General features: G+C 39.7%; 2 protein-coding genes across 2 annotated transcripts; one reads left to right on the top strand and one right to left on the bottom strand.

Moving 5' to 3' along the window:
• Nucleotides 1-21624: 21624 nt before the first annotated feature.
• On the top strand, nt 21625-109943 carry COL4A6 (collagen, type IV, alpha 6; the record flags this gene model as incomplete). The annotated part of the gene is given in 44 exon segments (XM_009577317.1): nt 21625-21708; nt 59025-59159; nt 61572-61616; nt 67445-67561; nt 70014-70082; nt 71567-71602; nt 72025-72087; nt 72726-72761; nt 72899-72940; nt 73815-73907; nt 74966-75019; nt 76438-76497; nt 77421-77465; nt 78701-78754; nt 80065-80134; nt 80870-80980; nt 81815-81964; nt 83545-83649; nt 84553-84713; nt 85716-85895; nt 86490-86673; nt 91827-91898; nt 92316-92423; nt 93584-93805; nt 94048-94209; nt 95204-95212; nt 96217-96387; nt 97096-97239; nt 97501-97626; nt 97942-98094; nt 98097-98113; nt 98411-98474; nt 99666-99773; nt 100557-100664; nt 101091-101162; nt 102433-102558; nt 102921-103037; nt 103901-104062; nt 105027-105125; nt 105405-105551; nt 107237-107353; nt 108123-108314; nt 108547-108833; nt 109492-109943. Coding segments are annotated over 44 exon segments (4938 nt in total), but the record flags the coding sequence as incomplete, so codon positions are not given.
• A 2834-nt stretch (nt 109944-112777) lies between these two features.
• Nucleotides 112778-123514, bottom strand: ATG4A (autophagy related 4A, cysteine peptidase; the record flags this gene model as incomplete). The annotated part of the gene is made up of 12 exons (XM_009577315.1): nt 112778-113685; nt 114024-114135; nt 115328-115384; nt 115982-116127; nt 117055-117133; nt 117243-117430; nt 118259-118338; nt 119703-119775; nt 120308-120409; nt 121663-121761; nt 122122-122193; nt 123358-123514. Coding segments are annotated over 12 exons (1230 nt in total), but the record flags the coding sequence as incomplete, so codon positions are not given.
• Nucleotides 123515-124668: the final 1154 nt, after the last annotated feature.

The following is a 124668-nucleotide window of genomic DNA, read 5'->3' as shown; positions in this document are numbered from 1 at the left end:
TGATCTGTACTATCAGTTTTTGCATGCATTAATAATGCTATACAAAGTGCAGTAATGATGCATGCAGTAGGAAGCATTCTCACTCTTATGTACTGACTTTCTCCACTAGAATGGCTTTTATTTTTTTTTGTAGGCCTGTAATTCTAATGCTATTTTAATTATTTATTTATTTTAATTTTCCTCACTAGATTAAAGATTTTCAGCTTTTCCTGCTGTTTTTCCTCTATGCAGAGAACAATCATAGTAAGAGTAAAAACCAGGGCTTTCAAGACATAGCTTGTTTTCTGAAATTGATTTGAAATGGCTTTGACATCTTCAAGAACCTGAACCAGAATTTGTGGCTGGTTATTTTGGGGATTTTAATTATTACCATTATAGTAGAGAATATTTCCTAGAGCTTTTGTAGGTTTCTTGGATATTTGTATACTGCAAGCCCAGGAAGGTGATGTCTCTGCCTTGTGTGCATTTACTGCCTCCCCATCCATCTGTAGCTGAAATAAAAAAGGAGCTAGGGAAGAAAGGAGGCTGGGGAGTCTAATAAAATGTGTTCATTGGCAGAACACACCTGGTCTGTTCAAAATGTGGCTGAGGCAGCTATGGTCTGTAATTATAACCTGCAAGGTAATGGCCAGATCCAATTGTAGGTACATGACTGCTGTAATCTTGCAGCTCTGGGAGTCACACCTGTTGAGAGCTAATGAGTAAAATCATCTTCTAAAAAGCAAATGTATTTAATCTGAAGTTACCTAAATAACTGGCAAGGAGAATCATTATTACTGGACAGTACAAAGTATAAATTCTTTCAACGCCTGCATTTTCAGAACTTCCAGGGAATAAGAAACTTAGCTTAAATTTCAGTGCATCTCTTGTCCAGGTCTAAACTCTCTCAGTGTTGCTCCTTAATTTAACCCTTTCAAAAGGCTGTGCAATGGGAGAGAGACAGCCCTTCACCTGGATGGGAGGAGGAATCTAATGCAGAGCCTGTGGGCTCGCAGTGGCTGGTGCTGGACAAACGTAACACTAACAGAACAAAACAAAAAAAGCCTTATCTATGCTAAGGACTATTCCACACAAATAAAATTAGTCATCTTTTTGCAACACGGTGCTCTGGCTGTTACCCAGCAGCTCAGCTCCACTGTCACCAGGGCACCTGAGAAGCCTAAGGAGGTGCTGGAGCAGGCCTACAAGGAGGCAAACCAGGAGGTGAAGGAGCAATGCTACTACATTGTGGAAGATCTGGCCCCACGGACTTTAGTGTTGTGGATGCTTTCTGGGGCCCACAGTCAGTGAACTGCCTAAACAAGGCTACAATGGGGACTGGCAAGGCAGTCATGGGGTCTTCTTCCAGAAATGTTTCTTCCTCTGCCTGTACTACGTGCCAGCACCAAGACTTCCCGTTCCAAGCAGTGGGACTGAGATCCCTTCCTCTCAGACTGGCTGAGTGCAGCGTCCCCCTCCACTAAGTCTCCCCTGTATAAGTAGGAGAAACAGGAGTTAAAAAGCAACCATGAATGATTCAGTGTGGAGCACAGTGTTGTACTTCTCTATGGTTTTGAACCCGTTATTACGTCACTGCTTTTGAGCTGGTTAAACAGCATGTTGATACAAATGCTTGGGTCATTCCCAGACCAGGTCTCCCAAGGAAAATAAAGAGAATATAGAAAATCTCTCTGAAAAGCAGTGATACAAACCTAAAATCAAAAACAAAAGGCAGGCTGCCATGACCAGCCACAGTCTTGAAATATTCTTCTAAATTGCAGTGCATGTAAATATTACCAAGCCTGTTGTGACGGCTAGGACAGAGATGGCTTTGGGAAATTCAGTGCAGATCTGTAAGTTTTCCATCAGTTCAGATGGATAGGGTTTCTTTTTTCAAGCTAAATTTCCTGATTTTTCCACAAAATTTCTCCAGATATTCTTCTTTAGGGTAGCATATTATCCTGGAGGTCATCCCTTTTTCCTGGTGGTTGTAGGATCAGAATTCTTAAGTGTGTCATGTTGCAAGTGTGAATACCCTGAATCAAGTGACAGGTGGCTTTCATTGTGCTGTATGCTGCTGCTTTTTGGGGCAGGGTTGGTGGGGGACGGAATTCAACAGTGTCTTGCTAACAGGCTCCAAAATCAAATGAACTTGTGCAAGGCAAATTTACAGTGTGCCTTTTCTCCTTAAAAAAAAAAAGCTCACTGGCAAATAATCTGAAAGAACCCAACATCTCAATAAGATGTGGTCCCTCCCCTCTGCTCCTGTTCTGAAAGGGACCATTGTTTCCAGGTTTCAAGGTGGGCTCATTGACTTTCATGTTGCCATGGAACCAGCATGTTTTTCTTCCTGAATGATACTTGCTTGTAATCTCAGAAGCTTTTTTGGCAAATTAACACAGGTGATTTGTGAGTGGCCTTGGTTGGACTAAGGACCTGTTTGATTAACCAGATGAAGAAATATAAGGAGTGAAAATAAAGTCCTGGGATAAGCCTTGGTTGAAAGAGGGAGGGCAGATAACCAGAAATGGTGTTAACTCCCAGTTTTTATTCTATGTAACACAGAAAGGCTGATGTTGGATTTACATGCTGGTAGGCTTAAATACAAGTAAAGCAAGTAAAGCTCTTTTAAAACTTAGAATTTAAAATCCACAGCAGGACTATGGACTTAACTAGATGAAAAAGGAATGGTAATTCATGGCCTACACAGTTAAAAGCAAGATGATGCTAACTTGTTTAATAAAACGTATGCATACATTTACATATTTTTCTCAATACAGATCAACATACTAATACAATTGTGTTTAAAAATTTAGATGGAATCGTTTTTCTGCCAAAAATGCTGATTCAGTGAACTCAGGGAATTTGAGGCAATGGACCATTTTTTGTTGACCTTTTGTACAGGAAATTATAAACATTTTGATAAAATCAAAACATTTTGCATCTAGTCCTGTCGTAGAACTTTTATGTTTAGATATTAAAATCCAGATTGGATGATTTCCTAAAAGATACATTGTAGTTCAAACAGGAATTAAATTGTGAGATGGTACAAGATGATTGCAGAAGTCCTTCTGATTTTGTAGCACTTGAAAATGTGTATCTGACTCTTGAGCTGTGAGATTCATTCTAGCTGAGGCCAGGTTGGTCTGGTACGGCCAGCTTTGAGCCAGGGCTCAGATGGACTTTGCTTGGGCCCAGACTGACTCCTGTGGTTCCACTCACAAGTCTTTGTGCCACATTGCCTGGCAGTCCAGAAGAAGTAGAGTTTCGAGATGGGGTGGCATGATATGAAGACAGAGTGCCAGCAGCAAACCATCCTGCTGGGGATGCAGCATCACTGTGAATGAATCTGCTTAAGTCTGGCAGTGCTGCCCAGTTCCAGTTCAGTGCTGGGAATGACAGTCTTGGGCTGTCAGGGTGGGTGATACAGGTGTGTATCGATTTGGCACTTAGTAAAATATGGTAATTTTTCAACAGTATTGTGTTAGACACATTTTCTATTGGTTCTGAGATAGTCCTTGAATTGCTGAGCGTGCTCTCGTCTCATTGAATCTCTACAGGTTGCTCAGCCCTTTGTAGGACTAGTCCCTGGTGGGCCCAGTGTCAATAGAAGCAGTTCCTTTCTCTGCCTGGCATTTCTCTGTGAGTGATATCAGCTGGAAATATCTGACTCTGTTATTTTAAGAACATCTGTTGTTTCATGTCACAAACCATGGTATTTTTCGGCTGGAGCCAGTGTAAAAATTAGAATCCAGTTTATTAATTAAGAAAAAAAAATTGGAGTAGTCTTTTCTTAAAACAGTACAACTTGAAATAGTGTGCAAATGAAAGTTTGGTCCTTTTATGTCTGTGGTCACCTTTTTTTTTTTTTTTTTTTTTTTATTATCTTACTTTCCAGTTTAAATTCTGTAGTCTGTTCCGTTTTTATGTCCAAAAGTTTCACACTAAAAGAACATGGGACAATGAGGCAGGCTGTACACACAGGAGAAATTAGTAACCAACATAGAGAAAAATTGTTTGTTCTTCCATTAGACTTTCTACTTATTTGTCATGTTATTATGATGCTTGTAGCCCCGAAAAATAAAAAATGCTTCTTAAGTTGGCAAAGTCCTTGAAAAAAGTTGTTTGGAATAGTGTGGGTGTTAATTTCTCAGAAGAGACATCGGTGCTCAGCTAGCATGTTGCACAACTAGACAGTAAATTTTTTTGCTCATAGCACTAATCGTCATTCCTTCTACACTTTTTCATGAATTGTTGCATTTGCTGTTCTGAGTGATAATGTTCAAGGTTGGATATTAAATTAACAAGAATTTTTTAGGAGTTTGCTTTGTACATTGCATATACAGCACCTCTCATTCTCATTGGTAGGTGCTGTATGTGTAGTGTAGATCATCCATTATCACACTATGCCTGACAGCTAAGAACAAATAAATGCTCTCAAATTAAGAACAATTTAGGACATTTTGAAAGCTTAAGATGAGTTTTTTGGTGGTACTGATTCCATAGGATAGTACAGTCTATTCTGAGCATTAACTATCTCTTTTTTTTTTTTTTTTAGCAGAACTTATTTTGAATGTGGTGGCAACTGCTTCTTGAATGAAAAGCCTTACCCTCCAAGTCCTCCATGTTTGAGCAATTCTAACTCTCAGCAATAATGCAGTCAATCCTGAGGGACTGCTTCAGGGAGACTATTTGTAGAAGCAGGTCATAAGATGTTGATTTCAATGAAATTTTGTGATTTTTACCACCACCGTATTGGTTTTCCCTGTTTAGGTGACATCTGTCCATTATTAGCCCTAGCGGGTTTTAGGGAAGACGGGGCAAGGTAATGCCTTAAACACAATGAACGTGTTCTTACAGGATAACTTTGTTATTTTACAAACTAACTTCTGTAAACATACTTCCTTGCTTGGACTTCCAGAAGCAAATAATTGTTTAGCCTTGACCATTTCTTTACATTAATTGGTTGAGACTTCATTTTAGCTGCTTTTACTTCCTGAGCTGCTTTTTGTCATCCACCCATATGAGAAGTCCAGGCAGTATGTCTTTAGTTAGACAATACTGTGTCCAGTAGGTATATGGGGATTAGAGGGTTAAGCATTTTATCAAGTCACCATTTCAAACAATTGCTTGCAAGGGCACACACCTATTGATAAAGATCTATGCCTTTGGCAAAAAAGAGTTCTGGAGATTATACTAAGTAGGCATTTCAGTTCTAAATTGCATCAGACTCCACAATCTAATTTTGTAGATAGTTTTAGTCTTTCTGATGACAGATTTTCCTTTGCATGGTTTAGTAAAGACTGAAAAAAATATTTCTTCAAATTTCATACCAGGTTCTGTGACACACTAGACGTTAGAAATTGATGTTGCATATGCTTACTGTATGCCTTTTCTTGTCTGTAGGACACTCTGAAGACAAAAGCCGTGTTTTCCGTCCCCCCACACATATAAAATAATACAGGAAACAAAAATTCTAAAAAATATGTGTTACATATATAGAGAAAAAAGAAAGCTACAAGATTAAATTAATCCTTTGCATTGTTTTCAATTTGTGGAGTTTTGATAATGATGTCTCAAAAGAGTATCCTTTCATGTTTTTCTTAGCTGTTGCTAAAAATAGTTTCCTTTTGTCTGTTTTTCCTTCCCTTATCCAGTACTAACCATGACATTTGTTTTTGTGTTTTGTAATATATCATTCTAAAGCTAATAGTCTGCTTAGTAACCTAGATACACGCTAAAAAATAGGATATTTGTAAATAAAACGATACATTTATTCTGCCAGTTCTACGTTTTGTCCTTTTTTGGTTTCCTTAGTAGAAATGTTTGTGGCACACATTGTCTCAGATTTAATCAGTACCTATTCCTCAGCAAACATACTCTCATCCTGTCAAAATACTGCATCAAGCTATACCTCCTCTGATCTGTTTAATCTAGATAAATGTTATAAAGGCATTTTGTCTTTTCCTGTTCCAGACAGGTAAGATTATGCGTAACGAGATTGTACATTTTGTCTTGGCAGAAGTTTGCAACATCCGCAGTTGATGAATAGACATCCCTCTGCTTAGAAGTGTTACTTGAAATTAAATAGGCCAAACAGCAAATTAAATATATGGGTACACAATGGAACTACTTAAATTTCCTTTGACATTTTATAGTTGTTTACCTCAGTTTATATTTTCTCCCTTCCTCACTTCTCTTTTATCAGTGTCACTCAGAAGAGGAGTTAGCATGATAGCCATGGTCTTCTCCAACATGTGGAACACGTCCTTTTTTGGTTTCTCAAGTTGCTGTCTAATTTACATCAGGCTTAACTGTGTAGTAATGTACTTGCTGGGTATACAGGAGAGGAATCCTAAAGCAAATCAGTTCTGCCTTGCAGGGAAAGGCTTGACTGGCTGAATTACCACGAAGGGTTGTTTTACCATGAAAGGACACTTTGCTTGCCTTCTCTTGCAAAGCCAAAGCCTTGGCGAAATGAGAAAATCAGTCTGAACTAACAGCTGTAACACAACATCCTGTTGTGCACATAATGTGCTGTATGTGAGTATGACGAAAATGGAGTTATTACGTAGTAATAAAATTGCTGGTTGGTTTAATGTCTTGGATTCATTAGATACATCACAATTCTCAACATCTTCAATGATCGTCTTAAATTGTGGACTGTGGTGCTATGGTTGTTCCGCACACACGTCCAACCAGGCTCAAAGATAAGGTCTAGGAACCTTTTCCAGGGGCTATGCCATTGCTGCTCTACAGAGCAGAAAGAAGTGCAGAAAAACACGCTTACAAGTAGAGGTTCCTCTGCAAATTTGGCTTGCCCCAGTCTTTGAGTTTCTGGGGCCCAGGATCAGGCCCCACAGAGCTGTTGTATGAAAGCAAAGCTAGAATAGGGGAACTGAGAAGAAGGCAGGAGCTGACTCTCTCAAAGCAACCCAGAAGTGTTCTGCTGGGTGATAGGGAGGAAGTAGACTTGGCCATATCTGTTTCCACTGGGTGGGTAGAATTTGAAAAAGGTTTTTTTTCCTGTTATTTAAAAGTCTTGAATTCCCAGCCTTGTGTCCTCCAACCCCTTGTTGTTCTTCACTGCCTGTTCTGGAGCTGTTCTGTCTCTTTCTTGCATCCCTTCAGCCTTGCCATTTGTATCTGCATTTTGGGATGTTACTTGCTTTTGCTTGCTTCCAACTGATGGACAGTTGTTTTATTTGCCCCCATGGGTTTGAAAAAGCTCCTTTTCACGGGAAATGCTGCTCAGGTAAAACTTGAAAGGCCACAAGGAATCTGTTGATGTAGATGGAAGCTGGGAAGGAAGTTTCCTCTGTAGAAAACCTGCCTGGTCTCTGGCTGCTTTTCTGTCTTCCCAGCCACTCAGTGGCCTAGGCCTCCAGGCTCTTGGTTTCATACGCTGCTGAAGCCCAAGATCCTGGGGCTTGCTGCAGAGTATGAAAGGTGTGCCCAGAATTCTTTTTCCAATGTTAAAAACATCCATTTTATTTTATCCTGAAAATAGTAAATTTTCAGGATTTTTTTTCCCTAACCTTTGTTCCATATGGAATGAAAAAAATGTCTGAAATGCAGTATTTCCAGTAGATAAAATTTTTGCCCTCCCTGTCTCCTCCCAGAGATGGCTTGTTTGAAAAATGCTTTGCAGGACCACCACTGTGTTTGTAGAGGACTTTGAGATAAATGTGCTTATAGATAAGCTGTGTTTAGAAACATATGGTTATTACCATCAGTATGTTAGAAGGACTCAGCAAAGTCACTTTACTGGCTACAACTGTGGCTAGAAAAGGGAATTACTTTAATAAATCCATGTTTAGTTATGTAAGCCTGCTTGCATGGTGATATCTCAGATGCATGCTCTTGGTTTTTTTAACATAATTTACTTTTCCTGATTTTCCACCTGTTGCTTACTCTTTGTATTTCTGATATTTTTATAGTATTGGAAAATTCTTAATTGCCAACTGATTTATCCTCTGTTAGGGACTAAATGGGAAGCCTTTGGACTTCAAAGGGCATTTAGACTGCATTTGCTGCTTGGATGGGCCTTTTATGAAACTTTTCTTTTGCGGAGTTGTAGGGCAACAGAAGAACAACATGCTGATTTTACTCTTTTATTATTTATAATTTGTTTGCTCGGTTTAAAGTGCATGCAGGAGTATATACAAACTTAAGGATGTACTATATGCATCATTCATTATTTTTCATTTTAACATAAAGGAGCTGATTTTTCACTGACATTTATGCTAGTGGAGTATGTTTTTAGATGGTACAGCTGACCTGGTGGCATCTTATGTTTCTGATAAAGGGTAAATGACCAATCAAGATTGCAAAATAGTTAGCAGCCAAGTGTTGACAATTGTATGTTCTTGGGAGAAAAACATGTTCTGACTTGATAAGTCCACTCCCTGAAAATAGAACTAGTATACTAGAAATAGCATAGAGGGTAGAGGAACAGCTCCAAAGATGTTTACTTAAAAAAACCCCCATTTTTCTTAATTATGCTTACTACTATGGTGCCCAAAGGTTAGTTTACAACAAAGACCCATTGTGCAATGTCCAAAGTGGCAGACATCTTTTTTCCCCCAAAGGAGAGCAATTTTTCAATGATGCTACTCTTTGAAGTATTTTGTGGGTGGAGCACAAAGTGCTTCCCTAGTTTCTTTTGCAATTTTATTAACCAAGAACACGCAGTGTGCTTGGTACTTTCCAGAGTTGATGTAGTAAGTCTTTACTAGAAGACTTGATGAACATGACACGGTGGGATGCCTCACTGTGCTATTTGCAATGGGTTTAGTCTATTCTTGCTTCAGTCAATGACGGAACCTCCAGGGATATTAGTGAGGAGGTATGCGGGGACAAGCCAGCTCATATTTGCAGGATCACAGAGTACAAGGTGAATAGAGATTAAATGACTAAATGGGGAAAGAAAGCAAACCGGTGAAGCTATAGAGATAGAGGTTAAAGAGTTAATCATGTTGGTACTATAACAGGTAGTCTTCTGACAGTTCCAGGAGATGGTTGCATATGTCCTTATTTAGATAGACTATAATTATATAGACTTTCATCTGTTTGGGCATTTTTTGGTCCTTTTGTAACTTGTGATGTAGATCTTCTATTTAAAAAATAGGATGAAATGTTCAGTGAGAGAAAATGAGTTGGCTGAGCTGTTTATCTGTCCCATCCCAAAAAGAATGAGTGACCTTGATTTAGATATTGTAAGTGAACTGGAAAAGCTGGGTAAACTTTCTGCCTGTGGGCCATAATACTTTGCTAACTAAACCATTTCTGCACATGGGAGTGGTTCTTGGTTCCACCCTGTCTGCAGCTGACGTGGGCCATCCTATTTTAGAAATTTAATCTGGGGTGGTTATATTAGTAACCTGGACAGACAAATGCCACAGCCGTAATCATTAATTTGGGATACAGGCGGAGCTAATTATTTATGTATAAAATGGAAATGCCCAACCCATCTGTGTCTAATTTCCATTTTTTTATGACAGACTCCCAGCAGCAATGATTTCTTGCTACAGGAACTTTTTTTTAAAATAAACCCAGTACTTAATCACTCATTTTAATTTTCAAAACTGTAGTCCTCTGGTAATTAAGGATGGGACATCAGAGTTTCTTAATCAGTATCTATTGATAATGTGACAAGGAATTTGAGTGCAAGGCACTATTGAAAATAATAGTGAGACTATTTAGTGCAGATTTTGAATCCCTACTGCAGTTATTGACAAGAGTGCTTGCATTCCCTCCCCAAAATAGGGTTTTTTGTATAATAAGAGTTATTTGTCAAAATAATGTTGTTGTCGAAGTAGTCCTAGGCATTTCTATCATGTACCTTGTCATGGGGAGGGATACAGGAGGTTTTCTGTGTATGTATTCTGGAAATACTAGTGGCATAAAAATGACTATGGCTAAATCAGGATTATTTTTGAAACTTTGCTGTGGAGAAAAGTGGCTGTCTAGGTATTTTCAATGTCTATGGAAATGCGCATACTTGGGTATTCAGTGCTGAGGGCAACCTTTTCCTAATCCCGACAAGGAAGGAATCTGGAATATTCCAAACAGTTTATTTTGTCCTTTGGGCTAATCCCAAAAAAACGTGTGCCACATTCCAGCTAAAAGCTACATTGTATATTTATTTAAAATAAAAGTGTCAGATAAAAGAGTGAGTTTCACACACTTCCCCCCCTGTGTTTTGGAGTAGCGCTGCTTCTGTTATGCTAGTAAAGGTATTTTCATCTTTCTCACGTTGATTATTCCTGAAAAGGGAATAGTGCAGTTTGTTTTTTCTTTCCACGTTCAGAGTCATCCCTAACAGGGAAGGGCAGGCGGTTGTACTGCTTTGGTGAGAGGGCAACCTTTGTGGGAGCTAAGGCAAATCGAGGAGTCTCTCATCTTTTGTGCACAAGAGAGGTAACGCATACTCTTATTTTCTGGCAGGATTGCTCTATGCTCAGGTAGATATCCTGAGGGCCATTTCTGAGGCCTTCACTGAGCAAAGCCAGCATGTGCCTAAGTTGATTTCTGTTTAGCAAGGCATTCAGCTATGTTCTTTGGTCTCATTGAAGTCATCAGAATTAAGCATGGATCTTACTGCATTGTGAAATTGAGTCTTTCAATGTTTTTTCACTAAAGAGATGTTTAACAGTGTATAGCAATGTGGAGCCTTGCTTTTGGGAAGGTCATGTTTTCATTAGGGAAATAAAGTAATATTTAATAAAGATATTCAGAATACTGCTGATATGTGTACTGTATGTGCACAAAGTTGCAACAAAGCAGAACTAGGGGAATTTTGGCTATTTCTTTTGCCACTAGTTGATTTACTTTTTTTAGGAGAGAATTTAATGGAAGAAAACTGGCATGAAAATAATTGAAACCAACAGTATTCCTTTGCACAGGATTGGTAATGTCTTCAGGAAGGGATGGTTACACAAGTTGTAGTTCTTTGGCGATACCCTGAAGGATGCAAACAGAATAGCAAAGGAAAAGGAACCTGACTAGAATTGGTGCAAGTGTTGTTTATTCAAGTGCAGCGATGGTTAACTGGCTGTAGCTCCCATTTTACAACTTCTCTGTTTTAGACAGTGTTTTGATGCTGGCTGAGTCAGCTGAGCCTGCAGACCAAATTGTCTGAGTGCAGAAATGGCTCAAAAGCCACTTCTGTTAAGAGGCTCTGCTCATGTTCATAGCTATGCATTTCCTTGTGCTCACCCCACTCTTCACTGTCTCCCCAGGAGGTAGATCAGGCATCCGTATACCAGCTGTCTCTCACACATAAGGCTATATTGACCCCTAGTGTAACTCCATCGGAGTAAGCAGTTACATCAGAGATTTTTCTTTTTCCTCTGACTCAAATCCAAAAGATACAGAGAGAGATTAGTAGTTAGCTTTGGAGTGGAAGGTCAGATGCAGCTCCCTCCCTTGCTTCTTAATCCATCAGCAATTTGACAAGAGCATCACTAAATGCGCAGCCAGTTTCTACCAATGTTTGCCTTGGGTTTTACCATTTGATTGTCGGCTCTGGAACTTTCATGTCAAAAAAAGTTTTTTAACAGATGGCTTTGGGGAATGATGCACTTAAAAATAGGATGCAAATAATAAATTGCTGCCATATTTTGAAAGTCGGTGGTCTGTGTTGTCTATAAAGTCGGAGGATGAATCACAATGGACACATTCCAGTTTACCTTCTGGGACATGTTTTGCTGATAAGTATTACGAGCATTCCCTTGACTTTTGGAGAAGATTTTCCTTCTCTAGTACTTTTAATTGTTAGAACTGTTTACAAGATGAAGGAGCTGAGTCACTTTCAAGGCCGATGTTTGTCCACTGGCCCAGCTGTATCTGGAATGAATGCAAAACTGTAGAAAGGTAATAAAATTATATATAAGGAGTAGTTGTATTCACCTCAGTTATATAAGCCTCTGGACAAGCATTTTAGCTGAAATGAATGAAGTTACTCAAGTTATTATTTTCCTGATTTCTGTTGCAGTTGAATGAAAAGCTTTTGTATTCAAAACCAAAACCTTACTTTATACCATTTAGAAAAAATGTCTTTAATGAGTGACTTCTCATGCAACAGAACTCTCTAGATGTCGAGTATAGAAAGGCAGGCTTGAAAATCTCAGTTGTTGTTGTTGGAAAGCAATGCCCTTACGAAATATACTGAATGCAAGATTTTTCCTCCTTTTAAAGAAAGAAAATGTCCAGATTATGTTTGACAGGGAAATGGTTAGTTTCATAGTGAATTTGCAGAAGAGTCTTCTACAGGATTATAATTGTCTGGGATTTCTTTTTGATAGTGAAACATTATATTGCTTGCAAATGCTTTACAGTTGTTGAAGTTTGTGCTCCCATTTTGGCAACCATTAGAAAAGATGAAACAGTTTTAAAGATGGCTCTAAAAGATCCGTGTTAATATGAGAGGGTGATATCTATAATTTGACTTGAAAACTCGCTATAGCACTGGAAACTTAAGCTGTTTGGAGAAAAAAAAACTAGTGAGGAGTTTTGAAAAAAAAAGTCGTGTTTCATCTATTACACAGTTTTTTGCAAGGTAGTGTCAGAAGTAGAAGGGTAGCTGGAATCATGTCATCCTTTCAGTCGATGAATGAATGCAGCCATTAATTAAAATTTGTTTCCAAGCGATATGCGTAGCCTTAAGGTTTGTGAAATCTTGTATGTATCACAGGGACATTTAAGGATGAAGTGAGAAGCTGTCTTAAAAGCAGGTTGGTTGATGAAAGAGTGCACATTGTCTGTTATGAGTTATTTTGGTTTTTTAAGACTGACTTCTAGTTGATTTGCTTGTGGTGTTTATAAAAGCTTGGGTTGGTTCATGGTATTATATATCATATACATATACTGCACAACATGTATCGATCATAAGGCCCACCTCTTACAACTACATCATCGACACTTTTTATAATATCCAACTATCTGGTAGCATGGGTTTTAGTATCCTAAATATTAATCTGTTCAACAACTTGAGTACAATAAATATCTGCACTAGTTGGCAATGTGTGTTGGATTTAGCCAGAGGGCTGTGGTAGAGAGTTGTGTGGGGCTTATGAAGCTGCTGGGCAGGTACAAACTTGGTAAATAGTTGTGCTAAATGGTGTAAATAACACAGTTATCTCTGATTTTAGAATCACTCCTTTAGATTCTATAGCTTATAGCTCTGTGTGGCTGCAGAACTAGGGCAATGTTTTTTCTTCTTCCTTTGACATATACCCAGCTTTGATAGAAAGTAATGTAAAGAAAGCAGGTTCTTTGCCAATATCCTTAGTGTTTTTCAGTGTTATGTGCTGCAACAGTATGTGAATATGATCTTAAAATTCACTTTTATGTAAGTTTTATGTTGTCTCTTTCCATACAAATGGACCTATTTTGGGATGCATAACACCACCAGTGGCAGTTTCTTTTTAAATTAAAACAACAAACTGACCGTGCATTTCTTTTTTCCTGAGGTGACACTGGGGGTTCTCTGCAAGCACTTTTCACTCCAACAGGGTGCAATAATTCTACTGTTCCCTGTTGTTAGCACTGCCGCATTTGCATGATAATGGATCTTATGGATATCCCTCTGCTGCCTGTGCACTGGCATGTTGTGAAGTTGTTGCAGAGAACTTCCTCCCACTTGACAGGTGCAGGGAATGAAAACGTCTTTCCCCGGGCACTTCAGCACTCCCATGCAGAGCACGGCCTCTAACACAGGAGCACGTGCCTACGAGTAGTTCAGTTTCATGGCTGCCTGTGGCTAGTGCCTACAGCCACATACACATTCTTTATGCCTGGCTAAATTTAATCTGTTAAGAAATACATTGTGAATTTCAACAAGCAGAAGAAACAAAAATAAGAAAAGCTCTTACACAAATTTGTATTGTTATATATTAAAGGTTATAAATGGTCTAATAGGATCTGGCTGTGGAGTTGTTGCTTTAGAAGAACAAGGATCTCTGACAGGATCCTAAAGATCAGGAAACTTTTTCAGAGTGGATAAAGTCTTTAAAGAAATTAGGGTAACGTACAGTGTTTTATAATACTTGTCTTAATACCGAGTATTTTAAAATCAATTGATGCTTGTCACTCAAATATAAAGTGGCTGGTACAGTGCACTGGCCACTCAGGTGGTTGCTGGAATAACTGTAGGATACTTAAAGTCTGAGCGCTGCCAGGCCTTGCAGGCTGGGGAGGCCAGGTTGAAGCATAGATGAGGCTGATGCTGATGACTTTTCAGCCAGTAACAGAGACCTTGGCAGACATGACGGAAGAAACGTTCCTTCTGTGTAGCTGCAAAGATAAAGCTTTTAATTTTCTAGACTACATGGAGCTATTTGGAATTTTATTACTCGTGTTTTCAGACCAGGTAATCACTCGTTCTCTGCTTATGAATTTTCTAACCTGCTAACATGTGTAATGAGGTCTGTGGCCATTTGTATGGCCCAAATATAATACATAATATACTTGATAGCTGTCATCAGCAAATCTGTGCTCTGGAAATCCTTTACTGGGAGAATGTTTCTCTTCACAGAAATTGATGACATTACTAGTATGAATGAAAATTACTTCAGTGAATAAAAAGTCTGCAAACTCCAGATTCCATCCAATAGATAAGAAATGCATGTTTCCTCAAAAAATGAGTGTCAGGCAACCCTTCTATAGTTTGAAAGACATCAGTTCATTTTTGCTGTGTGTATAAAGTGGAAGAATTGACCTTTAATATTTTTTGTTTTTAAATCTATTTTTCAGTGCAACAGCACTCCTGTCTCACTGGTAGGAATGAAAGCAGGGAGTGGGTATGGAACGGAATTTGCTTCAGTTGGAGTTTTCCACTAGTTTCTCTAGGCCAGGATTTCCTCCAAGTTTTGTAACCTCATGTGTCATTTGAATTGGAGGAGGGTTGGTTTCTATTAGTAACTATCATTTAGTCTCAGCTGCCAGTTAAGATCTTTGCCAGCTCTATGAAATGAATGAAAATATTTGAGGACATTGGTTAACCGAAGAAGTCAGTGAACCCTAAAATGAATTAGTATCTTAGCTACAAATTCAAGTTTAATAGCTCCATTTGAAAGACCTTTTGTGCAGTAAAAGATAAGCTTGTGGCTTTGTGTTGTGTCCTTGCTCATGTAAGCTGTAAATAAACTGTCTGGTTTTAACTACATGTTCATCGACTGATAGACTATTCAGAAAAAAGTATCTACAGCTTTGTGTAATCTTATCAACAAAACTGAAAAATATCAGAAGACGGAGCTGTTCAGAGCCAGATTCAAATCTGTTAACATCAAATAACCAGTATGTGATTCCTACTGCTCTAGTGTTTGGAGGCCAATCATTTCCTTGGGACTGTAAGAAGAATAAGGTCGTAGGACAAGAGAAGGGTTTAAAGTATGGCTTTACATGTGGTTTATGAGTTCGTATTTAAACTCTACAGATTCTTACTTCTGAATGTGTGTTTTTTACACTCTAATCCTGTTAGAGTCAATGAAAAATGCTTTTCCAGGCTTGTCACAATTCTACACCAGATTTTAATGTAGCAAATCATAGGAGAAATTTGTAGGTGTAGAAAGTGGCGACCTTGAGGACAGTTTCCACCAATTTTTATTTCATGAGGTCATTTTTTTTTTCACTGCTTTGCCTTCTAGACACTTTTGGTGCTAATGGCTGGAACTGGACTGGATGGGAAGGTGATGCTTTGGCATGAAATGCTTTAGCAACAAACGAAAAGTGGCAGTCATTGAGTCCTGTCTCATACTGTGACTGGCCACTGTGTCGTATCAATCTCCATTGAAAGGGATTACCAGTTCATCAAAATTGTTAAATCTCTTGCCTTTATAACTGGAAGGACATTGCCCTCTGCTTGAAAACTTAATTTCTCCTGCATGTATTTATGGAAGCTTATACATACTTGCTCTTGTGCCAGCATTGTCCTTTCCTCTAACTAGTTAGTATAAGACAACACAGTGTTCCGTCCCTGACAGTCATCCGTAGTGCTGGTTTATATACTCTTACCCCAAAGAGATCTTCCTGTTGACATACCTTCTCAGTCACTGACAGTCAGAGGTGTGAAACGCTCCTAAGCAGCAGGGTGGTATCCAGAAAATTGTTTAAATAAAGTTTGTTCACTTCTCTGGCATTTACCTTTCTGATGAATGTATAGATGGCCATTGTATCACCTCCAAGTCTTCATTTTGCTGGCCCAAATAAATCATGCTCTGTAGCAGGAAGGCTCTTAAATCACACATTTATAATCAGAGAGATCTTCAAGCTCTGTGCCTGTGCAGAGTTCATCTTTCTTGACAGTAAGTGACAAAAACTGTGCACTGTATTCCAGCTAAAATTCTACTCATGCTTGTACCATGTCATTAATATCTCTGTAGTCACTTTTTCTCTTGGATGGGTGTAAGCTATGAGGCAGTATGATGATGTGGCCTGAAAAAGATGAGTTCTTGGGACATGTCAGGTGAGGCAGTTTGCTCAGAGGCTTGTATCATCCTTCTGTTTGGTAGTTACTCAGGACTTTCTCTTCACCTGCTGCTTCCCATTGATTAGCCACCCCCTGGTTTGAAAAAAAATTCCTATTATTAGTTCCTAGGCTTGATCTAGCTCTTAATTCTGTTAAAAAAACCTGAGCAGATGGGGCAAGTCAAGGTTTGGGGAACCTCACTAAGAAAAAAGTTGAAATGAGTTCAGGCACTTGATGTTCTTCATGGGAAAAATGTGTTTGTATTTTAATTTTATCTGATGTTTTGCTGACATGATTAATTTTATTCTTAACCTGTTCAATATTTCACTGCCAAACAAATCCCAGCAACTGTTTTCATACAATCTAACTGGCAAGATTTGTCAGTTTATTTCTGCTCCGTGACACCTCGTGTTAGAAAGTATTACTGAATCCATTTGCTGCATCATTGCTATCTTTGATGGGTCACACTGCCATTTCTGAGTGCAGAGATTGCTGTGGTTCCTGGTTTATCTTTTTTTTCCAAGGATTTTTAACCTTGAAGAAGTTCTTTCATGTCCGTAAGGCATAGCAAAGTGGAATCTGCTAATTTCAGAGGGAGGAGTTGAACATGTGGATAAGTGTTTTCAGAACTGGGCTCTGAATTCTGTAATACGACAGCTAAAAGAATAATAGACAAAGAAAATGTTATAATGAATTTAATTCCTAAAAGCCATGAAGGCTAAAAAGAGTAAGATTAACACAGCAGCGTTACGTAGCTCATGAAGTAAACAGAGATACTATGTTTCACTGGGTTTTTTTGCTGTGAAATTCGGGGTGTCTGAATGTCTGGTACTGTAAATATAATTTCCTTATTAGTCATCAGCAGATAACAGGATCCTGAACTACATGAAAGATGTTTATTTGAAGATTCCAGAAGTTTTCATTATGCTCCATTTCCAGCTTTTGATTATGAACTCTCCTGTTGGGATTTTGTTCTGGAGCAACTCCAGTCCTTAACTGGAGTTGGGAAGTTACTGGAAGTAAGTCTTGGGGGAAAAAATTTTCATCCCTGCCATATCTCTTTATGCAAGTCTGAGATTCTTTCATTTTCTGTTTTATCATCATCAACTTTTTTTCGTCATCATCTTTTTTCCTCTTTTATCACGGACATGCTCTTTTTTCGGTGTACTGTACATCCTCCAATTTTGCATGCTGGCATTCCTTAGAATCCATTCTTTTCTAAAAGTTTCCAATTTATTTTCCCATTACAGCCACTGCTACTCTAACTTCCTCATGTTAAAGATGATGTTTTTAACCTTTTTGCTGTCCTTTCCCAAAACGTGCCCTCATCGCGTTCCTCTGCTGGCTTGTGGGTTCACCCTCCTAGCAGATTGAAATCATTGTCTTCAGTCAATAGATTTCAAGTCTTCTGCAGTTGACCCTTTGATACAGAGCAGAAGTTTTGAGAGAAAATTGGGCCCCAGCTCATGCATCTGAGCTGTGCTTCCTGGAAATCTCCTACCGAAGTCCTATGTTAGTTGGTTTACTCCTGCCTGTGCTGCAGGTACAATTTTCTTCGGATTTGCAGGCAAAGCCTTCAAGACCATTTGTAGCTATTCTGTGGTCCTGTGTGTTGCTCTAGAGAAGCTGGAATGAACGCGAGTCTGGGACACCTCTTATGGCATCACAGCTGTTAGGTTTCTTTACTCTCTTTGGCTCCATTCCAGAACAAGCTGAAGTCGATGGAAAAATTTGAATGGCACTCCATCTGAATGAATCAACTGTGCATAAATGCTTGATGGAGGTACACCAGAAGCAGGAGAGGAAAATTGTTCTTACACTGACTCTTGTTTTTGAATGTCTTTTAAAAATAGTTTCTCACTCATATCAATACTTCTTAAATAAAGTGGATTTTCCTACACTGAAATGCTAGTGATTCTTACGTTAGCCTGAAATAACTCAATTAAAATCAGTATGTATGTTACTCAGTTTATATTACGGCTATTTAAATCTCAGAGAATGTATTTTTTTAACAGTACTACTATTTTATGTTTATGTTTTCAGTTTTGAATACCTTGGTCTACTTCTAGCCAATGAAATTAAAATAGTTTAATTCATTTCTGTTATAATGCTGGCACTTGTCACTATAACTAGTACCCTTATTTCTTTAATTCTTATTGTTTCTGACCCGTATTCATCAGTCTGAAATATATCTCAGAGCAGTTGGAGAAATCTCTTCCCTGAATACATACACTGAACAAGTATGAAGGGCCCATGCTTACACGTTCAGATTACAATCTATAAATGTTCGAATGACCTACACATTCATACATTTGAATGGAAAAATGTATTAAACATTTTCAGAAGAGAACGCTGTGGTCTAGAATCTTATATGCAGCCTTTAGACTTGTATTCATAAATATTATGCACATGGGCTGTTTGCTATTTAAGTAGCCTTGGAGTGTCTGATGTCAGCTACTTCCCCTAAATAAAATACTTAGGACATGTAACACCTGGTTTGGAGCCAACTGGCTTTGGTTTGCTTCCTTTCCAAATGCTTTCATTCACAAGTGAGCAAAATGCCTCCTCATGCTGTGAAAAGGAACCTAGAAATACATTGTGAACACAATTTTACACAAAATAGGGACGTATTTTCAGTTTTTAATAAACTTCAGTGAGAGTTTGATCCAGCTCCCAATAAATTCAATGGAAAGCTTTCTTTTGACTTCAGTGGGATTTTGACTAGAACCATATTTGCCTAACCACAGCACTGTGGGGAGCAGCACAAGCAGCGGGGATGGAAAGGATCATTGCCTTTTGTCCAGCCCTCTGCCACTGGGGAGGACCTGATTGCCATCAGAGATGGGGGATTTCTGATAAGGTGAGCTTCAGTGCTCTGAGACAGCAACTGTTGCAAGGCAGTGACCTTAGAGGAATCCAGACCTGTGAAGAAATAAAGTGTCTTTGGCATTACTCACTCTTAGGAGGCAAGCAGAATTAACAGAACCATAGGACCAAAAGGCTCATGTAAATGACTGTTGGAACAAAGAATAATCGGGAGAAAAAAATTAATTGGAAGTTGAAATCTTTGAAGAATTTAAGGTTGAATAAATGTCTGGGAAGGCATAATCTGATTCTCTGGAAGCATAAAGCTATATGGTAACAGTGTAAATGTGAGGTTAAGTGTCAACTTGTGTATAGAGGTATACATTGGTTAGCAATGAGTCCAAATTTCCACTGCAAAATACGCATATAATAATGGCAAAAGGTGTGTCTTGGTGCACTGCACTCTTAAGTCTTCTTAGAACCAGGTTCTAAAGTCTTAATAATACTTGTGGTCAGAAATGACCTCTCAGCAGTGTGTCTGTTAAGACAAGCACCAGTTTTTATGTACTGAGCCCTTGCCAGTGTACATTGCAGACTCAAGTTCGTGCTGATCATTCTTGTCTGAGCAGACAGTTTGGAGATCCTCTTACAGTCTGTTATATAACTCTAGATACCATTTTTCTGCTTTTCTTTGGTTTTTTGGTTTTACTTTTACTGCATTAAGCTTACTTTTGTTTCCTGCCGCCTAGGGTCAGAGTTGTCTGCATTGTGTTTCCTATTATGGTGTCTCTCTTGCGATGTATCACTCTCTCTGTTCTGCTCAAGTATTGTGTTAGATCCTACCATAGGATGTTAATGAGTAGTCCAAAAGCGCCATATCTAATGGGATCTCATCTGAACAAAATTGCCAAGTCTGCAAAAGTACTGTTTGCTTGGTTTTTTTATACTTGATGCCTCTTAGAATTGCTTGAAGGTTGTTATGACTATTTTGCAGCAAGAGATAATGCTCCCTTCAGGCTAGGGAAGTATGGGAGGTTGGATTTAAGGCTTTTTGTTAATATCTGTTAATTCTATGCCGCCTTAAAAAGAGGTGTTTAATTTAGCAAAACAGTGCGAATGTCAGGGTGTGTAGAGGTTTTTTTATTTACCTTCAGCAGACAACTTATCAAGTGATGTCAGACTAGTTAGTTTCTTTGAGAAATCTGATGCAAAGAAGTTCAAAAGTACATGAGAAACTTGCATGAATTGCCTTTCATTTTTCACGTTCCTCACCGACAGATGTCAGGAAATTTTAAAGGCTTTAAAAATATTTTCTGTGAATGCTTTCAGTAAGGAAATGTTCAATTCCAGTCTGAACTTGTTTCAGCACTTAGTTTGGTCACCTTGATATGAGGAGCTTAAATGTTTATTCCATTCAGAGTTCCAAAACCTAGGGACTGTACCTGAGCATGCTTGACAGTGAAGGAGAGTTTCCTTAGAGAGGGGTGTTCTTAGTGAGTTGCCAAATTACAACGCTAAATTGAACTTTTTTCCAGGGCTGTTATGGTGTTGTCAGTAGTGTTGCAGGGCTTTTGACAGCCCAGTATTGTGAGCCTGTTGAGTGTGGGAGGAAGTGGGTCAAACTCTCTAAACTAAACTCATGTAGTTGACTTTCATGTACTATCACAACCTGTGTTAGTTGGGTCGTGATATAGGGACTTCAGATTTACATAAATATTGTAATTATCCTTGAAATAACTAATGCTAGTGCAGCAAATTCAGAGTATATTTTCAGATTAAATCCAAATCCACTGTGGTCTCCTACCATCTTCCTCGCACATCTATTCTTAGTTAAAAATGCCACCTTCTCTCATCCAGGAGTTTCTCTGTTGTGGTGTCTCGGGGGGAACAGCTTCTTGCTCTTAGAAATGTGCAAGGATCACAAAGTTAAATTCGTCTTGGTAGTTCTCATTGATGTAGAGATACTTGGGTATGCAGGATGGCTGAGGCACAAGTTCTAATTATTGATTGTGATCCTAGTCTAATAGTGTATTGAGTATCTCAAAACATCATCTAGTCTTACGGGTTTTTGTAGCCCTAGAAAGCACTCATCACCTTGCAGAATAGCACCAACTTGTGTAAATTCACTTGTCCTCAAAGGATTTCTAAACCAATTTTTTCTGTCTATTTGGTGATTCTAAAAATGACCCAATTATGGAGAAGTTAAAATGTAACTATATTTTGCCACTTATTTCCCAGCAAATTCACACAACAAATGTAACATAGGTGCAAAATGCTGAAACAAAGCATTTTAACTAAAGAAGATCTTCAGCTGACAAATAGTTATGACATTCAATTTTCTTCTTTCTTTTTTTTTTTTTTTTTAATAGGGTGGAAAGAAGTCTTACAGTGGGCCATGCGGGGGCCGCGATTGCAGTGCTGGATGCAAATGTTTTCCAGAGAAGGGTGCACGGGTAAGTTTGTTTTCACTAATACAACCAGTCCTTGTGTCTCTTATCAATCTTTTCATAAATAAATAAATAAATAGAAGCCAAGTTAATGTGTGTAATTCTCAATCTAATGACCTCATGAAACAAGAAATGATGAAGACCAGCTGCATTGCAAATGTCCCTGGCCAAGATTTCAAAAGCTGTTCTAAAGGTTTACAAATTGCTAGTTTTGCAATGAGTCTTCAATGGAATCTCATTTCTTTATGTGATCTGAGCCCTAGTTAAAAGAAGTCAGATGTTTTTTAAGTAGATTACCACAATTAAAAAGGAAAATCAAAGTAATGTGGGCTTCCAGTACAGATTTTGCCCAGTCCTTACTGTAATAGCTTCTATTTATTTGTGGAAGTGTTTTTGACTTTCGTGTTTGTTTGTGAAGGAACAAAACTCTGAATGAATCTAAGCATTTCCCTTTGAGAAAGTCTTTTGTTTAGCTAAAGTCCCTCTCTCTGAAGTCTGCATTTGAAGCAACCAAATGTTTAAATAAGTTTTCTGTAAAAATCTTTAATTTCTTTTGATTGTATGAAAGGGTTATAACTTTTATCTTAATGCAGCTGGTTATTTCCTATCTTAGGGTAATGCAGAGCTGCTGATTTCACTCTGCCTTCAATTACAATGTTAATTTTTGTCCAGACACCATCTACTTAATATTTTCTCTTAAGGTCTCTAAAGTATCAAAATGAATCTTACAGATTTTGCTTACGGAGGTGAAAGGAGGAAAAAGCTGCATTGTAGGTACTTGAAGAATTAACTTGGAAGGGCTTAAGGAGAAGGGAAATAATGCTAGTTGTCTTGTTTAAGAAAGCAGTTATTCTTGCTGAAGTCATATTGAAAAGTCATCCTCTGAGGGAAAACAAAAAAAATTAAGTCTTCTTTAAACACCAGCAATCCTGATTTTTTTTCCCTGTGTATTTCAGTGACACAGTATGGGTAAATTCAAGGCATCACTTTCTAGGACTGAACTTAGGAAAATGTTGCTATTTAGAAATGATCATCAAATGTTTCCCTAATTGCAGACAGACTTGAGCATGAATTCTTAATTGATAACTGATGATGTGTTTGCTCTGGAAGTATAAAAATTCTTTCAAATCATCATGTGGCAGGGTGAAAACATGTCTAAACAGATAAGCAGAAGGACTTTGCAAGGAAGTTCCCAGCATAACCTAGAATATGAGCTAAAGCCAATTGCTCAACACCTTTTGTGATTAGATACAGTAAGGGACAGACCTAGTTTGGTTCTGGAACACAATATCCTGTAAATGCTTTGACCTTTAGATAGCAATGAGCATCATTCTTCTGTCTCTTTACATTCCCAGGGTTCAAGCTGATTGTTTGAACTGGCCACAACACTGTTGACCTTGCAGTTTGAGCTCTTGGCATCTCTTTTGTTAAGATGTCACAAAGATTTTAGGCTGTTTTCATTGCTGACCTGAGAACTCATTTGGCTTTCAGCTTGTTTCTTATGTGACCTGTATCAGTAGGCATTTTCAGTCTTTTAAACACGTGTTCCATCCTACTGAGACCTGTCCGTGGAGTAAACTGTCTGCTAGAAGTGGTAATCTTTCCCTTTTACAACACTACTTCCATCAAGCTATCCTGAGCCCTGCTGACACCTTCTTGGACATCTGCAGGCAGCTACTGGAGTCCTGCCATGCCAGAGGATAAGGAGGTGACTAGCTGAACTGGGAAAGGGGGTGGTGTGATTACGTATCCTACAGCACAGCTTGTTTCTTGGAGGAGACTGTACAGCCTCAGGCTAATTCCTTGGCTTCCTGCCTAGCTTCTCCTCCATTGCCGCCAAACCTTTAAGTTCAGAATAGGCAAATGGGAGATGGGACTTCGCCAATGCCCTGAATCCATATTTTGTTTAAAAAAATGTTTCAGCTGTCAATTTTGCACAATTAACCAGATCAGAATAAAGCTAAGCTTTCTTCTTAAAAGAAAGAAATAGCTAAAAAGCACAAGAAAAATGACAATAAGCTGACAGCTCAATGAAAATAATATAGGCAGTGTCCTTAAATGTCCACCTCCCTGGGTGCACTTCTGATCAGACCAAGCTGTGATGAACTTGTTTCTGACCAGATACTTTAAAAAATTTATTTAGGCGATAAAAATGTCAAAAGTGCCTAAGACCCACTGCCTGATTAGTGAAAGATATTTCTAGAAATGGGAGGTAGGCATGTAGAATCCCCATGTCCCCGTGTTCTTGTTTTTGCTATAGGCTGTTAGTGCATGTGCAAGATATTAAAACAAACAAAGCAAAACAAAGAAGTATAACCTCCTTATCTTTAAGACAGAGCTTGGTAGAAGACAAATCTCTATAAAGTGAGTCAGCTTTTTGTGGAATAGATAGCCATAATGCTAGCTGGTACTCATTTTAGGCTGTTCAGTGAAGTTTAATGTAATCCAATTTACTGTGAAGCCTGCACAAGAAGAAATCCGTTATGGAAACATCCTTCATCTTAGCCAGTGATTCAGAATTGGTCCTTGTATCTAATGATAAGTTAATGAAAAGCCTGGCTCTATGTAATTCTATGGCAAAACTCCTGGGCCACGTTGCAGCCATTCTCCCCTCTTTATCAGTTCTTATCTTGTAAAGATTAATGGGTAACAACAGTCCAGTGACTTGTGCAGAAGTCCAATTTTTAGTGGAGAGGTGTTACCTTCACTGAAAGGTCCCAGCTAGGACCTTTCTGGAGGTTTTCTCAGAGGTCAAATGAAAAGATTAAACTGAGTTTGTGGCTCTTACTACTTAAGTACACAAAAGATATCTAGTTAAGCTTACATGTCATATGACAGTTTAAGAGTAAATGTAATAGCAGGAGAAACCCACCAAACTGATTTTGGCCAGTTATAAATCTAAGAATTTTGGATATGGTTGTTCATTTCCCCTAAACTGTATTGTTAGAACTTATACTGACTTTAATACGAAATCTAACATAATGCTGTGCAAAGAATGCCAGGTAGCATCACAGAGAATATAAGAGCCCCTACCTACAGCTGGAGTCTCTAGGTGAATGTGTGGGACTTCTAAATCTCTGTGTCCCTACTCCCATTCTTCTGGCCAGCTGAGATATCATCTATCAAACTAGTACAACGAGGCAATTTTAAAAGGAAGTCTGCTATGATAGTGGAGGTACCCAAATGTACCCTGGTGTGTGCAATCTTTTTGGAGAGGGAGACAGTCTGAACACTTATTGAACCCGCTTCTGCATGCAAGTCTTACATACAGTCCTCTTTCAGAACAGCAACTGATGGGCAGAAAAAGCACTTTATATTAAACTATGAAGCCCAAGAGGGAAGGTGGAAAAAGCAACCATATTAAATTACAATGTAAGTGAAGAAGTGAATGTAAATTCTGATACGAGTCTCTATCTAGTGAAAGGCTGGATTTCTAATATGTATCGTTCCAGTGCAGGTGAGTGATCTACAGCTAGAACAATTTTGGGATTGTCAGAAGAAATTATTGTGTTTAAAAAATTGTTTTTCACTCCCTTTTCTCACTGTTTGATCCACAGTTGATGGGCAGGGATAATGCCCTTTGAAAATTTTATGCTGTATTGATGGCTGTCTTGCTAAGAAATGCACTGCAGATAAGTCAGCAGTAAGCAGGAGGGCGTTTTCCTTGTTTGCAGAGTTTCAAGAAGCACTAAATAGTAGACAGGCTGCACCATTTCATCTCTGCAGCTCATTTTGCATTTGTTTATGATAGTGTTGGTTTTTTTGTTTTTATATACTGTCATCTACTTTCAAACACTCACAAAGATAAACTAGCAGACACAGTCCTTGTATACCTTCTCCTGATGCCTGTTCACTTATCTTGGAATTTATAACAATATTAGGGTTTGTTTTAAATTTTGCTCAACATGTGCTGGAGCTCTTTAGCTGATACTAATCTTTCATTTTTTCATTCTGTCCAAGTCCTGTCCTCACCTCCCCCACCAAAAAAAGAATTTGAAGGAAAAAAAAATTTAGAAATTGTTTCCAAGGCTCCACAAATTACTCAGCAGAGACTGTGCCCCAAGTTGCTTTTACATCTTAGAATTGCTGTAAATTGGGAGAACTTGATGTTACCAATTATATTTCATTTTTTCCTGTGATATGTGATCATGTCAAATAATGTATATATTTCTTATGCATTATGTGTTCTTTAAAGCCTATTAAAATATGATGATATGATCAATTAGAAAACTATTAATGGCATTAAAGAACCTCTTTCCTGTCTCAGAAAAAATCTGCACAGAGGCTATTTCTAGCAACTAGTGTGGTTGGAAAGGAGTGTATCTCTAGAATGAGGCGGTTGGTTCTGAGGACATGGTGGACAATTTCCAACTAAATTGAGTCTGGTCCCATGAATTGAAGGACCACTGGAGTGCATCAGGTATGCTGTGGAGCCCATCTCCTGACCTAACCTCACTCAAAAGAAATCCTATTTAATGTAGTCCAAGACTACGCTGCAATGTGAAGCAAAGCACAGTAGGTAGGAGAGATTGAGTAAGATTGAGAGATTTTGCTCAAAAATGCAGTTGCTATCTGAATTAAAGGCTAGCATACCCAGAGATACATGAGATTCCACAGGTTTTCTCTGAAGTTAAAGTGGCGATAGTGTAGTGTAAAATGTAGTGTAAATTATCTGTGGGCAATCAAAGAGTTTTTGATAGAATTACTGCAGATCAAACAAGCTAGAAAAGATAGACAGATCCCTAACATCCATGCACTGAACAGTGTAACCTGAGGTCAGAACTTTGAATGATTTAATCTAACTGTTATCTAGCATAAACTAATGTCGCATTGGCAAGAGATCTTAGATTAACTTTTGTCTGGAACTAATCCCCTCAACTTAATACTGAGTGTACAAAGTGCCTCTCTTGTGATAATTAGTTGAAGATTGGTTGACATTTCTTTGCTATGAAATTGTAATAATTACAACTTGTATTTTTTAATAATGTTTGCTGAATTCTGCTTTGGCTGGTTAAACATTCTAATTGGAACAGTTTAGGGATTTCCTGATGAAACACAATTTCTTTGGAAGTGTCAACTCAACAAAATGAATTTTTTTTGCATAAGTTTTTTACAGAAACATATTTGCTGGAGACAAAATTCTGTTAAGCTGTTGGTTCAAACTTCCCTATGTGTCTATGTGGCTTCCTACTACCTGGCTTAAGAAGCACTGTAGGACATAGTGATGCCATTTCGATACCCGTGGCCTGCAGGTTGGCCTGCCATACCAATTAAAATCGAACCAGACTATGAGATGTTGACATTTCCTTCAAACTGACAGTGCCAAGATATGACCAGTTCTAAATGTCGTCTTAGTGTACTAACCATGGATAATCAGCCTGGTAGAGGTAATCTGGGATCATTATATAGTTATTTTTGTAAAGATCTTTTCACATCCAAGAGAAGGAGGGATTATTGCATTATAGTAGTTCTTGAGAAATGTTGGCCATTTAACAGTGGTTGTAATTACTGGTTCTTGTGATATGTTTAAGCTCGGTCAAGCAAGACGGTACACAGTATCAAATACCACTAAATTCATATACAGGAACACAGAATCAGTTCTGTAATTAGTGTGAGCTCAGAAAAGGAGGTTAGATAATTCAGGTGGGAACGAAATATTGCTTAATTCTAGAATGAGTTCTTCATCATCCGGTTTAAAACAATCTGTGAAGCCATGCTTCCTGGCTTTCTCTCCTTGTTACCTACACCCAAAGATTTCTCTCCAGGATCCTTCTTCTTAGAATAAGTATAGCTGATTATCTTTTCCTGTTGCAAAAGAACCCAAAAGTTTGGACCAGACTACATGTATATTTTGCCATAATTTCTGATTTCACGTCCAGGCTTCTCCAACTATTATTGTAGGTTCTTCCTTTCCACTCACGTTGTAGGCAACCTCCAGTTCAACTACTGCACTGTGGTCCCTCAAAATACTCTGTTAAAATCTTGTATCCAGACCTCAGGGGCTCAGATCCAGTAGACATGCTAGGCCTCAGTACTTTTTCCTCCTTTGGCTTTCACAATTCCTCTCTTCTATTTTTCTATTTATTCATTCACTGTCTCAATATAGTGAGTTGTTTTCCTTTTCTCTCCTGTGCCATCAGCTGTACGTCCCATCAGACCTGTACAAATGTCCTTTACAAATGTCTCACTGTCACTTTAGACACAACAGTACCAGAAGCCAATGTCCTGTTTTTAACTAAGTCCTCCTTTTCCTCCTGTTCTCTTTGCTATTGTCAACACCAGCATCTTTTCAGTCAATCAGCTGTCTTAGATGCCATTCTTGACTTGTCTCTTCCTGCCAGGTTATAACGAATTTCTGACATTTTCTACAATATTTCTAACTCCGTTTCCTTCCTGTCTACACATCAACAGTTCATGTCACTTTCTTCTGTCTACAGCAGAAGAAGCTATAGTCTCCTTTCTGACTGGTGTCTGGAAATACTGCTTATAAGCTATTGTCCTGACCTGCTTTTCTGTGTTTCATCTCTTTGTGTCTTTTTATTGTCTTTTAGTTGCATCTGAAGATGAAAGGTCTTGGACTTTTGTGTATGTCTACCTCGTGTAAGAGACTTCATCAGCCTGTCCAATTTCTCTCCTTTCCTCATCCTTCTTTCTATACCAGCTGATTGTGTGATATCTTAAGTTGAACTCTTAAGGCGGACTGACTGCAGCGTAACTGAACGTGCACAGCAGCTTGGGAAGGCAGTCAGGCTGCTGTCTACCAGGGCTTCTAAGCACTAGCAATCAGCCAGCAACCAGACCTTTCTCCTCCAAATGTGAATGTAAGAGCTATACTTTGTTTTAAATTATTTGATGTGTTGCAGTTTTGACAATATTGCAGTATTTTCACCCTTAGTAAATACTGGTCATGGAATATATGTAAATGATGTCTAATTCTTGTTCAAATCCCCTTCTGGTTAAACAAATAAAATGCCATCATTTGATTTGGGAAGAGGATTATCTATAACGTTGAAAAATGTTGACCATCTGTTTGCTGTCATTAAGAAGTCTTGGCAATATTTTGAGAAATAATGAGGTAATAGTTAAGTCAAACAACTTAAGTGCCAGCTGCTTTTTTAACAAGTGCCAAGATTTTTTTTTTTGAAGTAATAAAACTAACTTTGCCAAATGCGGCATTAAGCAATTATTGTACATGTCCTCCTGACCCAACCTAAATACATTGAGCCTAGCCCTCTAATGAGAACCACACCATATACTAAAACAACATAAATAAAACAGATCTCACTGCATTTGAAAGTATCCCTTATGCAATGGGTATCAAGACCAAACCTGTTCATATGTACAGTCCTACATCATCTCTCATAATCTCAAGTACATTTGTGAAGACTTCTTGAGGGGACAGGCACCCGTCTTATCTTACTTACAGACGTCATAGAATTCAGTGATGGTGAACAACTGTATTTAAGTAGGCTAACCAAGGAGTCTCTGGTAGCAAATCATGTTTCCATGATTTGTTTTGCAGTTTGGCCGAAAGGATGTGTGCACTAAATGAGGCTAAATATATTCTAGGAAACATATCCCATTAAGAAGATTTCCACAGTTTTGGAAACTAACCAGAAACTGTAGTATTGCTGTATCACCAGGGTGGCTGAGGTGACTCTGTGACCTGAAACTGTTTCTAAATCTGCCTGCAAGGGCAGCATATTTTGTAATTGCAGTGGGGGCCTGTGTTTACTTTTGAAATCAACCAGAACATGGGTCCTCAAACTGCGCTCCATAGAGCACTTCCAGATGGCTTGGAAAAGCCCTGCATAGAAGTATCTGTCACTGTTCAAGTAATTGTGCTTCATGTGAGTTGTAACCCAGGATTTTAAAGTCTTTCCAGTGTTTTTGGAGCAAATGGAGCATTTTAAAAGCTCCTTGCTGCATCCTACAATGCTGTGAGTTGTCTTAGCTTGAGAAGTTGTTATGTAGTCTCACTATACCAAGTGAATGTCTTTTCTATTTCTCCTTTCTAGCCTGAAAAAGTCTCTGGTTTTCTCAAATTGAGCTTCTCAAAAGTGTGGTGTTACTGGTATGGATTTAAGCTGAGATGACTACTGAAAGTTGTGTGGTCAGCTGGTGGCAGAGTCAGATTGCTCTGCCATGTACTGTGATACGTCCTCCTCATCTGAAGACATAGTAAAACATGATTCTCTCTGTTCTCATGCTGACACTGTGAGCTGAGGATGCAGGCATGTTGCCCTGGGAATAGATATTTATAATTTCTTGCTTATACAAGCTGCCATGGCTACCATTGGTAATCTGGGTGAGTAAAGTACTGTTCCCCTTGAAGCCAATGCCATCACTCCCACTGATTTAATTTTATGTATGTAGACAGATGGGAAGACAGAACCAGACTAGCCTTCTCCCTCCCTCTTTGGAGCCTTGCCACGACTGGCCTTCTGTTCTAGCTTTGTATCTGTGACACTTTTTCCAAGACCAAAAATGACAAGTTGTGCTACAGATTTGATCCATATGGACAAACCAGAGAGTTCAACAACAGTTTCCTAGTAACCCCCCTGCTTCCTCAATACTGGAGAGTAAAAACATCTCCATATCCAAATTTTTTCTTTATAAAAATTGTTAAGTCTTTCTTGGCTATAGAATGGAGTGTTTGACGAATCTGTGATGTTTTACTTGCCATAGAGCTCCTTAGAACAGGACTAACATTGACCCTTCAGTTTCTCTTGTTTGTTCGTTTATTCACAGTAGGTGAAAGCGTTGTAAATGTTCTTAACATTGTTTTCTATCAGCCACTTCACCTTGCAGTCAGAAAGACAACTAAGAATTTCTGTAGGAAGAGAAACTCTCTGGTATCCTGCCCAGGACAAGAAAAGCAAATGTTAACGTGAGTCTTTGGAACATATGAATGTCTAGTTGGGTTTCTGCTTAACAAAAGCTGTAGAATTTTGTCTGATGATTCCTGCAATGATGCCTCAGTTGAAAAGAGATGATTAATGCCCTCTTGCATCTGAGAAATGGCACAAGACTCTGCCTTTCCTCTCCAAGCAGTTAACAGACAAGAAAGGGTAACTTATATCCTGCCTTGAAATTACCCAATTGGCATTTTCTTCCATCACATTCTATATCACTTGTGTATGGGATTTGCCACCTAGACTGTGTCTTAGTAGCCTTTTTCTCCAGGTCAAGTTCTCTTTAATACCTCGTTTTCTTCATACCTCTCTGCTCTCACTCCCTCCCAAAACTTGCCCATCTTTTAATTAAGTGTGATTGTTTCAGAATATTCCTGGTACTAATTATTTTTTTAAGCTTCTTAAAATGAGAAGAGGTGCCCTTTGCAGAAACAAGAGTCTTTTAAAGAATTTCCGTTGGCAGTAAGTGAAAGGTGTGACAGAGATTTTCAGTGTGATCTCTTGAGTAAGTCAGCCTCTCGGAAACAGAGGGATCACAGAACCAATCTATGAGCAAGGCCCAGTTCTAAGAGATTTGGCTGACAGTCAGGTTAGGAGCCAATTCATGAGCCAGGAAAACAGCCGACAGCAGGGATTACTACAAAGCAAACTTAATTAGGCAACAGATAGGCAGGAAGTACGCCAGTCATGGAGCCTGCAGCCAGATGGAGCACACAATGAAGATGGTTAACCAGGCAAAACTGTGTTTGTAGTGGTAAAAGAGGCTGTAGTGCCAATTAGTTGGAAGTAAAGCCAAACGCATGGGTCCCCCAGGCTAGCTGTCAATCCCTGTTTTCTGGGAAAAACGTACAGTATTTTTGGTGTGAATCGCAGCTTTTCCTGATAGGAAATCATAGATTTCAGAAGATAGGAAAACATCCTGACATTTTCAGCTTTCCATGGTGAGTGAGGTTGAAAAGTTGTTTAGAGATAGTTTCTCTGCTTCAGAAGAGAAAAGGACACATATATCTACAGCAAAAAAGAGTAGGACCTGTGAAGTAAAGGTAGGTTAATGCTTCTTTTTGACTCTGGTATATGACAGCTCTTGTGCCTTTAATGGAAATAACCAGGCATTCTCTGAGTTTCGAAAAGGTAATACAAGAAGAAAAAAACAAGAAAGGGAGTCTGAATCACAATGCCATGTATGCATTATTGATGCAAAAAGTTTATTTCAAAATTAGCTTTTATTGCTAATCATCTGAGGATTCTGGAGTGTGTTACCTGATCCCTCTGTATGACAGAGTCTGGTAAGTTTAAAACGAAAGATTACTTCCTCAGTGGGCTATTTTGTCTGTGAGTAGGTGGCAATTACTCTAGGATCATGGAAAAATGAGAGGGAACTCTTTGCTGATTATCCGAGAAGTGAAAAAAAGCCAGTGATTTTGGGAAATAAAAAAGAATAACTGAAAATCTTAGTCTATGGCTAAGCTTCATCAGCATTACAAAGGGTTATTAGAAAAATGCAAGATTGGTACAAATAGGCTATAGCTTGTTCATGAATGATAGGCAAGGAGAATGGGGAGAAGGTGTCTCCTTGTGAATGACGAACATGTATGTTTGCTGGTGTCCAGGAAAATATCATGGCTGACTTTCTAAACACCTGATGGTGAAGAAAATGAAAGAAAGGAAAACCAGGGATTGTTATCACAATAGGCATCTCATGTAGGAGATCTGCCAAAAAGAAAGGAGAATGATGGCTTTATTCTGGACAAATAAAGGAGCATCCAGATAACAGAACATAGTGGGAATAAGAGATGCCCGAATAGCATGCAGGATACAGAATGGTCTGGCTGTGAGAATCTGGGTATAAGTGTAAATTGTATGAAAATAGCTATAAAACGATGGAGCAAATAACCCTTAAGAAAGATGAGGGAGCAGCGGACAGGGATGGTGCATTCTGAGCTTGTATGTAGGAATGAGAGTGCAGCATGGCTCAGGGGAAAATGGCAGTTTCTAAAAGATCCTGTATGAAAGACTCCCAAGTTTCTTAAGTGTGGAAAAGAAGAGATGCCAGTAAAACAAGATAAAGAAAGAAGAGTATCAACTTTTCCCTCGATCTAATTCTGCAAAAACAGGAGGAAGAACTCAGGTGTTTGCTGGTCTCCTTCTCTTAAACTGTTGATTAGGGACATTTTAGCTGTTGCTCTCCAATAAGTCATAAATCCATTAGACAGAACAAGCATATTTTCACAACTATCTAATGTTAAGCTGATTTTATGGGTGACATATTTCATATTTTACCTTCTGTGGAATTGCCAACATAGAAAACTGGGAAGGAAGGTGCTAACTGCAACAAGAAAGGGATACCTGAGTTGTACCAGGTATCTCACCCAGTTACTTGTTTTGGAAAAAGGAACATTTTAGTAGTCTGAAAAGTAACCTAGGTACAAATATCCTTATTAATAATGGGTGATTTTTGAAAGATTTTTTTTTGGTCTTTTTTAAAAAACAGCAGTGTGTTGCCAAAACTAATAACAAAAAGTCAAAGTAATTTAAAAATGTCTGGGTTTAATCCATAATAAATACAGTACAAACAATGCAGAACTTTTGAAGGACTATTAAAAAGAAATCCTTCGTTGTCTCTTAAAGCTTCTTGTACTTTTTTTTTTTAAATGATCAAAGAAAGCTCTCTAATAAAATGACTCAGCATGTGCTGAATTCTCAGTGTACAGTAAATGAAGAATTTTTTAGTACCTAGTGTTAGCTCTAAGGGTGATGCAATTCTGTGCTTAATTTTGTCTTAAAAAGTTCTATAAAGCTGTTATCTTTTAAGATAGATCTCTTAGATTTGTGTTCACATCCATAATATTCTGCTGGAACAGTACAGCAGAACTTGTTCTGCTGTTTAGTTGAGCTGTGTTCTGTCCACCTGCTCCTGAAACTGGGGGTATGTATTTGCACAGTGGCAAATCCACTTCAAAACCAGATTTGTTCCGCTCACATCTCTGTTGCCAGACCAGCAACATCTGCCTGCTTGTGTGTCTGGTTATTTCCATTTCCTGTCAGGTTCCAAAACCACGGTCAAAATTTCCAAATGTGGAAAAAAAACAACAAATGCATCACCCAGGATATTCTTGCCATAGCTATATTTGCTGCAAACTGCTACACTTAGGGAATAGATTTTGGTGTAAAAGAACTGTAAGCTCTTGGAGTATACACACAGAGCCCGTGCTCTGCAAGGCAAAGTCACTATATATAGCATATTTTCAGACTGTATCTTGTGTTAGACTTAATGAATGTAGGTCATAGAACCGAAGAAGTGTCTTGGATCCGGGCATCCTGTCCCCCTATAGTTGCAAGATTCATAAATAATCCTGTTTAGTAAAGTGGGGGGTTTTTTGATGTTGTTTATAATGAAATCATTATTTGTAACTTGAACCCTTAACTGCAGTGATGGCTGGTTTGGATTGATGAACAATGACATCACTCTCAAAAGCGCAGAAGTTATAGCTTGTATACTTTGACAGATACTTCCTGGGAGATGTACAGCATACTAGCTCCCGATTATTTGGAGTGGTGCAGTAATGCTTACCCTCAGCCCTTCCTGTGAATCACAGTGCATGCTTATCAGTAATCTTTTCATTGGAAACACTGTTCAATGTCGTTCCATAAATATATTGAGGACTGCTTACCCTGTCATCATGAATCACACTTTGTGAACAGCTGGAATGTAAATCAGGGTATTCTTATATGAGAAATACAGGTAATGGGTATTTTCTAGCAAATTTTTAAACAGGGTTTGTTTCTTCTTTGTGAAGCTTGATTTCCCTTGATACTTACTGACTGTGAATACCTACATGATGTTGTTGTGGCATTTCTTTTATTATGATGACTAATGACTGAGGATCCCAGCTGAGATGCGGGAAGTCCTACAGTGCAGAGCAGTTACAAACATACAGTAGGAGACAGTTGGTGCTCCAAAGTGCTTTCACTCTGCAGGAATTACTTTAGTTATATGTTTTCTCAAGTTTTAATTAAGAAAACTGTTACCTACTCAACTGTATTTTCAGAAAAGTAGGTGACGTAGTAGAAAGTCTTTTGAAATAGAACACTAAAAAGTTAGCAGTCTGTATTCCTTAATACGAGACCTCTGAAAATAGTTAGTTAATTCTTCTGGAACATATTTTCTCTCCAAACTTAGAGACATGTGAAAGAGAAGATAGCAGAAGAGGTTGTTCTTGTCTTATTTTAATGAGGGCATGTCTTCCTAACAGTACAAAATGTTTTTGGAGGATATCAACCCTTGGAATATCCTTAGCAGTGGAAATATAGCCCAGCCTGTCTCACAGCAAATTTAAAATAAATAAATAAAGTCTGCATGCAAAATCAAGGCAGCAGGTGGTCATTCCCTGTATAACTCCAGCTGCACTTGAGCTGTAAATCCAAAAGCATTACAAAACTAGCAACGGGACACCCAGTGGTTCCTTGTAGGCTTGGATCAGTGTTCCTGGGACATTAAAGGGAATTTTTCTAAGATTTAATGTTTTCTCTTGAAACAATAAATGACATAAGTGTTATCTCCAGACTTTTTCCAGAGCAGTAAAGTAATTAAACTTCACTTGTTTTTCTAACATCAGGACTAAAACCTGAACTAATCTATTCTAACCATTCCCTTCTTTTTTATCAGCTGGAATGTGCGTTAACTCCTGAGAACATTTGGGTGAATAATAGTTCTGCTTACAGTAGCTTTATTTTGTGCATTGGGTGACAGAAAGCAGGCAGAGTTTCCCTCACGGTGTTAATGTAGGTGCCATATTCCGCATTATTTTTTCTTGCATGACCGTGTGTCAAGTGTACCATATTTAGATGTCTTTAGATTTATTTCATTTGATAACAGAGTGTCTGCTGTAAGCAGTGCCTATGCTCTGTTGCATGCTTTTGTTGTTACTGGTATTATGAACTCTTCAGTCTATACTGAAGAGGAAAGCTGGGTTCCATTGGTGTTATTGAGGGATTTGCCATCAGCTGTAAGGAAGCCAGAGTTTTAATTTTCAAACCTTTAAAGCAAATTGCTTTCAGGCTTCTAAGAATGACTACTCAAATAGTCATTTATGTGGGCCGTTTTATGTGAATTTTGCATAAGGGAAGCGGTTTCAAGAGATACCTCCAGGTGTATTTTTCTTCACACTTTTTTAAAAGAAGCTGTCTGAATGCTACATAGTGTTGGCAGGATGTTATAGCTGGAGGAAATGCATTTCTGTAAACCCAATCTCCTTTGCAAAATGAAGACTTAAGTATCATTTGCAAGATAAATTAATTGTGACCGTGCTGGGTAGATGTGGCAGTTCAGAACAGTGTCCATCATACTTCACTGAGTTCCAGTGCAGGGCATTACCCTTGGAGGACGTTTCAGGAACAGTTCTGTGAGCTGTCTATTAGAAACACACACAAGTTCCTGATGTTGAACTTTCGATCAGTTCAGTTACTTCAAAGAGGTGAAGATTTTCTCTTCAGCAAATGGACAAACAGGAATGGGCAGGGAGAAGGAAAGAACATTTTTTTTTCCCCCTGCCTTACTGTATCACAGTGTAGAAAAAAGCAAGCTATGTGTCCCTCAAGGGTGGTGAAGCTTGAATGATCCTTCCATCTTGTGCAATAGCCTTCTCTGAAACCTCCAGATATGTGATCTTTTCCAGACCTCCTCTTTGAGCAGCACAATTCTGCCATGTTCCCAGGCTGTGGTTTGCAGTGCCACATCAGGAGAAGCGTTTAAAAGTGGTTTCCTTGCCCTTGCAAAATAGGTTTGGGATTTTTATTGTTATTTCGTAAAATGTCTTAATGAATCCTGAATGATTGTGGTGCTTGTTGTATCCGTTTCAATGATGTTTCAGTGTTTAAAGACCTGCAGAGGAAAATACAGTTTACAGAGTCTTCAATCTTTTTCTTTTCTTCCATCTTACACTTTTTCAGTAAATGCATCTCTCGGCACAAAGGAAATTGAAGTGGGAGTGTGTTTCATTTAAAAAAATAACATCCTCGTTAAATAATCTTGCACTTAATTAAATTTCCTCTGTTTTAACTAGACATAGAAACAAATAACTGTGACAAACAAAAATAAAGATTCTTGAGGAATACTGACTTACCTTTGATAAGAACCGTCTGGCACATACATAATTAATTTTTTTTCACTTATGCTTTACTAACAATCTCAGCATTTGGTTCACATTTCCCCTTTGTACTTTGGGGTTACTTATGAGTAAAGCCTAATAGATTAAAAATATTTGACTTGAAGCCTAAAGCCCTGTTTGTAGGATTTTTTTAATAACTTTTTTGTTATATATTGCAAAGCAGATGGTACAACTGGCTTCTGTCTAGTAAGTACGTGAGCACAAACAAGTGTCATAGTTCCCTATTTGATAATTACAAAGGTACTGAAAAGAAAACAATGACCGGTTTCCACATTGTTAATAGCACAGCTGCAGTTGTTATCTTGGTAGCCAACTATGTTGATAGGGATCACTCTCAGTGCTTCAGAGTATGGCCATAAAATTCTTAGAGGACCTGGCAAAAGTTACCTTGGAAAAGTCGTTCCATGTTTCTGTGACTGTTTCCATTTCCACTTATTGCTAGTCTCAGCTGTTTATCCTTGGGCTGTCTGGATTGTCTTCAGGAGCATAGGTCAGAGACTACCTAAGGCAGCAGTGTGTGACTTGGCACACCTATGATAAGGTCATCACGAATACAGGTAGCTCACAAGTCCCATCAGTGCTCATTTCATGCAAGTCATGTCTTTTAGAGATGGCCTGCAACTGCTTCTACTTCCGACACTGGTTATACTATGTAACTGCAAAGAATGTTGAGTTTTATTGTTCAGGCTAGGAACTTGGACTTGTCCCTTCCAAGTTGCATGGGAGTGTGCGTGGTATTTTCCTTTGATGTATACCCAAACACAGCTAGGCAGACACGTGCATCTGCCTGCTTGGATGCCAGCTAAGTGCGGGCTTCATCTTGGAGTCAGGTCTACACTCAGAATACAGTGTTGATCTCTCTTATATATTTGCCACTCAAAATGGCAGAGCACATGGATGGAGTTTAGCTCAGAGAAGAGCCTGGTCCTGTTTGAGGATGGAAATTTTGTTAATAAAAAGGGAGCTTCAGTTCCTGGTAAGTCTGTAATTTATGTTTCTAGCCTGACTTTAGAAACTAAGTTGAATCGTGGGCACACACAGTGAAAAATTGGCTTTTTGAATGGCAAATGACCATCCCCAGGAGGCTGACTAGCCCTGTTCAAGATATGTGGCAATGTAAATAATTTACTTTCTGCCTGTCCTACTTGTTATTTCTTAAAATAATCCTCTGGGATATTAAATGTAAGTTGATTACTTCAACAAAGAGTTTAAATAATTTCTCACATACTTATTTTACATGTGGAAATGTTGGTCTGAGAATAGATGTAAAGTAAACTGTGAACAGGAGAGTTATGAGACTTTTATGCTTCCATGGGATTTGTACCTGCTTTTCCATCCCCTCAACAGATCAGCAATAGAACTATCCCCTGTAAAGAAGCTGCCTCTCTTTAGTATTTGATTAGTTAAGGAGCACTGTGGCCAATGTGGTTTTACTGTATTATTGTTTCTGGCATATGAAAATTTGCATGCAGAAAAGCTCTGACAGAATTACTGTCTTTTCATCCTGTCTGAAATCACAATGCCACACGAAAATGATCTGATTTTATAGAAGATAACTAGAATTAATACAAGAGATGGGAGAGGAAATATATTGCCACCCATCTTTCAGTGGTCTCTTTCTAAAGGAGAGTAACACAGGAATGAGAAGTTCTTTCTGGGAGGAAATAGTACATTTTTAGTAAGTCAAAATTTTTGGCTACTCTTGGTCCCATCTGAATTGTCTTTAGGCAAATACATGTTGTGAGCTTAGGCTGAGATTTTTCAAAACCCTCTAAGAAGGGTTCTGAAATTGAATAGAATTGAGTTCCTTGTTCCCGATAGTAATGGGATTTGGATCTTTTAATATCATTGGTCTTCTGCTGGCCTGTTGTGAGAGGCGTAGCTATTTCATTTCCTCTTACAGAACAGTGACCAAGGAGTGCTCGTTGTGCCAGTCATCTTCAGGAGGTGGAAAGGACTCATCACTTCTTGCATTCTGATGGGATCTCCCAGTTGAATGTCCCTGCCAATTCAGTGTGTGCTTCTGATGTCACTTTCCCTGTTACCATGGAGCCTTTTCTTTTTATTTCCTTCCCTACAGCATTGAGGACAATATACTCTATGTTCACTCCTCATGCAAAGAGAGGAGCTGGTTCAGCTAGATAGCATTGCGTCCACACTGATAGCTGTGTCGAATACAACCAGGTTGCACAGGGGAAGCTTTCCAGCACTGCTGGTACTATGTTACCTTGCACTAACTCAGGTACTGAAATGAGAGTCTCTAGGTGTGTGAGTTCTCAGCATTGTAAACAGTAAGAAGAGCTGTAGGGAGACGTTCACGCTTGCAACATAAATACAAAGAGAGAGAGAAGGAAGCTAAAATGGCCTGCTTTTCCTGCCATTGCTTGTGTCATCTTCAGCATTATTTGTCATTGTCAGACCCAAATCCAGTAATACCATTGACAGCCTCGCTAAAGACACAGAAACATGAACAAAAACTGAGGGCAATCAGGACATTGCAGGATTAGGTCTTCGGAACAAACTTTTCTTCAGGCAATTAGTGAACGTGTTTGAAGTTGTTTAGTTTTAAGAAACCTGACTTGCAGGTCCTTGTTTGAAGTGGCTGGTGAGCCAGTCCTTCAGCAAGCAGGGTATCCTGAGTATGGTAGCATTTGTTTTGTGTGGGGACATATGAGGCACAACAACATCTTCTCTTGGTGTCTGCCATTGATTTTTAACTGGGGTCATTTTCCTCTTTGCCAGTAGAAAGGAGCATGTTGCACAGGAAACTTGTCTCAAGAGCCTTCAGGAAAAGGCACTGTCAGATGAGAGGAGGTTGCAAAATTGGGCCTTATCCACATGCACTGTTCAGAGTACATCCTTCCTCTGTTCCTATACATTACGTTATTGGTGAAATACATCAGTAAATGTTTATAGTCAAGGAAGGTTTGTACTAACACTGTGTCATGCAACTAATCTGTTTACGTTATAAATAGGGAACACTAAGTTAGCTCCATTATGCTCCAGATGCAAGTGTCTTATTAAATATTTATACATGGACTAGACTGTTTACTTTGCACCTCATAGTATAGTTGTATTGGGAAGATCCAGAACACCTGGGTTTTAGTGAGGTCTTAAGGAAAGTTTGCTTCAACTTTCCAAACTAAAGATTAAGAACTCACTGAATTACTGAGTGTATGACAGGAGAGTTTTAAATGGAGAAGGATCAGTTCTAGAAGTACATTTCTAAAATTGTGATTAACAAAATATTGGTGAATACCAGATCTTGATTTCACTCTAGTTCTGCTGCATTCCTACACTTCTCAGGTACAGAAGTATCAGAAATATCAGAGCAATACCAGAGTTTCCCCTGGTTTAGCTTTGTTGGAGGTCTGTTCTTTACACTAGTGAAAACTAGTTGCTAGCATTAAGAAGTCACTTTGCTGACTTCAGTGATGCTACTCTAGATTTATGTAAAAAAAAGTAAATGAATGGGGTCCTGGACCACAGTGTTACAGGTATGCTGGCTATGTAAAGCATCTTTTTCTTTTTTTTTAAGAGAGGCTGTAGATCTAGCCTTCCTTTCCATCTTTAGGTGCAACTATACATATGTAATCTGATATCCAGAAGTAGAGACTAGTGTGAGAACAGTTTCACTGAGTAGGCAGAAAGCAGAAAAAAGCCTGAACTTATTTTGCAGAGGTTTCTTGGTGTTGAAACAGTGGTTGCCTGTGTGTTTAACAGTTGTATCACTTGAAGAAACATGTAAAAACCTTAGTGTTCTTTAAACTACAAAAGTATGAGTGAAAAGCTTCACTGATCTGTAGAACAAAAGCTATAGCTATTCAAAGTGAAAATCAAAGTGTAATCTCACTAGGTTGTGCATTATACTAGAGAGACTGGGGAGCACTAGTTTTAAGCCATCGCCAGTGTTTTTTAGTGTACTCTCTAATCTTGCTCAGTCTGTACAATACTGGAAGTGTTGTTGCTGTCCAGTCATTTTGCAAATCTAGCAAGAGCTGGTCTGATGAGCACACCTCCAGCAAGTATCTGCTCACTTCACCATGTGATATGAACATAAAGGAACATTAACTGTTTCTCTTGAATGTAGTGGCCTGGGGTCTTAGGCAGCTTTGAGTATAAATGGCCTCTGAACAAATTTACACTAGTGCCCTTTGCTTGCTCCTAAATGCTACTGCATATCAGAAACTCCCTACCCTAATTCTTTCTAAGCACAACTGGCTATTCAAGTTACAAACTTTGGAAGGTTTCCAAAACCATAGCAAGCACCACTTGCTTGTCAGAACTTGTAGGGTTTACTCTTTTTTGCTAAACATATAGCATTTGATCTGATTTTAGCTTTATGGAGTTAATGTTTTAACCATTGTATTCCAAGAGTGAAGGAGCCTTATTCTTGCAAGATGAAGAACTAATTAAATGTGGCTATGACTAATAATGTGCTTTGCTTTTTTCTGGTGAGTCTTTCTGAGCTAATGCTTCCTATGTTTAAATAAATTTCCAAATATTTTGCACAAGTTTTGGAAGTAAACAAAACCTACAGTTCTAGGTATGTACTCTTAAAATCTGCTTTGTCCCTGAATTTGTTTGGATAGGATTTAAGAGTTATATGTGCTGTATAAAATTTGCATTCCAGTCTAAACAAAAAGTATATTTACAAATTGCCTGGTTAGTTTAATTTCTATGGTTCTTGCCACGCAATGCACTGTTTGAGATACTATTCTCTCGATATATGAGTGTAAAAATATCAGAATTTCTCAGTAGCATCACTGAATACTTTTGTGTTTAAATCTAACAAGAAAATTTAATTATGGAAGAGATTTTGTTTAAATCAGTTACTTTTTACATACTTATCACTTGATTACTTTTTCCTTGCATTGAACTTGGATACTACTACAAGTACTACAGAGATTTCTTACACCTGTAGAAGAATCAAATTATTCCAGTAAATTAGAAATATATCTGTCCTGTAACAGCTATATTAATGTGGGAGGTAAAACACTGTTTCCAGAAGAATTGGAAGACACCATCCAAACGGCTCATATTTTAAAAGGAGCGTTTGTGCAAAGACTCTGGTTTCTTTGGTCTGATGATTGTTTTCAGTATTTATAGTACAGCAGGGCCTGGGGCCTCAGTTACACATCAGGATCAGTTGTACTTTGTATAAACAACAAAAATGTCCTGCACCAAAGAACTTTTCTTCTAAGCATTACATTTACTGATTTTTGGAGAAAAGTACACAGCTGGGACAAAAACATGGAACTGTCCCAAACTGTAGCTGGACACAAGGACAGATCTGAATTTTCATCCATCTGCTTTCAGCTGTGGAGCATTTGGACTTAGCGTTCACTGCAGATGTAATAGGGATGTTTAAGGATCCATTTAATGGATCTACAATATAGTCAAAATAACATGATCCCCAGTATATACACAAGCAATGTCGAAGGGTAAGACACTCAAAGAACATAAGCCAGAAAAGGAGTCTGAGAGCATGTTGGTACAGTCTGATTCAGGCAAGCACATAAGTTTAAGTGGCCCCTACCCTGGAGCTGACTCTAGCCTTGGAGTGGAGTGAGGCAGTATACATACAGCTGTCCATACATGACCAGGTGAACATGCTCTCGGAGCATGCAGGCTCTCAACAGAGTTAAGGAGCTGTAAAAATACCACAAGAAGCTGTGGAATATCCTATTTCTAATTATTACAGCATGGATCAAGTTTTAGCATTCTTTTGTTTAATTTAAAGAAAGATAGATCGCTGATTTGACCCTTACTGGATGGCTGATTTTATGTAGATCACATAATTTAGGTAGACTTACAGTCAGTGGTGCAAGATATCTTCAAGATAGTATTGTCTCTCCAAGCACTGGCCTGCTAAGTGCTAAATACAGGTAGGGATCCGATCTCTCTTGCTTTCATGGAAGGCTGCTGGACTTGGAGATACTTAAAAAAAAAAGTGCCTTTGAAGCTGGTGATATTTTGAAAAGGATATGCACTCCACATATTGCTTCAGTGGAGAGGAAAAGAAAATAGTCAGTGTTAATGGTTAGTTGTTTCTTTAACAAATAAAGTATGAGCTGTTAACACTAGAGTGGTGTAGTGATAGAAAAAAAACCTGCTATCAAACTAAGTAATACTGATTTGATACTGTAAAGCACGATCTGAAGAATAGAAGTCCCAGATTTCTTCCCCACTTGCATCCAGTAACATGAAGACAAGGAAAATGTATTTTTCTTTTCTTTTATTTGTTAAGCAAAGACAAAGTTGCTGGATAGTTAAATTTCACTTCCCCAGGAGAAAAAATAGCTGTTATTCCAGTTGACAGATAAGAGCTTTGACACTGCAATGTTACTTGTGTCAATTGAAAAATTTTGTTTCTGGAAAGGAAAGAGAAGATGATGCAGCTTTTGAGACTCAAGTAAAATCTCAATGTTCAGGATTTAAGCCTGTGCTTGGGCTCATCCTCTGTGAGAGCTGGGAAAATGAAACCCAGGCTCTGCAGCCTGCCTTTCCCAGAACCACCTGTGAAACTGCCGTTCAGCATTCGTGTGCCTGTTTCTTGGCTTTATCATTTGGAGCAATAGTAAAAGCAGGGAGATGGCCACCATATTAACATAAAAAACAACTAACAAGAGTCTCCCCTGCACATCCTCAGTGCTTAGTTTCATGGTGGGAACAAGGTCATAGTCCATTCCCTTACCACAGGTTGGGACACTTCACCTTACCCTACATGTAGGACTGTTGGTTGACTTTTATGGGCTTCCCTCGTGTGTACTCTTCAGTCTGTGCTGCAAACTGAATGTGGACAGTATAGCTGTGCCTCCTCTGTATTTCTTAACATTATCTCCTTTCTTTTATTGCTCAGATTCCTTTTCTTTTATTCTGCTTTTAAGCCTTGACCCTTTAGTTTTCCTCAGTGGCACGATTTCTCTTAGGCTTTGGTTGGCAGACACTTGCAGAGCTGGCATTTCCAGTCAGTGGCAGATGTAGGACAATGTTTCTGCTGATGCTGATTCAGCCAAGCAAAGATCAGCTGTGTTGGCAACAGCAATGGCAGTGAAGGAGTGATGCATCCTGGGCCTGATTTTTCTGTCTCTGACATCAAGGTTATACTTCACTGAAGTCATTATTTGTCTGTATTGATGTCGGTGAGAAGACACTGGAGTCTTCAAATGATCTAAAATGCCATAGAAGTGAATGTTTATTCAGAGATCCGGATACAGAGAATGCATTAACTCATATTCACTGTTTTGCTGTTCTTGCTGGCTAAAAGATAGGCCATTATAAATACCTACAGGGATTATGAACAACTTAATCTTGTGTCCGAAGGGGGCTGGTATGTATGTGTGTGGCTGAGGCCACAGTTTATTGCACATTATGCCAATACAGCATGGTGTGAGGCTTTAAAAAATATCCTATGGAAAAACGTTGCTGCAGATAGCTGTGGTTTAACTGAAATTGGAGTCACTTCATGAACAAGGGAAATACAAAGCCGGTTTGTAGCAGTGATCAATAGAGGATTCTTTTTTCTCTATTCATTTAAAGTATGCTTTGCTTTTTTTTCTCAAACAGCAGTCTTATGATTGTTCCCTGGCTGATGGCTCTAGGGAAAGGGCTTAGAGTAGTTTGTGTAGCTCAACAGTTGCTGTTCTGGCTGCAAAAGGAGCACTGGCAGCAACTTCCAAAGAGTCCTGCTGAGTCTGTGCAGACCAGATCCGCTTCCAGTGCTTGTCCTCCCAGGGTTTCTGGGGGTTTGCAATTTTTTATGAGCTGCTAGGAGGCTATTTGCAGATCTGAGGCAGTTTTGGTTCCTCTAAAATGACGTGTCATCATGTTGGCATGTAGTAACACTACTCTTTGATGTAACTGGATGATGCTGAACCAAAGCATCACTGCATTGTGGTGTACTGGTCCCCATTTTGTTAGATTTTGTTAGCAGAGTTTGCTGTCTGAAACAAACCCATAAAACTGACTATGCTGTGAACTTTGTATCTGTCAGGCCTTAGATAATTCCTGTTATTCACTGAGCTCCAAGTGAGTGCAAAATACAATGAGAAGTGCAATATCATCTTTCAGACCAGTATGGCTACATCAACGTAACTATATAAAAACTGGAAGATGTCAGTATTTGCTGTTTGAAATGAAGAATATGCATGTAAAGAGGAGGAAACCAAACAAGATGGTAACACCTATCATCTTTAAAAAAAAAAAAAAAAAAAAAGAAAAGGCAAACAACTTGTTTTTGTAAAATGTGCTGTCTCTCTGTACGGACTTTTCCTGATTTCCATCATTATACTGTCCTAGCTACAGTAATTCTTCTACTGAACTTCCGAACAGACTTAGCCAAAGCTTGGAGTTGCCAGTCATCTGTAAGTTAAAACTGGGTAGAGTCTACTCTCCTCTGTCCTATCTAGACATCAAAATTAAGGCCTACTTAAGACTTCTGATTTTTCAAGTGAGAAGCAATGTGAATTTTTTATGTACATACGGACAAAAGGTATTTGATATCTTTGAGGTGTTTAAGTTTATGCTGTTATTTCAAGCCTTTTTTTCTTGGTTTTATTTTTTCTTTCAGATATGTAACTCTTAAGCATTCTGAAAGCAATCAGAAGCAATTCCAGCTTTGATTAAATTAATTTAAAACAACTGATGAGCTACCATATGCCTCCCTTTGGCTTGTTGGTATGTTTGCTTAACTGCAGGATACATTCCTGACCCTTAAACATTTCAGTTCTGCTTGGGTACAGTGAAGGCCATTATCTGGCTTGCGGTCTGTCAGAACAGGGAACATTTTCTCCTTTTATTTTAAGAGGGAAGAAGCTGCTGATCTGCTTTGGAAATAGTGGGCTGGTTATTGTCTGTCTAAAGCTCCCTAGACCTGTGTGCAGGACAGCACCAGTCAGGTTATCCTGTCATCATATACAGATCGCTGATTATCACACACCAGTGTTTGTGATCTTCTGCAGCACTGCTTCCTTCTGTCTCTCATCAAGGCCCAATGAGCACAGAGCGTGACAGGTAAAATCTTCTTCCAGACCTCAGATGCTCCCATACAAAGAGCCATGCTTAATCCCTGGCCTAGTGTGTAATTTAGTAATCTGCATGGTCATGAATTCCAGGGATATATGGGCAGGAAGCGCAGAGCAGTGTGGGTAGCAGGGCAGGCCTACAGAGTCATTTAAGTCTTTGTTGTATTGTGTAGCAAGGGATTTTGGGGACAATGAGACCTGTCTGTCAAAGATTAAGCAGACTGGAAGCGTGGTTTATACCAACAAATGAATGAAGCTTTTTGGAGTGTTAATACGGGCACGTAGTAAATGTCCAAGGACTTAAACATACAATTTATGTGATGACAAGCAACACTGGAATTAATCATTTATTCTATATACCTTAGCCAGTGGGAATTCAAGTAGGTGAAGAGTTCATTTCCGTCCTTATCTTGATCAATATGCAACACTTACTAGGAGAAATGAAAAATCCTCTATTTTTTTTCTGTCCCTGACTTTGGTTTGAAGTTATTTTTACTAATTGCAGTTTATTCTCTGACACTGCCTAGTAAACCAGCCACTGACTGACTGGTGCTTCTTGTTATCAGGCACTGCAGTAAAATTGTGCCTGGACCTGCTCTGCTTAAGCCTCTAGAGATAACTGGAATCTTGCCAAATGTTATGTTTGTAGATTTGCAGGCCTCTACTACCCTCCACTCCTTCTTCTTTGGTCTGTGTATTTCCAAGCAATGTGTAGATGAGATTTCACAGACTCCATTTTTTCCCTTTAAAGTGAATTGTTTACATGTTTGCAAAACTACCCTCGGCTCTGCTGTGTAACAGGTCTCTGGGAAGAGTTTTGGTTCTAAATCTGCTGCCTTGAATAAGCAAATGGTTCCCATCTGAGTTTTAAATCTTGACTAATATTATCTGTTCCAACAGATAATTTTGTTTTTAGCAGAACCCTGTGCAAGGAAAGCTGCTCAGACCTTTCTGAAGTGCCAGGAACATGCTGGGAAGGCTATGGGAGGCAAAATGTAGGGGAAACTGCTTGCGGAGAATCTATTGTTCTGTACTGACCCCTTACTGGACAGATCTGTGAATGGCCTACTTTCACAGCCTGCCTTCTAACTAGAAGCATCCTTTGGGGCTGAATGACCTTAGTGGATAATGAGAACTTTTGCTATATTTCTGTCTTGTAAACAGAATGTTTAGCATGTGGAACATGGTCTGGTGACTAAAACTGATTTTTTTTTTTAAATGTGTGTGGGTTTTTTGTTTTTCTTTCTTTTCCAAAAAGGCTACTTTATTCACCAGATGAATAATGTTAATACATGATATGGTAGTAAGGCTTAGAGGTAGCTTCATACTGCATAAATCAGATGCCAGTTTCAAAATTACATTGTTCTCAGTACTAAAATTTGGTTGTAATAGCACAAAGACTGGGTATTGGACAGGGGAAGGGTCATAAGTAATGCGTCAGTAAGAACAAAGGAAAAAAGACAAGACTGTTTTTGTGGAACATTGCTTTACTTGTAGCAATTTATAGATACACATTTTCTGTGTAACAGTGAAATTTAATAGAATAAATAGATGTTCCAATATGATAAAAGTGAGCCAAAAAAGCAGTGTTAAGATCTTGGTCCAAAATAGGTTAGGCTGTGACTTGGATTGCAAGCTAAGTTAGAGGAAAGGTTCAGATTTTGAATTCGGCTATCTCAGCATCTTAAAAGCTTGTTCTCTGAGGAACCTGAGACAAACGGAGAGAAACTCCTAATGGCAAAATTGGATACAGGCATTTAAATCTGCTTTTAGAATACCAATGTTACGCTTGTGATCCAAATCTCTATTGTTCATATTCTAATGATTCACTTTACGTTCTGCAGAGAAAAGATAATGACAAACATTAAAAAGTCATCTTTTATTTATCATATTAGTTACCATCTGAAAAGCCATAGTTATGTTCTATTTGAAATATTAAAATAAATCTGTGCTATTTTAGTTAGTACTAAGTAGTTTCTGCAACCAACTTACCTCAATATATAAATTATTAAAAAATGCAGTAAGACAAACTAATATCACTCTAATACAAACAGCCACATTACTAGCTAGAATATCTGCTGATAGACAAAGAGTAGTAAGAAAAGATTGAGGAACTTTCATGAAGATTCAAAGGCAAGCTGTTAAATATGAAGATTGTTGTCTTAGTTGATAATTTTGCAGCATTTAAACCAAGACAAGTTTTTCTGCTTTAGCTGGAATACAGTGAAAAGGTTGACAGCAACACAGAAAACTTCCGTAAGAAGTGTGAAAACTAGGGGAGTAATAGCCTCAGTAGAGCTACAGCTGCTAATTAACAAATTAATATGATATTATGATATCTCCATTAAAATGGTCCTCAGTTACGATCCTCTGAGAGAAGTTGTTGCTCTATAGTAATTACCATGGAAAATAAATGATCACTCTCCCTTGAGATGTGTCATACACTACATTATTACTTTTTGCTCAGATTACATCTAGCCATTTTTTTACTATAATCTGTTCAGATAAACTGCAGTCCAATGACATTTCCAGTTATCAGTTCACTGATATGAATCATTGATAGCCATCTTCAAAGTAGAAGCAGCAAATCAAGTGGAAACCAACCAAGTCTTCAGAATCAAAGACAAGACTCTTTTCTGCAGCTACGATGAACTGAGTGTTTCTGAGCTATCCAAATATCCCATTCAGATTGAAAGTCTTTGCCTGGGAGAAAACGTTTTGGAGGTTTTTCAATCTATGCAAAGTAAACAGATACTTTATTGAGTTAATTTTTTTTGAATGACCAAACCTCTCCAGCCCTTTAATATAATTTAAAAATGGGTTTGATTTGGCATTGCAGCAATCGGGGAATGGATGAGCCTAGCCCAGGCTACACATTCCAGATCTGGGTCTAAAATTGCCCAAAGAGGGGGAACATTGCTATTTTGCTAGCCCGGAAAAAACTAGGGCAGGATCTTGCCTATCCACTCCAGTGCTTAGCAGGGAATCTAGCTGGTGAGCATGAAATAATAGTCCTAAAGACTGGTACCCTTTAACTTCTTCCTAGCTCTTGTTGATTAGTGGGTGGTTTCTCTCTAGAAGTGTAAGAAGCATTAAATCTTTGCTAGAAGTCTTTAATTGGCACTTCTGCAACTGTTCTTGTACATCTCCATGTTCTTCTCTTGCGTGTGGCTGTTCCTGTACAAATACTCCTAAATTGCTGGTCTGAGATGCATCTCGTGGAAATGAGTCCCCCAGGATAATTGCCAGGATTTAAATAGACTGGGAACTTAGTTTAGCTGCTAATAGGAGCTAAATCTGGGAATAGCTTATCTGCAGCTGAAACTGTAATAAGAAGCCCCAGTGAGTGAAGTTTCTCTAAAAGGTTCATGAACTATTTTCTTGTCTCTAGCATGAGGCCCTTTGGAAAGGTCAGGAAGGCATCAGGTAAGGTAAGTGATCACTAGAGCTCTGTAACTGTTCCCATGCATGGAAACCTCAAGGATTTTTTGTAGTTTCTTCATCCTCATTCCTTTCTTTACTGGTTGAATGTCATGTTTGGGGAAGTTCTGGTGCAAGAGGACACTCTCTGTTCCCACAGCATGAGGGAAATGGAAAGCTTTCTGTATCATTCACAGAGCAGAAGGGGCTTCCGTAACTCCTTTTCCGTCTCTTCATCTCTCACTTCTGGGTCTATTCCTTATCTCTGACTTATCTCCTTATCTCTGTGTTATTGGGGGAGCAGGACGTGTCTTGACTGCACTTGATTTCCAGTTCCCAGGCAGAAGAAGAAAAGTAGTCAAATGTAGTTAAAATGTAGTATTAGAAATTGTGAGCCAGTGGAGAGCTACTTTGGACCAAAAATTACCAGTTCCCTGTTTCCTTCCTTCTTGTCTCAGTCTTCTATTTTCAAAATCCCTCAGCTCTTGATGGGTGCTGTAGAGGCTGATGACAGAGAATTCTGTGTGTGACAGTTGCCCACTGAGATGTGCAGTTCCTCCCACTTGTTTGCTTCTAAGAGAGTTGAACTGCTGCTTTCTCAGTGCACAGCCTGGACTCTCATAGCCAGTGCCTTTGCGGGATGCATGAAAGTCAGCGGCTCTGCCCTTCAGTGCAACAGGGAAGACCAAACCATCCCATCTGCTAAGGAATAGTTGTACTGGGAAAATGCTGGTATGGGCAGTCTCCTCCTGCTAGATCTACTCCTTGCCCACATCCCTGTTCTGTCTCTGAGGACACACTAACTTTTCACAGCCTTTGCTTGCAAGGGGAGTTAGAAATTTAAAAATTGGGTTTGTTGTAAAAGAAAGAACTGGAGAGGAGCCCAGAGCAAATTAACAGATCTGAACACAGTAGACCCTGAGGAGATTTGGAGTCTGTTCGGCTTCAGCATGTGGCTGAACCCTCCCTGCCTTTCTAGATACAATGTCCCTTTAATAGTCTTAACAGGCCTGACACTGGCAAGATTTCACTTGTTCAGTACACTACTTAATACAGCTAATTTTCTACTGACAACATTTTTTTGCAACAATGAATCTTCTGTCACTTGAGTCCATGAAGAAGGCAGCTTGGAAATGCCAGCCAGAGGGGGAGGTAGCAAAAAGTTCATTGTAGCTGTTCAGTTAAACAGTTCTTGAGAAACACGTTGGACTTTTTCGGTTTGCTCTGTAGGGTGCTAGGGATAAGTGGAAGGGAAAATAACACAACCCTGCATGTTCTTCTTTCCTCATGAGCCCATAGAGGATCCCTGAAAAAGTTGCGTAATGTAGGCGGTATCTTAAGGAGAGTCAGAAGCTGTAGTTTCACAGGCAGCAGTCCTGATGTGATTGCCTGTGAAGTCATTATGATTCAATATAGTTTTCCCCAAGGGAGTTGTCTAATATCTATAATTAGTGTGGTATCTTCCTCAGTAATGAGTTAAGTAAAACCCCTTTAAATGGTTTGTGAAAAATAGTATGCTTGATCTTAGCAAATTTGTTGGAGAGACTATATATATATATATACACACACACATATATATTGTATATACATATATACATACAAAGTACACACTGCAAGGCCTGTAGCCAGGTGTTGGAAATTGTATAAGCTCAGTTAATAAACCCCAGTGTGTCTGAAGTTCATCCATATTATTTGTCATGTGAAAAGCAACAGCTAGAAACAATTAAAATATGAGTTAAAACTAAGCGATCCCATTTGATTTTCTGATTGAAACAAATAAGTTATTGAGTAAGAGACAACTTAAAACACAAAATGTAAAAGCAGACTGCAAAGTATTTCTGAGGACAATAAAAGTACTGCCAAAAGTAAGGATAGTAAGGCATGAAGAAGAAGGAAGCAAAGTGAAGCTGGCAGTAATTGTGGGCTGCCCTCCTTTGCAGGTCACACTTGTGTGTAGCATATCACTATGGGTTACTCAAGAATGAAGTAATTTTAATTATTCTTTTAATTCACATAGTTTTCAGTAAACATGAAAACTAATTATAACCAGTTAGCTGATCCTTTGCTAGAGCAATAGTGATGTAGATACCTGCTGTTCTGTATCACCACAAAAGGCTTTACTGGCCTGTAAGGGGCAAAAAATAGTTGGTAATAGAACCAGTGGCATCTGCAGATTGGTCTGGTTAGAGAAAAGCCCTGCAACCAAAGCCAGCAGAGTCAGGGGCTATGACCCTCGCTTTTCATTTGACCCATCTCCTGTTTCGGGGACTGACTGCTGAGGAGCTGTCATTTGGTCATTTTCTACTGCCACGCTCTCACAGAGGCAACTTGTGTGCATTCTGGGGGAAAAAAATGCTTTGCAATGCTATCTTGTCTACTTTCCTGTACAGCCATCAGGAAAATGGAAAGAAGTCCTAGAAAAACCCTGTGTTTTCTTCTCAAATAACTAATTCTTTTGTATTAAAATTCAGCTCAGGACTTGTGCTGCAGTTAAGAGATGTACACAATATTCAGAAGTGCCCTTCCCTCAGTTAAGGGCAGGAAAATGTTATGACAGCTGCTGTCCTACATGAACAGGTCGGGGAACTGTAAAAGGCTTTCTAAAACATTTTTTAGACGTTAGGCACCAAAGACTTGAGGGAGAGAAGATGAACCGAGGTTGCAAAAGACCATAAAATCTCATAAACTATTCAAACCTTTGGCTGTACTATGCTCTTTTGTTAAATAAAAAAATGCTTAGTTCGTAAGTAAATTGAAGTCAGTTAGACCTCACTTGCTGCAACATTTTTGCTAAGATTTCGTAATCGTGTAATCCATCCTTTCAATATAAGCCCTATTTTTTGGAATGTTGATGAGTGTAGTGTAATGCCAGAGCTCCATGAGGTGTGGGAGCGGTTCCTGCCTACTGTTACCTCCTCCTTCATGCCTCATTTCCTCAGTTGCTTCTAAGTCAGGCTTAAACACGTGCATGATTTCAGAGGAGTAGTGCCAGTTGTCAGTCTCGTATGCTGTCTACATGAATTGCTCCATTGGTGTATGAACCTAGCATTGCCCTTCCAGTTTAAAACACAAAAAGGCCCTAAAGATATCAGTCAAGCTAGCAAAAAACCCCTTGTGAATAGTGAATAGTGAAAGTTCATCTCAGATGACTATGTATCACCTGAGCCTCATGGCCAATTAGCTTAAACAAACAGCGGGTAGGCTGGGGATTCAGGGGTGATCACCTCTGTGGTGATACTCTGGGACGCAATTCATCAGTATCTAGTCTCTGCAAACCTTGATAACTGTTTCACGCAGTTTCTGCTGAAATAAAGGCATAATTCTGAGTGATGATCATGAAAAGGGCAAGTAAAGTCATTCAAATATATACTGTAGCTCATAAAAATAAGCTTTAACTCAAAATTTTCATAGAATGGTTATTCATTCAATTGAAATACAACGTAAGCCATCACTATGCTTCGTAAATCCTGCTGCATGTTCTTTATTTTAAAAAATCCCCACGAATAGTATCTTTATATTTCTGTAGTGCCCATCATTCTGTACAATGCTCAGTGTTATACATGGATCCCCTTCTCTCTGGAGTGCAGCGCAGGAAGGCTATCGCCTTGCTGGCGCATCTCACACAGATGTTACAACCCACAAGTGACTTTCACTTACTTTCATGTTATCTGTGTTCTCTGTGTCCTGGAGCCTTTCCACATGCTCTTACTTTCTTATCTAACTTGGACTTTTCAGTACATCAAAGCAAAAAAGCAATCTGAGTTAAAGTCATCCTTTTTGACTCTCTTACATTTTTTAAAAAAAGTAGTTTCTTTAAAGGTTATGAAGTATAAAATTGAATAATTACTTAGATTTAACACTGAGTCACTCCTGGCATTGTCTGTGGTGGGGAAAAAGATGACAGTATGTGGTCTTTTTGTGTGCTGTAAATAGAAATAGCAAATATGTGGAATTGATTGGATCAGGATGTTCCATGAAAGTTTTTAACTGGAAATCGAACATTCTAAAGAACAAACTTTTCAGAGATTTAAATAACCAATTTAAAAATAAAGATATTTAGAAATAAAGATTTTTTTTTTTTTTAAATGTCCAGGGTTTATACACAGTTCTATATTTATAATGTGGTAAACCTTCCATTGCAACTTTATTTACTTATGTTACTGAAGTACAGGGTTCAGGAAGCAAATGATTTATGGAATCAAGTTTCATTAATTTTTTTTTTAAGCAGTTTAAAAATCGGGTGTAAAACCTTTTATATATATATGCACATGCACATTTTTTTTATCACCTGGATTTTTCTACTTGCAGTCATGTCTAGTCAGGCTTAGTGGAAATAACAGAAGTATTTTTTGAAAATGGGAGTTTATCACATGAACTAAAATTGGAAATTATTATGAGAAACAGCCTGCAGTTGCTCATTATGGAAATTATTATGAGAAGCAGCCTGCAGTTGCTCATTACTACATTAAAAGATTGCTCCTGAGATGACCAGAGCAGCCTTGACAGTCTGCAGCGTGAGCATGCCAAGCACCGATTCACATAAACAGAAAACTTCTAAAATGAATTATGATACTGAAGAATTTCACATGGTACAGGAATAATTTGTCTCTTTCTTAAAAATAAATTTTAAAAAATTATTACCCTGATATCCTTCCTTAAAAAACAGAGAACAAAGAAAAAAAAAACCTGTGAGATTTTTGGGCAGGTGCTGAATGAAGTAAGATTGTTGCATAGGATGTTTTTTCCAGTCCATTATTTCTGTCTGTATATACAGGTTTGTGTATTCATCTCATGCTGTGTAGGTAAAAAGCTGTGTAGAGAAACAGCAAATTATATGACAGAAATAAAGAAGCCATTTTGAACAAGGCTTTCCCTAAGGTTTTAGAAGGAAAACTGAAGAATAATTTTCTTTAAAAGTACAAAGCATTTTTCAGTAGGGAAAATAATTACTTACTCTGGAATGTGAGCAGGGCACTGGATACCTGACCTGTAATTTAGGAAAATAGTGAAGGGTTTTTCATCAGTAATTATTATTATTACAGTAGAACTGTGGGGCCCCAGTTGAGACCAGGACACTCTTGTGCTAGGCACTGTCTAGCTAGCAAGAGATAACCACTGCTGCAGGAATCTTGCAGCAAAGGCAGGGCAGACTGAAGAGGAGAAGGGAGGAAATGGAGGTAGAAAGTAGAAGTGGTTAGCCCAAGGTCACACTATTCACGAACGGACACTGCTGCCTTGCACTGGTACGTCACCTATAGACACTTCATCCGAGTCTGGTGTGAGTCACGTGTCGCCTTTTGTAATGTGACATCCCTGATCAGAGAGAATGGTCGTAATTTAAATGGGTAATGCCATTTGCCTGTATGAAAGAGCATCTCAAAGGATCAGTCCCTTATACAGGCTATCCTGTACAGCGTGGGAATTGAGTACATAGATCTTCCTTGAAAGTTTCGGGCTAGATTCTGCTTAGTGTATGCAGTATATGAGAACATACATTTTTTTTAGGGCCATAATGATTTAATGGTTGGCTTTTGGTTTGCCTTAATGTAATCAACTGAGTATAAGATGCTTCAGACTACAAAGCATTTGCTTTGTAAGTCAAGTAAGTTTTTGTCACTAGCAATTTTTTGTGTCGATAAAACATTGTTTATGGGGGAAATAACGGATGAAGAGAGTGTGAGTAAGATCCTTTTTTTAAAATGTCGTCACTGAATTCTCATAGAGAAGGATCTATGTGTTAGTTTGAGAAAACATGAACATCTTTAAATTCGGTTGCTCTTTTCATACACTGGACCTTAATTCTGCTTAGAAAAAAAATAATAGTACTTTGCTGCTTGAAATATGGCAGTCAACAAATTTACTAACTGAAGGTGGGATCAGTTCTGCCCTACTTAATCAGTAGTATTCTGCTTAGTTACCAGTCCTGCTAAACTTATCTCACTTTGTGAGGTCCAGTATCCTTTTTTGGTGATGAATCACTGAGCTAGCATTTGACAGTGAGTAAGGCTAGTAGAACTGTCCCCCAAGTAAGCAAGCACTTGTATCATTTTTTGTCCCTGAAATCAGGGGCGTGTCCAGTGGTTCCATACCACTGCCACGTGTGTTCGTTTGCACAGCGACAAATCAAATAGATTTACACTTTGTTTTCCAAGCTCACAGAGGCAATGGGAAAAAAAAGAATGTTTGGAATTTGCAATGCTATGTGTAGCAGCTCTGCTTCAGTGGGCGAAATTTATGTGGGGTATTAGAATTGGCAAAAGGGGTAGGGACAATAGAGAAACTGTGATGTATTTGATTGTGTAGCAGTAGAGAGGCCCCATCATTACCCACCATACTGGCCTTTTGTCATGACACCCTGGGATGCAGATGAATTAAAAGGGTGAAGGGAAGAAGGCACGTGTTGCAGAACCTTTTCCATCTTGAAAGACACTGCCATCAAATTACATTTTCAGGCCATTTTGTTTTACTGCCTTCTGCAGTGTTGTGATTCAGAAGTTCAGAATGGGAGGTTCCTATCCCAGCCATTTTTTTCCATTTCTTGATTACCACACATTGAGAATGGAAACCTGAATGTCGGAGACATCTCTGTATTTTTAATGGTTTGCAATGGCTAAGTGCGTAACAGAGGTCCATATGACTCATAGAGAACTTGTGGCACAAACTTGGTCAAAATCCTGAAATTATCTTCGGAAACGCCATGGTATATCAAGAAATAATGCCATTTTTTACCAGCATCATATTCATTCCAGAGAGACAGGCATCTCATGTAGTGCTGCTTGTGTAGTAAAAGCCTGGTGCACAAATATGTTTGAGAATGCAGGACATGGTTTTCAAATATATGAAATTCTAGTGGGCATTTGAGAAAACATTCACAAGTTACAGTAATTTCATAGCCTTTGTCCTTGCTTGGTGTTACTAGCATTCTATAATTTTCCTCTTTTTAAAAACGGTTGTCATGCAGCCAGGAAACCAAAATGATACCATTTACGTTAATTACTACTGGCTTTTCTACAGGCTACTGGACTATATATGTTGAACAATAAAGATTAAAAATGGGGAGCTCTGTTGATTCACTGTAGTTTCTGTTTGATGTAATCCACATTTTATGTTTAAGCTTGTCCTCACTGCTAAGAGATGTTTTATTCTTTTTATCCTTTGGATAAGTAAGAGCAATCCTGATGCCAAAGCACAGTAAAGACTAGGCACTTAACTTTTTACTACAAGGTAAACTCATTGAGGTCAAACAGTAGTTCCACCTGATGTTGAACCCTGTAAGTTTACCTTGTGGTAACACCTGAGTTTTCATTGCGCTTTTATCCTGGAATTGTTCCTGCACACCACAGTGCCTGCTCTTTATAATGCTTTTATCTTGGGACAGTTCATGGGAGTGCTACTGAGTGACAAAAAATGCTGCTTTTTTAGCAGTGGAGGCAAGTCCTTTGTTTCAGCATAGAAAACATGATTTCCATCCACACAGACTTCAAAAGAAACAGTAGGAATTGTTGAGAGCCTGATTATCATGGCATAATCACATTATCAGAGAGATTAGAAGTACTTTACTGTGTCTTTATGGTTTAGTGACACTCTAAGGCACTGGACAAAATCTTCAAGTGCTGTTAAAGTGTTTCTTGTAGGGCACTAAGGCAAAAGAGAGCTTTTTACCTATGGGCCCTGAAATCACAGAGAACATGTTTAATTCTTCTGTCAGAGACCTGCAGAACTGAACACAGGCAGAACGTGTAGTTACTGGTCTTTACTGTCTCATCTAGATATATTTCTCAAAGTGACCTGCAGCAGAGCAAAACAAAAGCCTCCTAAAATTTTAATTCCCATCAGCTCCAGTCATTGTGAAACGCTGTCATTAACCAGGCAATCAAACTAATTGAATACAGAAGTGTTAGCAATTCAAACAAGTGAGGAATTCACAGTGTGTTTTTTCTAGAAACCTTGGTGGACTCTTGGATACTGTTGCTTTTGTGGGAGGTGGCTGGCTATGACACTAACATGCCTATTTTTAGGGTATGTCTCTCCACTGCTGTGTTGCCTTGAGGTAAACAGTCCACAACCCACATCTTGTAAGTGAGATGTTGCTGAAAGACTCTGAATAGCTTGTGACTATGGGAAATTAAAAAGTTAAAGCTGAGGCTGAAAGTGAGAGCAAAGCATGTGATTTTCGTAACATGTTCCTTGTTGTGTACGGTTGCCAAGGACCACTGAAGATTTGGGGATTAATGTTATGATCATATGGTTCCCAATATAAAGGATTCCATTGATAATTATCCCAGAGTGAAGAAAGCTAAAAATAATCAACAGAAAAGCCTTTTCAGATGGGAGTCTGTGCCTCTGGAAGTGCACAGTATGGACAGTGTCTAGACAGAAAAGGTATGAAATACAAAACATGTACTTGACCTCAGTTAAAAGGCCAGCATGAAACAATTGCAACAGAAAGAGTGACACTGGGGAATTGTTGCACTTTAAAAAAAACCTGCTCCAGTAGTGAAGAAACATGGAATATGGGATGAAATGTTTTAGCCTAAACAGGTACTAAAAATTATCTTGGAAGAAGAATTTTAAAATCGATTACAGTTTGTTTGACTTTGATTATTAACACGTAAAAAAGCATTTTTAAATTAACGGCAAAGTATTTTACCTGCCAAGGCACAGAGTCAGGATTTTGTATGTCTCCAGCTGAGATTACTAAAACACTTGCAGCAGGGAGCTGCATTCCTTCTGCTGTTTTAAGGAGTTAGGGAAATAGAAGGGAAACACATTACCATGGACATGAGTGTAGAGGAGAATTGGAAGGAGGATGATTTTTTTTTTTAAACTTCCTCCTCCATTCTATATCTTTTAATGTAAGGCTTGAGTCTTTGCATGGATAACTTCATGTAATTCACTGACTGTCTTGCCAGTAGAAAGCATGGCCCTAAACTGCCATTTTATACTGATACTTTGGGACCTTAGACTCTGTTGATCTGTTTCAGATTCTCTCAAAATGAATCAAATGAAATGTACAAAAATGTTAACACAGAACTCTGTGTTAAGCACTCAGCTGCCAAAAGGCAGCTTCTGAGGCTAATAAAAAGTCAGAGCACCTACAGCAAAATTTTTTAAACATTGGCTTGTTTCAGAAACAAGTATCAGACTACTCTGCACATCCATGTAGTGATAGAACAATGAAAGTTCATCAGTCACATATACATCTCTGCAGTTGTAGAAAAGGCTGCCATCTTCGGGCAATTCTCAGTCATTGCACCCTTCTTTTTGTGCTCGAGAAATCAAAATCCACATCCCGACTATGAGATAATCAGCAGAGCATAATGGAATCAATCCCAGTCTTGAGCCAACCATTATACTAGTCTCAAATACTCTAAAGCGTGCTTTCTGACTGCATGTGACCCATGCACTTCTTGCATCTTGTGTTATCTTTTTGTCGTGCTTGATCTAAAAGATAAGCAAAATCTTTTTGCACTTTGCAGCTTGGAAATAGAGGTGCAAACTCAAGAAGCAGCAGCCAGTTTGATCTCCAAACTCTGTTGTCTTCCCCTGTTTCTTCCTACAGCAATATGGGTAGTAATAAATCTTCCAGGAAAAAGGGGAGGTTTCTTACTATTACTCAAGACTTACCTGAAATAAGCTCTAAAAACTCTTTATCTGAGAATGCACAGGGAAAACTTTAGGATGTCCTAACTACCCTGGGAGGTATCAAATAGCATTAAAGATTGAGCTGGATAGAGTAATTGCAAAGGAGTTTGTGAACGTGGTGCATTGACTTATTTTTTGTTGTATATTAGGGTCGACCAGGACCGATTGGGCTTCAGGGACCAATAGGTGCACCTGGATTTACTGGCCCAGAAGGTTTGCCGGGAGCAAAAGGTGAGAGAGGAGCAGTGGGCCCCCCTGGACCAGCTGGACAGAAAGGTGACAAGGTAGGCTCAACAGTGATTTTTCTTTTCTGTCCCTGCAATAGATCTATGGCCTTGTATATATTTTTGAATGAATAAAGATAATCTTGGACTATCTGCCCAGGGGTAAGAACACAACAGCATTTCATTAGTATCTTTAGACAATCCCCTGCTTTTATTTTTGAATGAGAATACAGTTTGTAAAGCTGCTGAACATTGTAGCCATCCTGGTAGATGAACCATAGGCAAATAAATATTGCTGTTGCAAGTAGTCTTTCAGTTCACATGCCCAGGGATAGATGGGTGTTATTTACACTACGTTCAGAGAGACCTGGAGCTGGTTCCTATGTAGAAGATCCTGAGTTGATGTCTAGAAAAGCAAAAGGAATGGGTATTAAATGAAACCTGAAATTCAGTTTTGCAGGTGCAAAGTTGTTTATAACAGAAAGAATGTTATGTAATGGATTATAAAATGGCAAAGTCTGATACTGTCTGATGCAAGGACTGGGATGAGATTCCTACTCTCATGCCTATGCGGTTGGACGAAAGGAATGTTTTAAGGACAATAGCTTGAAAGCTTAAAAGACAAAGGAAGTCCTGCATGCTGTGCCTGGTTTCTAAAATCTGAAGGAAGTCTGGGTCATCAGGACAAGGGCTTGCATGCTGGGACATGCTTTCATCAGGACAAGGGCTTGCATGCTGGGACTATCCCAGAGCATCTTACCAGTCTACTTGATGCAAGGTGCTCGGATCATGTGTGCAAATAAGAAAAAGACAGATAGTTTAGGTACCAGGACATGCAGAGCAGAGTTTGTCTTCTATGTTTTCCCAGCTACTGATAGGTGAGCTAGCTAGATGAAAACTAGCTCAACTGTACTTTCATATGCTGCAGTTACACGCTCTTCTCATTTAAGATTAGTGTCCTGGTTTTGTCTGGGATGGAGTTGATTTTCTTCCTATTAACTGGTATAGTGCTGTGTTTTGGATGTAGTATGAGAATAGTGTTGATAACACACTGATGTTTTAGATGTTGCTAAGAAATGTTTACGCTGGACAAGGACTTTTCATCTTCCCGTGCCCTGCCAGGTGCGCGGGGGGCTGGGAGGGAGTGTGGCCGGGACGGCTGGCCCAGCTGGCCAATGGGCTATTCCATACCATATGACGTCATGCTCAGCATATAAGGCTGGGCGAAGAAGAAGGAGGGGGGGACGGTCGGAGTGATGGCGTTTGTCTTCCCAAGTAATCGTTACGCGTGATGGAGCCCTGCTTTCCTGGGGATGGCTGAACACCTGCCTGCCCATGGGAAGTGGTGAATGAATTCCTTGTTTTGTCTTGCTTGCGTGCGCGGCTTTTGCTTTCCCTATTAAACTGTCTTTATCTCAACCCACGAGTTTTCTCACTTTTACTCTTCTGATTCTCTCCCCCATCCCACCCGGGGGGAGCGAGCGAGCGGCTGCATGGTGCTCAGTGGCCGGCTGGGGTTAAACCACGACAATTAGTCAACATGTTGGAGTTCTAGTCACCCTTTCTCATAAGACAAAGAACCAAGTAAACTGAAAATGATGACAATGGAAGTCATTGCTTTGGTGTTGCGTTCATCTGAAAGGCAATGGAGGATTCAAAACAAGGACTGAGTGCCGATATGAGTGATAGCATTTTCATAATTCTAGCAGTTAACACTGAAATGATTAAACCCGGATTTTGGAAGACGCAGAAACCCAGGACAGGAACTGGCCTTTAATGATTGGAACCAATTTCCTTGCACTGAAAAAATCCCTTATTTACTCCAGAACTGCTGTTTCTATCCATTGAAATGGATACATATGCAATACAAACATGCAATAAGATTCTATCTCTTTATCCCTCGTGGAAGCAATATACTTTACCTTTCCAAAGCAAGAGCAGTTTAGGCTGGATATTCTGCTTACACAGTCTGTTTTGCTACTATCCAGAGCAGAGCAGTAGAACCAACAAAGTGGTAATTACTTACAACTCAGCAGGTGGTGGTCTGAAGTTAATACAGTGGTCTGCATATCTCTGGGCAGTGCTATCCAATTATAGACAGAAAAACCCATAAGTCCTTTTGAAACTCTTGGAAGGTCAAATGTGACACTGAGAGTTAAGCTTATACTGGATTGTTTATTTTCCTGGCATCTTGTTTTCCCCAGATGTGCAGTAGGAGATTATATTTTTACTTTAAATTGCCAGATTAAAACATTCCCGAAACACTTATTTGGCATCCAGTCAAGCTCAGATGCTCAGTTCCTATCTTCACTGACCCCTGCGGTCAGAGAAAATCTGCATGAGATAGTTTGCTCCTTTTGGTTTTGAAAGCTAAAGTCCAAGACCGAAAATGTTGGAATGAAAAGTATCTCACAGGTAACTGAAATATACAGATTGATGAAGTGAAGTCTAATGTGTACTGTTTTTCTTCAGGGTCCAATGGGAGTTCCAGGATTTCAAGGCATCAACGGGATCCCAGTAAGTTTGCATATGTAAATATAAATCACCAGAACGTTAGTCACAACCAAAAGCACGTAAGCACAATGAGACTGTCCTAGCACATGCATAGCGTATCTTGCAAGTGCTTGCTTCTCTCTGGAGGGAAATGGCAGTGTTTGTTAGTCTACCTGGTGATCCCATGCTGTTTTTGTAAGAAGTTTGGATCCTAGTATGGGATGATAGGAAGTTGATAAGGAAGTGAGCCTAGGTTACATGGGGATCCATTGCATCATTGATAAGCTTTTCTTTCAGCACCATGTTTTCTCAGCACCATGTCTAGAAAACACTATATCGTAAAATCATAGACTCACGGAATTGAAAGGGACCTCAGACAGTCAAACAGGCATGATCAGCTGTGCTTCAGGCCATTTTTAGTATGCGTTTCCTAACCAATTCTTAAAACCTTGTAATGATGGAGACTCTAACTTCTCTGTTAGAAAAGCTTTGCTAATGCCTAACTTCAGTCTGTCTTTCCACAGTTTAAACCTCTTAGTTGTCATCTTACTCATCGTGGACACAGAGAGCAGATTGTTCCCTTTTACTTTGTAGTAGCCTTCTTGTATGTGATAACTGTTATCAGGTCTCCCTCAATCTTCTTTTGCCATGATGTGAATTAAAACAGTGAGTCCTGAGGCCCTCCAGAGAATCCTTGCTTCTCCACTAGGTGCTAGTTCTGGTTTAGATTTGAGCCTTTCAGAAACCTGAGACAGGAAAGAAATAATTGCTGCCTTTTCCAGGTGATAGGGGTGGGTAACCACTTTCCCTGACCACCAGGAGGTTTTTTTGTTGTTTCTTTCATTCTTTAGAATTTTAACATTCTAGCGACAGTTGTTTCCTTTACGATACAAAACATTATGTGCCTAGAGTGTTTTGACCAGCTTTCTTTTGCTTTGGTTTTCCCCAGTGATTTTTGCAAAGATGTCCTACAGACACTTTACCTCAGTGGATTTTTAGCTGGCCCAGCTTTAGAAGTTGCCCCAAACTTCCTTACGCCCTCTACACTATTTAGCTTATCCTGCTTTCTCCTTCTGGTATTAGAATTCTTTTTCTTTTCTTGATGACATTTTTCCATCTTCTGTATCCTTGTGCCTTTGGACTATACTCATGCTCTTTCTCATCTTCCCTACTTCCTCAGCTGGCCAAGAGCTCCAACAGTTGAGCTGTGTTTTCTTACTTCCTATCAAAAACTGAATTGTTTTGATAGATTGGCTGAAAATGCACAGTTGGCCCTGTAAATGAGCTTGCTTGATTCCAGTTCCTTCCTGGCCCTTGTCCTTCTCTCCCCCTCTGCTCATCCTTGCCTGTTTTCTCTCCTACTCTACTCCCTTGCTGCTATATTTTTTTTTTTTTCCCCACCAGCCAACTCTCTAGCTCTGAAGAGAACAAGCTGTTCCCATAATACTTAATTTAATTGAACACACTGTGGGAACGTGCTGTTCTCAGGGTATTTTTTCAGATGGGGCTCTGGAGAAAGGGGATTCCCAACAATGAGGGGAGGCAGAGATACAGCAACAGCCATTGCCAGGTAGTTGGCAGCGACAGGCATTCCAAGGAGGGAGTAGGGGAGGTAGATGAGAGGATTCAAAGCCTCCAGCATATGCAGATCCAGATCCACTCTGTCTGCTTTACAGTATTCTGCAGGTGGGCAAATGGGAAAGAGGCAGATTTTGCTGCTCATGAACAGCAAAGTGCTCACCACTGTGGCTCTTCTGTGCCACAACTGCAGGACAGAAAAAGGGGAAGGGAAACTAGTTCATACTGTTTACATTCTAGCCATTGAGATAAATACTTCCATTCTAGGGTGAAAATAGCAACCACCACTGCTTGAGAAAATATTTATACTTTTGCCAGTTGCATTTCAGGATAGGGAGTAGCTTAGGTTTGTTGTGAAATATATACGAACATATGCACATTATATGGATGTGTGAAATGTAGAGCAAAGGAGAGAGAGCATGTGTGTGCTGATACATGTAAAAGAGAAGTAAAAATATATTGCTATCTCTGCACAAGAATATGCACCTAAATATGAAGAGAGATTCTTTGTAGTATGCAGGTGTGTTAGCATGGGCAGGTGTATTTTAGTCATGGCCAAAGGACTGCGAGGCTGTGATTCAGAGGGGAATCCCACTATTGACCTTAAGGGAAGTGGTGTTCCACAGAGTTCCCTAGGGGAATGCTAGTGGCAAGTAAATCATGTTGTTGCAGCTGGCCTGACTAATCCCTTTAACCTAGTAAATACAGCAGCTACGTGTGTTTATTGCTAGCCTTTCGTGTCACACTGTAGAAGAAACCCTCAAATCCTTAGACCTACTTGGGAAGTTTATTTTTTCCTATAGGACAAGATTCAAGGATACCTCTGGCAAAGGCTGGAACTGGAGCCAGGAGATGTATATAGCTTTTCATGAACTGTCCAAGGAATTCTAGATGGAAATATTTCTATGAGAAGTGAGCCCTTGTCTGTACCATGAAAGCTAGAGCTACATGGAGAGGCAAAGTTATCTATTTTGTGACCCTCCTAGAGGAAACACAAGCACTTGGTGATGGCTGTAAAAAGGCCACTTTGCCGTAGCAATCCATGAAACTGCTTATCCAATTAGTTTTGTGTTCATTCTTAATTGTATTTGTTTCCCTGTTTTTAAATATTTGTTGAGCTCTCCTGTTGGAATCGTCTTTGTGCTGTTTGATTTAGAAAAGAGGCCCCTTGGGATCATAGTGTTAGTGTACGAGCAAGAGTCAGATAAAGCAAGGGCCTAGATGAACAGTTCAAATTTCCTTATCTGTCTCACAGGGAATGTCTCCTTTTGTGAGAACAGAGCACAAGTGATCTCTTCAGCTTGTGTTTTAACTCAGGTCTGTAAACTAATCACCCTGCCATGTATAAGTAAAGCCTGTAAGTCTTCTGCCTTAGTCAGTTGAGGTGCTTGTGCTGAATTGGCACATCTGCCAAAACAGGAATTAGAGGTGAGAGCAGTGAAACTATTAAGCACCGTTTTTCAGGTCAAAGCAGTTCTTTAAATCAGTATTTTAAATCCCTGGGGAAAAGGTTCATTTAAGACAGAACTTTACAACTCTCAAGGAAGTCAATTGTGGGTGCTCAGTATCTCCTCAGGTAAGGTTCTTAAAACCAAACATTGTGAACTCTGATAGCATATTAGATAGAAAGTAGTAAATCCTGTGGATTTTTTTTCCTACAGCAAAAGAGACAGCATGTATGTGCGTGTGTGTCAGTCTGTGTCATGCTTTGGCTCAGAACCACAGACATGGGTGCCATGGGAGTAAGTGACAGGGCCAGAGGTTTATTTCATACACATAAGAAATCACTGTGATCAGCATACTTTATGTCCTCTCTTTGTGAGCCCTTCTCACATATTAAGAGGATACCAAAGTCTTTTGGGCCACTTACAGACTGTGTTGGTCCAAGAGTTAGGAGATCTCACCCAAAGCGTTTCCCAAGATACAAGGCCATCAGACAGCTGCCTGCCATGGGCTGGCTCTTGGCCAGCACTAAAGGCTTAGCAGCTTGGCTTCCCGTTGTCTAGCTCCAAGGGGCAGATGTTGGCTGTTCAGCTTCACTAAACCCTGCAGCTGGTCACCTTATGCTGTAACCAGATACATGTACACTTGTTCCACATAGCTTCTGGTTTTGTTGATACTGTAAACAAAGTGGAAGACCCGGTAGACATTGACTACTCTGGCCTCCCTCTGCAGTCATAGCCTGTCCCGTCAGAGACTTGCTGCTCTTGGCTATGACGTCTTGCATGGATGGAGGAGGGTGGGTTGCCACTGATTTCTTCCAGCTTTGGGAACCAAATGAAATAATTTCGAAGAGATAAACATAAGTGGCAATAAATTGGTGCTTCAGCCTTCTCCTGTCGCTTTACCAGGGTCTGGCAAGTCCCTGCTTGCACACCACATGTAGGTGTTTTGACAAATAGACTTTAATCATCAGGGCAACTGGTACTATGTATGCAGTGGTGCCTGATGCTAATGCTTTGGGATGACTTCATTCCATGTCCTGAGGCCTTGTTTAATCTCAAATTTATACTTGTCTGGGTGAGCTGTCTTGATCCTAAAGACACACTTTACATTCATTCAGTTTGCACCTTATTGATGGACAGAGAGCAGATCTGGGCTCTCTTCCCTCCTCTCCATTTTGTTGGCACAAATCGCAATGCAGTTGCCAAATGAGCTGGACCAAGGAACTCACCTGGCTGAAAATTAACCCCATTAAGAAACAGAACAGTTATTTCGCTGCTCTGTTGGTTTCCTGCTCTGACTCGCCTATTCTGCCTGTGCTTATGCTAGCACAGGGAAGAGGTAGGTGTGAGTAAGCAGGAGTGTGCGATGGCCCTCCTGGCAGCAGCTGAGACCAGTGATCAGCTTGAGTATTTATGTAATTATGGCCTAAGTTGCTCTGCATCCTTGGGAAAGTCGCTCTGCTACTGTGTGCCCCCAGCTTCTCATCTGTAAAATGAAGGTTATAGCATTCCCACATTTTTGCAAGGCATTTTAATTTAAGATCCTTGGATAAAAGGCTTTACATTACTGCAAAGTTCTCATTGAGTTTGGTCAGAGCATATGCTATTGGCTTGGACTGGGAAGACCTTTAGCAACACAAATGTGTTTTGTTTTAAGTGTCAGGCATGAAGGATTGTTAATGTTCTGCTTTATCTCCATTTTATCCATGTTTATTTTTTTACTTTCCTCGTGTGAGTCATAACTTGTTTAATGCCATATCTTAAGGATGAATCTTTGGGATCAAACAAAAGTACTTTTGGGATGAGTCAAGATCAGGGTGTACAGAGGGAAGGGAGAGAACTGTCAGTTACTGATACTATCTCCATAAGTTTCATTTTTCTTCCTGCCACAAAACACTGTCTTTAAGTGCCACAGAACTCATTTCTATGAAACGGAGGATAGAATAAGGAGCTGTTTGGAACCTGGGTAGTGTGACTAACAGTTCTGCCTTTCTGTGTTTTGCCTACACGTACCCATATGACACTGAAGAAAAAGTAACTAAAGTCTCAAACTTTGATCTCCTTTGCACCAGTGCCATGCTGAGTAAACTCCAGTCAAATTAATAGAGCTATACTAGGGCAAAAGAGGTGTGAAATCAGAATTAGGTACAATTGTATTCTACTCTGCTTGATTAATAATTGACGATTACAAACACACTCTTTTAAATGCTGTTAGTTTAATTAGGTCTTTCTCCCAGTTGCTTTGCTGAAGGTTTTAAGTTTAATATAACAAGAAAAGCTGTTTTGCTTGAATGGACTGATGCTGGAGCTGTAACATCTGTTGAACTATTAAAGGAAAGAATCCACACTGGAGAGGAAGAGAAGTCACTGAAACTTTAAGCAGATTGGAATTATAAATGCTCAGTATTGTTGAGTCTGCCTCTGCCCTTGTTTTTACATGAGCAACTTCCATTCCTGGTGTCAGGTGCACTCTTGCGTGCTGTTTTACACTGTGTTATATGCCATATATTTCAGACTGCTGTGGGATGAGTATTGCCCTTTTGGGACCTACTCATGCACAAGTTATGTACTTCAGAAAATTATCCCTTGGAGAAAAAGGTAATTAAATGAATGCAGCCAATGTTCTAGGATTTAAGCTTTGGGGAGGATAAACAATGCTGACCGAAGAAGCTAGTTCTGTTGCAGTCTGCCATACACTGAACTTGAGTGGGAGTTGTGCGTTTCTTTTGTTTTGTGTTGCCATTTGGAAGATATCAGTTTTCTGGGGACAGTATTACTAATAAAATAATGCATCCTGTCAGTCATTTGCTCTTTTTCCCCTTTACACAGGGTCACCCTGGGCAATCTGGACCTAGAGGTCTGCCTGGCCTCGACGGCTGCAATGGTACCACTGGGAGTCCTGGCGTTTCTGGATCAGATGGGTTTCCTGGCCTACCTGGGCTGCCTGTACGTCAGTTTGAATATGGTGTTTTGTAGTCACTAAGCCAGGACTTGCTTTTCATGCCATTGTTGGAAAAGTAATTCCCAAGTATTTAGGAAGAACCTTAATAACACTAAGTTTATTAGCATTGTTAGAGCTCAGTATCATTTTCTTATTGAAATTCCACTCTGAGGATAAAATTAAGATCCTGTGAATTCAGTATGCTCCCACAACAAGTTATACCTTTGTCACTGGCAGTATTCAAGCTAACTCAGAAGAAACCATGATAAAGTTTTTAAGAACCATGAAGGGTCAAACATCTTCCACCTGGCACTTTTCAAGTTAGTGGATGCTGATTCAGGAAAGAATGTTATTACATATTCAAGTCTATGCATCAAATATTGGATGCCTTCCTTCAGGCCTTAAGATAGCCAAAAACTTCAGTCTCACTGAGTGTCAATAGGATTTACTTTCCAGGGTAAGTGTTTTACTTTTGAAAACACTCTTCTACGAGCTTGGAGTTTTATCTAGCCTGCATTGGACACCTTAAAGTTAAGTGTCTAATCTATTCATCTGGAATCCCCTCTTACAGAGAGTGGTACTTGCGAGAGCATTTCTCCCCCTCTACCTTTCAGCATGGATTGTCTTTGGAGATACCCATTTTTCTGCATTGACTGTAGAGGAAGTGAAAGTAGCTGGATCATGCTCTACACTCTGTTTTAAGTGGGTAGGATTAGTTGTAAGAATTCCACTCCTAGATGTTTTTGGGAATTAGTCTTTTATAAAAGTACGTGGTTATTTCTGAAATGTAAGAAAAAAATATTTGACTTGATATTAAAATATTTGAGAAATATTTGAATATTTGTTCACATTCGAAGCCTGATCTTACAAACACAGGTCATGTGACTAATCATACATGTAATGGAATTCCTTTGCACCTATCCATGAAGAAGAGGAAGAAAATACAGCTCGCGGATGTAAATAAAGCCATTTGTTTCAGCATTTCTAAACTGTGCTGAGACATCTTTACATGTCATCCAGACTTGAAATTCATATGATGTTGAAAAATACTGAAGCAATAAGATCAAATTAAAGTACTGCGTTCTAAAGTAACTGATTTACGCATACCTGCTGCTCAAATTTCTATTCTGTAATGCTTGTAAGATTACATTTTTGGCAAGGAAAGCTGCTTGGATCAGCCAACCCCTCTCAAAGTAAGTTGGCAATTAAATGAAATCACCTCAGAATAAATTGGAGGGGATGATCAAGATTAAAATAAATTGGGTAAATCTAGAATTATAATGGCAGCTTTTTCGGAAGATTCATGCAGTCTACCAGTTTTTTCTTTCATTGATTCTAAACAAAATTCGGTGATTTACAGTGTTAAACGAGATAGAATCATAGGATGGTTTGGATTGGAAGGGACCTTAAAGATCCATATAGTTCCAGCCCTGCTGCCATGGGCGGGGATACCTTCCACTAGACCAGGTTGCTCAAAGCCCCATCCAGCCTGGCCTTGAACATTTCCAGGGAGGGGGCATCCACAACTTCTCTGGGCAACCTCTTCCAGTGTATTACCACCCTCACAGTAAAGAATTTCTTCCTAATATCTAATCTAAATCTACCCTCTTTCCGTTTAAAGCCATTACCCCTCATCCTATCACTACACTCCCTGATAAAGAGTTCCTCCTTAGGCCCCCTGTAAGTACTGGAAGGTCGCTATAAGGTCTCCCCAGAGTCTCCTCTTCTCTAGGCTAAACAGCCCCAACTCTCGGAGCTTGTCCTCATAGGGGAGGTGCTCCAGCCCCTCCATCATCCATGTCTTTCTTGTGTTGGCGGCCCCAGAGCTGAACACAGTACTCCAGGTGGGGTCTTACGAGAGCTGAGTAGAGGGGCAGAATCACCTCCCTTGACCTGCTGGCCACACTTCTTTTGATGCAGCCCAGGATATGGTTGGCTTTCTGGGCTATGAGCGCACATTTTCATCCACCAGTACCTCCAAGTCCTTCTCCACAGGGCTGCTCTCAATCCACTCATTGCCCAGCCTGAATCCATGTTTGGGATTGCCTCAACTCAGGTGGCCTTGTTGAACTTCATGAGGTTTGCATAGGCCCACCCCTCTAGCCTCTTAAGGTCCCTCTGGATGGCACTGATATGTATATGAACAGGAGGGTTACGCCATGTCAAACATTCAAATAGGATCTTAAAAGTTGTCCAAGATCTAAAATAAAAGGGAAATCTAGTATAAACAGGAAAATACCAGAGAAAATGTTTGCAGAACCTTGTTTTTCTAAAGCTGCAGGAAGTCTTAAGTTCTCATAATACCACAGCTTCTTTGACAAAGCTGCAGTGGTACTTTTGCAGTTTACTGGAGCCAGGAGTTTGCCTTGTTCATTATGCTGAATGTAAATTCTTTCAAAACTAAATCAGTATTTTTTCCAGAAATTTATTTTTGACTTTTTTTTTTTTTAAAATCAGGGTCATCCTGGCCCAAAAGGCCTTAAAGGAGAACCTGTTTTTGCTCAAGGTGGTCTTAAAGGAATGAAGGTAAGACTTGTCATCACATAGGAGAAAATGCAGTACAAGAAATACTTTGATGCCCTACAGGTTGCAGGGCTGATGCTGCAGGTTAGATTGCTCATGATACTAGATGTGGGTATCCTGGGTATGTCTGAATGCAGAGCTGTGAAAAAAGCCTTGTAATAACTTCATTAATGACAACACAGAATACGCTCAGAACTTGGAATTGCTTGGTCTTTGCAGAGATCTTGTTCATCCCATACTGGGATGCTGGGACATTGCTCATTCTGTTACTGTTCAGTGTAGTTGTTGGTCCTTCACTTGTCTCTGGAGAGCTAGCACCATTTGTTTGTGGTGTCAAACCATGGATGTGAGGAATTTCTTGTAAGCTTATCCTGACTTATATGAGGTAGCATATGTGTTTCTAGATGCAGATGTGGCAAAGGAGGGGCCCTTCACCTGCACTCGGAACTTTCCTGTACCTGACATCTTTGCATGTGCCAGGTCTGTTGAAATAACAGCTCAGGAAACTCGCAAGTGCATGTTAAGATTTCTACTGTGAGATCCCAGCTGCCTCCCAGTGTTTTTTGTACTGGGAGGTACCAGTAAGTAATCAGTCATATTCTCGGTTTAAATACATGAATATCATATCCCACTCATAGTATTCCATCCTTTGCTGCTGTGAAGCCAGGATTTTACTCTCTCTATTTAATAAGGACCTCGCCCTAAAATGTCTGTATCAAGTCTGTAATTTTATTTCCTGTACAGAAAATACAAACTGTGGATAGACAATTTCAGTTTATTGTTCAGAACAGTTCAGAATATGCTCATGTAAAAGATTTGGTTCTTTGTTGCCTTGAAACAAACACTCACCAGCTTACCATGGTTTGGATTTTTGCCAGAAGTACTAGGATTGAAATAAATCTACAAAGGATTCAGTACCTCTTGTGGTACTGAATTCAGCAATAGTTAGCAGCCTCATGCTTCATTAAATATTGAAAATATTAAGACATTTATTCTATCATGTAAGGCCCCTCATACTGACTTTGTTGGTCAAAATTAAGAACTTTTCTAAAATTCTACCCACATTATATACAATCATAAGTTGGTAACAGTTGAAGAGATCTTTATTTATTTACTTCAGTATTTATTGGAAATACAGATAATTTGATATAATAATGGTATGCTTTTACATATTTTGTAGTGGTTTTTTAATGAAAGTTTTTATAGTGTCTTTTCCAGTGTTTTTACAATTAATACAAATTTTTTTTCATACCGCTTCAGTTTCTCTTGTTACCCATAAATAAAATGGTTGTAATTTCTCCGGGGTTTTGGAATCTCTCCATTACCCAATTTAAATATGGAAGCACAGGTGTCAAAATATTTTCCCATTTACACTTGATCTAATATTAACTAACAGCAAGTATTTCTATTTATACAAAACTTAATGTTCCTTATAGTTTGTTGCAATGACATATTGTCGTTTTTACTCATGCATTTATAATTTTTAGGGAGAAAATGGTCTTCCTGGATTGGATGGAATTTCTGTAAGTTATTAGTTTGGGGAATAATAATTTTAAAGAATATTAAGTAGGTAATTTTTCTTGTATTTGTTCTCAAGGACAATTCAAATTAGTGGGCCATGTATTTACATGTGTGATACCAGTAACATGAGCAATTCCAGCTTTATGATGGTATGAGTAGATCCACATTATGGTAGAGGAGGTCAGATTTTTGCTATTTGTTCCATTTTTCCTTTTTCAAATCAAACTCCCTTCTACCATTGAAGTCTGTAACTTTGATTTTCAAAATACATCTAATAATACAAAATGGATTGTTGTAGTATTTAAATTGGCATACTTAATTAGGGGCTATTACTTAATGTTTCCTGAGACTCACTTTGTCTTTGGTTGGGATTTGATGGGGTAAGTGCTACATATTCTGTATTTGTCCTATGTTCTTCTTATAGGGCCCAAAAGGTTCTCCAGGTCCAATAGGTTCTGCAGGCCCTATAGGATTACCAGGTTTGCAGGTAAGAGACCTCAACTGTTGCACTTGTTGATAGAACAGTTCAAAATGTTGGCAATTTTCCCTCCTTGGCTGTATTTGTCTCATGACAATGAGCAAAAGTGTGTGTGCATCTAAAAGGACTTCAAACGTGGAATACTTGAACTTAGATAGTTTAATCTAATCACAAGAGGGAAGGCTCCTCTCTGGAGTAGTGTTCAGAGCAGCAATCATGAATGAGGGCTCCAGCAAAGCCCTAGAGTGCTGTCTACAAACACTACATTATACTATTCTGAGCACTTCCTCAGCTCGGGACTAGAGGGAATATGCTGACCTTCTGCATGTTCGGGGCCTTTATCATCATGAAATATGCTAAAGAGTTGTTTTTTCAAGATACTACAGGAGAGTTTCCATTGGGCAGAGGTAAAAACGAACTACATCTTTGTTGCTTTTAAATCGAATTTTGCTCTTAATTAACCACAGTACCAAAGGGCTATGCTGTCTATTATGAAGTGAAGACTTGAAGATCATGTGTATCAGTTACTTTTGCTTTGGGGGCAAGAGATGAAAGTTCAGGTACCACTGCAGATCCCAGCATTGCTCCAATTGTGTGCACCCTAATTAAGTCAAAAGAAATAAAATCTTGATCTTGTTCACGTTTAGGGTCCAATGGGTCCCCCCGGGCCACCAGGTCCAAAAGTAAGTACCTACCTTTTCTGTCTTCTTTCCACACCTGATCGTTGGGTTTTTTAACAGTGCTGTGGGCCTAGATGATAGTGATGCTGCTGTTGCTGTTGTTTTATTATTCATTCATCATTGGTTTTTTTCTCTCCTAGGGTAACATGGGATTAGGCTTTCAAGGAGAGAAAGGAGAAAAGGTAGGTGAAACTTGTTCTATTATGGAAAGAGCATGAAATAATACTCTAGCGTTCCATCATAGCTTGATCCTCTAGAAAGTGGCTGGATACTAGCGTTTTCTTCTTTTCCTTTGTTTTTTTCTTCTCTTGGACTGATTGACAGTCCAAATACTAAAGAGTCTTGCTGGTTCCTTGTCTGTTGGTACACAAAAAAAGGATGGGAGCTTTTTCTGGATGAAGAGGGGGAAAGGGAAAATCTCAATTCAGCGCAGTATTTTCATGGTTATCGAGACATGAGGTCCTTAGACATCTTTTGAATCTCTGTCTTTCAGTTTCTTTGGACTCTCACCTCTTGTATTGAATTATTCTGCTGACTTTATTCTTTCTGGCTTTCATAATATTCTTTGGGTCAACCGATGTGTAATTTATAGTCTCATTATCCTAAATGGGTGTCCTGCAGTCTGTGTGAGAATTTACACTGGCATAATGGGGCTTCTCAAAGTTCACAATTTGGGACTTGATTCTGCTGCTCTTAAAATCAGTTCTCAGCATTCTACACTTCTAATTGTTACTTGTCTTCTTTTCTTTCATATTTCTCCCCAAAGTTTTTCTGGGATGTTTACCTGTGGATTCAAAAGCTGAGCCTTTTCGTTTTTTTTCCCTTGCCATGTTTTATATCCACGATGCCTCTGAAACAGATTTAATGCATTTTGTTCATCTTAATTTTCAGTCTGATCTTTTGACTTCCATGACCAAACTCCTGTGCCAGCATTAAGGGGCACAGATATTATGTATGTGGGATATAATTAGGGTGCTTTTATCTGATTCACAAGCCACTTTGATAGGAAATCAAATATGTTATGCCTATGTTAATGGCTTCCTCTTTTGCCAACAGGGTGATGTAGGGCTGCCTGGCCCTCCAGGTCCCCCACCATCCACTGGAATACTGGAATTCATGGGATTTCCAAAAGGGAAGCAAGGAGAAAAGGTCTGTAAATTCAGTTTACAAACCCTCCCCCTCCCCATGCTCCTTCATTCAAGGCTGAATGAAATTACTGGACAGTGAGGGCTGCTATATTTCCAAATCAAAATAATTTTCTTTACTAGTTTAATCTGTCAGATCGCTATTGAATAAAAATTTTCTTAGCTCAGAGCATTGTGGACCACTGGAGAATGCATACCTTTCAGAAGGAGAAATCTGAAAGGTATTTAAAGTTTTTTGTCCTTAATCCTAAAAATAAATGAACTGTAGTTTGTTTCTGTTGGACCTGTGAAATTATGTCAATTGAAGCAAAAAAACCCAAATCCATTTAGAAAAATAAATAAAAAGCTCCAGCTCTTTTGGTTTGGCTATGATGCGCACTACTCTGAAATAATCAGATTTCTCTCCTTTATTTTGTTATCCTGGCATTTATTGAGATACGTATCTAGCTCATCAGTGTTTTTATAAAAGCTGTATGGATCTTGAGTTAAACATTCTCTACACGCATGAAATTTAGGTATACTGAATTAATCTGGACCTATACAGGCTGGTTTGGGAGCCCAGTGTGAGCTTGCCTAAGCCCCTGCATAAGTCATGAGAGATATTGTCTTTCTTGGTGGAGTTAGATTAGCGTGAGGTGAGATTCAAACAAACGCCATTCCTTTTGGCTCACTCTTGAATTTGTAAGCAGGATTGTGAAGACATTATGCTATCTTATGTGTTATTTTGCTGCTTTCCACAAAGTACTGTGCATGTTCCAATTCCCTAGGTGACAATATGAAATGCTTCTAGTTTGACTTCTAGCAGTGGAGGACAGTAGAACAACAGTTCCCAAGTAGTGGTCTTTGAAGCCATGGAAAGTGGTCACAGACAATCTGTTGCATGCACTGGCACTGTGCTGAGAGACACTGTATCTGGCACATGATGACACAAATCAAGTATACTTGCTGACAAACAAATTACAAGGCCTTACTTTAGGAGTCAGGAGCATGATGGGTGGATTGGGGAAAGTCTTGCTTTCACAGGCACAGTGTTTTATTTTGTTTACCTCTTCCCCTTGTCAGGGTGAGCCAGGCCCTCAAGGATTCCCTGGAGACAAAGGATTGCCTGGCATGCCGGTAAGGACAGCGGAGAGTGGTTAATATATGCCTAATATGGGTTAGATGGTTCAACACCCTCTGAACAGCTCACAAGGTCTCTACAGGAGCTTCTAGGCACCAGAGTACTTTGAAAATCTGATTAAAATGTCCACAAGACTTTTTGAAGCGTGTAACTGTAATCTGATAGCTTTTTGTCCTGGAGATACAAGGAAGATAATGCCGTCCTACTATAGACGTTACAAAGCAGCCATCATTTCAGTGCATGTAATCTGCTGTTTGCAGAGGAGACCTGCAAGTACACATACTCTTTACATGGCCACTTGATGGCAGTGTTTCTTGATGTCCCACAGAGCACTCGACATATTTTTTAAAAAATCCTTTTTTTTCCCTTTAATTATGTCTAAACATATTTTTTGTTATTTTCATTTAAAGTTGTAAAGCACATGCAGATCTTTGTCTGTCTATATATATCCAGTTTTAAAATGGGCTGTTTAACATTAGTGCTCATAAACTCAGGAGTGTGTAGCATCTTCTCTGTATGAATCAAGAGCAACAATTTATCCCTGGATTCCAGAGAGCTATTTCCCAGCTTATAACCTTTTGTAAACACAGGTTATTTTGATAAGTTGAGGGAATAAATATTTTGTGGAACTTCTGACTAATAAGATAAATTGTTTGCCAGTTTCTTCAACGTACAGATGTTCTTAGTAGAAAGACGTGCAAGAAAAACCTGTACGTGAAGCACAGTTCGTTATTAGCCTTTCTGGACGTGTTCCATTATGTGCATGGTTAGCTTTATGCATCACAAGAGGCCCATTGAAGCTGGTGGGGTTGAACATATGTGTGAATTTAACCACAACCATAAGATATTTCAAGATTGAAGCCTGAAAATTGCTTAACTACTGTAACTTTTGCTGAAATTAAATCCTGGTGTTCCATCTCTGGATTTGATATTTCTTGCTGACTGGGAAAACCTCTGAACATTTCCAAATGTTGAGCGTGAAAATGCTAGTTTTGTGTCATTCTTAGGCTTTAGAAATGAAAAAGGGTGCTCTGAGCACTCCCTCGGGCTGCTGCTGCTAAGAAATGAGATTTGAAATAATTTCTAAATGTAGAATACAATACAGAGTAGCAGTGGCAGGACTTTGCTGTTTATAGCACGGGGTTACTTGCATTTGCTACTGAGAGATGTGCCATGGTTTAAATGGATGGAAGTAATGGGCAATGAAGAAGATAACGTGCTGCACATACCGCCAAGTCTGGTTGATACAGGTTTTCTTTCTGGGGCAAAAGAGTCCCAGCAGAAACAGTCAGTTCCCCTTGTCTCTCTGTTGTATTTTTTTATATTAATAGATGGGTTTGTGCTCATTTTGTCTTAGGATTGTGCTACTCAATTCCAAACAGATCACAGATTTAATGTTGACATTTTTCCTCAGGGCTTTGGAGGTGTTGGAGAAAAAGGAGAAAAAGGTGTGCCTGGCTTACCAGGTGGCAGGGTAGGTAACTTTACAGTGTCCTTAAATGCCTGTTCGCAAACACATGAAGTGGGCCTTTCATCAACAGAAGCATTCCCAAAGCATGTAGGAGTCTCAGACACAGGACTGGGTCCCATAGTAGCCAGCACCATACAACAACAGAACCAATGAATAGTTCTTATCTCAGTAAAGTCTCAGATTAAAGATGAGATGAAAGGTGTATACAGACAAGGTAGTCCAAGAAAATCATACGGAAGTATTTAGTGGAGGTCTTGATACTGCAGGGCCTGTGTTTTTCCAGTTTTTTTGAAAGCTTCACAGTAAAGGAAGCTTGCAGGAGGTCCAAATGGAGATAATAAAGAGGCCTTGCAGGGGCTTTAGGGAGCTCTTAACCAGTGCCAGAACCAGCCATGAGAGAACACAGATAGGTATTTGGGAAGCAAACGGGCAAGCTGCAATAGATGTTGGTTTAACTAGTCAATGATTGCGGGAGTTAACAGCATGCTCAATCACACACCAGCCATAGATTCTTCAAACCATGATGACCCTGCAGAGACGTGCTTATACACAACAAGAAGACCAAGGCATTCTGTTCTGCATGTGCAGAATAAATTGTCAAGATAGAAAGTCTTGATTGCATTAAGTTTCATGGCTTTATAATTACAAACTAGCTACCTAACTTCCTAGTAAGTCAAGACACCATGAGTTATTTTACTTGAACCGCTGATTAGAAAGACAATGACTAAAGAAGATAAGACTTCTTTTATCAGTTATTCTGCTGAATTCTTTCAATTATTATTGAGAGATATGGAAAATCAGTGGTAGCTTCTCCTTTTGAAAGTTTTACCTTTTCATTCTTTGGTGCTGAGATATTTGGAGCCTGATATAATAAGACCAGACTGAGATAGAGCCTCTGAAAGTTAATGGTTTTTTTGCTGTTCTAGGGTCTTTTGGGACTGGATGGATCTGATGGGATTCCTGGGAGAAAGGTGAAATTTCTTTTATTTTTTACTGTACTTACAGTTACAGAAGCTATCTAACTGTTTAAGATCTACTGACTTCCTTATCTAGTGACTCCAAGTTCTCTGATGGATGAATGCACCTGACTTACTAAACTAGTGAGAGCTGATGCGTAAAACTGTAGATCCCTTTAACTGTGTCTCTGGTTATCCTTACGTATTCAGAGGACCATCTCCACAGATTGGAAATTGTACATTCCCTCCTGGAACAATCAACTCTCCCACTTTTCCTCTTTTGGGGTGGAAATGGCCAGGTGATCAAGTGGCTGAAAACACGTTAAAGCACTTCCACTTGCAGATACAGCAGTGGAAGTTGTTCAAGAAAGCAACTTTCAGAAATACAATTTTCATTTTGCATCCTGGAATTCAGTCACTTTCTTATATATTTTGTTTTATGTATGTCCTTTTCAAGATATACTGAAGGTGATGGTATCTCCAATATAATCTAATTCATATCTATATGTTACAATTATATGATTAAAAACAAGCCCTGTATGACAAGTTTCTCAACAATACTGTGTATGGGCTATATTGGGGCCTACAGCTGTCCAAGACTTCAGCATCACAGGTGACGTTTAAAGTTAAGATTCCCTGCTCCAGAGCTCTTGGAATATCCCATTTTGTCTGCAGTGGCAGTGGGATTTGCAATCCATACTGGGCCAGGTTGAATATGTTACCCAGTAGAGAACAGTAGATCAGTTCTGTGGAGATTTCCAGTCACGCACCCAGAAGGGGAATTTTGGAGTCCCTGAGAACGCTACCAGGAAATGGGTAGCTGGAGAGCTGGATCTCCCAGTGTCACTTTAAGTGTTTTGATGCCAATAATTTGTTGGAGAGGGAACAGAGTGGAGGGGCAAGTGTTGGGGACAAGGAAAATAATGTTCTAGACTCCTCACTCCACAAGCATTTCTATGGTTCTGTGAGAACTCCAAGGGTTCCTCCTGGTTTGGACACTCTCGTGCCTGCTCACAAGTTCTCACCATCTTTACAGCACAAGGAGGCCTAAAGGAGCTCTGGTATTTTGTGAGTGCTGAGAAATTGATGCCATCAGTTTTTGCTTTCTTTATTTGTTCTGCAAATGTTTGGTAGGACAATGAATTGGGTTTGTGATTCAGGTCCGGGCACTGCAGATGTCTTAGCTAACCAGTAATGCCACTGTCTTATTGTCTCACTGTGTAACAGCGTTCACCTGTGTGACTTTACAGGGTCATCCAGGTATTCCAGGCTATCCAGGACTGGATGGAGTCGAAGGCATGAAGGTAACTTCTCACATGAAAATACTAAAGCATTGCTTTTTTAAAGATATTTGCATGAATGAATAAGTATCATTACCTCAATCAAATCTCTTTACCTCTGTATCACTGTAATTTTTGGTATATTTCAGTTCCTCATTTACTTTATTGTTAAGGATAAAAATGAATGGTTACTGAACTATGAACATATTTTAATACCTTTACAATATTCATTCATGTAACTTCATGACTTACAATTGTAGGTGTAGTCTCTCTGGTCTCCTTTATCCTTACACCAATGCCATATTTACTGGACAATTGAGACAAGATTAGGTGGAAGTAAGTGGATGTTAAGATAGTTGCCAAGGCTATCTGAAGTCTTAGATCACAGATCTACAAGTATTGACAAGCTTGAAAAGAACGTGTTCAATTTCTCATACTGGAGATAGGCAACGCTTAGCAGACATTTTCTGGGTATCTCACAACTTGGGCAGTTGGACATCTGGAAACTCAATGGAAAATGGTTGGATAGTAGTTTGCTGTGAAAAACACTTATCTGACACCAAGAGTGGTTGAAGTGGAATGCAAATACCTGAAGAGCTTTTTTATGCAGAGCACATGGAAGAAGTAGTAGTACAGGTTTATGCACAGAGGAGTATTACTGGAAGAAGCAACAAAGTGTGCACTGCCTTGGCTCACTGCATGGTGTTTATATTATAAATATGATGGCAATTTGGACAACAGCTGGATTTTGCACTTGCTATTTCAAAGAGGATTTGATACAGTGTTAGAGTGAGAGGAAGGAATGATACTGCAGTTTGTCACGACTTGCTTGTTCTGCCTGGGGGATTTTATGGAGGAATCCCATTTTCCTGGAAGCTCCTATGATTGAAATTCAGGATTCCAAGGCAACACATAGCTGCAGTGATGAATGCTTTTAAAAATGGGTATGTTCATAGCAGCTCTTTCGCTTTTACCACAAGGTTAACAAATTCGATCTATCTGATATTGGTCAATATGGTCAATTCTGTACACATGGTATATACATGTCTGTGCTTCCTATTGAGGTAACGGGATACCTTCAGAGGATAACTGGATAGTAGCAAACACTTTATCTGAAGCAGCCATCAGTTTCATCGGACAGGAAGTAGGTGAGTCAGGAAGCAGATTATTGTGAATAGCAGAAGAACGAAGTGAATTCTTCACCAAGAAAAAGAATGATGGTTAGTCAGTGAATGACCACAGACATTGCTACCATAATACAGTCTGTTTCCTGACAAGCAGTCTTCCCCTCCATCACCCCTCTGAATGTGGCATGAATCTGTTTTCTTCTACAGGGTGAATTAGGTGACATCGGTCCCCCGGGCCCTCCCATCGTTATTGACAGGGAAGGTGTAGTCATTTCAGGTATACATTTCCGTTTTGTTTCGGAACTTGTCAAAAGCACTTTTTCTGATCCAACTTTCCTTCTTACTATATTTTACCAATTTTCCACATTGTGTATTGAGTCTAACCGATCCCTTGTTATTTTTCCTTTAATTTCTGTGTTGTTGGCATACAGATACGTTTGGTCCCATATTCATAACTTCAGAGTTTAAAATAAACCTTTAATCCCCACATTGCAGAATGATATCTTTCAAGGCAGAATGAAATTTAGTGCCTGGGAGGCTGACTGTGTGAGCATGGGGAAGTGCTGTGTGTCTACCTGTGTGTCTTTCTTCAGTGTACTAAGGAAAAATGGCTTCCTTGTGTTGCTTGGAAATGGGTACTCTGAATGTCATTCTGCTATTATTTGTCATTCAATGTGGTAACAATATTGTTAAGAAAATGAGCGGAATTAACACCACAGCTGAATGAAGCCTGTATGGAAACAGTCTCTAAAGCTATAAAGGTAAGGGGACAAAGTATATGATCTCTCCTATTCTCCCTCCTTTACATGCAGTCAAGTTTGAAACAACCTCTACCAGGTCAGGAGGAATTTTTTCTGTTACTGGTAACTTTGACTAACAGGCTTACTGCTAACGGCTTTGCAACCTTTGCTGTCAATGAGATCAGTGGCCACCAGGGTATTGACTAAACGGAGTTTTTCAGCAGAAATTCTCATGAGTTCTTCCTCCTTGTTTTTCTGTATTTTTCTAATAGGTGCCCCGGGTGACCCTGGAAACCCGGGAATACCTGGTCCCCCAGGAGATGAAGGGATCAGTGGTTTACCAGGCCTTCCAGGAGCTCCAGGGTTTCCAGGCCTGGAGAGAGGTAAAGCAGCTGCTGACAGTGCCCTTAGCAGGCTGTTTTCTGTGTTTGTTGCTGAGAAGACTATGGGTAGTGGCCTGGAGATGGTGAAGGTATTGGAGCAAGCCTCTCCCTGCTCCTTTAGCTGGCTGATTTGCAGACTGCTGTATGAGCCATAAGAGGCAGGGATGACACACAGGGAAGCCAAGTATGTTGACTTGGATGGGAGCAGAATTAGTCCCACAATGATTACAGCCCAGGTAAGTCTTCAGGTGTGAATATTTGGTGTAGCAGTGTACACAGGAGGTTGGTTGTTTGATTTCCATTTCGAATGAATTGATTGGCATAACCTTTCCTACATTTTAAATAATAGCAAATGTTTTTGAAAATTATTTTTTTAATGACTTTTCATATTTGCAATAGAGAGCTAACAGACTGGCTAGGTAAACCCACTGTAGGTGGAACCCATTTGTCTCATCAAAGATCTCACTTGAAAGTTTCTGTTTCACTTGAATGTCATCAGTGAAGTCCTGGCCTGCAATGATCCAGAAACTAGGAATTACTAAGGAAGTTATCTCACTCAAAGGAAATAAATAAACAACAGTCTTACATAGTTAATTGTCTAACTGATCAATGGGACTTAAATGCAGCCTTGTGAAGTTTTTTGGATGACCAAAGGAGAGTGTAAATGGGAGCCAGTTGGTGCCTCCGATTAGTAAGTTTTCCTTTGTGTGCAATTATAAATTGTTCTGTGCTAACATGATTGCAGTTCAGGGCACAACAGTAATTTTCATAACATTAAAAATACTAGAATGTGTTTGCTGCTGGAGAGCTGCTCATTGTGTCATTGTTGTCTAGATGGAATGGGCTCCGGAGGGTCACCAGGTATTCCAGGTGTGAAGGGTGAAGTGGGAGAACCAGGAAGAGCAACGATTGGATTACCAGGCACTCCTGGCAGAGATGGTTTACGGGGCCTGCCAGGAGCACCAGGATTGCCTGGTTCACCACGTATGTGTATTTTTAACATCTGTTTTCATATTGGATTCAGAGTGGAACAAGACAAATAATCATTTATATATTTATTTCTTTGCCAGTAAGGATTATTCCTCTGTAAATCTTAAATGTTTGGTTGACACCTCATTGTGATTGTAACTCACAACCTTAAATATCTGTATCAGCAGCCACCCCTCTCAAGTAAGAAAATACAGCTAATTATTGTTAGAGTGGTAACCTGAGAAACTGAAGCACAAGGTTGTGTAGACACAAGTTATGACACCGAGGACTTTGAATTTCGAGGCTAGTCTCCTACTGGCTTAGATAAAGAATAGACCATGACCTTATGAGCATCTGGGGTAAATATCTAGTCTTGTGAGTAGGTGTTTTGGGTACCACGAGTCAGATAGGATGCCTGAAGAGACAGTTTTCAGACCTAAGGAAATGTGATTTTATTTTTACATGTTCATTTGTATGGATGCCCTGTTTGGATTAATTATGCATTGTTTTGTTTTCCTCAGAAATTGAGTATTACATAAAAAGGGTTGATTTTACACAAACCTTGTGTTTTACCATTCTGCCATAAACTGAGTTCAAACATCCTGTTTTATTTTTGAGAGCCTACCTTTCAAAACAGGGCACACTGCAGTGATGGAGCCAATGAGCATGGTCTGATTAGATGATTTTCTGTGGAGGAGAAATAAGTGCTCTCTTATCAATTGCTAGTCAAATCCAGGTCATTTTTCTGCAGAGTCTGTAAAGCTCTTGTAGCTGTTTTTAGCTGATGGTTGTGGTTTGTTTCCATGGAAAATCAGACGGATGCTGGTCAGCACTCCATCTTACTGTTGTCACTGAGGGGAAGGGTTTTCAGACACGGTAGTTTTAGATTATGTTAGATCACTTTCCACTGCTGTTTCTGTCAGCTCATGTTTCATTCTATTCAGCATATAAAGAGATGTAGAAAATAATTCCTGTGAGGGACAGGGAAAGTCCCCATAACCTTTTTGCCTTTCAGTCTCTTTCTTGAGCTGCAGCAATGTAATGAGAAGTTGAGGAGCTCTGCAGAAGGCAGGTAGCCCTGGGGATGACTCTACCATGCCAGTAGCAGCAGGGACACTGCTCATATATGATAGCTTCTGTGCCAACAAAAAGGACATCACAATCACCTAATACATTGATTTGTCCCTTCAACTTCTATCCATATGAGTCTCAGCTTCTCCCAGAGCTGTAAAGGCACATCTGCCATGAACTAAGTCATTTGCCCTTCTTTATACAACCAGTTCACAGTTTGGTTAGTTCTTCGGCCAACTGTTAAGTCTTTGAAAAAGTGCAATGGTAGAGCAGTAGAGGAATGAAACTCTGTTGCATCCACATTGTGAGAGCTTTTGCTTTTCTGTATGAGAAACTAGAAGCAAACGTATGGCAGAGGACTGCAGCCTGTGACACCAACCAAGTTCCATCTCCTTGTGAAACTTCCACAGTTGCAGTTTGATCCGGTGCCATTTCTGTCAGTTGCATGACTGACATTGTAAGTAATTAATGAGCTGGAAATCTAGCCTTCTTATGGCTTTTGCTTGCCTTCTTTCTGCATATAGGCCCTTCATTCCCCCCAGACACGATCCTGGATGGAAGGACTGGGGCCCCAGGGGAGCCTGGACAAAGAGGGTTGCCAGGAGCTTTGGGTCCAAAGGGGTACAAAGGTAATTGACTCTTGTTTTGGGAGAGCCGTTTAGCAGTCATTGGGCCTCAGAAAGATATTTACAAGTGGTTAATATCCTAAGGGATGAAGTGGAAGTCTTTATGACAAATCACAGGAGGTTGAGATGGATTAAAGGAGCCGACAGCCTTTACAATTTAGAGAGAGTGGTGCCAAGCACTGCCAGCAAAATCCTATTTCCTACTTCCTACTCTGCTCAGGCAAATAAGCAGATAAACATCTCGTACCCAGGAAATTAGCTAAGTAAGTTATACTTTAAAGCCATAAGATGTAATGAGACTTAGAAATAAGATCTTGTTCACTGCTTTTTGCAGTATAGGCTGGAAATGACAGAGAAACTTTATTTTATTCTCCTCTGTGCTAAAAATGATGAGAATTTGGGTCTTAGTGTGTGACAGAACCAGCAGCAAAAGCCATGATGACGTGGATATCACTGTGCTTTGTGACTGTTTGGATCCATGGCCAGTTACGATTCGGGGAAATACAGAAATATCCAGCTGAGGGTCATTGTAACCTATGTGAGTGGGAGTACAGATTTGCTTTCTCTGATATATAACTACCTCTTTAAAAAACCACAAGACTTCTGTCCTAAAACTCTCCTAAAACCATCTGTTTAGGAGAGTCTAAACCTTTGAAGTCAAGAAGTGCTGAGGTTCGTGCTGCACATGGTAATTTGGTGATGGGCATTGCATAGAAATTAACCTGGACAAAACCTGAGCTCCACTTGCTTGACACTCACATCACCTGAGCAGAGTAGGCACAAAATCAAATCATACGAGAATGGCTTTGTCCTAATTGAATCAAATACTGTTTATGGAGCTCCTGCAATTGAAAAGGGTCTTTATCCAAATGAAACTCAGTTTGGAGTGTTGACTCTATTTTCCAGGAGAGGCAGGTGATTGTGCTTGTGATGGAGGAGTTACAAGAGCTGGTCTAAAAGGCATCTCAGGTCCACCAGGTCCATCGGGAAGCCCTGGTGTGCCTGGGATTAAGGGCATTGGTGGAGACCCAGGCACTGTGGGTGCACCAGGACTGCGAGGCCCTCCGGTAAGGCAGGAAGAGTTTATGTTGGTTGTCATGAATTAAAGGAGAAAAAGTGCCCATGTGCAATTGCTGGTGTTGATTGTAGTGAAAACAGAACACATTTTTTTGCATAATTTCTTCTTGTTGTTTGGATTTAAAAAAAAAAAAAAAAGCAACCCAGAAACTGATCTGTGAAAAGAAGCTGAAAGTGGAGAAATTATCACCTATAAAAAATGGGACAAGAAATGGTCCTTAAGTTCTGAGAATTGCACGTTCAGCAGTCAAGAGAAAAGCAGTAACAATTATTCATCCCAAGGCTTCTTGGCCGTAGGCATACATGGATTAAACCCAGGGCTCTTCCTAAGTGAGGGCTGGCTTGGGAAGCAGATATACGTCTGCATGGAGAGAAGACCTGAAAAATCGAATGGTGAGATCTTTCCACATCGTTGCTCATAGCAAAAAAAACTGTGTGCCATAGATGCAGTCATCTTCTCAGCTGCTGTATGCTAAATACATTAGTGAGAGTTGAGATGTGTTTTTTATGAAACTGCAACCATAACAAACAGGATTTTGTTTGTGCTGAGCATTGCTCATTGGCAGTATTTACTTTTGAAAATCATAGTCCATAAAGATACCAGTCTTTTGTCTTCAGAGTATCTTTATCAGTGTCAGTAAATGCAGCACACCAAGTAATAGGGAAGAAGATTCAATACTTGGGCCCTGTTACATCATGAGTGATGTAATGTTCCCAGACGCCGTCCAAGATTGCTGTCACTATACTGCTATATACCAGGGTTTGGCTTGCCACTGTAAAACTGTAGTGACTTGATTGAAACATTTGGAAATAATCAAACCTCCTCTTTTTTTTTTTTTTTTTTTTTTTTTAAGCGTAAGGTATACAATAGGAAACCCTTTGGAGATTCTTTCTAGCTCCAGTCGTTGTGTCCTGTCCTCATATGACATTTTTAAGAAGCAAAGCCTTTCCTCTGCATGTTCATATTCCTGTTTTTTTCTTTTGGTCTGTAGGCTTCGGCTGGTCAGCAAGGTCTTCCAGGCCTTAAGGGAGAAAAAGGGGACTCGTCCTATGCAACAGGCAGAGGTGCTCGTGGGGACCGTGGTGCGACAGCACCCAGAGGACCTTCAGGCATCCCGGGAACCCCTGGCAGGGATGGACTTCCAGGCTTGCCAGGCCCACCAGGGCCTCCAGTAAGTTCAGATTAATTTAGCAGCAGCGCTTCAGAATTGGAATAAGGAGCAGAGACAACAGAAAGGCCTGGTTTACTAGTCCTGATTAGCCCTGTGGTAAATCTCCAAATACATAAAAAGCTCACAGTCCCTGAGCACAAATTTGTCTTGGTCAGGATTAATAATTGGCACTGATTATGCCTTTGGCTACCCAGTCAAAAGATAAACTTCCAGTAGTGCGGTAGACCCTAATGTGTTTTTATGTTGTGTCCTAAAAGATAAAAGACACTGTAGGCATAATTATGAGTCAAATCTTGGAATAGAAAAATCACACCAGAATCTTTTTAATTAAAAAGACAGTAAATGTCTTTCAGAATATGTAATATTTATATTTTGGCAAATACAACATAAAATATTATTTTTAAGAGCCACTGAGTTTTCCTGCATGTTGAAATATTGATGGATAATTTACAGTGGTTTCCATGTACCTTCCCAGGCCCATCAGAACCTTGCACAGAACCGACCAAACTCTTATGCATTTGTTGAAATGATTGTGGTGTATATTCTTTCTATGTCTCTTTGATTTTCAGCTGTAATTGTCTTTGCTGTGCACAGGGTGATGGCGGGCTCGGTTTCCCAGGTGAAAAAGGACTGCCAGGATTACCTGGCTCCAAGGGCCATCGTGGAGAAACTGGTTCTCCTGGTGTTGGATATCCAGGTCCTAGTGGAGTTCGTGGGCCACCAGGTGACCCAGGAATGGATGGATTTCCAGGACAAGCAGGTCTTCCAGGCCCTCCAGGTAGGTGTTGCTGGGTCAGCTCTTATTTTGAAAAGGTGCAAAGCTGCTACAAGTCAAATGGCACTCAACTTACTGCTGTGCTTGTAGCCAGGCCAGAAGATTGCATTAGATTAAAGATTGGTCTTTAAATTAATTGAAACTGGTTTGTGGGCTCACCAGACCTCACACAGCAGTCACAGCTTTCTCAAGTTGTCATGCTAAGGAGGACACAGCTAATAAGCAACAAATACTCAAATAGTACTCAAATACTAAGAGTGTTGGATGGAGCTACTCACTGACTATTGGTGGAGAACCATTTTACACCAAAGGTAGTTAGGAAGATTGATAACATGAGGTTTTTAAAAAGCTCAGCCTACTTCATTGTCCAGGTAAAAATAGTAAGTCACTGGTATCTGAGACTTCTGAATCAGTTTTTGGAACTATTACTATTATTGAAATAAGAAGAGCTCCAGATTTTTTTAAAAGAAGAAACTGTAGTACATTTTGTGTATGAACGGGCATTGGTGAATAAGACATTATCGTGACAGTCAGGTAGGGAGTTCAATTATGACTGGTGCAACCAGCTCTGGACTGTTTGCTTCCTGAGGTACTACAGTTTGGCTCAGTTGGTATGTCATTATATGTACCTAAAGCATACCATAATGACAAGTGATAAAGTCGGTAAATACAGGTTTGATAATGTCTCGTGTATGATGTTTTATGTTCATTTTCAGAGTTCAAAGTGAGTTACATGGAAAGTCATATGTCTACATGTTTATAGAAAATGTTTTTGTAACAAATTTACTACAGAGAGCTAGTCCCAATGTCTTGATTCCATGTCAGCCATTTAAATATAATTTAAGATAAACAGTATTTTTTCTTTGCTGCTGCTGATTTTCAGTGTATTTTCCATTCTGTGTATGCTTAGGCTTCTAGGTTTGTAATTCTGTCAGTATCAATAGTGCAGAATCAATATATTTGCAAGCATAATATTGTTGCATAGGTTTCTGGACTGATAAACTGGTGTTCTGAGTTCACAAACCTTGGCGGTAAGATCACTGCAGTATGAGGAGTTGGCAGAGGAATCTTAAACCCAGAGGGAGGTGAGAGCTAGGCCAGAATAGCGCTGGGAAGGTTGCACAGACATGCCAGGTGGCATGTTACCTCACATCAGTGTCATGCTGGGTTGTTGTTATGGGGTGAGGAGACAGCTAGCATTAATGTCCCCCTGGAACAGTCTGCATAAGCTTTTTTTCCAATTCAAGTCACATGCTAAATGCTAAAAGCTTTACTAATTCATAGCTATGAATGCTTACGTCTTTGTTTGGTAAATTGTCTCTTACAAAATCCACTAAATTAAAATTGCATTGTAAGATAAGGAAAAATAAAATGCGCTGTGCATGATGTGAACTCTAGATATTCTGCGGAGCACATCAGAAGCTAGCTTATTATGAATGCTACATCAAAGCTTTGCTAACAATGAATGGTCCTTTGTAGAAGAGTATCTATAGTCAAAATACGTGAGAAAGTGTGAATAAGTTATTAGCCAGTTCAGTTTGCACCTCCATAGAGATGTGTAAGAAAACTTGTGAATGCATCATTCCCTCCATACTAGGAAATAATTTGCATATGTTAAAAGACCCTTTGATGTAGTAAGTTTCATCTAATATTAAAGAAATGTGTGTGGGTGGAAGAAATAATCATTTCTTATACTGCCCAGACTGAAAGGCCTTGTTGTGAAAATGAGGAAAGACATTTAAAAAGAGACTGTGACCTACTGAAGTTACCATGTCAAAGACACCACTGAGGAATTTTGCTCGAGTTCATGCCATGTGCGGTAAAACAGAGTGAAACAGTCTTGCTTTGGAAAAGTCTAACTCAGTATTTTATAAAAAGCTAGACTGATTTTTACCTGGTATTGTGAGATTACTCAAAAATGTTAGAATTGCCCATATTTCACTTTTATGCCTGACATGATGGTTTCATAATTGTTTAATTTTCTTGATACTTGGATATTATTCTGTAAACTGTGATAATGTAGGGTATTAAGTAGCTGGGGAACACTAAGTTTTGCTTATATCATTTTTACAGTAAGCCTTGCTTACATCATTTTGCAAAACACATAAGGAAACAGTCCGATTTGCATTTCAGTTATCCTCACATGAAATAGCCATTGTTCAAGTATTCTACTACTGACTAATAATGTAAAATACAGAATATGCTATTGTACAGAGTTGTTTTTGGAAAACTCACATGAGAGAGTCCTTAAAGCCATGTGATGTGAATGCAACAGTATTAATTAAACTTCCCTTTCCATGCCAGTTACTTCCCCGAATGCTTGCTTTTTGAAAAATGTCATTCTTTATTGCACTACGTCTGAGGAGGAAATGTCTCGGAGATGGACCTCAACTTTTTATTTTATAAAGCATTCAGCATCACGCTCACATAGGATTGCACAAGACCAGAACTGGAATTTTTATTTTGTGTCCCTACCATTTAACTTATACTTTATCAAAAGAATGCCCTGTCAAAGTGTACCCAAGTGCAGGCCAGCAATGTGTGTGTTACATCTTGCAGTCATGGTATTAGGTGCCCATATCCATTCGAAGCATAAATTGGATCATGGTATTTTAGTTTTGAACCTCTGTTCTTAAAGGTAGTGCTGACTATAAAGATTAATTGCTGTCACAGATGAAAACAGAGCATTCTTTGCCTTTGTGTAAGAATGGAATTGTTATTGCAACTCTGTGTAGATATGTTATCATGAGTATAGTCATTTTTAAATTAATTTTGCTATCAGTGAATGCCTTACATCAAGATAAAAGTAATGAATTGAGAATTGACCTTTCGTTCTCTCACATCAAAGTAGAAAATGTTCTGATGTTTCCTTCAGAATTTGCATAGCATCTCAATGTGTGAGTAGATTAGACACCCTGGGGGTTGTGTTCCCTCTCGTTCCCTGCTACATCCCACCTTCCCCATGAGCCTTGCTTGCTTCTTTATACTGGAGCTGATACCTGTTAGCAGCCCCCAACTAGCTGGAATTTGAGATTAGGATTGTTCTTTCTTTTCACAAGTCTGAATAATGAAATCAGTCACACAAGTCAGAATGATGAAATCAGTCACACAAGTCAGAATAATGAAATCATGAAAATTAGGGCTGAGGGTGAAATGAAACGGGATAGAAATGGGAGGTCAAACCAGAATCGCTTTCTGTCATTTGGCACTGTGAGAGAGGGATGCTCAAATCTGCCTACCCTGACTGGGTTTGGGGCTGGACCCTAAACTGAAAGCTTAACTTTCCGTCTGGTTGGAGGTAGGCATTGAAGTCTGAAGATTTTCACACAGTCTTCTGTGAACTGAGTTGGAATCTATTGAGAAGAACCCAAGAAGAATGTCATTGAACCAGTTCTTAACACTGTTTCAACCAAAAAATTCATTGGGATCTTTACAGCCTTTGCACCAGAAAAGACATATTGGCTTATTTTATGAGTTTTTTTGTCCTGGCCTATGTCATTTTGAGACCCGTATTCCCACTGTCAATGTCGGAAGCAAAGAGCCATATTTATTATCCATACAGAAGTCCACTGATTTGATTGAATTTATCCAGGAAATAGTTTGACTCAGGGTCTTTTGTTAATACAATTTGTCATCTGAAAATGTTAATCTTTTTCTGAAAAAAAGTTTTTAACTCATGTTGCTGTGCTGGAAGAAATACTTCCAGTTTGCTTGATTTAGACCACATTACCTCCTCAGGACTGAAAGCAGTTACAATTTGGAGTGCTCGTGAATGGCTGATGAATAAATTTGGTTTGTCAGTCTGGGAATGGAGCTTGAATAGAAGGATCCTGCAAAGAGAGTTGTAAGGAAATGAGAAACAATATATCTGTGATACCTGATTATCTCATCCTTAATGGCCCTTGTAGTTGATGACAGATTTGAATTAGCAAATATTGGGCAACAGTGCAGTTAGGCAGCTGTTTCTCTGTGCATATGAAAGTGTTCAGAGTAATGGAGAAAACCACCTCTCCTCCCCAGATTTGCTTTAGTAGTCATCTTCTGTATGTAATCTCTCTGAGTAAATAGCTTTTAAAGTCCTTTAGATTTTCATTTTTAGGAAGTATATCTATGATAGTTTAAGGCTAAGCCGGCTGTTACAGTGCAGGAGCTAATTCTATAGTTATAGCACAGACTCCTCTTAAAATAACTGGAAGCATTTCTGGAGTTGGAAAGTCTTAAATTAGTTTTGTGATAATCATTTCTGTGACTCTGTGAATGTGACTTCAAATTGTCAGTGTCCTACAAGAAGGAATGTTGGAAGTGTTTGAGATCTTTCAGGTAAATCTGGTGTGCTAGCAACTCTGATAATGCCACATAAATCTCATTCCGCTGAAGAGGGTTTGCTAGTACAAACAGAGCCTTTTTTTGAGAGGTGGAAGTTAGTTAAAGAGCTTTGCAATTGCTGAGTCTTGTTTGCTGCTAATAAATTTTTAAGTCATGTGGTTATTTCTTAGTCTGACAGACTGTAGAAAAAGCAGTTGGAGATTAAGGCTGAAATAAAAAATCCTTGCTATTCCATCCTCCATGCATGCATCTCTCTGGCCTAAACTCTTGGGTGACAGGTTTTTTTAAACACCTGTCATCAGATATGGACTCATTCCCTAGATATGTATTTTATCTTGCATGTCCACATTTATTTTAGAATTTCACACTATAGCGTACTGTTTATATACAGCTTAGAAACATCCTCAATTTTTAAGTTAGGAGCACCTGTCAGCGCCCACTGACTTTGAAAGCTCTCAGCCTGGACCTTAAGCTTTCTGAGTCACAGACTGCCTTTTCAGTGCCTGTTGCATAGCCCCTACCATAGGGAGGACCAGTTGCTGAGTGGAAGCCAGGGATATCATGCTACAAGTAGTCCACAGCAGTAGTTGCTACCTTTTTACTGGTCATGCAGTAAGTCAGTAGTAGGGATGAGATTAGACGATCGCCAGGCTCCAAACGCCTTTTCTTTAACATCACATATTTGAGATGTCAGCAGCGTTTGATGTGCGTAAGTTCACTCACAGCCACTTACGATATGTCCTGTAAAAAACATCTGGATGCTATATATTCCTCTTCTGACCGTCTCTCTGAAAGGGGCTGTGTGCAACCTCAGTGTTTCTTTGTTTTAGGTATCACCTTGCCCTGCATAGTTCCTGGAGCATATGGGCCCGCAGGGACTTCCGGCTTTCCAGGATTGCCAGGTAGGCAGACAAGCTGATTGTAATGCACTGGCTGACTACCAAGAAGCACTTATTCCTCAAGGAATATAATACCTGCTAATTAATCTCCTCTGAGTGATAGTTATTCCAGAGAGTTAACTGGCAGAACAACGTTCTTTTTTTTCAAAGAGGCTAGGCTTAAATCCCATGGAGGATCATAATGACCGCACCATTTTTTCCATTTCAAGTAGCCTCTGAACACAAACCCTCTCCTTCTGTGTTTATGTAGCTGATGAAACAGCCATAGCTTTGAGACTTTATTTAGCTTAAATGGTGTATCCAGCGAGTGTTTTCAGCACTAGCTTTGCAGAAAAGATCTGATCCTGTTTTCTCGTGCTGTGTTTTTGTCTTCCACTATTCATTCATTAATATTATTTATTAATATATTTTTACCCTTAGGTCCCAAAGGCAGCAAAGGCTTTCCTGGCATTCCAGGCCAACCTGGATTACATGGGTCAAAAGGACAGCCAGGGTCTCCAGGAATAATAGGCTTGCAAGGGGAACCTGGTAAGGGGGAAGTTACTGGAGTTCTTTTTATTGTCTGATTAATGTGTACAATATTTTATCAAAAGAGTTGTCTGACCTTCTAGGCCACTTTTCTGCCTGGTACATTCATAGTGCTCCATTGAGAGCTCCATTGTGCTCCTTCCAAATGCAATCTCTGCAAGCAAATGGTTGCAGTTTGGAAGAAAACAAAAGAAATGTTCAAGATACTTGTTACCTGCCTATAATATTATATCGCTGCTGGAAGAAAAGAGGACAACCAACACAATTCGTTTCTCCAGAGACCGTCGTCATGTGCTTTGTTACAGTTTAGGTTAATTACAAGTTTAGTGTAAAACTTGTTTTAAGCCAAGTGGTACTCTGGTAAAGGAACGCTGTACGCGGCGTTTGGACTCATTTTAGCTGTGGGAATTTCTGATGGTTGTGTAAATAAAGAGCAAGAAGCAGAGGTGGTGAGGGAAGATTCCTAAAGCTAAGTTGCTGTGTATCCATCAGATTTCTCTGGATATGGCTGAAGAAATCTCTTATCCTTTCACTACATTAAGGGGGGATGTCATCTTTATGGGGTCACTGATTTCATAACATAACCCCTGAGCAGTGTGACACATCCACACAGCAGTGCAGTGTAGTGTCTGCTTGGTACAGGGACAGTACTTTCCAGTCCTCCTTGTACCAAGGCTGCCAGTGTCTTCTGCCCCGCAGTGCCAGAAGTTGTCTGACATAGAGGACAGAGTAAGAAAGGTGTGATGAATAGAACATCTTTGCAGCTTTTGTTGTTGATAGTGGTAGTGAGATACTGCCTGTCTGTAGCCTGAAATGGCCATCTTCCTCCTTTTTTTTGTCGTTTTTGCCTAATCTGCCATCTAGTGAAACCAAGCTTGTAAAGTTGCAACTATCTGCAGCTCCCAGATACTCCTAAAGTATTCTTTTCTTTTAAAAAAAAAAAAAAAAAAAAGAATAATAGATAAGGATATTCTAACTATTTTAAACAGTTTCATCACTTTCTGTCACCAGTTATTGTTTCTAATTCAGTACTGAAACAGTCTGCAACTTTCCAAACAACTTTTTCTTGCATAGAAATTTTCAAAATGTTGATTTTGTTAGAGATGTTATTGGAAGCAGATATCCTGTACTTCTGCTGAGTGAAATTTACTGTTTTTAAGGCTTCCCTGGGCCTCGAGGAGAGCAAGGGTCACAAGGACTTCCAGGACTGGATGGAACAGATGGTTTGCCTGGGAAAATGGGTGCTTCAGGCTTAGCTGGAATGAAAGGAGCTCCTGGAGATGTATTTGGTGCTGAGAGTGGAGCCCTGGGAGAGCGTGGCCGACCTGGACTCCCAGGTGATAAAGGGCTTACAGGTGATCTTGGATTTCCAGGACCAAAAGGTAAGCACTGATACTGCTTGTATCTGGGAATATCGAACTGTTTCTCTTTCAAAAACCTTTCCTCTTTCCAATCTCTTTAAGATACTGTGTTAGCTGTCCTCTAAGCTGCTCACAGGTGGCGATTTGCTGGTTTTCTCTTAGAATCTAATGCAACTCAAAGGCTTTTATTAAAACTCCCTTTTTAATTAAAAGTCTGAATTTTGTTTTATTTGTTCTGTAACCTCCCACCTCTCTGTTCCCAGGGTTAGATGGAAGACCAGGCCTCCTAGGTATTAAAGGCGAACAGGGTAATCCAGGATATTCGGGTGTCCCTGGATTGCAGGGACCTCCTGGGCCTGGAGGTCCTTTTGGCATTAAGGGAAAACCAGGACCCTTGGGGTCAGCTGGCCTTGCAGGAGCACCAGGTATGTAATGTCTTCAAATGTAGACAAGCAGCTAAGCTGAATGCTGCAATGTTGAGGAAGTGTGGGAGAGATTTGGCATTTGCTAGGAGTGAACTCCTGCCTCTGGTTAGGGGTAACAGAGTGCAGAATTTGAGCTTTTTGCCTCTGACTGCTGGACAACTCCTGCCTAGAAATGGTGCCCTGAGGCTGTAAGAAGTACAGCAGAAAGATAGGAGAAAGCATCTTAAATGTCTTGATATTTTTAACATCTCTGCTTTTACATGCTGGCTGTATCATTGAATAATCTTCATTTCCCATTTTCATGACGATTAATTTCTAATGTATGAAGTTGCTTGAAATGTGACTTTGATAGATTAAAAAATTACTGGCTTTCTCAGAACAAGGACTTAAGTCTCCTCTGTCTTTCTCTTTGCTCGGGCAGAAGAGAAATTTATTTCCCTTCACTTTGAGGGGAAAAAACCCCACCATTTGAGTACAGCAGTATCTCTCAAGCTGCACTGACTAAAGTGTTTCATGATAACAGTATATGCAAGACTTGAGAACCAAGCAAAGAAGGATCTGGGAATTAGTAGATAATGGTCTGTGACATAACTCGTCTGTTCTGACATGCAGAATGACAGTGATGGAGCACAGTGGCAACAAATGAATGAAAGCAGTGACATCATTTGAGATGAAAATCATAGAGTTTTAAAGTGTTTTTTTATTTTGACATTAACATTGCTTTTCCCTCTCTATTGTTTTACATTTTTAGACTGTATGCCATGTGTGACTTTCCTTCAACTGTTTTTAAAAACCTCCCATTGATAGGATGATAAGCTCCAAATGATTAAGTTTTTTGCAGCTGTAGTCTCTCTGAAACATTGATTTCTTTTGTACCCTTGTTCTTTCTGTTTACATATTTTGTCTGTTTTTTCCTTCACCATGTTTCTATTCCATTTATCACCAACTCTCCATTTCTGATGTCACACTGTTTGGTTATGGGTTCTTCACATAGGCTGTCAAGGTGAGAAAATGCAGTGTAGCATAAAAGCTCATGGACTAACAACCTAGCTTTTAATGCTACAAAAATTGCATTGACTATAGGTGATACCCCTTATTATTGCTAATCAAACCAGAAGGCAAAGAACCATTGTAGTGAGAATGCTCAGACAGTAACAAAGCCTGAAGCCTGTAAGGAAATCCCTAATATGTAGATTTTAAGTGTGTGTGTTTTCTTTGATGTCTTAAATAAAGCAACCATTTAATCTTCTGCTTTAAAAAATACCGGGTTGTAGCTTAAAACATTTAAGCCCTGAATATAACAGAGCTCCTATATTGGATGCTACTGCTGCAAATGCCATTTTTCAGATGGCACCTGAGTTTTCCTTCTCTTCCTCTCTTTGGGTCTGAGCATTCTGTCTTCAATGGTTTGAGCCTTTATTTAAAATTGTAAACCATTACAAAGCTTCAGCTAGAAACATGCTGAAACATTTAGAGGCAAAACAGTGCATATGATGTTGGTTTTGTGACAGCACAATCAGAAGCTTGTTCCCTTAGTGAGCAATTTGCTCTTGAGAAGTAACACTTCAACTACCAAGGTGGAAAAGAAACTTTTAAAAACAAGCCTCTCCAATTGATCTCTGGTTCACCCAGAGGGTGGGGTAGGTAGCAGAAGCTGGCATTAATGATCCTCCCCATTCTGGTTTGGCTGCCTTGATGATAAAGGTAAGACTGGTGCGCTACAGTTTAGTCTGGTAAAGGAGACAAAAATGGATACATCATAAGGGGTTTCACTCTTGCCAGTTGTGTAGTGATGTAGGCAGTAACCCTCTTCATAGGTATTTTGTTATTAGATGACTAATGCTTTTGCAATTCTAAGCTTTATGCCTTCTAGTAGGCTGCATGTGCCATAAGGTCCATTTGTCATATTAAAAACAATGCTGTGTTTAAAGAGTTTGGGAAGCTGTCCGCAAATTGTCTAGTGTTTGTGTGACATGGTCTATTGAGTTCTTTCATGTATTGATTTAGGACTTCCTGGAGTCAAAGGCTTGACTGGAGACGTAGGTCCACAAGGCCCTGCTGGTATGAAAGGCTTCCCTGGTCTTGATGGTGCTCCAGGATCTCCTGGGGAAAGAGGATTCTTAGGGCCACCTGGGCCTTTTGGTCAAGATGGACATCCAGGCTTCTCTGGGCCGAAAGGTATGTGTTCCACTAGAGGAATAGTCTGAGATTACTGTGCTCACAAAAAAATAACCTTGTTAATACTGATTTTAGGCCCAACTTGTTGGAAGAGAATGAATTCCCAACGAGTGTTGGAATATATTTGTTTTGCAGCTGAGTTATGAATTACAAATGATGGATTTAATTATCAAATCATGGTCATAAGGAGATCCATCTTAAAGGACTTGGACCCTTATGGACAAAGGATCACGTAAATTAAGATAGAAAGTCAAGAAAATTGAAGAAATGTGGAACAGTGAATTAAATTTATAGAAGGGAGAGAATGAAGCACAAACCAAATGGGAAGTTATATTTACAATCTGTGTGGTCATTAAGCACCAATACGATAGTTGGTTACTTGGTGAATTCTGTGTTATTTTAGCCAGAGAGCAATAGAACTATGTAACTGCATGTTGCTCTCTTGGAAATTGGTTGGGTTTTGCTCTCCAGTGGAAGCAGGACCAGGCTCCCAGGCTCTCAATGCTGAACTGAAAAGTGCTGGTTGAAAGTGTCATGAGTGGAGACCCATGAGAGAAGTGGCTGTGCTGTGCTTGCACCGTGAAATTTTACTGCCCAGATTTGGGTGACTGGCCAGACCCATGCTGCCTCTACCTGCCAGCTAGGTGGGTATGCAGTGTACCAGAAGAGGCTAATTTTCCCTTTCTATTTCTCAACTTTTCTATACAGGCGAGAAAGGGTCTTCTGGCCTGCTTGGTTTCCCTGGCATGCCAGGCCTGCCTGGTGTTGCTGGGGCGAATGGATTTAAAGGAACTCCTGGCACAGCTGGAGGAAAAGGGAGCCCTGGAGTTGTAGGACTCCAAGGCCAAAAAGGTGAGAAACAGCTGAAAGACTTTTGCTGGCTGTGCAGCAGAGGCACTTAGGAGGCCCTTCTGAGATGTCTGTGTATGTAATGTTTTCTTCTAAATACTGGTTCTTTTCTTCCTTGTGGAATACTTTGGCTTGGTTGCATTTACTGATGAATTTGCATCAGGAGACATGGTAGTTCTATTTTTGTCGGCCAGCTTCCAGTGTTATACCCTTTCTCTGTTAGATTATTTTGCAAGACGATTTCCTGACTTCTTATTTTTTCAGGTGACAGAGGTGATGTAGGTCCACCTGGTCTTCCTGTTCTTGGGCCTCCAGAACAGGCACTGCAATTCAAAGGAGACAAAGGAGATCCTGGATTAGCTGGACTTGGAGGATTCCCTGGACCTAGAGGTATTTCACAACATTGTAGTTAGTTGCCAGTATCAGTTGTTCAGTAACTGTGCTTATTCTCAGTGGAGTATGGTCTGTCCTTTTGACAGCGCCTGCAGTATTACTGTTTTCTGTTCTGCCATTCACATTCTAGCAAAATTTGCATATGGCAATTCTGAATTTTGAGAAAACAATTTTCCTTTGAAGCTCTGTTCTGCAGACCTAATGCCATCCCTTCCTCTTCTTTAAGAGGAGCTTTGGGTAACAGGTCAATTGGCCCAAATGAGCTGAATGTCTGTATTATGAAATGAAATTACAGTCTGTTGTATAACACAGGTGATAAAGGAATCCCAGGAAGCCGTGGACAGCCTGGTCTCCCTGGTCCAATTGGGTCAGCAAGCAAAGAGAGAGGTCTTCATGGTGACCCAGGCTTCCCTGGTCCATCTGGACAGCCTGGACTGCCAGGACAGAAGGGTACACATGGTATCATATAATGCCAGGAGAGAGGGTAAATACCTTCTTAAGTATCTTCATCTTCTCTAAGTGCTCTTAGGAAAATCCTGTGTTCTAACTGGTACTCCTGTAGCAAAGCGGCAGAAGTTGGCAGGATTTTTCCTTACAAAACTTCCAGATTGTTTTTGTTTGGTTCATACTGTTGAATGACACTTTGGATAGTATTTCTTCCTACATCTTTGCAGTCTGTTATCCCACATGACACAAACTTGGAACAGCAAGAATAAAAACCAAAGGCTAATTTTGGTTTTGGTTTTTTTTGTTTGGGGTTTTTTTTTTTTCTTTCCCCCAGGGTTCGGATGGTATCACAGGAACACTTGGATTCCCAGGACCTATTGGCCTTCCTGGTCCAAAGGGTAAGAAATCTTTTGTAGTGTACATGGTCTTTCAGTACACACACTCCTAATATTCATGACTAAAATGAATGAATAGTGTTCTAGAAGTGTCTGTTGCTCACCAGTGACTGGCTCTGAAGTACATGTGCCCTTGTAAGGGGCTTCATTCAGATGAGACCAGTCCCAAGCCAAATGCCTAAATGCTTTATGGTCCTTTGAAAGTTTGGCCACAGCACTGTGTGAAGCATGTTGGACAGTGCAAGAGGCACCCTTCTCTCTCATCTCCTTGTGTCAAAAGTATAAAGGGCAGGGTGTTGTGGAATTACCCGTAAGTGTTTGTCTTGTCATGCATTTGCATGAGTGAATTTGCATCCATTGCTGTTTATAAGCATTTTCAAACTCAGGTACATCACTTACTATTGTCTTTGTTTGCTCCATGGATTTGAAGGCAAGGTTTGTTTTCAGAAACAAGGCTATTGAGCAACCCTGAAAACTATTCCCCACGGTCAATTAGGGAATGGCCTCCCCACCTTGTCTGTCTTTGTCATGCATTTGCATGAGTGAATTTGCATCCATTGCTGTTTATAAGCATTTTCAAACTCAGGTACATCACTTACTATTGTCTTTGTTTGCTCCATGGATTTGAAGGCAAGGTTTGTTTTCAGAAACAAGGCTATTGAGCAACCCTGAAAACTATTCCCCACGGTCAATTAGGGAATGGCCTCCCCACCTTGTCTGTCTTTTCCTTTTTTTTCATTCCTGGCATTGTTGGAGCAAAAGGAGAGCGAGGGGACCCGGGGTTCCCAGGTAAAGTAGCTCTTGATTGTTCACTTCAAGAATGCAAATTCTAGAGATTAAACAGGATAGCATTGCCCAATTTGGGTATTTTTGTAGTCTATAAATTTCAATACTTTAGTCCTCTCCTGGAAGTGAGATTTGAGGAGTCTGGAATCCAGGTGGGGCACAAATCTGGATGATAATGAACATGTCTGAGAACAGCCCAATTCTAATGCTGAGTCCCATTTCGCTTCTTAAGGAGGAACTTGTGAACTTGCACTGATATTTGGCATCCAGGGAGTCCAGTCCAAGGCCCAGACCATGTCTGAGCAGACACAAGTGCTGCAGCTTCAACATAATATGTTTCTCATTCTCTTCACGCTTTCCTCCAGTTTGACTTGTGCTCTAGCATGCTGTCTGTTTTTATCCTTTCAGGAGAGAGAGGGAGAGAAGGACTCAAGGGTGAACCAGGCTACCCAGGAAACACTGGGGTGCATGGACTCAAAGGCAGCCCAGGAGATCTTGGCCAAGAAGGACCAGCAGGTACTGGACTAGGCATCTCAGTTCTGCAGTTCATGGTGTGACTATGGAACAACCTCACTTTATTGTTTCCTTAGCCCTGGTTGGCCTATCTCAGCTGAGGCTTAAACAAGAAGGTTGACAAGAAAATGGGGATTTTCTTTGACACTACTGTAAGGTGTCACCTTGTCCTGTCGTGACTGATCCTGTGGGTCAACCATGTGGTGAATCCTGCACAATGGAAACCTAAAGGAACTCCTGTAACAAATAGGGAAGACCTCAGTTAGATACAAGCAGTAGCAACTTCTTTGCAGCTGCTTATGGGCAAGGCTCCTCTAAAATCTTCCATTGCAACACTTCTGTATGTTCCCTCTCTAGAGCCAAACCTACCCAGAAGGATGGCTACAAGTGTCTTTGGGTAGCGGTGTAACTAGCAGGTAGATTCTCAAATTGTTATCAAGATTAAAGATGAGAGAACAGTGAAAGTCATTATTGGAATATTTTATTTGAAAAACAATTTCATTAGTTATTCAGTATGTGAACTGTTCCAGTGTGTCACTTGGTGGATGATGAAGAATGTCATTGCTGTGATTTTAAAAAAAAAAAAGATATCAAATAAATAGCTTGATAAAGTGCTATGCTAGTGGTGGTAGTGAGGAGAGATTTGGGTCTGGTTTTGCTTTAGCTAAATAGTAGTTTATTCGCCCATCTTATGAGTTAAGTGCAGGAACAGAAGCTCTAAGATGGAGCTGTGAGCTGTTCCATCCTGGATGTGTAGTACAGGAACATTTTTCTGCTTGTTTTTAGGAATCCCTGGAAATGCTGGACTGAGAGGAATCCCTGGGCCACCAGGACCTCCAGGGCAGCCAGGATCTGTCGGATTCCCTGGAGCTCGTGGAACAGCAGGACCTAAAGGTATATCTGGAGCCTGTACATGGGGAGAGAAATTGGGTCAGAAAACTAGTGTTTCGGCCAAGTATATCACAGCAGGCAGGCAGCACTCTTATGTGTGGGCCAGCTGTGCGTGGGAAGTCAGCTCATTTCTTGGCAATGTTAGTGCAGGCACCAGCTGCTAGAAATGAGCAGAGGAGTGGTTGGAAAGGGAGAGGCTCTCACTTGATTTGGATTACTGATGGGTGTTCACTGAGGGTAAAATCAGTGAGAGCAGTGGGAAGAGTTTCCATGAAGGGGGCCTATGTGAAGGAAGACTTTACATACTGTGTTCCCCTGTGGATCAGGTTTCTCATACATGTTGTACTCTCCATGAAACATCTTACCCATTTCCACCTGACTAGATTATTTGCTTATTTGCTTATTTATGTGTTCCCAATGTCTCTTCAGGGTTTCATGGATTTCCGGGTTTAAATGGTCTGAATGGCTTGCCAGGCACAAAAGGGTCTCCTGGAACACCAGGTAACGGAAATGTGTAGTAGAAGTGTAATAGCTGGGGAAATGCATACACTGGTCCATCATGACAGCAGTGTTCCCCACAAAATTCCTCTGTTTCACCCAGTCCTGGATTTAATTATAACCTGAAGAAAAACCTCAGGATACTGACTGTGCATGAACAAATTCTTCTTTAACGCTAGTAAGAATAGGATGCAGCCTGTGGAGTGAAGAGGCTTTTCAGGTGATGGTTGTCCTTGAATTCCTGAAGGACTATATCACTGCTGGAAAGTCGATGGAGTGAAATTTATAAAACTCTTCCATTTCTAATGGATGTTTGATTTTAGCAGGGCAGCATCAAATGCTTGCTTGGAGTTGGGCTTAGCGATGGCATGTTTCCTTACTGCTTTCCATATCCCTCCATTAAATGGAGCTCAAGAAAGGCATCAGTAAAATCAGAATCTGATTTCTTTGATTAGATTCTGGATTCTGCTTTTGGGAAGCTTCTGCTGGATTTTTTCACATTTTTAACCGTATGAAATAGAATGTGGTTCTGTTTTGCAAACAGCATTTTACTAACTGTAAAGAGATGAGAAAGACCTTTCCAAAGAGACTTGTTTAGTTACAGTCATCTTGTAAAGCACCACTTAAAATTTGTGACAGACATTTTATGCATGAAAATGGACAAACAGTCCACAAACAATACCTGTGTTTTCTGTGTTTAAAACATTCTCTATTGGAAGGTAATGATTTACAGCATATAGATCCTCCACAATTTTCCTATCTGAGAGAGCTGCTTAGTATTTACTCTTGCCAGAGTGACATGCTGAACATCACCCTGCAGCTCTTCTTGGGAGCCTCCGCCCTGCACCACTTGTGCCTCAGTGTGTCTTCTGTCTGTGGAAACTGATCTCTCCATGTTGGAGCATGAAGCCCACTAGATTATTCAAAGACCAGAAGCTTGAGCCTACATTACATTCTCTTGAGAGACACAACATACAGCCTGGCAGGCAAATCCTGTCGCAGGAGTGCTACGTTCACATCCTTGTGGAAGAGCTTGTGGGAAGACCAGAACAGTCATACGCTTCTCTCTCAGCATCTTGCAAATTGTTTAAATTCACTCTGCACAACCAGAACAGCACATGAGGCACCAAATCTCTTTCTATTGCTCTACTGAAAACAGCAGAGAGAGTAGTAAATGGCTAATGTTTTATTACAACTCAGTTTGTGTAAAAATTTAACTGCTATTACACAATTTGAATAGGCTCTCTTATCTGTGTTAACCCGGTTTAATTAGGTCTGAGTGAAGCTGGACTGAAAGGCCCTGCAGGTCTCCCAGGTCTAAAGGGTGAAGAAGGTTCTCCAGGCTTGGGTAGAGGAGCTCTAGGATTCCCTGGACCAAAAGGCTCATCAGGAGACATGGGTAAATACTGATGTTCTGGAAGCCCAGCAGGATGTGTTGCAGCTCAGGTTAATGGGTTGCATGGTCAGCAGAATTACCAAAGACCACTCCTAAAGCCACAGAGGTGGTTAGTAGTTTGACAGGTAAACGTTAAATCTGTGATGTGGCGTGGCTATATATTTGAGAAACAGTTGGTTACATAGTTCTCACAGTGTCTCTACCTCTCCTGAACAGCAGAATCTAGTAATTTTTTCCCTCATGTAGTGAGATGTCTCTTTGTTCTCCTCAAAATAAACGCTACTCAGCCACTATTTCTGTCCATGTTTGTGAAGATCACTGAAGAGCTTTGGGTACACTCTCTCACTTTGTATTTCTTATTCTAGGTCCCCCTGGTCCTGTGGGACTGCCTGGCTTGCCAGGAACACCTGGAGCTTCTCTTCCTTCTGATATACGTGGGAGACCTGGGGATGCTGGCTATCCAGGAACTGATGGGAGTTCAGGTATGAAGAGAGGCCTCTTAAGGAGAGTGGACTAGCTAAGGGGATTTCTGTTTCTTTACGTGCTTCCTTTGAAGAGCTCTGAGGGGAAATGACTTGGATGAGTACTGTCACTTTAATAACCTGGGTTTTAGATCAGGGATCGAGAATGAGAAGATCTGTTTTCAATTCTTGCTATTGAATCCTGATTTGATTTAGCCTGTAATTAAAGCTCTCTAGGCCACATTCATTTCACCTATTGTGGTACTGAAGACAGACTTGGGCATTAAGGTAGGTACTTAAGTCCAGCGTAGTATGTCTAAATTTGGACACAAGCTGCATTTTGGACTGTGGTTTCCACAGCTGTAATCGTAGGCTCTGTGTAAAGTTTAGACGTATCCTGTGTGAGCTGAGAGGCAGCAAAGCTTCATTGCTATTTAGAGGTACATAAGAAGCACTTGCCGTAGGGTCGACAGCAAGTATAGTTTGAAAGATTTGTCATGATGGCATTGGTACCCATTCAATACCTCACAGCCTTGTCGGAGAGGCTGAGACTCTAGGCTTTTCCCTGGCCAAGGGTCTGAAGCCACTGCTCTCATTCTCCTAGGGGATGTCTGAGTCACGAGGCTACCTACCAGGTGGGGCCAGGGCTATGCTCAAGCCCAGAATTTGAAGCTAAATTACTGTGATTAAAAGGATTTAAAAGTTTATGAGACCTAAGTGCATATAAGCAGGTGGGGTCTGGTTCTTTTCCTTTGGGAGGAGGACACCCCTGGAAATATAGACGCCCAAACAATGACTGTCCTCTAGAAAGACGCACTGGGGATAGCCCCAGCATTTACTTTGCCCAAGGAGCAGATTGTGCTAATTACCCCTGTTGTCTCTAGGTCTTCCAGGTCCTCCAGGACCACGAGGACCCCCTGGCCCAGCTTCTGATCAAGGTGACACAGGCAACCCAGGTTTCCCTGGTGTTCTTGGCTTGCGAGGCATTAAGGGTGACGTGGGACCCACTGGTCCAATTGGACTCCCTGGAGCATCTGGATTCAAAGGTAATCTTGCCTTGAAAGGGTCTGGGTGTGGTTTGGCAGCTGTCACCTTGACAGTATGAATGGCTATCGTGTGGTTAGTGTGACTGCCTTGAAACAAACCCTCATTCAGGTGTAAGCACAGCTGAGTTTGTTGTCTAAGTCTTCCCGTTTGGCCCATGCAGGTGTTACCTACTGACTCCAAAAGCAGCAAAGTGAGGCCAGCTCCACGTGCTCTTCAGTGTGTCCCTAATGATTTTTTTTCTCTTCGCTTTGTTTTTTTTCTGAGTAGATGATGTCCACATGCAATGGTGCTGTGCTTGTTGACTACAGTTACCCACTTGCATATGCTGTCCAGGCAAAGACTGGAGATGCTGTTTCATCCCACCTATCATGTATGCTCAGAGGCATAGTGTGGTGGATTTAGGTGTCCACAAGAGGCTAAGAGGATTGTAGGAGTTCAGAAATCTTGTTCTGGGCTAAGGCAGGGAGCAGGTTGCTCTCTCTTTGGTCTCTGCCAAAGGAGACTAGAGGGCAGCTGCAAACAAGAACCCTAGTAGCAAGGTTTCAAAGAAACCACACAGCTCAAAAGCCGGGAAAGGATGGAAAACCATTGCCAGGTGAAGAACTGTGTGCTGTCTTTTTAGGCTGGCAGAAGCCCATCACTCTGTGCTGTGCATAGAGATGGATTCCAAATAGAAAAGATGGGTACTCCCCAAACATTTTCCCTGGGTTACCCAAGGAAGGGCAAGAATACTTTCAATGAAGTGTAATTATGTAGCAGTGGAAATTCTTGTTTTGAGGCTCTGCAGCCATTCTGGACATCCAAATGGGCACAGAGTTCCTTAAGGGTTGTGGTCCCCTCCATCTCAGAGCTGAACTGCTGTTGCCGTTGCTGCCATCAGTGTGTTTCTCAGTGCCCCAGCTGTGGATCAGAATCAGGACCCTATGCTTAGCCCCTGAGGTCTTTAGCTGTGTATCTTTGCAGGTGTAAGAGGGGAGCCTGGCCTTATGGGGATGCCAGGTAAAGATGGACCTCCGGGGGATCCTGGTTACCCTGGGCTGAAAGGTGAAATGGGCCGTCGAGGTGAGTGCTGGAGGATTTGAAAAGCTGTTACTTTATTGCACATGGTTTGGGCTGGGGAAAATTTCAGAGGTCCCTTAATGGGCTTATCTGGTGGACTCTTAGTTTCTTAGAGATTGAAATAAATTAGAAAGAGCTTGACGTACCACTTTTTACAAAGATACCCAGTGCTGATGTACAAAGGCAGTCTTAATTTAGCGTACTTCTCCTTTGTGTCAGTATTATCACCAAAACTGTGAATTTTTTGTGGGGTACTTATACTGTCATTTGCACTGTGTGCAGGTCTCCCTGGCCGACAAGGGGCTCCAGGTATAACCCCACAGCCAGAAGAAATCACAGCCCCTGCAGGCTTACCTGGTCTGCCAGGAATTGATGGTGTCCCTGGCTTTGATGGAGATCCTGGATTCCAAGGCCCAGCTGGAAAACCAGGTAAAAAGTACACTCAGATCACTGAAATGCTGGCCTTCTGGAAGAACAACACTACTTTCTCAAATGCATTAGGAAGGTTTACAGGTTTTTTTAATAAAGGAAATAATTCGAGCAAAATCGTACAAATACCATGTTTTATTATTGTTAGAATGTATTTGATAAATTCTGTTCATGCACTTTTATAGTGTTTTTTAATTAGGTTTCCAGAATTAGGTGCAGCAGCCTGTGATGTAGCTGATACGATACCAGCTTTGGTACTACCAGGTGGAGTGGTCACGAAAATGATTCACCACTGAGAATTATTTGAATTGTAATAAAACGCTGTAACTGGAGAAGTGCTGGGAACTTCAGTGAGCACCACTGTGGTTCATACTGTTTGGTAAAGCAGCTTTGGTGGGTCCTGCACCAGTTGGCTCTCCTAGGCCCAGCAAGTTCCCATGATTCTTTTCTTAGCACTGTCATTTAGGCGATTTTTAAATGGTAGTATTCTCTTTTATTCGTGAAGACTCCTAGAGCGGGAATATCACTTAGCACCAGTCCTTCCCCCTAGATGTTATCCTGAATCCCATGACAGTGAATAGAGCTGTGTTAGTTCCTGGCTTCCTGTAGCCAGTTCCTAAAGTGAATAAATGTGTAGGGAGTAAAAACTGAGAACGCCTTTATTAATACCGGTCAGGCAATCAGGTAATAGACACTGCAGAGCTGTTCATTGGGAAATTACCCCTATTTATACTATTTTTAATGCTTAATCTTTACAAAAGTTGTGCCAATGTACACCCATCTGTTTCCCAGTCACGTGTTTCTTTATACTAATATTAACCCTCCAAATAACTGATCACATGCTAGGTATCTAGCTCTGTGCAATTGCGTAATGCCTTCTGTCTCTTTATACTATTTTGTTATATTTTAACTTGTACCATCCTGAACACTTATTTTATTGTTGGTTTATCCAATCCGTGCCAGACCTTTCTGATTTGGGGTCAGGACAGTCTTGGATGGATTCTAAAGGTCCATAGGCAGGCACCTCCTCTTACATCCCACTAAATTCTAAGCCTTTATATTTGAGCACCCTTCACTGCCCTGAGACTTTTTGAAGATTTGTCAATCAGATGCTCATCATCAAATATCAGGGGGAGGAGGGGAAATGTGAATTTAGTTCAAGTCAATGGCTCTAATTTTACATAATATTTAGGCTGAACATCAAGGCCAATTTTCTGGTTTCAAAAAAGGGTGAAATCAAGCAAAAGAAGTGACTTCAAGTCTTGCAGAATTTCAGCAAGGTAGCTCAACTTTCTTCAGCTTACAACAGCTGGACCATTATACCAGAGGATTCTTGTTTTCACAGTGGCAGGAATCTTGTGAGACAGAGATGAGAAGAGTTCACAGACTTCAAATTGAAACCTGAGTCTTAGGTCCGATGTGGCTTCAGACTAAAATCAGTAGCTTATCCCAGATCTCAGTGCTGCATTTTCAGCCTTGTCTAATGCTCAGCTGCACCTGTCGATCCTTTAACAGACAATCAGATCATGTAGAATCCCTGTACAGAGTTAGTTGTTTGTAACCACAGCTGTTGAAGAGTGTGCTCTCAGCATGGCTGCTGATAATGTATTCTCTTCTGGAATATGATTGCAGGAGTGAAGGCATTAGTATGAGGAAATAATGATAGTAATTGTATTTAATTTCAGGTACAAAAGGTCTGCCAGGAAGATCTGGTTTGAAAGGACATGATGGTTTACCCGGTTCACCTGGCATAGTTGGGGATCCAGGACCTTCGGGTACCCCAGGACCACAAGGATTTGAAGGTAATTTTATGATTTGGGGAGCACAGATCAGAAAAAAACAATCAGTAGAATTCTGTTTGCCTACAGGTTCTGCAGAGACCCTTCCCAACACCCAATTACCTTAGGAAGACCTTAGGAAGATGTACATGATCTTGTGTCTTGTATCTGCAATGGAGTAAATTTAATCGTCAGTGAGGAAGATTGTCACATGTCATTGTTGTCTATCACTGCTGGTGTTTCCCTAGGTACAATTATGAACATCTTTTGGTTTTAATGTTTTGTGGATGTGGGAGTCATCTTGAAGATCTAAAAGAGCGAAATGGTATTCACAGTGAACGAAGCTGTGAGGGTAGGATAGTAGAGGAAAGGCACGGTGAGAGAAAGAAGGATTGGATTCTGGCACAGATTTCTTGCACAACTTTTGGCCTTTCTGTGTCAAAGGAACATCATCATGAAGAACACTATAGCAAAAATTAATTTATTAGGTTTTGGTTGGTGCTTTGAGATCCTCAGAATTATTGTACTGTGAGATATGGGCTAACACATAGGCACCAGACTTGTTTGGCAAAGAAAGAAAACTAAATGAGGTAGGAAATGGGTGGGTGCGACTGTGAAATGACTGCTTTTGGAAATGATAGGTCTAGTTATTCATATAACAATCATCAAAACTTGGGCTCCTCATTGTACAAGACTGACATAAACACAATGACAGCAATGCCAAAATCGGGTATAGAGCCAGCTGATGTCCACACTGCGTATTAGTAATAGCGACTCCTTTTCTGTCTTCTAGGTGTTGCTGGAAAGCCGGGCTCGCTTGGTTTGCCGGGAATGCCTGGTCGGAGCGTGGGCGTTGGATACACTTTAGTGAAGCACAGTCAGTCAGACCAAATCCCACCTTGTCCCATAGGAATGAATAAGCTCTGGGACGGCTACAGCTTACTGTACGTGGAGGGGCAGGAAAAGTCACACAACCAGGATCTTGGTGAGTTGACAGAATTCTCTCAGGCATAAACAATGTAGGCCAAAATCCCGTTCCCAATGAGCAATCATCGTTGGTACCACAGGCGGTTGTAGTAGAGGTGGTGGAAGTCTGCTTGGCCGAATCTGTACTGGGAGCAGTGTCACTTGTGCCATCCTCTGCCAGTCATGTCTGGTGTGTATGAGTTGGAGCGTTTGGCAGATGCTTGGTATGACTGCTTCTCCAATTTTTCCAGGTTTTGCTGGCTCATGTTTGCCTCGCTTCAGCACCATGCCTTTTATTTACTGCAACATCAACGAAGTGTGCTACTACGCCAGCCGAAATGACAAGTCCTACTGGCTCTCCACCACTGCTCCTATCCCCATGATGCCAGTGGACAGTGTTCAGATCCCACAGTACATCAGTCGTTGCTCAGTATGTGAAGCACCTTCCCAGGCTGTGGCTGTGCACAGCCAGGACATCACCATCCCACAGTGTCCCCTTGGTTGGCGCAGCCTATGGATAGGATACTCCTTCCTTATGGTAAGGATACTGTTGCTAATGCAAAGGCAGCTTTAAACATTTCTAGATCTCCTCCTTGATTAGGTGACTGAGACTGTATTCTATAAGTTGCTTACAGGAAATGAGAGCCCTGTAGCTTCTTGCCCTAGTGCATTTATTCTTTATCAGCTGGCCTGCTGTGGGCTTTCTGAGTTTGTTCCCGTTTAGCTGGCCTTCTCACCTGCACTGCTCAAGTTCAGTAGTAACACCGATGCAGTAGTTCTGTATTGCCACAGATACTCTTTGTTCTTCGAACCTTTAAATGTGGAAACACTAATTAAGCTACAGCATTGTCTTAATCCCCTCTCTCGGTGGAAAAAATAGAACATTTTCCATTGCACTCTCCTAGAAGCTCATTAGTGTAAGACTGTTAGAAAAATATGAAGTCAGCATTATTGTTTCCAAATTCTTCCAGCTTGCAAGGGAAAAGCTGGTTTTCCATTATACCGGGCCTGTATATTCAGCCTAAGTGTGTTCCTTTGCTTCTTCACCTCTAGCCCTGACTCAGAAGACAGATAGACATAGCCAAGGTGTAATTTTCGTTGCCTGTTTTACTCCTTTTAACAATGCAACTGGATGACTCCCGTTTACCTCCCATTCTGTTCCTTTGAACTCATTTAAACTGACATCTTTATTTCAGCATACTGCGGCTGGCGCAGAAGGTGGAGGTCAGTCCCTTGTCTCACCTGGTTCTTGCCTGGAGGATTTCCGTGCCACTCCATTCATTGAATGCAACGGTGCTAGGGGAACATGCCATTACTTTGCAAACAAATACAGCTTCTGGCTGACGACCGTTGAACAGTCGCAGCAGTTTGTCAGCGCTCCTCCCTCAGAAACCCTGAAAGCAGGACAGCTTCGAACAAGGGTCAGCCGTTGCCAAGTGTGCATGAAGAACTTGTAGTAACAAAAATGCAGTAGCATTAACAGCCTTCGTTACCTAAGACTAGACATCACTGATGTGAAGGATAAATTCATAAACCTGTTTTGTGTGTGGTTGATGGGTGAATCAAGACAGCCAGAATTCTACAAAAATCAAGTGTCAGGTCTAGGAATTTGATTGCACACAGAGGAGGAAAAGACCAGTGCTCTGAAACATCTTTTTTTTTACGGAACATGGTGCTATGCTTTTACTTCAGTGGGGTTTTTTTCCCTCATTTATGGCTACCTCAGAAAGTCTCTGCGAGTTCCTTATTCAGACCGAAGAGTAACTGATGTCTCACATTACAGCAGTCCTCTGTCTGAGGCACATGCCAATCATCAACAAGAGAGACTTTTCGAAAGTTATGCTTTATTAGTGCCTTTGCAAACAGTATTTGGTCCAGTGTAAGGGAATGAAGACTCATTCTCCTATGAAATACAGAGCTAGCTAAAATTTATCAGTGTGTTGTAGGTGACTTAGCAATACTAAGCATTACTGGTTGATAACTGACTTCCTTAGGAAGACTCAAAGATTAATTTGTTTTGCTTTGCTTATTAAACAGATGGGATGTTCTTTCCTCCAGTGACAGGTAATCAATTCTAATCCAGACTCTCATCCATGGTTGACTTTAAAGAGCTACCCCAGTGAAAAGTGCAATTTTTGATGTGAAGAGGAATCCAAAACACCTCTAGCATTTTTCATAGCTTTCTATTGCAATATATTGCAGGCAAAATATCTACTTCAAGGTCTGTGCTTATCGTCTTGCAGTCAAATGATGTGCAGCCACCAGAAACATTTCATTGCTATGAGCGTAGATTTCCTTTCTGAGGTAGCCTTGGCACACGTGTTTTGTCACTATTCAAGCTGTGCGTATTTGAAAAGTGGAGGCTTTATTCCATAGCATGAAAGCTTATGCAAACACAGAAGTAAGCAGTTATGGGATGTACATTTTTTACTTCTACAGTCACGATGCATTGTATACTTTTTCTTCTGGGCTTTATTTCTGTTAGTTTAAAAAATTGTATTTCTAGCATATGCACTGTTAACTACTCACACTTTCCTTCAGGGCATAATTAAAGAGAAGTGCCACTAATTGTATTATCCTTGTGTATTTTGAGGGAAAGCCATGAAACAGGTATGCTAATATATATATAATGAATCCATTTAGTTGGGCTAAAGTTATTATTATCAACTTCTCTAGAGTAGAGTGTAGGAAATCCTTATAGATTGACGTTCCAGGACATTTGAAAGAAGTGGCTTGCAAATACACTACCACCTTGGCTTAAAAGACAAAATTGGTCAGAAAATTATTAATGCAAGACTGAGGCATTAGTCTAGGCATTACTAGGTTCTAGGGCTCTAGCTCTATTCAGCAAAGTACTTAAGAACATGCGTACTTTTAAGCAGATAATATTTTTACCTTTAATGATTATTTACATGCATAATCCAGTATTATCTTCCTAGATTGGGGTCAGAGAGCTCTGCATGTTCTAGAGTTGAACCACACTGGAGATGAGCAGGGAATTTGCGAAGAACAATTTAGTCTTTCATTTAACTTATTCCTAATTGTGAAAGACCTGCAACTGCTTTGCATGTTTTGCAAATACCTTTAAGGAATTTTAATGCTCCTCAGTGGCAATCCTTTTATGCAGATTATTCAGTCTACTTCTTAGCTGTCCCAGCACAGACAGATCATATTGTATTTACATCTTGGGTTTTGCAAATGCAACTTTAAAACACTATATGCACACAGTGAAGCTCACCACTTTTTGAAAATTTGTGCAAATAACTGGCAAACTACAATTAATTTTTCAGCCACTGGGCTCCCATGGTGCTATAAAAAGGGGTGTCAATCAGGTATTGTGTCTATAGGGACTTGGTTTTATTTTTGAACATGGACACGTGCAAATACAATTAATTTTTTTTTCTGGGATCAGAGCCTTATGCATTTTAAGCACTACTATCTTTAGGGAACTGCTTCTATTGCAGTAACCTGGTTCTACTCCTATCAGTGTCCAACCTTCCATCAAGTTCAACAAGCCCAGCCTCTTCCCACACCATTTACAGACAAGCCGTTCTCTGTCAGCTGCACGGGGTGGGAATTCCAATCACCAGCCGTTTTCCATCAGCTCATTCTCATAAATCTTCTTCAAGAGGGCTGCAGGGCCAAGACCTCCTCTCTGAAGAGTGTTTACATAACAGCTAAGAGCTATGTGGGGAATAAGTATACTGTACTCCGCTGATTGATTTTTTTTTTTTTTATTATTATTATTTTTAAACTTAGGTGCTTCCTTTTTATTTTTTTTTTAGCAGTTACTGCTCAAGACTGAGCATTTCAGAGCAAGGGCTTCATTCTCATTTTTGTCTGTGGGGAGGACTACAATCACTGTTACATGAACAGTAAGTTCACGTATTAATTAAGAAGTAATGCTTTGTTTTAAAAAAACCATTCAGCTAATCCATGGAGAGGAGAAGAAAATGGTATTTTTTCTAAGTGTGTAGTTTCCAAACTGTAGTTAATAAACACTGAAGGCAAACAAGATGAAATATGATCTGGTTAACTATTTTCTTGGAAATCACACTGGCCCTGATGAAGAAGTGCAAGTGAGAGGAGACAGCATTCGGTATTTCTCTGTGGTGTCATTTATTGGTGAAGATGAAACTGCGATTCATGTCCATTACACTATCATGACAAAATGACCACAGTGGGGGCTGTCTGATAGTAAAAAGGAACTTTACAATGGATTAAAAGATCTTTGCCTTTAATTCTGAGCTGGTTTTCTTATGGCTGCTAGAGATATACTCTGCCTTAGAAATAAAACCGCACAGGCTGTTCTGATAAACCTGTAGAATTAAGGCACTTTTACCAAAACAGATTTCAAAAGGCAACAAGTCAAAACCCAACAATTAAGTGATTTGCATATGCCTATATATTAAGTTTTAAGATAACCTAGTTTATATTTAGTTTGCACAAACAAATTAACGAAATATAGCAGCATACAGCCTATGAAAAGCTTAAGAAATTTATTAGATGCACAGATAAAGTGCTGTAACAGAGAAACTTGTGTAAATCTTTTTTAAAATAAATAAGGTACAGTTAAACCACCTTTGACTCCTTTTAGCTCCGAAAGAAAAGTCAGCCTAAGTTTTAATGATCTGAATTTTAAGGTCAAGGTGAAATATATCATAACTATAACAGTGGTTGTGATCTATATCAACTATTTGAGTCCCCTGTTCCTCTTGAGGTTTCCCAGAAACAGGAAGGCTATTGCAAAACGTATACATTAGACATAGTTCCTTTTACAGAAACATTTTTGTAATAAAGTGTGGTTGCTCAAATACATGTTAAAATATTTAACAAGGAAACAATTTTCTTCTGATCCAGTCGATCTTTTAAACATGACAATGTATTTTTTCTACGATGCAGCCCACAGGAGGGAACAGAAGTAAACATCCTCCTTAACTGAAAACTGTTTTGCTTTAAGAACTAAACTATTGCATTATACGAGAGCAAGAAATATCCATTTGGTGTTACCCCTTTCTCCAAACACACAGCCCAGCGATATACTTATTTTTGCCTTAATCTCAAAGGTCCATTTGTCTTCAGGAAAGACACATAAAAAGAGGTTCCCTCTAAGGCTCTTATTGTAAGATCTTTTACTGCCTTTCCATCTGTGAAAGCTCTTTGACAGCAGGAACTGTCACTGTTGGAGTTTTGGATGCTACTCGGTTTTTGTGCTCTGGTATCGGTAATTTCAGGCACTTTGGGGCTAACATGGCTGTTTGATTTAAGTCAATGCAATAATATTAGCAATATGTTCAATACTCAGAAGGGTCACCACAGTTTCCTTCATACACTCAGGATTTCAAATTCTTCTTCCAATTCAAATAGCTTGTCAGTAGATTCAATGAGTTCTGGAAAAAAAAAAAAAAAAAAAAAAAAACAAAAACCAAATTAGAATCTAAAGACATGCCTGATTTTGTTTACTTAAAAACACAAACAAAAAACCCCCTCTTTTCTGGAAAGTGTCTTTCAAAGTATTTTATAAGATTAAAAAAAAATTATATCTGTGCTAGCGATTGTTATGTGGCCTGTTTGGATAACTGTCTGATGTTCTGTAAGAATAAGGCATTTAATCATGTGGTGATTGCCTGACACTTCGGAAAGCATCATTATTCCACCTGTGATTATTCTTCTGCTCGCTAATGAGGAAGGCTCTGTGGCACAACAGCACTTTCAGTGGGTACTGCACCTGCTCCTGTGGTTGTCACTTCTGGCTTTGTTGGAGGTATGAAAGGAGGCCAGTGTGGCGGATGCTTCTGGACCAGCTCAAACATCCGTAGACTCTGTTGCTTTAGAATCTCCTGAGGACAGAATACTTTTGTTTTAAAAGATGCCTCAAGAGAACTTTCAAACATGAAAAATGTCTGCTTAATTAATAACATTTTTAATTATGTATGTCTATCAAAAAACAAAGGCTTTATGCAGACATACAGTGAAAACCTGTTATTTCAAGCACCTGCCATTATGAATCACTGCTTCACAGATCTCTCTAATATTTTCCTAGTTGAAAACACACCTGGAAGACAGATCTCTTGAACTGTCCTACAAGTTATCCGTGTGTTATAATTAGCTTTGAAATCCATACACCTATAATTTTGTTTACATGTAGCAAACAGACACCAAGAGTGTAGAGTATTTTCTGCTTTTTAAAAGAAAATTACTTGCATGGACCTCTCTGTGTTCAAGTTTTCTGTTGATCAATGGGAACAAAAGACAGATCTATCAGCTCCAAAAAAACCAACAGATTTTGAAGGGTAGGTTTTGATCAGGAGAAACAAGTTATTACTGAAGCCAAATTCCACTCCTCTTCAATCAGGTAAGCTACATGATATCCTGTATTTCAGTTATTTACAAACTGCTCTCCTTAGCCTTCTTTTTTTTTTTTTTTAAAATAAATGCCTTTAAAGGTTGATGTTACTTCACATTCATACTTCTATTGCTTGGTATACCAAGCATGGTATACCATGCTTGAAACGTCCCAAAGTCCTTTTCCTGTGGCAGCAAGCACCTTTGTGTGTCCTGTTTTTTTTCTGGAAGGACTCAGCACTTACAGAATCAGATGTGTTGTGGTACCAGGGACTAACAGTCGTAATTAGAACACGTAGTAATATATCGTGTCAAACAATAAAAAAGGATCAAGAAGCAAATAAATAAATAAATTGCTACAACATGGCAGTTAAAACTTACTTTTAACATTTATTTCTCAGTACATGACTAAGCTTCAGCCAGTAACATAGCAGTGCTAAAAAATGAAAAACTTTTAAAGGGTATATATTTACACTCATTTTCCAAGTGGCAGGGTTCATGGTTGTCAAAATGCTGAACAAGCTTCGATTAGCAATTCAGTATATTGGCTTACCCTGATGCATTAATGCATTCTTCTCTGTGGCTCACTTAATTTGCATGCAGAGAAAGGTGTAATGGGAATTTCCATTTTAAAAAAAAAAAAGCATACATTATTTCATACAGAGCAAATAAAGATAGTATTATTACCTTTTGTACAAGACTACACCAGTTATCAAAATCACATTCTTCTTTGCAAAAGAAGCCCTAAGGAAAAAATACATAGTAGTAGTATTAAATAATAACAATATGTCAATGAGTGAAGGATGGAGTGGTATCTTTATGCGTTGTTTAAAGCTTTAGAAACGTGTGTCTCAAGTGACAATCGCCCATAAACCAACGAAAGGATACTGGCATGGGATCACTACTACAGTATTCTTGTGACGTACACTGGATGACTTCTACAAGCCATTCCATTTAAAGATTTGTACATTATGATATAAAATAAGTTAAGCTTAAGTAACTTGTCCAGAGCGACCATACATATATGGTAGTGATGGAATAAAATAAGGAAACCTGATTCAGTTCCTAGGTTTGACCTTCAAAATACTTCTTGCAAAAGGTAAATGCTGCTCAGTAAAGAAAATTAATTAGCTCCCTAGGATACAAACAGCCAGTTCCCGGCTTGACCTAAGATTAATGTATCCTATGCAGTTAATACATAAATTACCATGTGTTGAACTTTAAGACTGCAGAAGACTGCCCTGTGATCTTGATTCTGCTCAAGGACATGCATTACTGCCCTGATCAATATAGAGAGGTATTATTTTGAAGTATACACATCTATTATTTCCTAACACCTACTAAAGCTACTGAAGGGTCCAAATTCATTATCTTCATTCTGTGTGGCGCTTGCTGGCAGTGGAAGCTCTGGTCATCGACTGTGCCATTTTCTTCTGAATCTACAAAACTTTGAGTGGTGTGAGGATCCAGATAGATCAGCTCATTGCCTGTATGGGTAAAATCCATATGTTCGTAATAAGCAAGAGATTTCAATAAGCACTTATTCCATCCAGACTTGTAAAATAGAAATTAGATTATCATCACAGTCAATATCTAGGTTTTCTAGCTAGGGAGTCTCTAAGACAATCGGGAAGTCAGACACAGTATTTCCCACAGGGCGTTCAGTATAATGCTCTATTGTGACCTATTACTATCGATTTTTTGGTTGGTTTGTTCTACCTTTGTCGCATACTTTCCTTTTTCTATGTGAGGTCCAGTACATTTTTTAAAAATGTCAACTGTTCTAATCCCTAACGTTCCACGGATCAAAAAGTACAGGATGACCACAAATCCCATTAGGCATTCATTCAGAAATTGGAACAAAGAAGTCTCACTAGAACAGTTCAGGTGTTACAAACGGCAGAACAAAATATCCATAAAATTATGCATCAAACTGAGGTGAAATCTGAAAGACTGAATCTAATATTAACTATTGCTTTTATTAATAAAGGAAGACATGGAAGAAGGTGAAAAAGATACTGCTATCAGAAAAAGTCTGAAATATGAGAAAATAATTTAAGAAAACTGTGAAAAAAAGAATAAAATGACACCCTTCATTAGGAAGTATTAATGACTAGGAAAAAATCAGTATTTTAGCAGTAGTGACATTTGACACTTGTCGAATGCTATCAACTATTCTTAGTGTGTTGTTCTTGCTTATATCATTACTTATTTTTACATCAAGCTTTGCTGCTACTTTTCCATGCCTGTAAGGATGATACCACACTGTTCCTGAAGTATTTGAGGTATGTTTCTTATCTACTCCATTCTCATGCTTAAACTGCTTACTATTTCCCCTTCCAAAACAAAAATAACCACCAATGCTTTCTCTTTAGATCATGTGCATATTTGGAATAAGTTTCTTTTTTCCTTACCTAAAAATCCTATGAAATAATAGGCATTATTTGGTTTCCCTCCTAATGCTCCCAAAGACTGTGGCATCTTAAAGCATTCCTAGGAGTTCAAAGGGAGAAAAATGAAATTGTAGTTGATTTGTTTATTGATATAACAAATACCTGAACTTATTTCACAATAACAAACAACTCACTGAAAAAAACCTTACTTTGAACGCATCAATGTATACTGGATTTATGTGATTTATCCCTAGCCGTAGAGGTATAATAAGCAAGAGGGGCTTCCAGCCTGTGCAGAATCCTGCTGTGTTCTTATTTCGGCCAAGAGCACTTCTGTGCAAATGCGCGCTGCTGTGGGCCGCGCTGCTGCTCTGGGGAGGGGACCAGCACATTTTCTCTGTGGGAATAAAAATAGAAATCAATGAATGCACAAAGGAACACAGAGCAGATCTTCCTCTCAGTCATGAATTAAGCTACTTTGCCAGACATCTTTATAGAGCTCCTGCTTTAAGACAAAAGGAGCAGGGCATGGAAATCTATTTACTAGAAGTAATTCTAGCAGACAGAGTGTGTGCTGGCACATCAGTGAGACACGAGATAAACGACTGGGGGATGAAAATTTAAGGCTGAAGTTACATTTACTACTAGCGTTATTAACACTGTCAAGCTTTGCCCATAAAATGTCAGGGAAATGAAATGGCAGAGATGATAGCATTAGAAACTCTTCAGGGAACGCTTCACTTCCAATGATGCAAACATAAAATAAGCCGAAGTAGGGACTAAAGTAGAAATAGGCTGTGGCTAAATACCACTTGTAACCCCACCTTTCTGACAACTGAAAATTAAGCCCGGCCATGTGTTTCTCTAGGATCTGCCCCTGGTTTCTCTTTTGCCTGACAAAAGCACATCTCTCTGGCAAATTCTGCATTAAAAACAATTCTCTCTATTTCTACATGCTGCAACTTCATTCCATTTCTGGGGTAGGAGTTTAGATAGTACAGACCACACTCCATCTTCTCCCAAACTGCATGGTACGTAAGCCTACATCGTTCTGTGCTAGCTTTAGTTTTGGACACCCAAACCCGAAGCTTGCATTTCCTTTATTGCTTTTCTTACCCTGAGAACAAGTAGGGATGGCCCAAAAGTATTTTGTTCATATTTAGATACATTCAGGAAAGTGGAGTCAAATCACAAACTGTAACCAGAGAATTAATGTTTCACTTACTGATGTCTTCAATGACCACTGTATTGTCCATAGATACATAAACTGCTAATGAATTCCATTCATCAAATAAAGCAAGCTTCCTAGAAAACATTAAGGTAATAATTAATATAAACTAATTAGGACCACAAGGGTAGCTTTTCATTCAGGACAATTAGATGGTTCTTGAGCAAAAAAATTAAATTGTTTCTTTGGAAAAACACATTGTTGGATTTTTTTTTTAAGTCTGCATGTAATAAAAAGATAACTTGGAATATTTAATGTTTAATGTATTTAGAAAAATAAATACTGAGTGGTACCAGGAAAAGCACACACACTGTACCATGTGAAAACTGTTTTGTCCTTTTGCCAAGCGCAGTGATAGTAACAGCTCAACCGCATAATTAGGTTTATTACTTTTTATTGCATTTAACAGCCTCTGCAATGGGATCCTGCCCATTGTGCCTGGCATTGTCTAGAGAAGCAAAAAATTCCTGTGCCAGTTTTGCACATTAGTTTTTGCTTAAGAAGTTCCACTAAATTCAGCGGAACTATTTCTGTGCACGTGTGGACAGCAGACTCGGGGTGTTAAAAGCTAGATCAGCTAAAGGTTTTCGGCACCCAAAGGTTAGTAGGGAGGCATTATAGCACACAGGTTTCTGTCCACTTGTGTGAAATCCAAAACTCTGGGGAAGGGAGCTACACTCTTAAGCTGCACAGGCAGAGTCAGCTGTCTAAAATAAGCCAGAAAAACCTGTATGTGAGCACGAAGCCATGAAGAATTTGTAAGTGAAAAGAGCTGGGGACCAGGGCATGCTTTAGCTCCTCTCTCTCTCCAGAATGTGTGTCTGTCCCAGGGCTGCAAAGAATTGCTGCTGAGCACTCAGGACCTGCAGTCTAGCCTCCACTTGAGATTTGGCACCTCCACCTATCCCTCAGAAACGGAGCAAAGCCAACTCTTTCAAGTGTGGCTTCTAGACCTGGAGGAGCTGCCCGTGTTTTACACAGCAGCCTTCAGGCACAACTGCAGCGCAATGAGGAATCGCAGTTCAGTTCCTTCCTTGGCCCGGATGGCTTCACTCTGATGTTTCATACCACCACTCTAATCTGCATGGTGGCACTCTTGACCTGTCAAAGCTGTGCCACTTTGCTAAAAGGAATACCTATCACTGGTGCTTACTGGTTAGGGCATGTAGACGGCACAGCAGGAGAGACCTTTTTGCAGGTCTTCCCCAGGCTCTTGGTATATTAAAATTTAGAACTTGCCCAATCCCAACTCAGTACCTGCCCACCGGGCTACAGCATCGTGGTCCACACTGTACTTGCAAACACACGGCGTATATATTCCTGATTCTGAGAGGGAGATCAGTCTTTAAAACTGTGTCTTGGGCCTTATCTTGGTCTCTGAGCTTAGCTGCCCCAGGGGAGTACATTCCAAATGAGCCAATGCGATAAGCTAATGACTTACTTCAGTACTTGAGCAACTGTATTTGGTCCAAACCATTCTCCAATTGATTTCCCCTCTCCAACACCCATCTGCGCTGTTTTTATGAGGGAAAACACACACACACACAGAGTCTGGTCACAATATATGTTAAATAGCATGACCTACTAACATTTTGACACACATTCTAGAGCAATTGCAAACTGTATTTAGCAACAACAATTATTTTCTCAATCTATGCTCCCTTCAAATCTTAATGACTGCTAGTTCCTTTACAAAAAGTTTCTAAACTGTAATGAGAATTACAAATATCAGTGTCCTTTATTACAAATTACAGCAATAAGCTTCGTGACTGTCTATTTTAATAGTATCAACTCTGGTACCCGAAGGCTTACATACCTTATCAAGAGCTAGATTCTAGTATACAGATTTATTTAAGTCTCAGTGAATAACATTTCTGAATTATTATACTTTGTACCCTTTTACAAGCATTTTTGTTTATATATTAACATATACATTGTCTTCATAATCACCTTTTTAAAATTTTGCATGAACATATTTCAAACTAGAAAGTTTCAACACAGTAGGAATTTCAGTGGGGGAAAAAAAAAGTTGATGCGTGTTCTTACCCATTTGGTGGATGGAATAACAGCAATCTTTTCTGTCTAGAAAGCACCGTAAGATTCTATGATATTCTTCTGGTTGTTTTTTGTGTTTTTCCCATTGCCAATCTTACAGGAAAAAAGTTATACAGATTAAAAAATAATAACGCTTCCATTGTCCTGATCAATTTTCTAGATAGTAGCAAGCCATACAATGAGATGTTAAAAGACTAATACACAATTCGTCTCTAATTTTTACATTTTGTTTAGAGTTCCTAGAAGTCACAGCTTGTCATTTATTATCAAACTGTCCTTTATCATCACAGGCATTGTGAAAATGGGAAAATAAAATAAAAATGTCAACTGCAAATATATTCTGAGTCATCACTGCTGAGAATTGATAGCTATTGCTGTACGTGAGCTTCCAAGATTGTTTAAAGCTATACACTGTTTAGATTTTGTTAAGATTTGTAAGCATATGTCAGATAATGATATAAGATCCATAAAGCAAAGTCCAGACACAGCGCTGGCCCTCTCCCACAGCAAAATCCAAACCACAGCTTTGCCATGTATGCTCTTGCTTCTAACATAAGGCAGTTACCTCCCATTTAGTGACAGAGAAGCGCATATACAGGGCTGACACTATGAAGTAGCTACATATTACGAGTTCATATTCTAGTTTGTCTCAGGTAATTTGTTTGTTTGCCTACTCCTTCAGTTAAATCTTTCCACCTCCGTTCTGTGGATTCAGTTATTCAAGTGGACAAATCCTTCTGTGGATTCAGTTATTAAAGTAGATAAATCCACAAAGCACGCTGCCGTAGAAACCACAGCACAATAGTATAAGGATTACAGACCTAACCGTAATGACGTAATTGATACAGCAGCTACACACAGACCAGACCTATGATACTTACCTGTGATCCTGGGATGTGAGGTGTCGAAACAGGCTTAAGGGCTTGCACTAACGGGTTCTGCTGTGGGCTTTGGACCTCAGGCTGGTGACAGGTGAGTGGCCTGTGAAGGACTTTGTATGATGTCTACCACTATGCCACTGTTCACACAGTCACTGTGTGTGAACGTTTGGTGGCTATGTAAGCAATGAAGAGAAGGGTAAGAACTTAGACCCATGGCGGCAGGTTTTCCCTTGGCCTCAAAAAGATTTATAAATAATGGCAATGGGATTCCCTATTTGTCCTCCCTCTACTTCTATTTCTCTGCTTAAGGCTGGCATGATTTCACCCTGTCAGACAAGAATAATTCACTACTAACTTCTATCAGGGCATCAAAGAAAGTTTCATTAATAAATTTAGGTTTTGTGCTTTTATGGAAAACAACAACAAAAATTAAACGGTCTCCAAACAACACAAAAGTTCACTCACCTCTTCCTAAATGTCTGCAGATCAGTGCTTGTGCCAGCATCATCTGCCCACATCGCAGCATACACCCCCAGCCAGCATCAGACGAAGGACCAGTGCCTCCTATTAAAAAAGTTCATTACAATCAATAATTGGGGGCTTTAAATTGAGTTCAGCGCCACAGAGAAAATTTTGGAGTTAAAATCTCTAAGAACTGTCCTATGGATAAAAGTCACTGAGCAAGACCTTTTCTTTCCATATTGCTGGTCTGACTTTACTGCTTGCTCTACAAACATAAAGACCTGATCATATGCAGACACAAGTAAACACAGTTTTTAATAGCTTTAATATTTTCTTTGCATAAACAGTTAAAATGATGCTCAGAATGTTCTAATACTGTAAAAATAATTTTTCAGTCCGTGATAACATCACCAATCCTGCTATCTAATTTATAACAAGGCAGCTGGTCCACTGCATACTCACCAATAGGCGAAAACTTTCTTCTATACGTAAACCAGAGACGAGCACTTATATCCAACAATAACTTAGATTTGTCTGGAATATTTTTAAGAGGAAAGAAATTATTAAAACAAACTTCTAAGACTGAAAAATTCTAATTTTCCCTGTACAGTCAATATGTAGAGTGCATGGAAGACTCCTGTTAGCTTTTACATATAAGACCCTTACTACTTAAAAAACTTTTTAGCCGTTTAAACATGGAGAGCTTTGTAGACTGCTAATTAAAGTTAACTTATTAAGGGTGAAATAATTATTAGCCAATCAATGCCCAGCTTGAATGAAACAACTATGAAGAACTATGTCCTCAGGAAAGAACTGGTAAAGTAAGTTAAGAAAGGTGAAGAATTTCTACATGCAAACCAACATGGAATTATGCATTACCTCCAAACCCAATACAAAGTCATTTTAAGAGAATGTTAATAATATTAAATTTAATTACATCTCTTTTTTTTTTTAAATACATGCACTTACAGAATTCTCCCACAGGCTCTGAAGAATTGTTAAGAACTGTATTTGCTGCACTTTCTCTGAGCCATGGCTCAGACTGACTGGCCTTTTCAAGGGATCCTTCAGCCGATCAAGGCTGTATGCGGTACCCTCGGCTGTCCTGAACACCATGCCTGCACTGATGGCCACTGCCTTTGACATGTAACACAGGAGGATGCCCTTGTCTGCTCCCCAGGGAGCAAAGCTCATTTCTGAAATCTTATTTTTGTATGATATATAAATACATCACTCTGCTATGACTTTTATTTATTTTCATCAAAATACAGTACATGCCCTAGATTAATTTTATTATTATTGCTATTATTCTTTTGAAATATCATTTTAGTTGCAAATAACAGGCTGCAGCCAGCATCCCTCAAGGGAAAATAACATCAGTAATACTGAACATTCCCCAAAAGTATTTATCTATTTCTGAGGCATTTGATGTTGAGAAGTGACCAGCCTCATACCTGACTAGCCTCTGCTACAAGTACGATCTCTTTGCATGAATTATGGTAGAAAGTACATTGGTAAACTTCTGGTTTCATTTTAGGATTAATACCACTGCTTATAGTTAGTTTCTTGTTGATGGAGGAAAATAAACTTCTCTCATGAGACATTAAAGAACACAAGGAAATCAGGAGCTGCTGCTGCTGCATGTGACTCTATGAATGCTCTACAGATTTTACAGATGAATTTTCATTCTAAAGATACCTGTGTTTAGGTGGTGTTGCCTTCCTAGAATCCACACTGGCTCATCAGTTTCTGGAAATTCTTCTAAGTAGTCTGACAAAATAGTGATCTGGTTTTCATACCTAGATAAAACTGAACAGGAATACACAAAATTCAAACTCCATTTTGTCCCTTTGTTCTTTTATGCACAGCTTTGAGTTCTTAGACTGAACTAGTTGCAGCTAGTCTTTGCAGTCTTTGGGTCTTCTGAACCGTGCCGCCAGCTGCGTTTACTCTTTTCCTTTAACAAGCTGTTCTGACACTGAAATATCCAATGTCTTGGCTGGTTTTTATTTTGATCCTCAGCGAGTGCTGAGAGAGTAACATGGCTGACACCTTGATTATAAGCAGTCTGACTGAAGCCAGTAGCAGGAGTTCAGCATGACTGCAGTGAGAGTAAGATTTGACTCAAGGAAACGGGGAAACGGAAAAACAATTTAGGCACCACAGCAAATCTGCCCATGCTTGATCTTAAATGTACAAATACTGCCACTCAGAGCGATTATGTCCTCGTGCTTAATGGGAAGCATGTGAAAAGCGTTAGCAAGACTGGGTTTTACTTTCCTAACTGAAGATCTGAAACACTTCAAAATAAAAGATGTATTAATGTTATCATTCAGTGCTAGACCTATCTACTGTAAAATAACAAATCATAATTAATACTACTTAAAGAAGACCATTCAATCAATTTTTAGATAATTAATTAAAGCAGGGTTTGTTGGAAGAGGAAAACAGGCCTTCAAGTGTAAAAATGAATGTAAAATCATTTCTTTTACATACCAATCTTAAGGAATATACTGCTAAAAAATCAGAAGTTGAAAGTGAAAGGCAACACAATTATATTTTACTCTTCAAGTGCACATATATACAGTATAAAGAATGAATAATCATCAGGTAAATGTAGAAAAAACCAAAACTATTTCATGTGAAAATATACATTATAGCAATCAGAAGTGAAACTGAGCTACAGCACCCTCTGATTCGAGCACCCAGGGCCAGTGCTACCAAGCAGCGAAGATACACCTCTGCAAGTTAGCACTGGCAGTTGTTAAAAAATGTGAATAAACTTCTTTCTTAAGACTGTATACAGAGCAAAAGAACCTCTTACATTGTGCTCTGTCTTCTCCGTCAGAAAACTCATCACTCACTGCACTTACAGAGTAAAAAATTTCCTTCTGAGCCTAAAGACTTAAAAGACTCTCACCCCTCGAAATCCAGCAGGAGAGAGCCGCGTCCCCCCTTGGCGGCCATGCCTCTCCCCCGCTGCCATATGACATCTCAGACCATGCCGGG

Source organism: Fulmarus glacialis, unplaced genomic scaffold (assembly GCF_000690835.1).
Source record: "Fulmarus glacialis isolate BGI_N327 unplaced genomic scaffold, ASM69083v1 scaffold445, whole genome shotgun sequence".
In the NCBI taxonomy this organism is placed as follows: Eukaryota; Metazoa; Chordata; class Aves; order Procellariiformes; family Procellariidae; genus Fulmarus; species Fulmarus glacialis.
The sequence above is the reverse complement of the archived record's forward strand: the minus strand, read 5'-3'. Positions and strand labels throughout refer to the sequence as shown.